This window comes from Clarias gariepinus, chromosome 21 (genome assembly GCF_024256425.1).
Source record: "Clarias gariepinus isolate MV-2021 ecotype Netherlands chromosome 21, CGAR_prim_01v2, whole genome shotgun sequence".
Taxonomy (NCBI): domain Eukaryota; kingdom Metazoa; phylum Chordata; class Actinopteri; order Siluriformes; family Clariidae; genus Clarias; species Clarias gariepinus.
In genome coordinates, this window is record NC_071120.1 from 11,990,788 (window position 1) to 12,134,966 (window position 144,179).

General features: G+C 40.3%; 3 protein-coding genes and 2 long non-coding RNA genes across 6 annotated transcripts in view; 4 read left to right on the top strand and 1 right to left on the bottom strand.

Moving 5' to 3' along the window:
• The window catches only part of arl6ip4 (ADP-ribosylation factor-like 6 interacting protein 4), a 10,260-nt gene extending 6,896 nt beyond the window's left edge, over positions 1-3,364 (top strand). For both annotated transcript variants that reach the window (XM_053481645.1, XM_053481643.1), the window contains exons 3-6: positions 1-16; positions 160-277; positions 413-482; positions 3,055-3,364. The exon at positions 1-16 is cut by the window's left edge and continues 320 nt beyond it. In XM_053481645.1, coding sequence (XP_053337620.1) covers positions 1-16; positions 160-277; positions 413-482; positions 3,055-3,111 — 261 coding nt within the window. In that variant the 3' untranslated portion in view covers positions 3,112-3,364. The remainder of the gene's footprint in view (positions 17-159; positions 278-412; positions 483-3,054) is intronic.
• A 9,209-nt stretch (positions 3,365-12,573) lies between these two features.
• mtrfr (mitochondrial translation release factor in rescue) lies at positions 12,574-14,162 on the top strand. The gene is made up of 2 exons (XM_053481754.1): positions 12,574-13,292; positions 13,411-14,162. The coding sequence occupies exons 1-2, from the start codon at positions 13,023-13,025 to the stop codon at positions 13,639-13,641; spliced, it is 501 nt and encodes a 166-aa protein (XP_053337729.1). The 5' UTR covers positions 12,574-13,022; the 3' UTR covers positions 13,642-14,162.
• A 7,293-nt stretch (positions 14,163-21,455) lies between these two features.
• On the top strand, positions 21,456-84,195 carry rilpl2 (Rab interacting lysosomal protein-like 2). Its single transcript, XM_053480399.1, has 4 exons — positions 21,456-21,878; positions 22,544-22,692; positions 80,631-80,735; positions 83,431-84,195. The coding sequence occupies exons 1-4, from the start codon at positions 21,585-21,587 to the stop codon at positions 83,450-83,452; spliced, it is 570 nt and encodes a 189-aa protein (XP_053336374.1). The 5' UTR covers positions 21,456-21,584; the 3' UTR covers positions 83,453-84,195.
• On the bottom strand, positions 55,417-56,373 carry LOC128508915 (uncharacterized). The gene is made up of 3 exons (XR_008355977.1): positions 56,121-56,373; positions 55,648-55,740; positions 55,417-55,529 (listed from the first exon to the last, which is right to left on the bottom strand). It is a non-coding gene; the product is annotated as an uncharacterized LOC128508915 (long non-coding RNA).
• Positions 84,196-124,653: 40,458 nt separating the features above from the next.
• LOC128508969 (uncharacterized) lies at positions 124,654-135,050 on the top strand. The gene is made up of 3 exons (XR_008355987.1): positions 124,654-124,843; positions 125,083-125,368; positions 135,010-135,050. It is a non-coding gene; the product is annotated as an uncharacterized LOC128508969 (long non-coding RNA).
• The last annotated feature ends 9,129 nt before the right edge of the window (positions 135,051-144,179 follow it).

The following is a 144,179-nucleotide window of genomic DNA, read 5'->3' on the forward strand; positions in this document are numbered from 1 at the left end:
ACTGAACATGGTCCTGGTGAGTGAGCTTATTCAACTCTTAAAATAACTGTATAAAGTTACGTAATCTATAAACTTTGTTTTTTCTGGATTAAGAAGATTGAAATGCATTCGGCTATAAATCCAGACCATTATAAAATAATGTCCTTTTATTTACTCCAGTAATGACCGATGAACAGAAGGCCAGTTTTTCCACTAAGAGGCCCCTGACAAAAGAGGAGTATGAAGCCAGACAAAGTGTCATCCGGCGAGTTGTTGATCCCGAGACAGGACGTACAAGGTGTGTCTAAGTAACATACGTTACGTAGATAGGAAAAAGACTAAATACGTAATTAATGAAAACCTGGAAGTGATATTTACTCGTTATATGAACATAGAGACAATAGAATGAAAAAGTGTTTTACTTTACTTGTAGGCTTGTAAGAGGAGATGGTGAAATTTTGGAAGAGATTGTCAGCAAGGAGAGGCACAAAGAACTCAATAAGGTATAATATTTACTCTGGGAATTCAGTGAGTTACATGGATTTTGAAATTGTATGGTTTAGAACAGGAAGATTTGGTATCAATTTTATTGAAAGTATATTTTAAATACACTGTACAAAAAAATTAAAAGTTGTCTTTTGGTTTAAATAAGCAAATATGAACCTTTCAATTATTACTGCAGTGATTATTATTTTTCAACTATAAAAAATATATAAATATATGTCTTCTATCCCAAATTGATGCCATGAGGAGTCTTTCATTTCTTAAACAACCATACTGAATAATGCATTTTTTGTGTTCGTGGAAAAGATGTTACTATGTTCCATTTGGGTCAAATTATAGTCCAGCATCAAGCAAGGAAAAAAACTTGCATCTTCTTTTTCTTTGTCATTCGGCTGTTTCCTTTCAGGGGTCGCCGCAGCGAATCATCTGCCTCCATCTAAACCTATCCTCTGTATCCTCTTTTCTCACACCAGCTAACCTTGTGTCCTCTCTCACTGCATCCATAAATCTTCCTTTTGGTCAACCTTCATTTATCTGGTTTCCAGAGAACACCTTCACCTCTCTAGATTTTCCTCCACCTATTCCCTGCATCCCTGCATGTCATCTGCAAACATCAATGGTTATGGAGACTCCTGTCTGACCTTATGTCATCCTGTCCATCATCAGAGCAAACAAGAAGGGGCTTAATAGCCTATCTTTGATACAGATCCACCTCCACCTTAAACTCTTGTCACACCTACAGAACATTTCACCACTTTCTTACAGCTTTCATACATGTCCTGCACCATTCTAACACACTTTTCAGCCATTCCTATAATACCACAGCTCCTCTCTCAGCATCCTGTCTTACGCTTTCTACAAAGACACAATACACCTCCCCATTACCTTTTCTGTATTTCTCCATCAGCACCCTCAAAGCAAATACTGCATCTGTTGTACTCTTTTAGGGATGAAACCATATTGCTGCTTACAAATGCTCACCTCTGCAATTAACCTAGCTTCCATTACTCTGTTCTAAAACTTTATTGTATGGCTCATCAGCTTTATTTCTCTGTAATTACCACAGTTCTGCACATCCCCCTTGTTCTTAAACATCAGCACCAATACACTTATCCTCCATTCCTCTGGGATCCTCTTACTTTCCAAGATCTTGGTAATCAGACTAGTCAGGAGTTCTACTGCTACCTCTTTTAAGCACTTCCATACCTCCACAGGTATGTCATCAGGACCAACTGCCTTTACACTCTTCATCCTCTTCAATGCCCTCCTCGCCTCACTTACACCATTAGATTTTTGCTACTTCCTGCTCCACAATAGGCATCTCTTCTACTCCTATTCCTTAATTTCCCTTATTCATTAACAATTCAAAGTACTCCTTCCATTTTCACATCACCCTCTTGTCACCTTACAGTACATTTCCATTCATATCTTTAATCACTCTAACAAGCTGCACATCCTTTCCATCTCTATCTCTCTGCCTCGCCATCCTGTACAGATCCACCTCTCCCTTCTTACTGTCCAACCTAGCATACGGGTCCTCATATGCTCTTTGTTTGGCCTTTGCCACCCCTACCTTCACCTTATACTGCATCTCCCCGTACTTCTGTCTACTCTCTTCAGTCCTCTTAGTGACCCACTTCTTCTTAGCCAGCCTCTAGAAAAAAAAAAACATTTAACTAGCAACTTTTAAAATTGGATTAATAACAATCCACCACATTATTAAAACCTGAAAGGATAGTACTGAACTATTGAGTTTGTGGAGCAAATGTGGTGGGGTTAAAAATTATGGCTGACCTTGACCTTTTTTTATGCAATATCAAATGCTTGTTGAGATTGCATAAAAAATTACAATATAAATACTCCCTATTTCATTTTATAGTGAAAGTAAAATAATTTCCACAAACAATATGATGAAAAGCAGGAAATGTTTAGGATTGCGACTAAACAGCTGTATGGCCATAAGTAAACCATTTATCAGTGAGACTAATAACTGAAAAAGCCTTACATTTTATATGGAGCATTTGTACTTTGGTACAAAAGAAAAAGAAAATGTGGTCTGATGAGTACAGATAGGCCCTATTCCTGAAAATGGGAATGTCAGGTTGAGAAGAAATGTGCATAAAGCGATGCCCCCATCATGCCTACAGCTTGCTGTACAAGACTCTGGAGGCAGGTTTGCTTTATTTGGTCAGGTGTTTTTGTTAATTCTTTACACAAATGAACTAAACATTAGAGGGTCCTGACCGTAACCCCTGTTAAGTCTCTGGAATATGCTGGAACGTGGTTTGACCTTTCCCATCATTAGTACACTTTTGCATGAAAAAAAAATGTAGTGACCTTGTATAAGGCAATCAAAACAACATCATGGTAAATGTGCACCAAAATCAAAACTAAATTTTCCCATAACCAAATATTAGTGTGTGACTTTTGGTCAGGCAGTGTATATTCAGTCTACAGGGTAGTAAAATGATTTTGGTGGGATATTTACACCTACTCCCCATTCACAATTCTGCGGGTATATGGAATAAAATGTATGTTTTTTGTGTGTGTGTCTTTTGGTTTTTCTGTCAGCAATCAACCAAGAGAGATGGCGATGCATTCCAGAAGAGACTAGGGATTAACAGGTAGAGGAACACTTCACTGCTTTGTTGGACATGTAAAACCTATATCCAGATGGTTTTAAGCCAAAACCCTAAGGAATCTTAGTTATATATATTCACTTGAATCTACAGTATTTTCATGGCCTTGAAAATGTCTATAAAACGTGTTCCCATTCTATTTCTTGAACTGCTTTAAAAATTGTCTAAATATTCCTGTTGTCTATTTCTTAAGATTTTTTTTACAGTTGTACAGACTGGAAAAAAATAAAGGACAAAATACATAGCTTGTGTGTGATTATATGATTTACTGTTTACTGGAAACATACTCCATTTATTATTGTGACATACATTGAGTGGTGCCCCAAGTCACCTGGAATAGGCTCTAGCCCAACATTTAACTTAACAGTACTTTTTAGACTCATTGGAGCTCATGTTGCTTTATTTTGCATGAGTATATCACTATATTCTTGATGCATAATCTGCTGGAGTTCTGTGGCACTGTGCGTCCCTATTTTTTTTGGCTTCAAGGTGGGTGAGGAGTAGAGATGATGGAAAAAAAAAACTTGAAACATGGCTACAAAACTAAAAAAAATGTTTTTTTGGACCTGGATACGGACAGCACTTCTGGAAAGACATGCATTTCTATGATAATTAATGATGACTGGCCAAAATGTATTATCATTGAAGGTTCTTCTCCTGATCTCCCTATCACCAAACTTTCCTCTATTGCTATACAAAAGGGTATTGCAGGAAAGGTAAGATAAGTAAAAAAAATAAAAAAAAAATTATTACGAACTGGACAAATTCTTGTGGAATGTACAAAAAAAAAAAACTGCTAAAAATGTATTACTTGCCAACATGTTAGCTGGGGTACATCTTAAGACATCAGGAAGTAATAAATGTAAAAAGGAACAATAATCAAAAAAGACAAGAAGAACAATAAAGCACAGCCAAGAAAAACCATAAAGGAAGTCATAAAGGAAAACTGGAGAAGATTTGTTTCCAACATGTCGCCAAATACTCTGGTAAAATATGCAATCTGATACGAAAAATGAAAGGAGAAAACAACAGTCCACAAATACAAAACATTAAAGAGAATGATTCGATCTTGACATCAAAAGAAGAAATTGCAAATATATTAGCAAAAACTTTCGAAAAGAACTCAATTGAAAACTGCATTTCTGCTTTTTGAGGCTTCTATGATAAAAGAAAAAAATTACGTTATAATAATAAGTAATATGGAACCATACAACCAAATTTTTTTAATGAAAAAACTACAACAAGCCATCAAAAAATCTCACGTTGGACCAGACAATATTCATCATCAATTTTTAAACAACCTTTTTCTTCTTAAAATTTTTAGCTCTATCTGGATATCAGGAAATACTGATACTTCCAATACTGCTTGGCATAAAGCAGATTAAACAATACCAATCCCAAAGCCAGGAAAAGACCATAAAGATCCTTCTAATTATCGCCCTATTGCTTTAACCAGTTGTTTATGCAAAACAATGGAGCAAATGGTCAATGACCACCTGGTCTGGGCTCTGAAATCCGAATATCGCATAAATAATGCCCAGTGTGGATTCAGAAAAGGTTTAAGCACTACAGACCACCTTGTGTGTCTGGATATATAAACCCATCCAAATGAATATCACCAACAATTTCTGAACAAAAAAGGAAAATTACCACAACATACCCCAGTATACACAAATAGATCAAAATCAGGAAATAAACTGGCAGCAGCCTTTGCAACAAATCTACTGCAGCAGGGTTTATGCATCCCAGACCAAAGTTTTATTTTTACTGCAGAAGCAAATGCTTTGTTTACGGCTTTGAAATTCATTGAAACCACATCACAAAAGGATTACCTAATAATAACGGACTCAAAATCATGTCTTCAAGCATTAGAAAATAAAAAAACAGATAATCCAACAATTGTGGAAATCCTAACCAAGTTATCATTCTTAGAAGCCAACAATTTTAACATAGTTTTTTGTTGGATACCTGTGCACTCCGGAAACCTTGGTAATGAAAAAGCATAAAAAACTGCAAAAGAAGCATTATCCAAAAAAATAATCAAATGCTTTATATATATATATAGTTTAAAAAATACACCGATATATTCAGTTGATAAGATATAAACAGCTAAAATAATGTAATTTTGAATGATAAAATGATGTATAAACCACAGTAAATTACAAGTTAATTTTGTAGTGGACTTTAAAAAAAAAAAAGGTAGAAATGCAAAAAGCTAATAGTCACAAATGTACTGTTATTTGCATTCGCTGACAACCACAACAAGCATTAAATGTAATATTCTACTGTTATTCGCACCGTGTAAATTAAGCTAATCTAAAATAGCGCCATTTAACTAATTACTATTGCTCGTGAGGTGATTGCGCAATGTGATGCTAGCGAGTAGCACGTGAACAGATCTAGTGCGACTGTCCCGAATTTAGCGAACAGTTTAAACAAAAGCACTTAAACTATACAACTTTTACACGATGAAGAGATACAGTGACCCTGCTGACTTTTCGCCATCCGTAACAACAACAACAACATTTCTTTTTAAGTGTTCGTGCATGACATGCCATGAAAGCTTGGTCTTGCATAGCGTGCAGGTTACCGTCTTCTTAGAGGCGTTTAATGCAAATTGCTCCCATACCTTGGAGGACTCGGGGCGCGCGCTTTTTCCTGCAGACGCATAACCTCCATTGCGCGAGCGGCTGTGCATCTGACTGTGTGTATTTGTGCATCTTGTGGTCGCTCTCCTCAGTGACGTGAGCAGCCAAACTGATCGATAACGTCATTCGTTGACAACGAATTTCATTATCGATAATTATCGATTTTATCGATTAGTTATTGCAACCCTAGACCAATGCTTAAATAATAAACTATATGAAATAAATCCCGATGTTGAATAAAGACATACATTTTCTTTTAAAAATCGTTGGGATCAAGGACATTTAAAAGCTACACACACATTTTTACTGTCCAGAGAAAATCCACCACAATGTTTATAATAATATTTTTTATCAAGGACGCTTTACTATGAGTGTAAACAAAAGGAGATAATATAAACAGACATTGAAGTATAAGTAGAGAAACAATTAAGTCAACAGACAAAAAAGAAAACCTGGAAATATGTGTGTATGTACATATCTACACTATGTCAAGTCAAGTAGGCTTTTATTGTCATTCCAACCATATACAGTTCAGGACATAGTGAAACCAAACAACGTTCCTCCAGGACCAAGGTGCTACATACATGCCACAACATAAATTAACGACATAACATAAATTAACAACACACTTTATGGAACCAGCCAGCTAACTAAGAGAAAAAACCCCAAATAAATAAAAAATTGTACCAAGTTTCTGGGGGTGTTCTATTTAAAATTCATGTTGTGCAATAATTCTGCTTAAGGTGGAAAAAAGCCGTTTAACAGGCAGAATTGGTGGAAATAAAAAAGAACATGCATCAGACTGTAATGTTTTATAGACAAGACCTCCCATGAAGTAAAGGTCAGTCGCATTTTATTTATAAATAAATAAATAAATAAATTAATTAATCAACCTTATTGGATAGAGGCAAAAGATAAGTGAATACTCATTCACTCACTCATTGTCTATATTGCTTTATCCTGTATTCAAGGTCACGGGAGGCTTGGAGCCTACCCCAGAAAAATTAGGGCCTCGAGGCAGAGTACACCGTGGACAGGGTGCCAATCCATCGCAAGGTAAGGGAATACGTTTTTAAAAATCTACCTATCTAAGTTCTATAGTGAAGTTATAGTTATTTCAGAAAGCTATAGAATATATAATTAGATGGTGGTATGGGTGGTATGCATTGAGTTTTAAAATATTCTCCCCATGTTTGGTGTGTTTGCTTGTGTGCCATAGATTGGCCTTTTGCACCAGGTCCCCTGGGATAGACTTCAGGCCCATTCATAAGCAGTATAGAGAATGGGTGGGTGATTATTATTAATCAATATCACAATCAAAGTTACACTGGGTGCTGTTTAGTGCTGTTTAATATGCATAATTGAAATAAATAACCATAAACTGTCCTGAAGATTTATTTCATATAGTGGCAAGATGTTGTGTGCTATTAGTCAACTTTTAGAATAAATACTACTAACAAATTAATCACCCAAAAAAAACGGTCATTATGATCCCATTATCAGTTATTTTAGAGATTTTTAAGTTCTATCCAATGGTAATAAGGTAAGATCTATAGTGACTGTTTTATTTGTTTTTGTTCACATACGTACAACATCTATCAAACTTTACACAAAGCAAACAACACCAGGGAGCGAAATGCTTATAAACATGACAGATAACTCAATTCAATAGATACTAAGACATATCAACTTAATTTGGGAAACGGGTAATATCCCCCAAAAATTGAAACTAGCCACTATAATAACAGTACTAAATCCAGGTAAAGAAGCTTCAGACCAAACAAACTACAGGCCAATTGCACTCATGTTGCAAATAGGAAAGACAATGAAAAGATTGGTAACAGAAAGACTAACGCAATACCTAGAAATAAACAAACTTTTATCACCATACCAAAATGGGTTTAGAAAAGTAAGAAGTACTATGGACGAAATATTAAACCTTGAATCTGAAATAAGAAAAGCACAAACAAATGAGTAAACAATAATTGCAGTCTTTTTCGATATTAAAAAGGCATACGATATGCTATGGAAAGGAGGTCTGTTATGCAAGCTAGACAAATTAGGAATAAGAGGCAAAATGCATAATTGGATAAAGAACTTTTTAGAAAATAGGACAATAAAAGTAAGAGTGGGCACAGAATACTCAAAAAATACAAAGTAGAAAATGGCAATCTGCAAGGAAGCACTGGAAGTATTGGTGGCAATTTTTAAGAACAAGAGAGATGTGCAAAGCTGTGGCAATTATAAAGGTATAAAGCTAATGAGCCAGACAATGAAGCTGTGAGAAAGAGTAGTGGAAGCTAGGTTAAGGGCAGAGGTGAGCAGCAATATGGTTTTATGCCTAGAAAGAGTACATCAGATGCAGTATTTGCTTTGAGGATGCTGGCGGAGAAGTACAGAGAAGGTAACAGGTAGTTGCATTGTGTCTTTGTAGATTTAGAAAAAGCATATGACAGGGTGCCAAGAGAGGAGCTGTGGTATTGTATGAGAAGGTTTGGAGTGGCAGATAAGTATGTTAGAGTGGAGCAGGACATGTATGAGAGCTGTAAGACAGTGCTGAGATGTGCTGTAGGTGTGACAGAAGAGTTCAAGGTGGAGGTGGGTCTGCATCAAGGATCAGCTCTAAGCCCCTTTTTGTTTGCTCTAGTGATGGACAGGATGACAGTTGAGGTAAGACAGGAGTCCCCATGGACTATGATGTTTGCAGATGACATTGTGCTCTGTAGCGAGAGCAGGAAACAGGTGGAGGAAAATTTGAAGAGGTGGAGGTATGCTCTGGAAAGCAGAGGAATGAAGGTTAGCCGCAGCAAGACGGAATACATGTGTGTAAATGAGAGGGACCCAAGAGGATCAGTGAGGCTACAGGGAGCACAGGTAAAGAAGGTGCAGGATTTTAAGTACTTAGGGTCAACGGTCCAGAGCAACGGAGAGTGTTCAAAGGAGGTGAAGAGGCAGGTTGGAATGGGTGGAGAAAAGTGTCAGGTGTGTTGTGCGATAAAAGAGTATCAGCAAGAATGAAAGGAAAGGTGTACAGGACAGTGGTGAGACCAGCAATGCTCTACGGCTTAGAAACAGTGGCGCTGAAGAAAAGACAGGAGGCAGAGTTGGAGGTAGCAGAGCTGAAGATGTTGAGGTTCCCTTTGGGAGTGACAAGGATGGATAGGATCAAGAATGAGTTTATCAGAGGGACAACCCACGTTAGAGGTTTTGGAGATAAAGTAAGAGAGGCCAGATTGAGGTGGTTTGGACATGTTCAGAGGAGAGATTGTGAATATATCGGTAGAAGGATGCTGAGGTTGGAACTGCCAGGCAGGAGGACTAGAGGAAGACCAAAGAGGAGATTTATGGATGCAGTGAGAGAGGACATGAAGTTAGTTGGTGTGAGAGAAGAGGATGCAGAGGATAGGGTTAGATGGAGGCAAATGATTCGCTGTGGCGACCCCTAAAAGGGAACAGCCGAAAGACAAAGAAGAAGAAGGAAATAAGAAATTAATAATTTACACGGACGGTTCCAAAGACCAAGGTACGGGGCAGCATTCTACATCCCACAACACAAAATATCAGCAAAAGAAAGAATAACAGACCAGTATACACTTCTAAACTAATAGGAATACAAATGGCACTTAAATGGGTAGCGAAAAATCCCCAAGGAGAGACAATAATAGCATCTGACAACATGTCAGCCATAACCAGTCTAGAAAAAGGAAACTCATGTAGACAGGAAATCCTATTTAATATATTGCAAACAATAAAAGAAATATTCCATAAGGGCGTAAGGATTACAGTCCTATGGGTACCAGCACATGTAGGTGTAAAAAGAAACAAAGAAGCAGATAAACTCGTCAAACAAGCACTCAAAAACAAAAATTTCCAAATAAAAATACCAATAAGCAGAGCAGAAGTATGATATGGCAAGAAAAATGGGATAAAGAAGAAACAGGTACAAGACATATGCATAAAATTCAAAAACAGTTTAAAAGAGGGAAAGTGTGGGGCAGAAACAGAAGAAAGGATGTGTGTCCTATTCCTAGGCTAAGAATAGGACACACAGGACTAAACCAAAATCAAACACTTAAAAGGCAAACACTTAACTGGAGAATGCAAATTCTGTGGACAAACAGAGACAGTAACACATATATTAACAAACTGTAAAAGATCCAACAAAGAAAGACAGAAATTTAGAGAAACCATGCAAGAGGAAGGAGTAGAAACGACAACAGAAAACATACTAGGGAAGATGAACTGGAAAATATATATGTCTTTTTAATTACTGTTAGGTTTTAAATGAAGATGAAGTGTGTATCCGAGCTAAGTTTTAGGCTAAGAGAAAAATAATTATTTATAGTTGTGTCCGCCGCTCCTTAATACACTTACCGTTCCAGGGGCCTCGTACAAAGACTTGCGTTGAATTCATACTAAAACATTGCGTACAAAGCTGTAAATGTGCGTACGCAGTAAAAAAAATCTGATGTATGAAACACTGCGTACGCGGAATCCACGCATATTCTCTTTGTACATTCGAGAGAGTACGTGCACGAGCGCAAAACCCCTCCCTGCCTCCTCCTCCGTATAAATATGTTAATGACTCCAAACCAAACGGAAAAAAGCAATGGCAAAAACAAGCAAGAAGAGAAACTTTACAGAATGTGAATTGGAGGTGCTCCTATCGGAGGAAGACCGGAGAAAAACTGTGTTATTTGCAAGTTTGTCCTCCGGAATTAATAAAAATAAATAAATAAATAAAAAACTTAGCTGGAATAATATCTTTAAATACATGACTCACCAAGAAGCCACCCATCGCGCACCCTGCCACCTTGGAGCCTCATCCCAACCATGCTGTTTGTGAGGATGAATGAATCATGGGTTGACCCAGGCCACCTTGCCACAATATTTGTTAGGCGCATTTGAGCATCACATTTTACTTGCACATTTATTTATTGGAAATGTTTCCGATTCACGTATGCAAATTTCTCTTCAGATGTCGCCTCTATAGCAATGTGCGTGTAGTCGATTGCTCCGATTACATTAGGAAAACCGGCGATCGCTGAAAATTGCGCTTTAATGTTTGGCTGGTCAACTGCATGGTATAGAAACCTTATATACCTGCTAGACATGCGGATGATCCCGTCCCATACAGCTGGCATTGCACGGCTCAAAGACGACTGGCTTAACCCCGAGCGGTCTGCCAGTTCCCTTTGGAAAGAACCAGTTGCCAGGAAACCAAGCGTTGTCAGCACCTGTAAGGGAACGGGTATTGCGTGGCTCCTTGCTGTCTCTTTTTCCAAATTTGGACCCAACTCAGCACTCTGATACTTTCACAGCCATTGGGGAGGGGGGAAACATATTTTCCTGGGCATCAGGAAAATCTGTTTCCCTCCTCCTACTGGCTTTGGAAGTATTATGGATGTCTGAAATTACCTCAGAGACATGTGTGCCCGTAGCAAAGATAAAATATTGATCAGAATGGTTTAAAAAAAAAAAACACTGTCTTTTAAATTAAAGTATGGGAAACGTACTTTCCTGGGCATCAGGAAAATCGGTTACCCTCCTCCTACTGGCCGTAGAAGTATCATGGATGTCTGAAATTGCCTCAGAGACATGTGTACATGGGGCACAGGTAACACAATATGCACAAAATGTTTAAAAAACACTGTCTTCCAATTTAGGTATGGGAAACTTATTTTCCTGGGCATCAGAAAAATCGGTTGCCCTCCTCCTAATGGCTGTGAAAGTATCAGGGATGTCTGAAATTGACATGTGTGCTTAGGTAATACAGTGAGATGATGTTTTTTTAAAAACACTATTTTTAACAAGAGACTCCTGGAAATCAATTCACCCAGTTAACATTTGTAATAAACTTCAAGTTTTTATATTTTGTGAAATAAAAAAAAAACCAATTCAGATACATTATTTAATGTAAAATGCTATTATAATAAGTGCTGTGCCAATTATGTATGTCTGCTTTATCATGGATATCCATACAGTATAAAATGGATTTCAGGATATCATGTTTCCCCATCATATGCGGGTGCTAAGATAGATAGATAGATAAAGGTGAATAAGATGAATAACTGTAAGTGTGGTGTCCTATAATCGCTGTACCTGTGTGTTTGATATGTACACCATAGAACTGGATATTTGAGTGGGTAAAAGAGTATGGTGGTTATCACGAGTAGACACTCTAAATAAATAAATTACAAAGTATAACCTTAAATATATTTAGAATCAATCAGTATCACATCTATCATCACACAGCTAATGTACGTGTAATAAAAGTAGTCGCGATGTCAGTACTTGCCCAGCAAACCAGCCTTTTGCAGCGGCTTAAAACGTCTGAATTATCTTCAAATATACAAAAAAAGCGAAAAGACACTCGATTATTTTTCATAGGTTATCTGTTTAATTTACAAAGTTCGTAAAAACACTTTAAATCGAGAGAAAAACTGTTAAAATCCTCGTTCGCCTTCTCAGCGTTTGGTAGCGAGTGACGTCATGATTCGAATCTGCGCGAGCACTGCGCGCGACCGGAGAAACGTAGGGAAACTTAATTTTCCGGAACACCGGGCCGATCGACCGGGAGAGACAAACACACACACGCAGGCATGATGTCTGAAGATCTCTGTTTATTTTCAGCAAAGAGAGCACATTTAAACGGTGCTACGTCCCGAACATCAAAAGAACGAGTCATTAACGTGTCAGTCATAGAGGGACCCGGAGACAGACAGGCGAGAGGAGATGCATTTGCATTCTCCTAATTAAACAAAAGGGTTCTAGCAGACAAGATCCATTTGTATGTTGGGACAGGAATCTTTATATTAGATTACATTGTCTTACAATATTACAAAACCTTACAATTACCTAAACGAAACTAGCCTAGTCGATAGAATCTAAGAAAAGGAACTTTAATCCAAGTTTTTTTGTTTTGTTTACTGTCAAGCTGATGATCCACACTCCAGTCCAGAAGGTGGCTGTAATGCTATAAGTTGGCTGCCAGCCGCCAAAAAAGAAAGAAGAATAAGAACTTCCTGGTCAACAAAAGTCTCTAAATTTTTATTATTATGGCATATGTATTAGATTAATCGTTCAGTTTAGCTGTCTATATCATATTTGATTCGATGTGTTTCTTAGTCCTTTTTTTAATAAGATACAGGTTTTCCCTTATGGTAACGTGGTAATTGGTTGTTGTTTTTTTGCGCATGCATTTTGTCACTTCCGCAAGTTTCCACGCGTTACCATCCAGCGTTTATGCAAAATGTCATGGAGTACCTGTGTTCTGCGTGTATTATTCTGCACAAGACTCGTAGGGGAATTTCAGCGACACTCTCGGATTTGCCTCAGTCGAGCAGTAGGTTGGCCCAGCATTCAGATAGCAGGGAAGAAACACCAGATTGAGCTTCCGGTATTAAACGAAGAAGATTTGGAAGAACAGTTTGTCCGCGGCTCCGGTCCAGGCGGACAAGCAACTAATAAAACCAGTAACTGTGTTGTGTTAAAACATGTGCCAACTGGTGTAGTTGTAAAGGTATGTTTTTGTAATTGTTTTATTAGGATTATTCCCGAATAAAGCAAATATCATTGCGTGTGTAAATTGTTGAGTCTGAAGTGTGTAACTTCTCCGTGTAAAACACTCTGTCCTGCAGTGTCACCAGACAAGGTCGGTGGAGTTAAACAGGAAGCGTGCGCGAGACATCCTGCAGGAGAAACTCGACGTCGTTTACAAAGGGGAAGAGAGCGAGCTGTTAAAACAGAGGGAAGAATCCAGGATAAGAAAACAAGTAAAACGAAGGAAAGTCAATGAAAATATAGAAAAAAAGAGACAGTTTAAAAAAACACTAGCAGCTGACTTGAAGCATGAAGAGGAGAGTGGGTGATTCATAACTTGTGGACAGGTCAATGGATGAACAGTGCCAACAGTAATATGCTCATACACTCGCACAATTCTGTGATTAGGATAACTACTGGTATTTTATATCTACCAGTAATCTGAACTTTAATATTATTCAGTCAAAGTACTGTAGCCATTACAACTTCCATAACTGTTAAGTAAATATATTAAATCATAAAGGCCACCACATTGATAATTACAGGTTTTAGCATGTGTGATATATAATTTTTTTATTTTATTTTTTGCAACGGTCATAATTCTGTTAACATTCAGCACAAATACAATTTACAGTGTTTGGTTAATTTGGTGACATATGGAAATGCATATAAAAAACAAAGGCTCAACACACACATGAATATATAGCTGTGGATATTTTATAAGGATATATTTCATAAGGATATATTTCTTAAATTAACAATTTTGGGTTAAGGTAAATATAAATAATGTGTAAAGTACATTACTGTATTTTGCTGAGGCACTTTTGGAGATAAAGTATGGTCATGTAAATGCTGTTGTCTTTAAAGTGTCCAAGTTTAGCCCCTTTTACACTAACTGTTCATAGTGTCGATATTGCAGAGGCAGAGTTGTTGTTGTCCCATCTATAAACCAGGAGTAGTGAAGGGCGAGATCTGTGCGAAAGGGATCCCCACCATTGTGAAACAGGGTTCTGCAGTGTTGTGTGTGCCTGCTGGAGGATTGAATTGGCCAATACTAAAAGTCATTAATCTCGTGAGAGCCAGACAATACTGCTGTATATATTGCAGATTCTACTGACTTTTTCTCTTTAATCATGGCAGATAACTATAAAGTCAGACTCGAGTCATGAATTTGATGACTTTAGACTCGACTTGACAAAATATAGAAAGACTTGAACTCGACTTGGACTTTAACATGAATAACTCGGACTTTCACTTGGACTTGCGCCTATTGACTTGTAAAGACTTGCTACTTCCCATAAAAAGCCCAAATATAAAAAGTATGTTGACACGGACCGCTCTATCTCTGTTTATGTGTCTGTGCGCGTGTGTGTGACAGAGAGCATGCGCGCATTCGGCACGACATCCAATCAAAGTACCGTAGATTCTTTTGATTCGACAGCGTCCAACGTGACAACAACGTGATACATGGTTGCCAGGGTAGCGGTTTTACCGCACAATTGGGCTATTTTAGAAAAGGAGTTGCGGGAAAAAATCAGAGTTGCGGGTTGCGTTTTTTTGGGCTACATTTATAATGTACCGCGGCCGCAAAAAAATTAATAAAATAATTGTGGACAAAGATAAAAGGGAACCTTTTATTAGTGGGTGTTGATCCCCGGGAATGAATACTTCGCAACAAACGCTGCTGCTCACGGGACGCAAGTAGGCGCGTGCGCCACATGATGCTTGATTTGTGATGTCAAAAGCACATCATCACCTCACTCCATGAGAGCGTTGTAGTCAGTCGGTTCGGCTGTCTGTGGATGAACAAGCAGCATTCTAAAATGTCAGGTAAATGGGGAAAGTATGGAAAGTTCCAAATGATGATAGAAAAGTGTTCTGCAAATGAGAAGTAAGAGCTCACCACGGTGATCTTGTAGCTCATGCTGCGACTGAAAAACATAAAAAAAAAATGGGGCTCCTTTCTCAAATGCCAGAACATCATTTGACACAGGCAGTTCCTTTCTAAGAAATAATGCACCTGTGAAAGAGGCAGAGTTGAAGCTGGCTGCCCATGTTGCTTGTCACTCAAGCACTTACACTGTTGACCACTTAGGAAGTGTTGTGGAAGAAATTTCGAAAAAAGGCATTAGTTTACATCGAACGAAATGCACAGCACTAATTAATTCAGTGATAGGACCAGTAGTACATGAAGACCTTTTGGAGGATCTAGGAAATGGACTATACTCTCTCATTATTGTTAAGTTAAGTACAGTACAAGTTAGTACTTTTGACTAGGGTCCGAAAATATCAGAGAGGACATGTTCTTATGTGACCTTTATTGTATGAGATTGTGTATTAAAAAAAACACAGTGTGTGATATTAAGAATTTGGGTAAGACAAAAGGCCAATACTTTAAACTTAAACTTATATAAATTTATTTTAAGGCCCTTTGTGGGAATCCAGCCGTTGTCTAATTTGATTGGACACTGAAAAATTGGGCTAGTTTTCAATCCATTTTTGCAGATTTTGAGTTGTCATTGGGCTGGAAATATTTCTGGGACCTGGCAACCCTGAATGTGAAGGTAGTTTCGTTTGGCTATAAAAATTACGAGGTGGTCAACAAAAAACGAATTGCAGTATCGAAGATTACAGATGGAGATGCCACAACTTCCAACTTTGTTCGACACTTGAGGTAAGTTTTGAATGAATGCCAAGACTACCTTATCAGCTAAGTAATTTACAAGCTGCATGTTTATATCAATGAGACTGTACATTTCCTCAACGTCACCTTTCAAACACTATAATCTGCAAACCCCTGCTGGTTCATACTGATCGGGATTTTGAAAGCCGGATTGTTTGTATGAGGTAGCCTACGTGAGTGTATCACACAAGGTAGAGAGCAAAGTTCTTCAATGTTCTGTGAAGAAAACGTTATTGTTTGTATGAAGTAGCCTACTTCATTGAGAATATGTGCTACCATTTTACATTGCACCTAGCATTTACTAACATTTGTATTTTTATGTATCTGAGTAATGTTCTTTTTTTTTAAAAAAAAAAGGTTTGTTTAATAAATACAGATCTTACAACCATACATAATCTGTATACATTTTATTTTTCTGCTAAAAAGACTTGAAAAGACTCGAAAGTCAAACTGTAGGACTTTGGACTTGACTTGAGACTTGTTGGCCTTTGACTTGGGACTTGAATCGGGACTTGCCTGTCTTGACTCGGGACTTGACTCGGGACTTGAGGGCAATGAATTGAGACTTACTTGTGACTTGCCAAACAATGACTTTGTCCCACCTCTGCACCACTGTCTATCTATCTATCTATCTATCTATCTATCTATCTATCTATATATATATATATATATATATATATATATATATATATATATATATATGAGAGAGAGAGAGAATGAAGTTGGGAGAAAATGTCATATTCATGTCTATCCAATGCCGTATAAGATTTTGAATTAAAAAAAATGTTGCATGAGGTTGTTCAAACAGTACCAACGAAATATTAGCATATCTGTAACAATATTTAGGTTAAACATGTCAAAGTGACATTCACATGTGTGTCGGTACCCAAACTTCTCCAGCAGAACATTGTCCAGAGCATCACACTGCTTTAGCCAGCTTGGCTTTTTTCATAGTGAATCCTGGTGACATCTTTTTCCTAGGCAAGTGATGTAGTAAAAACCTGATTCATCAGACCAGGCCGTATTTTTTTCTTTTTCTCCACTGTCCAGTTCTACCCAGAGTGGGTGCTTCCAGCCATAGGATTCAGCGAGGGTCTAACTTGTCTGTGGTTACACAGCCCAAAAGGCACCTACCTAATTGCACTGTGTATTCTGACACCTTCCTATTATAGCCAGAAAAAAAATCCTATTATGTTTTTTTATGTGCTTCAAAGCATAACTTATGATTTTTTCAGATTACCAAAAACTCATCTACAGTGGTGTGAAAAACTATTTGCCCCCTTCCTGATTTTTTTTTCTTTTGCATGTTTGTCACACAAAATGTTTTTGATCATCCACATTTAACTATTAGTCAAAGATAACACAAGTAAACACAAAATGCAGTTTTTAAATGAGGGTTTTTATTATTTGGGGAGAAAAAAAATCCAAACCTACATTGCCCTGTGTAAAAAAGTAATTGCCCCCTGAACCTAATAACTGGTTGGGCCTCCCTTAGCAGCAATAACTGCAATCAAGCGTTTGCGATAACTTGCAACGAGTCTTTTACAGCGCTCTGGAGGAATTTTGGCCCACTCATCTTTGCGGAATTGTTGTAATTCAGCTTTATTTGAGGGTTTTCTAGCATGAACCGCCTTTTTAAGGTCATGCCACAACATCTCAATAGGATTCAGGTCAGGACTTTGACTAGGCCACTCCAAAGTCTTCATTTTGTGTTTCTTCAGCCATTCAGAGGTGGATTTGCTGGTGTGTTTTGGGTCATTGTCCTGCTGCAGCACCCAAGATCGCTTCAGCTTGAGTTGACGAACAGATGGCCGGACATTCTCCTTCAGGATTTTTTGGTAGACAGTAGAATTCATGGTTCCATCTATCACAGCAAGCCTTCCAGGTCCTGAAGCAGCAAAACAACCCCAGGACATCACACTACCACCACCATATTTTACTGTTGGTATGATGTTCTTTTTCTGAAATGCTGTGTTACTTTAACGCCAGATGTAATGGGATATGCACCTTCCAAAAAGTTCAACTTTTGTCTTGTCGGTCCACAAGGTATTTTCCCAAAAGTCTTGGCAATCATTGAGATGTTTTTTTTAGCAGAATTGAGACGAGCCTTAATGTTCTTTTTGCTTAAAAGTGGTTTGCGCCTTGGAAATCTGCCATGCAGGCTGTTTTTGCCCAGTCTCTTTCTTATGGTGGAGTCATGAACACTGACCTTAATTGAGGCAAGTAAGGCCTGCAGCTCTTTAGATGTTGTCCTGGGGTCTTTTGTGGCCTCTCGGATGAGTTGTCTCTGCGCTCTTGGGGTAATTTTGGTCGGCCGGCCACTCCTCGGAAGGTTCACCACTGTTCCATGTTTTTGCCATTTGTGGATAATGGCTCTCACTGTGGTTCGCTGGAGTCCCAAAGCTTTAGAAATGGCTTTATAACCTTTACCAGACTGATAGATCTCAATTACTTTTGTTCTCATTTGTTTCTGAATTTCTTTGGATCTTGGCATGATGTCTAGCTTTTGAGGTGCTTTTGGTCTACTTCTCTGTGTCAGGTAGCTCCTATTTAAGTGATTTCTTGATTGAAACAGGTGTGGCAGTAATCAGGCCTGGGGGTGACTACAGAAATTGAACTCAGATGTGATAAACCACAGTTAAGTTATTTTTTAACAATGGGGCAATCACTTTTACACACAGGGCCATGTAGATTTGGATTTTTTTTCTCCCTTAATAACGTAAACCTTCATTTAAAAACTGCATTTTGTGTTCAATTATGTTATCTTTGACTAAAAGTTAACGGTTTTTGATGAGCAGAAACATTTAAGTGTGACAAACATGCAAAAGAATAAGAAATCAGGAAGGGGGCAAATAGTTTTTCACATCTGTACGTGCATGTTATTCACAAGTTCTGACGCGTGTCTTTTGTTACACAGTGTCACTGACGACTTCAGACGTTTCGTTGATTTTTTTTGGTCTCTTGTTTATTTTCAACATCAAAAACAACGGTTGTTACAGTTGGTACATAAATCCACTGTAGTCACGACAAGTCGCTTGCTGCGTTCTGTAGCTTCGATAGATTACAGTTACAACAACTTATTTTACTGTATTCCTTTTAGCTTACTGTCTCACGGTCAAAAGCTTGTGTGCTCCACACCTTTCTGTATCCTTCCGTGTCTTAACAACAACTAACAACTAACGTGCGTGATAGACATGAAACTGCATAACTGTGGGATGATGTCACAGAACAACTCATGAAATGATGTCACAATACAAATTATGAGTATGATACTTAATGCTTAATGCTTAACTAATAAGCTGAAATAAGATAAACATAACAACAAATCACAAGAATGAAATATGGCCCTTACAACATCTACCAAATGTATAGTACTTCCTCTTGCTTAATTGTAATTGTTATAGCCTAATCTGATAATGGTATGATTGTCATTAGTTAGGCTATTGATAACAGGCATTAAGGCGATTAAAGATTCTAATCTTTAGGTTTTATTACGTTAGTATGTTTTCATCATCTCATTTTATATCAACTGATCTGCTATATGGAGTTAATTATGTGCCAAAATTAAACAAACACAATCTGCTTTGCAAAGAAAAAAAATCGACTTTCTCACAAATGCAACGTTTTGCAATCAAACACAATCTGCTTTGCAAAGAAAAAAAAAATCGACCCAACGTATTTTCTCACGAATGCGCCAACCTATTTTCTCACACATGCGCCAACCTATTTTTTTCACAAAATGCAATGGAGCAACTTTCTCATGTAAACAGCAGATGGCGCTATCTTTCAATTTACTCTATTCTCCCGAGACCTCAAACAACGTGTTTATATGGTTTACCCTTATGTCCCAGAGGAATATGAGCGGAGAACAGTTTTGAGGTGTCTATTATATATCCAGACAGCCAGACACATAATAATTCACTATCTTTAGGATAGAGCCCTGTAGGGGAATACAGATCAAACCACAGTTGCATTTTAATGAACTATTGAAGGCTGAAAGAACTCCCATTGGCTTTTTATATCCATAACGGACATGATGCATCAAAATCTTTTATAATTAGTGATCATATCTACATTTAAATAACCTGTGTCTGTAGTACAATCCTACATTGTAGACAGCTGTTTCTGCGCGAGGTGTAGATACAGTAAGATGCAAGAATCATTGTATTGGACAGCATGAAATTTATGAAACTTTTTACAAGCAGGTTTGTAATAGAATTCTGTCTGTAATTCAGTATGTTTACTGTTCATTTAAAGGTTTTTTTTTCCCCCTTACAACTTTGTTAAAGATTATTTAAATGTAGATATGATCACTAATTATAAAAGATTTTGATGCATCATGTCGCATATGTCCGTTATGGATATAAAAAGCTAATTGCAGTTCTTTTTTCTTTGCAAAGCAGATTGTGTTTGTTTGTTAAATTTTGGCACATAATTAATTCCATACCGCTACCCCTTTACACATTTTTTTTAACCTGACTTAACCTGTCTTTATTAAAAACTAGAGGTTACCCCCCGCTCCTCCCACATTCAGCGTTTCAGCAGCTATGAGCTTGGCCTAAACGTACCTGTTTTAACCATGAGGTTTACCTGTGGAAATGATGCTGTGTAGATGTTGCCCGCAGCTCCGCTAGCCTGCATGAGGTTTATACCATGGACGATGCTGCTGTTTGTTCAGCAGGACTATGACATTAACGTTTTTTTTCCTTTTCAGTTGTGTCAAGCTGCTTTGCGACAATGCTGGCCTATTCTGGATTTTTCAGCAGGCATGCAGGTCTTCCATCAGTTATGCTGGTTCACCAGCTAAACCAGCACCAGACCAACATTAATAAGCAAGACCAGCGTTGGTGGTAAAGTTTTATCAGCTTAGACATGCTGGTCTTCCATCAGTTATGCTGGTTCACCTTCTTCTGTGCTGGTGCTGGTCAGCATCAGACCAGCACTAACCAGTATTAACCAGCATAGACCAGCATGTAAATCGATTTTTCAGCAGGGCTATACAAACAAAGTTAAATTAAATAATCAACTGTGACACTTCATAGTATGACAAGAAAGCTGATGATGCTGTCTACTGTTACATTTCGCCAAGAAGCCTGTGACAGAACTACCTAGGGAAACACACAAACAAAATTTGTTTTATATAGGTTTACTATAAGCTAAAGTTATAAACTTTTATAGTTTTTTTATACTAATGCGACATCTACCAAGAGCAGTTTTTGATGCTTGCATATAGAGATTTTTATTATAGAAATCAGATTTCTTTGTGTGAGTGTAAACACAAGAAGACTTTTTAAAGTATTAATATCGCTCTCATACAACTAACTTTACTTTTGCTTGATATCGGATCAAAATTAAAACTAGTAGTTCATTCATTTTCTAGTGGGTAGCGATAAACTGCATGGGATTTTGTTGAGGCGGAATGTTTTATCAATTTATCTGGCAACCCTTGAGCAGGAAGAGGAAGTTTAAGATAGAGCCGACTGTAACAGCCTCCCCTGACGACTAATGACCGTAGCTTAGCGTTTCGGCTTGTTTTGATAATAGACTTGGAGCTATTACTTGTTTATATTTCATACACAGAAGACGAATATGGGAGATTTGCACGACGAGTCAACGGTTCCTGTCTTCGAAAAACACCCGCTGGAACTTGGGGTTGAAGATGTTTATGACATTTCATACATCATTGGCAAAGACTTATTAAAACTAAACAAAGATGGTCAGGAAGTCTCAGATTTACAATTCAAAATTGTCCGAGTTTTGGAAATGTTTGAAATATTGGTAAGCAAGCATAACCTGTCGCTGGAAGAGCTGAGAATGGAGCGGGACAGCCTGAGAGGGGAACTGGATCGAGTTGTTGCGGGTTCGCAGGAAAACGGTGACAGTGTAAGTGTTCTTTGACCTCATTGTCGAGTTCCTGATTCAAAATATACTGTATGTTGATTAACAACAGTATTAGTACTAATGCTAAGTAACCTAAGCTTTGCAAACTACACCTACGTGAACTAAACGGTCGCGCAACTCCTGACACACCGGCCACCTGAAGCAGAGTGAGAGAAAACTTAACAGCTCTAACCCGAATCATTCAAAAACTCCCGTCTTCGCACTGTCGTCCTGACTACTAACATTCTGTTAACACTTGTAACTGTGCCGCCACTTCACGCCATTAAGAATCCTGGACATTAAATCGTTAAATAAACTGTTGGTTGGGTCTCTAAGCAGATTGAGCTGTAGTAGCTGTAGCAAATGATAATTGTCTTTAATGGTGCTTAGATTAAATTTAATAGTTCTTGAGTGTCCATAAAGGGTTCTAAAATAAAGTCCCTAGAGCGTCCCTAAAGGATTCTTTTTTTCTAAAAACAGTCATTAAGTGATTAAAACTAATAATTTAACATACGTTAGATGTGATGATTTGCTGCTTCTCTTGCCCTACTCTACTCTACAATATTCCTCTTTTGGAGAATTCAATAATTTTAAATAAGTACAGTTAAATTGTTACCAGATATGAATGGGCTAAATGATCTAAGATTCAATTATGCCGCTTGGAACAGATAACTGGGACTGACAAGCTGGTAATAGATTTGAAGGACCCAAATCGTCCACGATTCACAATGCAGGAGTTAAAGGAGGTTCTGCAGGAGAGGAACCAGCTTAAAACACAGCTACTGGTGGCCCAAGAAGAGCTGCAACTTTATAAAAGGTATGACACTATCCCATGATAAGTTTCTTATATCAAAGTCCAAACATCCAAAATGGGTAATTTTAAAATCTCCACTTTTTTGACTATTTTTAAATACTCACTTTTTTTATGCGTTCTTTAACGCAAAGACACACTGTCACAGAATATCAGACTAGCAGGTGGCAGTATAATCTTAACTGTAAAGCCTTGTTTTATTGTTCATGAATAAATATCATGCTCTGATGTCAAACATGAGATATTTTGTAAACAAATAATGCCCCCATATAAAAATGTTAATAATCTTGATATGTCAGACATACACACAATAATTAAATTGCATACAAAATCGAAAGTACTTAAATGATTGTGAGCAAGATGGCTTGACCAGGGGGAAATTCACTGTACATGTTTGATTAGAAAAACAAAGAATTAAATAATAAGCAGGTCAAGTTTGGTCAAAATTTTCGCAGGCAATGTATAATCCTTTTATAAACAAGTTATACTACAGTATATATAAATAACCTTCCCTATGAAATCTAACATGTTTAATATTATCAGTAAATAAATCATACCATATTCAACATTCACTGAATTATATTCACCCATGTAAATGTAGAAACTGAAACCTTTAATTTTCTTGTTTTATAAATGAGTTTTAAAATATTCTTTACAATTTCATAACACATGGCCTTTGCCAAGCCACATTTAAATTTCTAGTCTTGTGAACACATTTCTCTCTCTATCTCCTTCTCTCCATATAGTGCTTTTAAGTAATTGCACTTTCCTGATAATTTTGTATTGATTTAAATGATTGATATAATCAAACAAATTTCAATATCAATATGAAGAGTGAAATTCAAAAAAAGATAAGGATAAAAATGTAATTAATATGTATCATTCCGGGAGGGATACAACTCTATTTCTAAGGCTTTGAGACTCCAGCGAACCACGGCATTATCCACATATGGAGAAAACTTAAAAAAGTTGTAAACCTTCCCAGGAGTGGGCGGCCTACTAAAATTACTCTAAGAGCACAAAGACAGCTCATTCAGGAGCTCATAAAAGAATCCAGAGCAGCATTTAAGAACTGCAGGCCTCACTTGCATCAGTTTAGGTCCGTATTTATGATTCAACAATAAGAATGACTTGGCGGGAGGGTTCTGCTTTATAGGTGTTAAATGTAGTTTGAAATATTTTTGTAGCAAGCACACAACAGATTCTTCTGATGAAAAAAGTGCCTATACAGCCATTTGTTATTATGGTCTTTGCCACTGTTTTTATTTGTATTTTTCTTTAATTTAATCTTTAGTTGCATAACGCTGCCAGATTATTACCATCATTCTCATTGTAAGCATGCACTAGATGTAGTTTCTTGTCTTGTTCACTTTTAAAGGCATAGGGCTCAACAGGGTGTTAGGGTGGGTAGTTGTTATCTCACTCTGGTTTCCTGGAACATCCAGGGGATTGGGTCATAATATTAAGAGGAGCGAGGTGTTAAATTTCCTTCCAGATGACAAGAAATCAAACATTATAATTAGAGGAAATGGACTTTATTTGTGTTTTGTCTATTACTCAGAATGGTATGTCATTCCACAAAAGAGAGTACAGTGAAACCTCGGATTGCGAGTAATGCGGTTTGCAAGTGTTCCACAAGGGAGCAAAGATTTTTACTAACTTTTGACTTGGAAAACGAACAAGCCTTGGTTTATGAGTACCAAGTATTATGTATCACGCATGTGGTTCTTGGTTTGACGTCGAGCGTCACATGATCACAACTGAGCCAACGGTTTTCTCTCTCTTGCGCTGCGGAATGGTGGGTAATCGTCACCCCTGCTGGGTCTTAGTGCACGTCTCTTACTGGTATAATCAACATCTGTGCAAGCGTGTACTGTTTACTATAACACTATGACCTCGTGTGTGCGTAAAATATTTTTTTGGTTTTGTGTCTGTATGCGTGTGTGTACACCATGTTCCAAATTATTATGCAAATAATATCTTTTCCTGATTTTCATAATTAGTCATTGCAAATGCCATTTAGTATAATTTTCAAGTCATCAACCATTAGGGCATAATTTGAATTTTATTGAACAAACCTTCTAATGATAATATTTATTTTAAAAATGAAAAACTAAAAATGCACTGTTCCAAATTATTATGCACAACAGAGTTAAAACATTTTATAGGTTGTAAAGAACTGAAAATGGGCTTTTGTTGAACTTGCAGCTTTGGGAGGTCATATTTACTGAAATCAAAAGCTATTTTAATCAAAAACATCCTAACAGGCCATGTTACATCTTAACATAGGACCTCTTCTTTGATATCACCTTCACAATTCTTGCATCGATTGAACTTTTGAGTTTTTGGACAGTTTCTGTTTTAATTTCTTGCAGGATGTCATAATAGCCTCCCAGAGCAGCTGTTTTGATGCGAACCATCTCCCACCTTCACAGATCTTTTGCTTGAGGATGCTCCAAAGGTTTTAAATGGGGTTAAGGTCAGGGGAGGATGGTGGCCACACCATGAGTTTCTCAACTTTTATTCCCATAGCAGCCAATGACACAGCGGTATTCTTTGCAGCATGAGATGGTGCATTGTCATGCATGAAGATGATTTTGCTATGGAGGGCACGGTTCTTCTTTTTGTACCATGGAAGAAAGTGGTCAGTCAATATACTTTGCAGAGGTCATTTTCACTCCCACTCACACTCACATTTCTTCATTGTTTAAAAACTTGTCTTCAGGTGGGGGTCACGTGGCTCTGGCAAGGATGGCTGGTTGATTGTTTTGCTCCGACAACCCGCACACAAAAAAAGTTATAATACCCCTGTAAAGTTAATTAACTCCGATCGAAATTAATAATTTAAGTATGTCCAAACATCCTGCCCCAAAACAGTGTGACATTTTTACTAGAGCTCGTAAAGCAGGCGCGGAAAAACTGAAAGTTCAGGCTGTTCCTGACTCGGCTGTCACGGCGGATACAGTACATCAGATGTGTTAGCTGAATTGAAATCACTGAGAACGCAGCTTGGAACTAAATTGGACGGTATTGAAAAACGATTAACTGAAGTATCATCGTCGGTCAAGACATTAGAGAACAACCTGAAAGAAATTGGGAATGTGGTAACGATATACTTTATATGATCAAAAAATTACTTTGATGAATGTCTATGCTCCCAATACAAATACCCCCAAATTTATGAGCAATATTGTTACTTTATTCAATCAGTACTGTACTTCCTTAGTGCTTTTTGCAGGGGACTTCAGTTGTTGCTTGGATGCACATTTGGATAGGTCTATATTCTCAATGTGTAACCATAACTCGTCTAAAGCCCTTAAACTAGCCTCCAGTAAAGTAGGCTTAGTTGATATATAGAGAGATTTAAATCCTGGGACCAGAGATTATATATTTTACTCAACAAGACATAATACATATTCCCGCATAGATATGTTTCTTTTGCCTCAAGAATATATTTCCTTTGTAAATGCATGTACTATCGGATCAATACTTGTATCAGATCATGCACCAGTTTATCTTAATCTCTCCATAGGTCAAGGCTCACCTCAACATAAACACTGGAGGTTTAATTCCTTATTACTTAATAATAATGATGCATGTAACAATATTAAAGAATGGTTCAATTATTGTATAACTGACAATGCTGCCTCGGATGTTTCACCAGCTGTTATGTGGGATGCTGCAAAGTCATTTATCAGAGGGAACCTAATATCCTATACTTTTGCCAGAAAAAGGGCAACAAAGCAGCGCATAATAGAGCTAATGTCAGAACTCTCCAAACAGTTTCATAAACAGCATCCTTCAGAAGATAATCTTAAAAAAATACATGATATTAGAAACCAATTAAATATTATACAGACTGAACAAACTAAGAAATTGCTATCTTTTACGAAGCAGAAGTATTTTGAATTTGGGAATAAACCTAGTAGATTATTAGCTCATCAGTTGAAGAAGGAACGTGCGGAACATACAATTAAAGCAATTCGTAACTCCAATGGTCAGTTGACATATGACACGAAATTGATCAATCAAGCATTCACTGAATTTTATAATGAGCTTTATAATTCTGCGAATCCCTCTAATTCAAATATACAAATATTTTTGGACTCCATAACTTTACCATCATTGGGGGAGGAGGGGAGGGCATATTTGGATGCATTGCCTACTTCATTAGAAGTACAAGAAGCTAATCAGATCCTTGGTGTCAGGGAAAACACCTTGGTTAGATGGATTCCCTCCTGAATTTTATAAAGCATTTTGGCCTCAAATCGAACCCCTTTTTATGCCAATGGTAAATGATTTCTTTGGGAAAGGGAATCTCCCTGTAACAATGAAGACTGCTATTATAACTCTAATTCATAAAAAGGATAAAGATGCAACAGAGTGCTTGTCATATCGCTCTATTTCGTTACTTCCAGTTGATCTTAAAATTATATTTAAGCTTCTTGCCAGCAGGCTGGAAAAAAAATTCTCCCCTGCTTAATTTACCCAGATCAAACGGGTTTTGTTAAAGCTAGATATGGTTCAGATAATATTCTTGAATATAATCAATCACTCGAAATTGAATAACTTACAAACATTAATAGTATCCCTTGATGCCGAAAAGGCATTTGATAGAATAGAATGGAAATTTTTATTTGTGGCACTAAAAAAAAATCGATATGAGTGATAAATTTATATCGCTAATCAAAAACTTATATAGTAAGCCCTTAGCAAAAATCTATACTAATAACTTTGTCTCAAGAAAAAGTATTAAGAAGAGGTGGTCGACAGGGCTGTCCTCTTTCCCTGTTACTATTTAATCTAGCAATTGATCCACTCGCTGAAGTTATACGGGTAGGGATGATATGTACAGGGGTATATATTACAAATATTGTTCATAAGATATCTCTGTATGCAGATGATATTTTATTATATTTAACTAAACCTGACCAATCTATCCCTGCAACACTTAGTATTATTAATGAATTTGGCAAGATATCAGGCTACAAAACTAAAGTCTAATGCCTGCTTATTATCTTCCCCAATTACTGGAAATCTTTACAATATATCACCCTTCATTTGGAATCAGACGGGTTTTAAATATTTGGGTGTGATGATATCTCCTAATCTTGAGGATCTGTTTAGCAATAATTATCTTCCGTTAAAAAAATAATAAAGGATGATTTAGAATATTGGTCATTGTTGCCCTTATCTCATCTGGGAAGAATCAATGTGATTAAAGTGAATGTACTGCCATGTTATAATTACTTATTTCAGTCTCTAACATACTATTTAAATAAATCATTTTTCAAAACCTTAAATAAGCAAATTAGCACTTTTATTTGGAATAACCATCCACCAAGGATTGCTCTTAAAACTTGAAAAGAAAGAAAATGGAGGTTTATGGCTCCCAGATTTTCAATTATATTATTGGGCAGCGCAAACAAAAAATATTATAAGTTGGTTACACCCTCGAGAAAATGCACGGTGGACTGATATTGAGAAACAAGCCATTTATCCAGTATCATTAACATCACTACCTAAAATTTCTATCTTGTCACCTTTGTCCTATAATCCAGATTTATCACCCTATATAGGAAGGACATTATTCATTAAGTGGAAGAATCAAGGCAAGTTCTTAAAGAGGGCACACTTAAATCTTTTTCTGAATTAAAAAACGAATTTGATATTGACAATAAAGATTTTTACAAGTACTTACAACTTAGACACCTAATAAATGATTTCCTTGCAAAGGGTCATATCTCATTGGAATTATCTATATTAGAAAAAAAAAAATTTAACAATGTGTTTATTGTTTTTAATTATACAGAACAGGTAACATAGAAACACATTTCCATTTCGTCACAATTATTTCCCACCCCAACAAAAGAACATCACTCTCTTCTCCCCTATAGATATATACAGAATTATCTTACACGAGACAATTTAAATGCAAAACAAATATTGCAAGGTATCCAAAAGCCAAATATACATTACTGTACTTTACACATAAAAGTTACCTTTTCCAAAAAAAAATTTAAATAAAAAATTATACATAGTTACACCTCTTGTAATAAATGACCAAAATGATTGTTGTTAATGTAGTACTTAAACAGCTTCCATATTTCTTCATATACATCCATTTTGTTTTTAATAAAATGTTACTTTTTCCATGACCATGACTGTGCCATGGCATTAATCCAAGTTCCAATAGATGGCGGATCAGGCCTTTTCCAGCTAAGAGCTATTGTTCTTTTAGCTTATAATATAGCATAGTCTATGAATTTGCACTGTTGAAGATTTAGTTTAAGGTTCTTTGGATATAAATGTAACAACATCATTCTTGCCTCTAAGGGAATATAAAGGGTACAATTATCTTTGTAATATTAATCACTTCCAATCAAAAGTCTCTAATAATGTTACATTCCCAAACACAATGCACAAATGAACCCTGAGCCTCTCTGCATTTGAAACAAGTATCAGGAATATTTTTATTAAACATATTTAGTTTGACAGGAGTTATATAAGTCTGCATCAACCAGTTATATTGAAGTAGTTTTAAGCTAACGCTCCCTAACTGTTTCTGAGAATTTTTACAAACTTGTCTCCATTCATCCTCTGATATATATTCTCGTTCAATCCCGTCTTCCATAATTCAAGTTTCGGTATTGATGATTCAGTAGACCCTGATACAAGCCAGTTGTAAAAAACTGATATTAATCCTTTATTATTGCATTTCTTAGTAATTAATTCCTCCAAAGAAGAAAGTACTGGCAAGTTTAGTGCTTGGTTCTGCCTAGAAAGAACAAAGCTCCTTATCTGTAAATATTTAAAGAAATGTTTTCTTGGAATATTATACTTAGTAAATATCTGCTCAAATGACATCAACGTTCCCTCCTCAAAAAGATCACTAATTTTGCTTAATCCCTTTTCAACCCACAACCGGAATCCTGAGTCCTTCGTGCCTGGTTTGAATAATGTGTTGCCCCAAATGGGACTATACTGGGATAAAGAGTCAGCTATTTTCATGTACTCATACCATACTCCAATCATATTACACACTATGGGATGCTTGGTGACTGTTTTTAGTTGTTTATTCTTATCTGAATATATATATACAAGTTTAAAGGTAACACAAAACCACATGACTCCATATCCACCCAGGATGGTTTATTTCCAGAGGAAAAATAAAACATTATTGTTTTTATTAATTATTATTAATTGTGCAGCTAAATAGTACCAGTACAGGTTGGGACATCTTAACCCTCCAGTGTCAAATGGAAGATAGAGAAGAGAGAGACGAACTCGAGGGCATTTCTTGTGCCAAAGAAATTTCCTAAATAATGAATTAATCTTTGAGAACATTCCAGCTAGTGGCGCCAAGGGGATATTTTGGAATAAATACATGAATTTAGGCAAAATATTCATCTTCAGTATATTTATTCTTCCTATCAATGAAATTGGTAAAGATAACCATCTCTCCAGATCTTTAAATGTTGGTTCTATTATAACATTATAATTTGTAGAAATTATATTTTCTAATTGGGGAACAATTTTGATACCCAGATATGTAAAGCTGGATGATATTTTCAAGGTAAATAAATGTGATGTATTTGGACAGCTATCTTTATTCAGCAGCATTAACGATGATTTTGATGTGTTCACTTTATAGCCTGATATATTTCCGAATTGATCGATCAGGTCTAAAAGTGCTGGAAGAGAGGCGTTTAATTGTTTTAGGAATAACACTACATCATCAGCGAATAAAGCTATTTTATGTTCCTTGCCACCTATTTTAATCTCTTGTATGTGGTTATTCGCTCTTACGGCTATTGCTAGCGGTTCTATAGCCAAAATGAATAAAAGTGGGGACAATGGTGAGCCTTGAGGGTAACCTCTTGTAATATTAAAGGGCTCAGAAATCATCTCATTGGTTAAAACTTCCGCTGCTGGGTTGGCATGTAATAATTTGATCCAATGTAAAAATGATTTTCCAAATCCGAATTTTACGAGAACGTCAAAGAGATGAGCCCATTCAATCCTATTAAAAGCCTTCTCCTTTTCCTCTTTTTGGCTATGCAAAATATTTAAAACACGTCTTACGTTGTGAAATCCCTGTCTATTCTTAATGAACTCGTTCTGGTCATCATCCACAATGCCCGGGAGTACAGTCTCTAGCCTTTTTGCCAAGATTTTACATATTATTTTGGTATCTGTGTTTATCAGACTAATAGGTCGCATATTTCCACACTTTGTATTTGGTTTTCGTGGTTTTGGTAAAAGAATGATCAAAGCCTCTCTCATAGACTTAGGAAGACAGACATTATTATAACATTCTATATACATATCATAGAGTGGCTTAACCATTTTATCACTGAAATATTTATATAGGTCGATGGGCAGGCCATCAGGTCCTGCTGTTTTACCACCTTTTAATGTCTTTATAGCCTCCATAATTTCAACTGTCGTAATCTCACCATCTAATTTAATTTTAAGTTCGTCAGATATTTTAGGTATGTTAAGATTATCAAGAAACACGGAGTGAGCATCAGTTGTGGCCTTACATTCAGAGCAATATAGTTTTTCGTAGAAGTTTCTAAACGCTTTATTAATTTCCAACGGGTCTACAGTCATATTTCTATTTTCATCTTCAATACTGGTAATTGCTCTCTCTAATTCCTGTTGGTTTATACGCCAAGCAAGAAGTCTACCTGGTTTTTCTCCCTGATCATAAAATTGCTGCTTTAATCTTAAAAAATTAGCTGCTGTTTTTACATTATATTGGGTTCTTAACAATAGCAATTCTTTTAAAACATCATCAGTATTATGGCCTGCTTGTAAACTTTTTTCCTCGAGTAAGCGAATTTTTGTTTCAAGTGTTTTATATTTTTCCTGTTTCTCTTTTGTCTTCCTACTCGTATAGCTTATAATTTGTCCTCGTATAAAGGCCTTAAAGGCTTCTCATCTGATTGTAGCTGATGTTTGGGTAGTGTTATGTTCAAAATAGTAATCAATTTGATCCTCTAAGAATTCAAGAAATCTTTTGTCTTGCATCCAGTGTATTTAAAATCTCCATTTAGTACGATTATAAGAAAACTTTGGTTCAACGTATGTCAAAGATACAAGAGCATGGTCTGAAATAAGAATACTACTATATTGACAGTTTCTGATACATGAAATTAGTTCAGCTGAAATCAGAAAGTAATCTATTCTTGAGTATCCTTTAGAAGTACTCGACCAACATGAATATTCCCTTTTTATTGGGTTTTGAGCCCTCCAAATATCCACTAAGTTAAGTTCCTTTATAAAATATTGTAAAGCTTTTCTAGACCTTACATGGGTATGATCCTTACCAGACGACCGGTCCTTATTGGGCTGCAAAACACAATTGAAATCACCTGCCATAATGTGTTTTCCGGGTATTGTGGAGATTCTCAAAAATAAATCATTATAAAAATCTGCGTTATCATCATTAGGTCCATATACATTAATCAGATCAATCCGAGTTGATTGAATGTTTCCCTGTACAATCAAAAATCTACCTTTGGGGTCTTTAGTTATTTTATCAATGCGCAAAGGGTTAGACTTATGTATCACAGTTATAACTCCTCTGGAATTCGAACAGTAAGCTGAAGACAATACCTGACCCGGCCATCTACGCTTAATTTTAACTATCTCATGATCTAACGTGTGTTTCTTGCAGGAACACAATTTTGGTAAAGGAGAAAACTAAATAAAATATATCTTTAAACAGTACTTATTTAACACTTTATATTAGTATTCTAAGAGACTCAAGTCTGTAAGTAGTACGATGTCACGTTTCCAGCAAATTTAGGCCCTACATACCTCTTAGTTTCCAGCAGCCTCATCTGACAAGATTTTAATTTCAATAAAAGTTTTCATCAAGTCACACTTAATTTAGTCATCCTCAGTCACTGGCTCCAGTTTCTTGATGTACTTATTCACGTCCGTTGGTGTATTGAAGACGACAGTACGGTCATCGTTGGTCAACAGGAGCCGTGCGGGGTATATTATCCGGTGCTTATCCAGACCGAGTTCCCGTAACCGCTTCCTCACTCCGTCGTAACTCCTCTGTCGCTTATACACCTCCGTTGGCAGGTCAGGAAGAAATCCTATTTTGTTGTTTTTGGTACATCACCTCTTCCTGTATCCGCGCAGCTTTCAAGATATTTTCTCTGTCCTTGTAGTTTAAGCACTTGATGATGATAGTTCTCGGGTACGTAGTGGAACTTTGGCTCGCTGTTATCCGGTGCGCTTCCTCCAAAACCAGCGGCGTTATCTTCAGAGTATCCGCTATCCATTTTTCCATAAAGGAGCAGGTATCATTACCTTCTACTTTACTTGGGTATGCCCAGTACACGCAAGTTATTGCGTCTACTCCTCCCTTCTAAGTCTTAGACTTTGTTATTGAAGTTTTCTGTCTTGTTTTTAAGTTTTTCGATAGTTACTTTCAGGTTTTGTATCTCGTCTTCTGCCGTAGATATTCGACTTTCGGCCTCCATGATACGCCCGCTACAGTCTTTCACGTCCTTTTGGACAGTTCTTATTTCCGTCAGTACACCGTCAATTTTTGTGTTAAAGTCTTGTTTGAATGAGGTTATGGCAAGCATGAGGTCCTTTGTTGATGGATTTTCCATGTTTATGACTTGTTCAGCGTCTGCGGACACGCCAGCGTGTGCCTGCTCCGTTGAGCATGGCTCCCCTTCAGCTAGCTCCTGATCTGCATCTTCGCAGCTCTACATCGTTTTCTTCTTCTTAGTCGCTTTTTTTGGCATGTTTAAAGTAGTTTACTCTAGTGCTTACAATTTTGTCTCTTTATATGACCTCTCTCTGGAATATTATGCAGGATTTATTGAAAAGCAATTAAGCACGAGGAAAACGCGTCTGCTCACCTTGCCGCCATAACCGGAAGTCAATTAGAAAACATTTTAGAGAATACAGTAAGGTTGGAGGGAAAGATATCTGAGATATATGTAGTTTTAAGAGATCAAGCGGATTCATCATTAACCATCATTGTAATTTTGATGATGATCAGTGGGATGTTGTATGCAAATGTCTTTTTCTCATTTTCTAGTAACAAAATAAATGAAAAAAAATTATAAATTTATACAAAAAATATACTTGCCCCCGGTTCGCCTTAGTAAGATATATTCTGGTGCATCGTCTTATGCAATAGATGTAAGAAGCATAAGGGCACCATTATGCGTATTTTTTGGAACTGTGAAAAACTGAGAGAGTTTTGGGACACTGTATATGAGTTTTCTGTGATGGTTCTGGGAAAGAAATATTACAAAGCTCCTTTAATATATCTTTTTGGGGTGGACTTGAATGAAGTATCAGACCCTTTATTTATCAAAAGGGTAGGTTTGATTTCTTATGTATCTGCATTTGTCTGAATATTTAACACACAGTTTAAAAAACAAAACATACATCTTCTTAGAGACCTGGAATATATATTTTTGGATCCTTTATGTAAAAAAAAAAAAAAAACTTGTCTTCATGTATGCCAGTGCCCACTGCAACCGTTTCTGCTTATGAGCATTGATTAGGGGTGGCCGAATAGTAAGTTTATGCACAACTGCAAGCCTTTAACAGATCCTACACCTTGAGGTTGGCGGGACTCCAGAGGCACCAGCAGCTTCAAATACCTGTTTGCTGCTTTCTAATGGCATTTCAGCAGCTGCTCTCTTAATCCGATGAATTTGTCTTGCAGAAACCTTACTCATTCTGTCTCTATCTGCACGAACCTGTCTGTGCTCTGAATCAGCCACAAATGTCTTCACAGTACGATGATCACGCTTAAGTTTTCATAAAATATCTAATGTTTTTATACCTTGTCCAAGGCATTGCAATATTTGACGCTTTTCGGCAGCAGAGAGATCCTTTTTTTTCCCCATATTGCTTGAAACCTGTGGCCTGCTTAATAATGGGGAACAACCTTCTTCAGTACTTTTCCTTTAATTGGGCTTATCTGGCAAACTAATTATCACACGTGTCTGAGATTCATTTCAGTGATCCAAAGAGCCCTGAGACACAATACCATCCATGAGTTCAATTTAAAAACTAAACATTTAATGTTTATGACACTTAAATCCAATTCGCATAATAATTTGGAACGCGGTGTAAAGCAACAGCGAGTCTCATTAGACAGGTGAAAAATCCATTTTCTCTCTCTGCTCAAGACTGTCATTGGACACTGTGTCTCCCCCGCCCCCACCACACACACACACAGACCCCTCCTACTTTCACCTTTAGAGACGCACACACTCTTTATCTCTGCTCTACACAGAAACACTGCTCTGTCGTTATTCTTTTCAAAGGAAAATGTAGGTTAATTTGTTTTATTTTTACTTTAAAGCAGTGATTTGTAAGTGTCGCTCAATCGACTGTCATTAGAGAGATTTCTTGTTTATTTTTCAGATAAAACAGTGTTTGTGTTGTGTGCGCGCGCGTGTGTGTGCAAAGAGTGGAGAAAGGGTTACTGTAAGACAAGAAGGGGTGGGGAGCTTACTTTAGATTCACACACACATACACACCGCCTGCGTGCACAAACGGAAACACTTATCTGTCGGGATTTATTTTTACTTTTTTTTAAGATAAACTGCAGGATAATTTGATAGATTTATACTTTATATTGTGTGTTAATTATTTTTATGTATTTGATTTTTTTTTGGGGGCTGTGGAACGAATAATTTGAGTTTTCATTATTTCTTATGGGAAAATTAAATTTAGTTTGAGTCTTTCGAAATATGAGCCAGCTTCCGGAATGAATTATGCTTGTAATCCGAGGTTCTATTGTACCTAAAACACTGTATGAGGCCTGTCTCTTAGTGAAAAAAGAGAAAGAAGATAACCCTGCCAGTTATAGTCCAATTGCTCTTTAAATGTTGAGAAAAAAGTTATTACAAAATTGCTGGCGCACAGATTAAGTAAACATCTCCCATCTATTATTCACTCTGATCAGATTGGGTTTATCCCTGGAAGTTTTTTTTTTTATGTTAGATGACTTCTTAATATATGCAGATCATGGCGAGACTATTCAAGCAGCTATGATATCCTTAGATGCGCAGAAGGATTTAGATCAAATAGAATGACCATGCAGTATATGCTCGAATCGTTGCAGCTTTTTGGCGTTGGTGAATTATTCATCTCTTGCGTAAAAATCATTTATAACAGTCTATTGTGCTTGATTTTAACCAATGGTGACAAGTCCCCCTACATTGTTTGGTTCCTACTGCATGGAGCTTCTTGCTTTAAAAATCAAAGGTCACTCTATTTTCGAAGGCCTAACAGTGGGAGCCAGTGAAACATTCATTAGCCTATATTAAGTTCAAGTTCTAGTAGGCTTTATTGTCACTTCAACCATATACAGTTAGTACACAGTAAAATGAAACAACGTTCCTCCAGGACCAAGGTGTACTTGCAACATAAATTTACAACGTAAATTACCAGAAAAACTTAACTAGCTAACTAAGAGGCCTAGTTAGCTGGCTGGCAGAGACAAGACAGGACAGATTGACCTAACATAAATGAACAAAAACTAACTAGCTAAGGAACATAAATTAACAAAAACTAACTAGCTAAGAAAGACTATCTACAGGTTTTACAGACAACATAAAGTGCACGTGTAAATGTGCAAATAAGAGCAACAACAAAGTGACAGTGCGACAAACACGACATAACATAACAGAATAATATGGTGTTGAGGTAGTGGGGAAACAGTAAACATTCCTTAACACAGCAGCAAGAATTAAGTAATTAGTGCAATATATGCTGATGTACTGTTATATCTGCAAAATGTAGAAAAATTTTCCTATTTTGTTGGAATTGATTAATTTATGTAATAGATTGTCAGGTAACACCATCAATTGTACCACAAGTGATTTCATGCTACTGTTTGGAACCTATAGTCCAGATTTCCTCAACCATATATCATTTAGAATAGTCAGCAATCCAATCACTTACGTAGGCTTAAAAAGTCCTAAAAACACCAAATTAATATTTAAACTAAATTGAGTTTATATCAAGGTTAAAGCACAATATAGAATGCTGGGAAATTATCCCTTCATCTATGAATGGCCGTATCAACTCTATTTAAATAATGGCCCTTCCCAAATTTCTTTCTGTGTAAAAATTTACCTTTCTTACATCTGCATTTTTCAAAACCTTGGATGCAGTTATTCTTTCTTTTAACCTTCTTCTTATGTTAGCTTTCTGTTACCATCTCTTATGTTAACGGGTCAGTTTTGACCCGTGTCTTTAAATCAGCCGTAAAATACCTTCAAAACAATTATCATTCAATTTGTGTCTTACCTCTTGGTTACCTTGTTAGGCTTCCCTATCCATGAAAAGTCCCCTTTTGACAGCTTACCTCTTTGCAAAAAAAATAAAATAAATAAATAAATTGTAAAATTAACCTCAAGAGAATTATAATTTATACATAAATTATTATTTACTAATTAATTATTATATAAATAATTTACTTATAAAATAATAAGAAGTTACCAGATTATTACTGAGGGGTATTAAAACACATCTCTTTTGTATATACTAAAGTATTGTGCAAAAGTCTTAGGCACCATGTTGTATCATATTTCCAATTTTGTTATATATGTTTAACATCTCTGTTTATCATGTATGCATAATTATGTACAAAATCATTTAGTATTTCCATATATAACTTAGCAATAACATAGCCATAAAGATGGGTTGTGGCTGGGTCTTCCAACATGACAATGAGCCAAAGCACAAAGCCAGGAAAACCATGGAGTGGCTTCGTAAGAAGCTTATGGACTATTTAAAAGCAAAATAACTGGTCTTTGAGGGCCAGAAATCTGGCTAATTTACAAATAAATTGTTTAAAAAAATCATACAATGTGATTTCCGGATTTTTCTTTTTAGATTCTGTCTCACACGGTGGAAATGCACCTATGCTGAAAATTAAAATACAGTGGAACCTCGGATTACGAGTAACGCGGTTTACGAGTGTTCCGCAAGATGAGCAAAGATTTTTAATAAAATTTAACTTGAAAAACGAGCATTGTCTTGGTTTACGGGCGCCAAGTATCATGTTTCACACATGCGATTCTTGTTTTGACGCCGAGCGTCACGTGGTCGCAACTGAGCCAGCGGTTTTTCTCTCTCTTGCGCTGTGGAATCATCTCCCCTGCTGCGTCTTAGTGCTCGTCTCATACTGGTATAATCAACATCTGTGCACGCGTGTACTGTTTACTATAACACTGTGACCACGTGTGTGTGTAAAACATATTTTATTTTGTGTTCGGAAGCGCGTGTGTACAGCGCGTGTACTGTTTCTTATAACACACGTGTGCGCGCGCGAGTAAGGCAAAAGAAATTCTCAATACAGAGGTAAAAATATATTTTCTTCCTTACCGTGTGTGTGCGCGCGCGCAATTAGACACTGTGCCGGCTGTGTGTGTGTGTGTGTGTGTGTGTGTGTGTGTGTGTGAAACCCCAATTCACAAAAATTGGGCGCACAGAAATGAAGGCAAGAGACACACACATGCGCGCACAGAAATGAAGGCAAGAGACACACACTCTGCTCTCTGAAGAAACTCTGTTGCGAAACTTTTCAGAGGTAAGGTGTTTGTTTGTTTTACTTTAAAGCAGTGATTGTTAGTTTGCGCTCACACGAGTGTCAATAGCCGTGTTTATTGCTTTTTTTTTTTTTTTAGATAAAACAGTCTAGCGGAGAGAGATGTTGATTTATGACCTCTGTTTACAGAAGTGTAGTCCAGTGCGGGAGATTCATTGTGGGTAATGCACACGACCATGAATTAACGGGCTGTTACGCTGTCGCGAGCAACATTAAAAAAAAAAGCGGAGAATGTTTAATAATTTAGAAGAGAACAACAGACTTTCCGTTAATGTGTGTGTTTAAACGAGAGGAGAAAGTTTTAATGTGTAAGATGAGGAGGGGGAGACAGGAGGGGCTAAAAGCAAGAGTCTCCACTAACTCCAGCCTCATACACGCACGCACACACATACACAGTGCCTGCGTGCACAAAGGGAAATGCTTATCTGCTGGGATTTATTTTTTTCCTTTTTTTTTAAAAGGTAAAGGGCAGGTTAATTTGTTTTATTTTTACTTAATATTTTGGATTAATTATTTTTATGTATTTATTTTTTGGGCTGTAGAACAAATAATTTAAGTTTCCATTATTTCTCATGGGAAAATTAAATTTGGTTTACAAGTGTTTTGGAATACGAGCCCACTTCCGGAACGAATTATGCTCGTAACCCGAGGTTCCATGTAAAATAAAATAAATAGGTTTTTAACCTAGACTTAAACACTGAGACTGTGTTTAAGTCCCGATCACTATTTGGAAGGCTATTGCATAACTTTGGGGCTTTGTAAGAAAAAGCTCTGCCCCCTGCTGTAGTTTTCATAATATGCGGTACTGACAAGCAGCCTGCATCCTTTGATCGAAGTAGGCGTAGCGGATTGTAAGACTCTAGCAGTTTACTTAGATACTTTGCTTTGATTTTGTTTTGAAATGCAAGGTTTCACTGTAAATATTTACACATACATGCACGTACATGCCAGAAAACTATTTTCACTCAACAACCAAAACTTCTGGCTGTATAAAACACTTTTTAAATAAAACAAAGTCAGATAACTATAGTCAATGACAATTGTTTTAAATCAAACAGAGGAAAAAAATATGGAATCACATAAATCTGAGGAAAATTATATGAAATCACCAAATAAAAACACTACTATCTCTGGCTTTTCTAATAGCTTAAATTCTCTGAGGCATGGATTTAACTAATGACAAACAGTATACGGTGGAACCTCGGATTACGAGCATAATTCATTCTGGAAGTGGGCTCGTATTCCAAAATTTAATTTAATGGAAACTTAAATTATTCGTTCTACAGCCCAAAAAATTAATATAAAAAAATAACTTATACAAAATATTAAGTAAAAATAATGCTGTGTATGTGTGTGCGTGTGTGTGTTAGGCCAGAGTAAGTGGATACTCTTGCTTTCAGCCCCTTCTGTCTCCCTCTCTCGTTTAAACACACTCGCACACACATTAACGGAAAGACTGTTGTTCTCCTCTAAAGTATTAAAGCTTCTCCGCTTTTTTATGTTGCTCGCAACAGTGTAACAGCCCGTTAATTCATTTTGTTTTCTGCATTGTCAGGTTATAGTACAAACTTTTGGGTGGATCCTGCACTTAAATCCAACTTAAAAAACTACTGAGGAACAAAACTCAGGCTCGTGTGAGCGAAACTAACAGAATCACTGTTTAACTGCGCGCACACACACACACACACACACCGCGATGAGGAAGAAAATATATTTTTAATCTCTGTATTGAGAATTTCTTTTGCTTTACTCGCACGCACACACGTGTTATAAGAAACAGTACACGCGCTGTACACACTGCTTTGGAACACAAAATAAAATATGTTTTACACACACACGTGGTCACAGTGTTCTAGTTAACAGTACACACGTGCACGGATGTTGATTATAACAGTAAGAGACGAGCACTTAGACCCAGCAGGGAAGACAATTCCGCAGCGCAAGAGAGAGAAAAACCTTTGGCTCCGTTGTGATCACGTGACGCTCGGCGTCAAAACAAGAAGCGCATGTGTGAAACATGATATTCGGTGCTCATAAACCAAGACAATGCTCGTTTTTCAAGTCAAAATTTAAAAAAAAAATCTTTGCTCATCTTGCGGAACACTCGTAAACCGTGTTACTCGTAATCCGAGGTTCCACTGTACTTCATCAATCTGTCTCCAGCTTTGTCTTATTGCAGTTGCCAGATCAGCTTTGCAAGTTGGAGTCTTGTTGTGGACCATTTTCTTTAATGTCCACCACAGATTGTCAATTGGGTTAGGGTCCGGACTATTTGCAGGCCATGCCATTGACATTATATGTCTTTCCTGTAGGAATGTTTTTACAAATTTTGCCCTATGGCACGATGCATTATCATCCTGAAAAATTATGCTACCATCACCAAACATCCTTTCAATTGATGGAATAAGAAAAGTGTCCAAAATCTCAACATAAACTTGTGCATTTATAGAAGATGTAATGACTTGTCATCCCTCTCATACCTTTACCTGACATACATCCCCATATCATTAATGATTTCTTCAGGCAGTTGTCTTTATAAATTTCACTGGAACGGCGCCAAACAAAAGTAATATACTATTATAATTTGAATTACAGCTTTTGTTTGAGCGCTAAAGTGTGATAGACATTAACAGTGGAAGATTTAAAAATGTTCTGAAAAGTGGACATAGATATCACACTTAGACAATATGAAACAACAGTGGTAGTGTCTGTTAAAGGCCATTTAAAAAAAATGCAGCTTCTTGTCCAAGGTTAAAGCTGGTGAAAAAAAAAAAAAAAGTGGTATTGTGACCCTACAGTCCAGTAGTCATATTGAGGACTGCACGTTTTCCTTCGTTTTTCTCAAAGATTCCACTCGCAGCCTGAGTAAATCTGTAGATTACATGCATAGCTAGTTTTTGCATCACAGGTTGCCCAGATTTTCATGCCATATTTGCCTGACTTACTTGGCATTTATTGCTGGAAGAGGCATTTTCCATGGAAAGGTCTGAATTGACTTTGTTGTCTGGAAAATATTTCTGCCTGTCTACACGTTTCAGAGACTGAGTGGCCGCATTGCTGGATCTGTAGACTCCAGCTAGAAGAGGAATACCAATATAAGCATCCAGGTATTCCTCATTCAATGTCCTTCCACATGTTGCCATGGACTTTTTTTTCCTTCAGGGTTTGTCATAGCAATGATGACTTTCAGTGACAATGGCTTGATCAAATCAAAACATGTCTGTCAGGTTTTTGGAGGACGGGAGACCTGGTGTGGTGGGCTTTCAGATCGCTAAAGACCTGTTTTTCTCAGCGCGTCTTGCATACCTTCTTGCAGAGAAATGCTCCTTGGGATCACAAGGTTTGCTGCGACGAGAATAAGTGACATCCGACCTCCTGTGAAAAGGACTTTTGGAGAATTCAAATTTTATTTGTCACATACAGAGTCATACACAGTAAGCATTTCACTTAGCATTTTCAGCAGTCTCGCGATGCTTCTCTGTTTCATCTTGATTAACATGCAGTGTCCTTTACGCACCTTACGCCGTGTGCTCAATGTGTGAGTGCAAGAATAGCCGGCACTAAGTAGTCTGTTGTCACAGCACCCTCGCTGAGCTTCGAGCTTGCACCTGCTGGCGAGTACAGGGCGTGTCGTCATGAGAGGGCGTCTGTGTTTCCGTGTTGTGCGCCAGATCTGTGGACCACAGAAAAGGAGAAATCATGTATAGAAAGGAACAACAGGGGTTGGTGTTCTTAGCTTTTGTCAATCACTGTAGAGACGCATAATGTGTTATCAGTGTGAAGTGCCGTCCTTTAAGATAATATCTAAGCTCCTCTACTTCCCCCTCAATAGCAAGAGCCTCCTGTTCCTTTGTAGCATAGTTACGTTCAGCTGATGATAGCTTCCACTTGCTTGAAGGAGCAAGTGTTCTTCTTCATCGACCTCCTGAAAAAGGACTCCCCCAAGACCAATGTCCGAAGCGTTGGTGTAAAGTTTTTCTAAAGTTACGTAGTAGGAGAGGCGAGTTGCTCGGTCTGTCCGCTGTGCTTCTGTAAGCTTTTCTGGTGCCAGGAGAGACTCAGTCAAAAACACACACACACACACACACACACACACACACACACACACACACACACACACACACGTTGTCTGTCAGAAAGGTCTCTGTTTTTTACCAGCAAAAGATGGGGCTTGTATATGTTTGACCAAACGCCTGTGCCATAGACATATGTTGCTACAAATAACATGAGCCATTGTAAATGTCCTGGTGAGATCCTGAAGAATCAAAGGAGAGGAAGATAGAGAGGTGTCCGTCCAGAGACAAATACACAAGATGTTGGCTCGAGTTAGGGGGAGAGGGAGAATGAGACAGAGGGGAAGAGAGAGAGAGGGGGAGAGAGAGACATAAAGAGAGAATCGGAAGGTGAGCGTGGGAGCGTTCACACCTTAAAGAGCAGATCCAAGAGGAGACAGAAAGATAGCAGCAGAAAAGATTTAACACGTTAATATCAGATCTATGAGGAAGAGAGCAAGAGAGTAAAAATTACTCCTTTATATATAAAATAATTCTAACAGTTGGTCTGGATGAATAGGCGGTCAAAGTCAGGGTTTTGAAGGACAGGAGATCTGTGCTGAAGACCTGTTTTTTTCAGCGCGTTTGGAATATCTTCTCCAAAAGTCCTTTTCCACAGGAGGTTGGAGAGGGGTGCTGCCTGAGGGAGGAAGAAAGGCACAAATTGATGGTAGTAGTTAGCTATCCCTAGAAAAGCTTTTACCAGTTTTTTGTGTTGTTGGGTACAGCCTCTACTTTCTGGTTGTCTGGTTACAAACAAAAGAGATGGTTTATGTCTGGTTACAAACAAAAGAGATGGTTGTTGACTTAAGGAAGACATGGAGTGACTACTCTATGCTGAACATCAACGGCTCCTCTGTGAAGATCACCAACAGCACCTTTTGTGGGGCGATTCACGTATGGTCAGGGATGACATCAGGAGAGGGCGTATAGGAGGGACGGACAGAAGAGTGCGTATAGGAGCGGTGTGGAAGGTTTTGTGACCTGGTGAAGGTCAAATTAGCTCCAGCTGACACCTCTAAGAACATTATGAGTTGTCAGATTGGGTCCACACTACTATCAGTCCCCATTGAGGTGGTAAGGATGTATAAATATCTAGGCTTACTATTGAACGACAACCTGGACTGGTCATCAAACACAGAACATCTTTACCAAAAAAAGTCAGAGTCAGATGTTCTTGCTGAGGAAACTGGGCTCTTTACCATTTGCAAAATCTCATATAGATGTTCAGTCAGTGGTGGTCAGTATTCTCTTTTATGGTGTACAGTCATGGCCAAAAGTTTTGAGAATGACACAAATATTAGTTTTCACAAAGTTTGCTGCTAAACTGCTTTTGGATCTTTGTTTCAGTTGTTTCTGTGATGTACTGAAATATAATTACAAGCACTTCATACGTTTCAAAGGCTTTATCGACAATTACATGACATTTATGCAAAGAGTCAGTATTTTCAGTGTTGGCCCTTCTTTTTCAGGACCTCTGCAATTCGACTGGGCATGCTCTCAATCAATGGCGTTATATTCCTGCCACAATTCTGAGCACCTGGTTTGACATTTTGAGAGCAGACAAAGCACTCTACAGTAGGTGGACAACCAGAATGCCTATTACCGTCGCGCTCACCGCCGTCGGAAAACGGCAGCAGCCAAAATGAATCAGTTGCATTTTAAAGTAATTCGTAAAATGACCGCCAGGTGGCGCAAAGTGACATTTTTTACTCTACGCAGTTTAAAATATAATCAAGTCAATAAAAAAGTCTTAACAATATGTTGTATGGAATACTACAGTGATTGTAATTTCCACATCTGAGAACTTTATACAACAAAATTTAAAAATCTGAACCAGATATATTGATATTTATTGTATAATAATGAGTCAAAAAAACAAACATTGGTTAAATGTTGTTTTGACAGACGATCAAGTTCACTAGCTGATAATTTTATTTGTACAAAGAATGAACTGTTATATCTGTTTGTATCTGTTTATTGTTATGTTAAAAAATTAATTTAAAAATACATCAAACTTTAAATATAGAAATAACTGGTAAAATAGACTTTCAGAATAAAACATTACAATAACTCAAAAAAGACGCATTAAAAATGCTGTGTTGTTTCTGTAAACAAATTGTTGGGTGGTTTATGCTGGGTCAAAATTCTGGGTTATTTCGGGTACTTTAAACACATTGTTGTGTTGCTCATGTTGGGTCAGATGTAGTGAGTCATTTATAAATGAACACCTGGTTGGGTTATTTTGACCCAACAACTGGTTTATTCTTTATTCTCTGGTTTCTCTAAACGTCAGCCTGCACAATGTTTGAAATATTACTGTTAGGAGCAATAGTATATTTGGGCGCACGCCCATCATAGACACACGCCGTGACATATCGTGATCCATGTCTTTAACTTTGTAATCTAATCAGCGCTCAGCTGCAGGCATAAAGTTAAAAAAAATGCGTTGGGGGAAAAACTGCAAGGAGACTCACCCTGACCATTTTAATAATTCACGTATACACAGAGTTTCGGTTCATTTTCTGACACACTAAACGTGGGCCATTGTTGTTTATCTCCTCCTCTCGCACGCATAAAGTTTTCCCGAGCACGGAGGAATTTTGTTGTAATATTTAATAATATCTATGCCGTTTAATCAGGGGCTCTTATTTCTATTTGTCCTGGGATGTTAGTGATACTGTGTGTGCTTAACAATGGCAGGCAACGTTCAAATGCAAATTATTCACCCTCCCCAGGTGTAAATCAGCTGTTCTCACCTATACATTCAGATAAATGAAATGTACCCCTCCCCACTTTAAGACCTGGATTTTGAAGACCTGCAGTGATTCAGGCCTCTTTTTAAATTTCTGCAAATTTTATCTTCTGGATTTTAGATTCTAAAATTGACATTATTACTGTTTTACTGGAATAGAAGAAATTGAGATTTTCTTTATCATAACATAAATTGTATTGGTTGTAATCACTCTATACACAATCATTTTCGTCATTGTCAGCGCACCTAAATAAAATTTAGAGTCTTATACAGACTATGTAGCTTATATAGTTTTACTATATAGTTTTTGCACATTAATCTGACAATGTTTTAATTTTATGGTCGTTTATTTTCATTTATTTCAGTTAATAAATCTACTACAAATTTAAAGAACACAAAGTATAAGATGACACAAGACCCTACACGTGTAGCTTTTACATTTACATTTAGGCATTTGGCAGACGCTTTTATCCAGAGCGACTTACATTTTGATCTCATTACACATTTGAGCAGTTGAGGGTTAAGGGCCTTGCTTAAGAGCCCAACAGCGGCAACTTGGGGGTTGTGGGGTTTGAACCTGGGATCTTCTGACCCGTAGTCCAATGCCTTAACCACTGAGCTACCCCTGGCCCCTGGCTTTTCTAATTACACATAAAAATCTCTTTTTAATTTGTGCAAATTTTATCTTCTGGATTCTAGATTCTAAAATTGACATTATTACTGTTTTACTGGAATAGAAAAATGAAGATTTTCTTATCAGAACATAAATTGTATTGGTTGTAATCACTCTACACACAATAATATTCTTTGGTATTTTTTATAAAATATTGAAAGTTAATATTTTATAGAAAATGAAAATAACAAAAAAAATTCATTTGTATTTCCCATCTCTAAAATAGCATAAAAATCACAGGTTGTGTATAGAGTGTTTAAAAACAATACAAGGCATGTTATGATGAGGAAACTTTCTATCTCTTCCATTCCAGCGATTAAAAAACGGTAACAATGTCAATTTTAGAATATGCAGGAGCTGAGTGGTCTGAGCACAACCTCTCGCAGGGGCGCTTTTCTCTGAATACGCTGTGTTCACGGTGGTGGGGCTAAGAAACGCTCTTATCCAGAGCCACTTAGATTTTTATTTGGGGTAAAGTGACTGATGTGCCTTACGTTTTTCAGCAGAGCCTACAGTATGTTTCAGTGAATAATCCACGACTTTTCATGAGTATGTAAGACCTCTCGACACCTCTCTCTCTCTCTCACACACACACACACACACACACACACACACACACACACACACACAGCAGACACAATCAAATGCAAACAAATCACCCTCCCCAGGTGTGAATCAGCTGTTCTCACCTTTACACATTTGGAGAAACTATATAAAACAATATAAGGCTTGTTATGATAAGGAAACTTTCTATCTCTTTAAATCCCATTCCAGTGATTAAAAAACAGTAAAAATGTCAATTTTGGAATCCACAGACGCTTATGGTCCGAGCACAACGTAATAATCTTTGTATGATAAAATGACTCGTGGCATGAATCTACACGAAGCTGAACTCGAACAGCAAAAAGAGCATGGCGCGCGTGCACTCTTTCACGTCGAATCGAGAGATTTATAAGAGATTTCTCTTTCCCAGAAATACGACAAACACACATCTATACGTGTTAAATAAGGGCTGTCTTTGCGGAGCTGTGCAAAACGCACGCCGGTGTGAGCTGCTTTATTATATATTAACATATGTTTGCTTTGTGGTGGACCGCGCGCGCACAACCTCTCGCTGGCGAGCGTCTGAATACGACGTTTTAACGGGGTGTCGATAAGAAACACCGCACTGGCAGAAGTAGGCTAATGATTATAGATGCGTCGGGGAAAACAGCAAGGAAACTGACTGGCCATTTTAATAATTAATTGATAAGTTGACACACACAAACACACACTCACTCTCTCTCTCACACACACACACACACACACACACACACACACACACACACACAGCAGACCAAATCGTCATTAGCACGTCCCTCCCCAAACAGCAATGAGATACATACATTTAAACAATTTATTCATACAGACGTACAGATGTTACTCATGCGGTATTCTGGTTTTACCGTCACGCCTCACGGTGGCGGCATTTGGGTTTGTGCGTTTGCTGGCTTCTACCACTGAGTGGCACTATATAACTATAGACTGACGCCTCGGGCATCAGTTTATTCTTTCAAGAATTAATGAGCCGTTAGAGCTGCACATAGTACAGGCCCGTAGCCAGCCTAGTGCAAGGGGGGGTTCTTTTTTTTTTAAAAGTGGACCTTTTTCACTTATGTAACAATTATTCATGAAAGACTTCATTCGAATGCTGTCTACACCGCGTATAGACACTAGACAGCATCGCCTATGGTTAATAGAATAATTTAATAAATTTACTAATTTAATATAATAATTTATTAATTCAAAATAAAATTTTAATAAATTGCATGGTCAAGCAGGTTTGTTTACGCATTGAACTCGTCGTTCTTTTGTTTCTTTTTATCCATCAGATAGGCTCCTGTCTGTTAATGTTTATTTAAGATGTTACAGACTTGTCATAGCCATTCAGACTGCTGAAGAAAAGACACAAGAGAACCATTCTGTGTGTGATGTGGGGTTGACGATTAGCCAAGGGCGTAGATTTGCTCTGGACATTGGTGGGGACCTATGAATCCACCAATGCAAATGAAACATCTCAAACATCAGTATATATAAAAGTAGATCACATCTAAACATAAACTAGTGTTAGGTTCCACACAACAGCTCAATGCCTATTGCTCCTATATGAAGGAGCCAAAAAGATCCTTCTCTCCATCGCTGTCTGATATAAAGCACAGTTTAGGTTCTGTCACCTGACAAACAGGATAAACACATGCCATTTAAACAGCAATCCTTTTATTTCACTTTTTCTTAGTCTTAGTGTGCAAATCTCTAATCAAATCATTAATGTTTGCCAAATCAGTGAATGCATTTTAAAAATTATTTGTGTGAAGTGGATTGTCTATTGGTGAACTGTCAACAAAATTCTATCCATGGCAATATTAGTATGTAGCACATCAATTTCTTTCACAAGACTGATTCCTGACAAATAGTCGTCATTAGATTAGAAGAACTGACAGGAATCATATATATACCTTTACATTTAGCTGTTTAATCTGAGGTTAGTTTTACGTCCGTATTCACAGACTGTAGCCTGTCCCGCTATAATGAATGTACATCAAAGCGGTAAAAAAAAATAAATAATAATAATAATAATAAAAAACCCACTAGCATTAACACTAGAAGCGCCGAGCAGCGGTCATTTGACGGCAAGGGGGTAAAAAAAAAAATACTTCACACTCGATCAATTTCCAGGACCCTCCTTTCATGACTTTTCCTAGTTCTGTGAGCTTAATCACCCTGTATGCTTAAATTTTTAAAATCGCACCAGTAAAAGCCAGTATAAAGCTATTTTGCTCTTATTTACGTGAAATCGCTGACAGCTGCGCGGCGGCATGACGTTTCCTGTCTTTTCCAACCTGCGATTCTCATTTCTCTCAGCAGATGGCGCAAGGATCACGCATACTATTTATGCGTCATTCAGTGCGTATATGTAACTATCTCAGGTTTCATTCCATATATGCAGTTTATATATATATATATATATATATATATATATATGCTTCCGTAAAATATCGACAATTCGCCATTCGTTCTGGCGTTGATAATCAGCGATATTTTATAAGGACATTTACGGAATTTCGCTTTACTTAATTTTATAAGGTTTTGAGAAAATTAATTAGTTTGTTCGTTCTGTTAAATTATATCTAAAACAATATTGTTTTACATATTACATATGTAATGACCCCTCCTGAGGATATAAAGCCTCATTATTGAATGTAAATAAATCAGATCTACCACAGCAGATAATAAACTATGCTATGTCATGACCGAAGCAAACACAACGAATATGTCTCGTTTCGTTCAGTGTTGCTAGGCAACGGACCACGCGCCTAATCGGTTCATTTGGCCGCGGTGTATTATAAACCTGCGGGATGTTTCACTGCTTATTTTTATGTAATAAAAGCGAGGGAAATGTGGAAGTGATGTGTGGCCACTGAATGAGAACTAAATCAAAGATTTCGGTAACTACACTGAGTGTAACATCTGCATAGTGACACTAAACAGCTGAACAACTTCACTTTTCCGTTTACCTCTGAGAAAAAAAGCTGTATTTTGTTTGTTTATATGTTTATAAAAGTATTTTTACCAGATTTACCAGAAAGGACTTTTCAGTTTTTGTGTGCTAAACTAAACTTCAGGGTCAAGTAATAGCGATTTTATTTGAAAAGTATATATATATATATATATATATATATATATTGTAGCGTTTTTATGTCGGAAAGAATGCTGGAGAGACGAGTGAGCTTATTTGCTGCCCAATGCAATGGCTGGGAGTACTTTATTTAGCACACAGCAGGTATGGCATGAGCAGCACCTTCACTCAGGAGCCTACATCCAATTCAGCACTAGCTTGAACTGGAGCACATTTCACACGTCACACCCCCCTCACACACAACAGGGCCGAAGCCACTAACCCAAACACCTTTCCCCATCATGGTGAACACACCGACATTCCCGCAAGGCATGCTGGTCGTCAGCCGCCGCCCCGCCCACGCCACACTGCCCCCACCCGAGCTGTGACCGTCCCTGGTCACCATGACGAACTTTGCCTTGGAGGCGTGGAGGCGGTCGGCGCTGGCGGTGGGAACGCCGGCGTCCTTTGGCAGGTGAGGGATGAACGCGAATGTAGTCCTGAGGCGGTCCGGCCTCCACATAGTTCGATGTTTCCCCGGCGTGCGGCTGGTAAGGCGCAAGACGGTCCCGGTGGAGCAAAACTCGTGCCCGCCCTGCCAACCGCACCCGGTAGATGACATCGGAGAGCCGAGCTGGCTGTGAGTGTCCACGCCCATTCGCCCCATAGGTGCCCCCACCCAAAAGTCTTGCAGCGGTGCCCGCGAGCGCTGGGTGGGGCCCTTCTGCCTGGCGATGAGCGGTTCACAGTTCCACAACCCGTGGGAAACAGTGGAGCCGGTGTCCACGAGCGCCCGCAGTAAGACGCCGTCCGGCACACAGTCGATGTAAAGCCCCGCGGGGCTCCCCAACTGTCCACCCGGCGCTAGGTTAGCGGCTGCTGGTGTACGCTGTCCCTCAGGCCTGAGAACGTTGAAGCGGTAGTCCGGCTGTCCCTCAGGCCTGAGAACGTTGCAGTGGTAGTCCGGCGGTCCCTGGCCTCGGCGTCGTCGCGGAATCTCGGAAGCGGTGTCGAGGCCTAGCCGCGACGGGTAGCCCTGTCCCCGGCTAGGTTCACCTACCAAGCGCCACTGAGCTGCGGGCGGTCGCTCGGCTCTTTCGCCGTGATGTGCCGCCATTATAGGCTCAGCGCGCTCGACCTCGCGCAGCGCCTCCTTACGGTCACCCGCGCCGTCGCCTCGCCGCGAAACGTCGGAGAGCTGCTCGTTGCCTAGCCGCGACGGGTAGCTCTGTCCCCGGCTAGGTTCACGAACCGAGCGCCACTGAGCTGCGGGCGGTCGCTCGGCTCTTCCGCCGCGATGTGCCGCCGATATGGGCTCAGCGGGCTCAGCGCGCTCAGCCTCGCGCAGCGGCAGGTCGCTTTGCCGGCTAACGGCGCACGGAGCTGTATCTTGCTCCGGCGCTTGCGCAGCGCCAGCCTCCGCCCCGAGATCCAGCGCCGGGATTTTCTGCTTCCCGCTCCGCGTTGGTTGACGTGGTGTGCTCGCGCTAGCTCCGCCAGGAAAACGCTTCTTCTGCGCGAGTAGTCGCTCCGCTACTCGGCGGCCCGCTTGGATTTTTAGAAGGTCCTCCTTTGTGTGCTCGAACCCGTTATTCTCCATCCCACTTCTGACACCAATGTAGCGTTTTTACGTCGGAAAGAATGCTGGAGAGACGAGTGAGCTTATTTGCTGCCCAATGCAATGGCTGGGAGTACTTTATTTAGCACACAGCAGGTATGGCATGAGCAGCACCTTCACTCAGGAACCTACATCCAATTCAGCACTAGCTTGAACTGGAGCACATTTCACACGTCACACCCCCCTCACACACAACACCGCCGCCCCGCCCACGCCACAATATATATATAGGGAAAGATTAAGAAACACGCTGAAGCGGAATATATGTATATAGCATGTATCTTTATACATTTGGAATCTGCATCTACATTTTCTGTTGCATGTATAGAATTAGTTTCAGCTGAAACTCATGATCAATGGTGTTGGGGTACTTATGTAGTGATAATTAGTTTCAGCCAAATCATTAAAACTAACAATAGACTATGAGAGGTGGTTGGAAGGTGTTACTCTGAATATAAACAAACAAAATACAGCTTTTTTTCTCAGAGGTAAACAGAAAAGTGAAGTTGTTCAGCTGTTTAGTGTCACTATGTCATAACCAGTGAAACAACATGGACTCATCGCTGTGCTTGTTGTAACTGAAAAAAACCGCTGCAACTGCTTCAAAGTCTTTCCTCTCCGTGACCGCTGAAATCCGACACGACACCACGTTAGGCTACGTCTTGACTCATTTGCATATCGACGGTCATTAGATGTTGACCGAGGGCTCAGGGGAGGGGTGTGTGTGTGTGTGCGCGCACGCGCCTACTTCGTGTACTTTTATAAACATATAAACAAACAAAATACAGCTTTTTTTTCTCAGAGGTAAACGGAAAAGTGAAGTTGTTCAGCTGTTTAGTGTCACTATGCAGATGTTACACTCAGTGTAGTTACCGAAATCTTTGATTTAGTTCTCATTCAGTGGCCACACATCACTTCTACATTTTACTCGCTTTTATTACATAAAAATAAGCAGTGAAACATCCCGCAGGTTTATAATACACCGCGGCCAAGTGAACCGATTAGGCGCGTGGTCCGTTGCCTAGCAACACTGAACGAAACGAGACATATTCGTTGTGTTTGCTTCGGTCATGACATAGCATAGTTTATTATCTGCTGTGGTAGATCTGATTTATTTAAATGTAATATTGTTTTAGCGATAATTTCACGGAAGCGAGTTCAGAACTAAATCGCTGCTCCGAGACGTTCAGAAGCTTTAAATAGAATGAACAAACTAATAACATTTTCTCCATACGATATAAAATTAAGTAGAGCTTTCCTTTTTGTTATAGTACGAAGCCCCTAGATGGACAAAGGAGGAGAAAAAACGGCAGAAAAAAGTCAAAAACTTTGTGTTATAATTCCAAACATGACTTGTTTTTTCCCTCTTCCTTTGTCCCCTTAGAGACTCTGTAGTAGGTTTTCTCAGCTGAATATGAAAAAAAGATACCGCTGATTATCAACGCGGGAATGAATGGCGCATTGTCCAAGTGCAAGTTGATCTTCGAGCTAAACTATTTGCTTTGGGTGAAAGCGCCATCTAGTGATCATTGTGTGTCAGCAGCAGCTTCCCATTCAAAACAATAGGCGGTCAAATGACCGCTGAACCGCGTTTTTAGTAGGTGACACTGGCGCGGCGCTTCTAGTGTTAAAGTTAACTGTTGTTGTTACTTTGATGGACTTTAATAGATTCACTAGCGAACTTAAAGTGACTTACACTTTTCTTTGAAAAAAAGCTCCTCATGTCCAGCTTTTTTCTTTCTTTTTTTTTTTTTTTTTGCTGCCGCCATCCTCACATGTACGTCACCCAACACACCTTTTTACACGGAAAAAAACCCCCACTGCATTTGGCGCTGCTTGTATCTGAACGCAGCCATAGGCTCTCACATGAGAGCAGGGAAAGGCACAGCCAATCAAAATGTTCATATGTGTTTAGGGGGCGGGACGACTCAAGGAGAGAACGTGATTTATCCCTTTCTGCGTGTCTAGGTTAATGTTGACAGCACGATTTTTTTTTACGTGGATTAAATTATTGGTGGGGACATTTCAATGATCGGAGGATATTGGTGGGGACACATCCCCTCCGTCCACCCTAAATCTACACCCCTGCGATTAGCTACCACTTAACTAGCGTTAGCAATTTGATCTTGAGGTAGTAACAGACTTACTCTGTTTGGCAGTCTTTTTGAACATATGTTCAATATTCTGCGATAATGACGCTGCTGCCTGCTTTCTCTTCCGTCTCTCCTGCTCTTTTCGACCCATATTATACACCGCTGGATGCCGCCGCACACATTTAAAAAACGTCAGTTGCTGCGCAGACTTGTCACATGTCGCGTTTTTTTTTTGTAAATTGTTTTGTAATAAAGTTTTATTTTAAATAATGCCCAACAATTTTAATCTCTCTCAATAATAATAATAATAATAATAATAATAATAAATTCTGGACCTTTGGCAGTGGGGGGTGGGTCGTTCGAACCACCCGAACCCCCCCTGGCTACGGGCCTGTAGTAGCGGATAAAATCTAGTGAAACGTTGTAGTTAAAACGAAATTCATAATCACAGTATTAAAATTCCAGTACAAATTTAGAATTTAAATTAAATTCAATCTTATTAGGATCAAATTTAAGCAAAGTAAACGTTAACACAGTGAGCCTTTAGATTTTATCATGTCTAATTATAAAAGCTACGCATGTATGTTTTTCGTTATCTTATATTTTGTGTTCTTTAAATTTGTAGTAGATTTATTAACTGAAATAAACGAAAATTAATTACCATAAAAATTCAAACATTGTCAGGCCGTGCTACTGCGTCAGCAAATGTCGATGTGTTTTTGCGTTATTATAAGAATTAAATGCAGTAGGCTGTTATGATCATCATAATGTTCTTTAATAAATAATAAAAACATTTTAAGAAATTACATTTTCACATCCCAGCACCCCCGTTGCGCTGTACCACCGCCGGCAAAAACCTTATAAAATACAAGTGAAACATTAAACGAATTTATCATTACAGTACTAAAATTACAGTACAAATTTAGAACTTAAATATAGGGGTTTCTTAGTTCCATCGAATTTAAGCAAAGTAAATGTTAACACAGTGAGCCTTTATATTTTATCATGTGTAACACTCGCGTAGCCAGAAAACTCTGGGTGTGTGTCAGAAAACGTGGGTGAGTTACAGGTGTTGTCAGATCAATGGGCAAAAACTATATAATAAACCTATATAAGCTACATAGCCTTTATAAGACTTTACTTTTATTTAAGTGCACGTACAATGACGACAAAGCGTTAGGATGTTGTAAAATAATGAAAGCAAACAGGGATACAGCGCTATTCTGTCTCGGTTTCTGTGAACTTGAGCGCGTCAGAAAATAAACCGAAACTCTGTGTATACTCGCCTCACAGACGTGAAAAATATATACTTACAGAAAGCAAAATGTCTGCTTTTATATAAATGAAACCTGGATTACTACAGATCATCGACTCACAGCCAAAACGAAAATACATCATCTTATCAATGAATTACTAAAATAGCTAGTCAGTTTCCTTGCTGTTTTTCCCTGACGCATTCATAATCATTAGTCTAGTTCTGCCGGTGCGGTGTTTCTTATACCCACCCCCGTTAAAACGACGTATTCAGAGGTTCGCCCTCGAGAGGTTGTGCGCGCGCGGTCCACTACACAGCAAAAACATGTTTGTATATTATGACTGAGATAGGAAGGCGGCTCACATCGGCGTGCGTTTCGCACAGCGCCGCAAAGACAGCGCTTATTTAACACGTATAAATGTGTGTGTGTTATATTTCTGGGAAAGAGAAATCTCTTATAAATGTCTCATATCGGCGCGCGCGTTCATCTAACATCAAAACTTGGTAAAGTGAAAGAGTGCACGCGCGCGCCGCGGGCTCAAGCGAACATCCCAGTGGGCACAAACTCGTGGAAACCACGTGGAAAAGACGTGTTTTCACCACGTGGAAAAGACGGGTAATTTAGGCGTAAAAGGCAAGTCGAATTCCACGTGGATTTGACACATGGAATCTACGTGTTTTTTACCACTTGGAAAAGACATGGATGTTAGCCCATGGAAAATACGTGTTGTGTTCAACGTAAATTCTGCAAAGTTAAAAATGTCTACAACATCCTGTGTAAAACAGACACAAATCACATAAAAGTTGTAATAACTAATAATTTATTCATATTTTAAAACAAAAAATACAAAATGCACATAAAAACTGGGTGTAGTGCACAATACTGAAATAACATAAAAATGTGAATACTAAAAGACTAATTAAACAAACAAAACATCTAAGAGAAGATAGACAACTGTCTCAAACAGCAAAAAAAAAAAAAAAATTACAAAAACATTTACTTAACACTTAATAAATTACACTGCATCCAGCCTTTCTTTCCTCTTAGGTGCAGTTCGTAACCGACTGGCAATGGAGCTGAGGGCAAAGACTTCTGTAACATCATGCGCCTTTACTACACTGTCTGTCAAAGGACAAAAATGTTTAGTATAATTTAGATGCATGGACTGCAATTTATCAATACAATCATTGTGTTAATATAAAACAAAGACACGACCACAAGGCACTGTTCAATTACTTACCAGTTATTAATTTGCACAGCGCTGTCAAATGATGTTTTATCCCCTCGTGATCCCTTCATGTTTAGTTGAAACATAAGTGAATTGGTAAGGAATCTAAAAAAAAAAAACTTATCTATTTATCTTCAAAGAAATAAATGGGTAGAGTAACCACATAAGTTACACTGAAAAGTTCCTACTTCTATTCTTAGAAATTCAATGGAACATATTCTGCAAGTAAATGTTAGTGTTCACTGCCAGAACTCCTCAGTGCATATAATATATTATACATGATGATGGTGCTGCATTTATGACAAATTATACCTGTTCATCAAATACTAGCCTGTTTTTATGATTTTTGACAAATTAACGTTTGCAATTGCCTGTTATGCTTCGAAGCCTAAGCTAGCTACATACATAGATTCACAATCAAGCTAACCGCGTCGGTTAGAACCTACACTAACTGCCACAGAACATACTAGAATATTACTGCTTACCTCAGTGCTTACCCTGTAACATCACACACAATTGTTCTCTGTATGAAACACAATTGCCACGGGTACTTTGTAACTTAAGCAGACCGCAAATTTAAACAAATTTTGAAGTTTCTAATTTCTTTTTATTAGCTATAAATGTTTCGCGCTTCCACTTAAAAAAACGGTATCCAGGAAAGGCTGATCACTGCGCATGCTCAGTACCACTCGCTAGACTGCAAAGTCACTCTGCGCAGCGACGCCTATGTGTCGCCTCTGATAGCACATCGTGTTCTAAACTACTTTTTAGTTTGCAAATCCAGTGTACGTTGTAGTCAGATGTGGCATTTAGGCGATCAGTAATACATTTTGAAAATGCCATTTTAGAACACATTTTGGCTCATGTGTTCAACTTTAGAACACATTGGACGCGTCATATGCGTCATTTTATTTTAGAGTGTGATTAATTCAAAATTAAATCCAGCAACCATCAATAGGTGGTACAAAATTATTTTCCACGTGATATCCACGTGGAAATGGGCAAAGAATAATGTAGAACTAAAACTCCATGTGGATTCCACATTAATTTAGAACAGGTTTTCCATGTGCCTAAAACCACGTGGAATCAACGTGGATATCAGGTGAAAATTGGTGGATCCACCACTTCACCAAATATCCACCAGAAATCCACGTGGATTACATGTGTTGTGCCCGCTGGGATTTTACTTTCACTAAAAGATTAATTCACAACCACCATTCAGTCATCCACACACATGCATTGTGTTATGTTGTTTGTAGACACTTTTACTTTTCCCCTTCTAATCTAAGTTGTTACACACTTTCACTTTTCATCTCCACTTTGATCAAAATGCTCCCGATATGAGCCGACACAAGCTCATATCGTTTCATAAAGAGAGGCGACATATACTTGATTAACACTGCATTTTTTTAAAAGTGAAAGTGCGCGCGATATGACCAGCTTTAATTATTAATAATTAAATAAGTATTAAATGGTTGACAAACAGCAAAAATAACAATATTATTTTACTTTTGATTATTATCATGTTATTGAATGATTGTTTGAAACTGAAGGTTTATTCACAACCACATTTCGGCCATTCACACACATGCATTGTGCTATGTTGTTTGTAGACACTTTTACTTTTTCCCTTCTAATCTCCCCTTTGATTAAAATGCTCCATGTAAATTCATGCCAGGAGTCATTTTATCATACAAAGAACACATTGTGCTCAGACCACTAAGCGTCTGTGGATTCCAAAATTGACATTTTTACCGTTTTTTAATCACTGGAATGGAAGAGATAGAAAGTTTCCTTATCATAACACGCCTTGTATTGTTTTTAATCGCTCGATACACAACCATCTGAAATAAAGCGGATCACATTGGCGTGTGTTTCGCACAGCGCCACAAAGACAGTGCTTTTTTAACACGTATAAATGTGTGTTTGTTATATTTCACGAAAAGGCTCATACACAACCACATTTCAGCCATTCACACACATGCATTGTGCTGTGTTGTTGTTACACACTTTTACTTTTCATCTCCACTTTGATCAAAATGCTCCCGATATGAGCCAACACAAACAGCTTCGAAAAAACTGATTATTCATCTCATAAAGAGAGGCGACATATACTTGCTGATTAAACACTGCATTTTTTTTTTAAGTGAAAGCGTGCGATGTGAGCAGCTTTAATTATTAATAATTAAATAATTATTCAATGCTGGACATAAACAGCTAAAATCAAGATAAATGTTATTCTTTAAATTGTTATCATGTTTTTTTGCTGTTTGGGTTCAGCGGTAAATGCTTATTCGAAACTGAAGCGTCTCTTGTAGATTCATGTCACGAGTCATTTTATCATACAAAGATCATTACGTTGTGTTTGGACCACTGACTCCAAAATTGGCCTTTTTTCACCGTAAAAAAAAAAAATGTTTTTACAAGCCCTTGAGCTGTTGTTTGTGCTATTTTCTTTAATAATAACAATAACAATAGACAGAGAGAAACATAGAGTCTGTCTAAACGAAATTAATTGCAGCCGTTTGCAAAATGTCCCCTTGCGCCACCTGGCGGTCATTTCACAAATTACTTTGAATTGCGACTGATTTATTTTGGCTGTTGCCGTTTGCCGCGACAGAGTGCATGGCAGTCATAGACATTCCGCGTGAGTAACCCCTGTACCTGTATGTGTATGTATGTATGTGTGTGTATGTATGTGTATGTGATCCTGCATCAGCGCGCGTAAAGTTTTCCAGAGCGCACCGGCAGAAGTAGAGTAATGATTATAAATGCTTAGGGAAAAACAGCAATGAAACTCACTCTGACCATTTTAATAATTAATTAATAAATTAGTGATTTCTTTGGTTTCGGCTGTGCTGATGGTGATAATGTCATCTCGTCGTCTGCGCACAAGTGAACGCGCCTACAATTCACTTTACATCCGAATTACATAATCTAATAAATTGTTTTTCATTAATTTATATAAAAGCAGACATTTCGGTTTCTATAAGTATATATTTTTCACGTCTGTGAGGCGAGTATACATAGAGTTTCAGCTCATTTTCTGACGCGCTCAAGTTCACTGAAAACAATACAGAATAGCGCACCCTGTTTACTTTCTTTATTTAACAAAATCATAGTTTTTTCGTCATTGTGAGCGCACCTAAATAAAATTAGAGTCTTATAAAGGCTGTGTAGCTTATATAGTTTTACTATATAGTTTTTGCACATTAATCTGACAGTGTTTTAATTTTATGGGCGATTAGTTTAATTTATTTCAGTTAATAAATCTACTACAAATTTAAAGAACACAAAATAAAAGATGACGCAAAACCCTACACGTGTAGCTTTTCTAATTAAACATAAAATCCAAAGGCTCAGTGTGGTATTGTTTACGTTGCTTAAATTCAATCCTAAAAATATTTTTAAAATAATTGTAATTATAAATTTGTACTGTATTGTTAATACTGTGATTATGAATTCGTTTAATTACAATGGTTCACTTGATTTTATCTGCAACTACATGCGACTATAGCCGAGCTGCGACTCATTAATCCTGGAGAGAACGAACTAAGGCCTGAGGAGTCAGTCTGTAGATATATAGCGCCACTCAGCAGTAAAACTGTATGCGCGTGTAATGTCTCCACTGCGCGCTCAACAGCTCGATTCTGCGCGTGCAGTTCCTCCCCTGCTCGCTCAACGTGTTCTCCGCGCACGCGCGACTTCTCGTGCGTGCAACATTTATTTTCTGTGCACGCTCGACTCTGCCTGTGCGCTCGCTCAACATACTTCCACACACTACTTCTGATTGGCTGTTCCTTCTCTATCAGCTGGCAATACCGACAGCATAACACATACTATAATTGATATAGTGCTTTTAAAATGGTCATTGTCTCAAAGCAGCTTTACAAAATCAAAAGAAAATACTAAGAAATTAAAAGTATATTATTATATATAATTATATACAAATGAAAAGAAATTATATAAGGGAAGCAATGTAAATAAATTTTTGTATTTATTTACAAATATTATAAACAAATATTATAGTATTTACTTTTATTTAATGAAGTATTAGTATAGGGGTCGTTGACGGATAAGACTTTTTAATAGGCCAATTTTAAAATACCAAAAATATGGATATGTTTGGCCATTTTCTAAACATTTGGAATGTAGTGTACACATGCCTTTATAAAGAAAAGTAAAAAAATTGACATTTTAATGTTTTTACACTTATTTTATAATACATAGCCTTAAAAAAAGTCATCTGGGGCGACCGTAATATATCTCAAAATTTCCATTTTTATGTTTTAAGACTAGTTGAACTCATATCAGTAAATAGATAAACTGATGAAGAAAGATAAACTTTAATGCCCTTTCATTTTATGAAAACCATTATTTCACAAGTTTATTTTATAATATCAGAGTCTCCCTCATTATCCAGTTACAACACTGATTTTTACTTCAAAAGCAAAAAAACTGAATTAGCATTTGTACAGATATTACACATTCAATAATAGCATACCACTGATTAATATTTGAGGCTAAACTGATAGATATTTGGTTATGAATTTAGTGTAATTATTGCCATTTGTTGGTTACCCCACATGACATATGGTCGCCCCAAATGATAAGAAAACCACAGGTATAAAAATTTCAGTTAAAATGTACACAAAAGAGTTCAAGACGAAAGAAAATGTAACTCTTTATATTCTAATAACATTTCAACATTTAAATATAACAAATCAGAAGGAAATTGTATTATTTTAAATGTATTTTAAATTGTAATTTTTATTGCAACACACATTAAATGCTTCAAGAACTTAAGAAGCTGAGTAAAGAATCTTTTTTTTTGGAACCTTTTTTATTTATTGGACAGGGATGAACACTACTTGCATCTCAATTAACCTTTCAACATTCAAATATCACAAATAATAAGTTTCTTTTTCTGGCCCTTTCCTTTTCTTTTCTCATTGTAGGGCCATATTTCATTCTTGTAATTTGTTGTGTTTATTTCATTTCAGTTTGTTAGTTAAGCATTATACGTTAAGTTAATTGAGTTTATTAGTTTAAGCACTTAGTATTATACTCGTAAATTGTATTGTGACATCATTTAATAAGTTGTTCTGTGACATCATCCCACAGTTGTGTAGCTGCATGTCTATCACGCACGTTAGTTGCAAGTCGTTGTTACGACACGGAAGGATACAGAAAGGTGTAGAGAACACAAGCTTTTGACCGTGATACTGTGTGATAAAGGATACAGTAAAATAAGTTGTTGTAACTGTAATCTACCGAAGCTACAGAACACAGTAAACGACTTGTCGTGACTACAGTGGATTTATGCAAGAAACTGTAACAACCGTTGTACTTTGATGTTGAGATACTCTTCTCTTGCTGCAGGGTCGGAGCTGACTTTCTGTCTATGACGAGCAGTCTTCTTTTTGCTTGTTAATCGTGCCATCTAGGAAATAGGTATAATAGGTTAAAACTTGTTTTAAATGACTAATACATGTATAGTCAGATAAATAGAATGTCATTGTGTAGTTTTTTTTTTTTTTACATTTTTCCTGTAGGATTGTACTACAACAAAAAAAATAAATGTTTCTCCCTATAAAAGGAATGGAAAATGGCTGAATAATAAAAAGAAAAAGATAAAATATACAAATAATTATGCTTAAACAATTAACTCTATGTATATAATTGATGTATAGAATATGAAAACTACAAATAAAGGACATATATCTATCATTTAAAACACTCAGCAGTGGTCGCCCCATGTGATGTTTTCAAGTTTACTCAAGTATAACAGGCTAACAGTTAGCCTCAGAAACCAAACAAGCTTCTTCTAGTGACAAAGCACTATCAAATTTATAATCAAAATATAGATTTGTGAAAAAAAAAAAATTATAATTCACAGTTTTGCGGTGGTCGCCCCATATGATGACCAAAAGTGACTACGACATTACAGCAGTTAAAAAACAGCTTTTTCATACTATATGAGAGAGACTGATTTACTATACAGTTGTTTCCAGGGGGTCTTCACTTGTGTCTGGTGGATGCAGTATCCCATCCTTGAAATGTTTTTTAAAATAAAGGTCCCAAAATTGTGGTTTGTTGATGGTCGCCTCGGATGATATGGATAGAATCAACATATTTCGGACAACATTCGTTTGTATATCATGATAGAAATATATGTGCAAATGCTTTATAGTTTTGTCAATGAGTGTAAAACATGTTTGAAATTATGCCAACTAGGAAAAGGGATATATTTAAGTTGATTTAAAGTGTTTTTAAACCAGTTTTCCTAACAAAAGTCAAGGCCGGACAGTTGCCCCATATGATGTTTTGGCACTTCGGATAGCAGAAAAATGATGAAAAACTTTTGGAAAATTTGGAAAAGTTAGAGTGGTTTAGTAGGTAAAGAAGGTATAACAAGTAGATGAGAAATTTTTATGTATTTTTTATTGTTTTCTGCAAAATAAAATTAACCCGGACAGAAAAAGGGGGCGTCACGTCATTGACCCATATAGAGCTGGGCGCTATGACCAAAAATTTATATCACAGTATTTTTCAAAATTATATCCATGTCACGGTATTTGACAAATTTCTTTTCCCATGGATGATTAGGTGTTAACCCCATTTCCTAATAAATTAGAGAATAATTACTGCAGTATATTGGCTTTCATTGACCGGACAAGTATTAACCGAGGTTTGATTGGTCTCACAAAATGCTAATGTGCACAAAGAGGTGACAGTGGCACTCATAATTGTAATGAGGTGAAGAAATCAGAATTTATGACTTGCAGTCAAAATACACAACACTTTATTGTGCAAGTTTTGCAACTTGTAAACATCTTTAAGCTGGCTACTAAGTAAACAATATGTCCCTTGTAACTGCGAAATAAAAACTTGATCCACTGGACTTTCATTGGGGCAAATTACCTGAAACAGGTAATACAAAAGGAGTGAAACTTTACACGTTGTGAAACATTAATAATATTACTTCAAGTCCAACCAGGTAGTATTCAAGTATTTAAAATATAAAAGAAAGCCCCAAAGCAACTAAACAACTAAACCTTCACTAAGGCAACTTGCATCCATACGGACTTTTCTTCAAGATGAGGTATATTCATATACACATTTAAACAAATAATAAATAGTAAACTAAAAGTATGCAGCTTGCATAAATAATACTATTGCTCAACCCCAGGAACAGTTCACTGTATTCAAGTATCAAAAGTATAAAAGAAGTGCAATATGGCTTGCAGGCTTATCCTGTAGCATTGAAACAATGCACATATTTTAACCTCATGGACAAGCTGCATAAATTAGGCATTTCAGCCATCACAAATTTTGAGCAAGGAAAACCAGACAGTCCACAGTATCTGGTTTGAGTGCAGCTCTATGGCATGTGACGATATTTCAATTTCAATTTATTTATTTGTATAGCGCTTTTAACGATTTACATCATCACAAAGCAGCTTTACACAATCAAAAGAATTAAGTTTGTATGAAATGTAAATGTGTATGAATCAAAATTATATGATTGTCCCTGATGAGCAAGCCTAGGACGACAGCGACAGTGGCAAGGAAAAACTCCCTGTGATGGTAATAGGAAGAAACCTAGAGAGGAACCAGACTCAACAGGGAACCCATCCTCATCTGGGTAAAAACAGATAGCAGGGATTGATGTACATAATAATATGCGAGACTGGATGTTCAGTATAAGAGGAGATGTGTAAGATTAAAGTCCAGTTTGTTCCTGGAGGCTCAGGTAGACTGTGAGAAATGAAGTCACAGGTCCTCAGAGAACAGCTATCTGCATCAGTCGAGGACAGGACCACCTTCATGGAAAGGTGGAACCAACCCCAGTCACCACACGCATTCCAGGCAGACCACACTGGGGCATCCATGTGATGAGATCTCCAACCAGAAGCAGGACTTCAGGATGAGTTAGAGAGGTCCAGCGGGCAGAGGGGGTCTGGATCACTGGCAGCTCAGGAGCGACATGTATAGCTCGACAGAGAGATAGGTAGAGGAAAAAGGAGAGAGGGAGAGAGAGAGAGAGGAGAGAGCAGAAAAGGAGACAGCAAAGTGATGGAGAAATAACAGTTAAGTATGGTCACAGTCGAACAATGTAAAAAGTGAATGTATATTTAGTGCAGAGTGCAAGCAGAGACTCCGGCAGGACTAACTATGACAGCATAACTAAAAAGGGAGAGCCAGAAGGAAACACAAACATGAGGGCTTCCAGAGATGTAAGGCAACCAATCACCTCACCGTCAACAAACCTGAGTGATCAATGAGAGTGGGGATGACAGCATCCAAACATACCAGTTCACCTAATACTCTACGTCCATGAGTCCCCCAGATCTGCTCCTTTACCTAATGCTAATCTATTTATAAAAATGCTTGGCTAAATAAATAGGTTTTTGGCCTGGACTTAAACACTGAGACTGTGTCTGAGTCCCGAACACTATTTGGAAGACTATTCCATAACTTTGGGGCTTTGTAAGAAAAAGCTCTGCCCCCTGTAGTTTTAATAATACGCGGTACTGACAAGCAGCCTGCATCCTTTGATCGAAGTAGGCGTGGCGAATTGTATGACACTAGCAGTTCACTCAGATACTGCAGTGCGAGACCATTTAATGCTTTATACGTCAAGAGTAGTATTTTAAAATCGATGCGAAATTTCACAGGAAGCCAATGCAATGTGGATAGGCTGTGCTAGAGGTGATGTGCTCATATCTTCTGGTTCGAGTGAGGACTCTCGCTGCTGCATTCTGGACTAATTGAAGCTTGTTTTAGCACCTAGTTGAACAACCAGACAGTAAGGCGTTACAATAATCCAACCTAGACGTGATAAAAGCATGAACTAGTTTTTCTGCATCGTTTAGGGACAATATATTTCTTATCTTGGCAATATTTTTGAGTTAAAAGAATGCTATCCTGGTAATATTATCTACATGTGCTTCAAATGAAAGGCTTGAATCTATAATCACACCGAGGTCTTTTACTGTTGCACTTGATAGAACAGAAAGGCCATTTAAAATCACAGTGTGCTCAGAAAGCTTACTTCTAGCTGCTTGTGATCCTATGACTAGAACTTCTGTCTTATCGGGATTAAGCAGAAGGAAATTAATTAACATCCAATCTCTTATGTCCTGCACACATTGCTCAACTTTAGTAAGCTGGTTTTTCTCATCTGGTTTTGCTGAAACGTATACTTGTGTGTCATCAACATAACAATGAAAACTAATACCATGTTTACGAATTATGTTGCCTAGAGGAAGCATATAAAAGGGAAAAAAGCAGTGGGCCTAAAACAGAACCCTGTGGAACACCAAACTCAACTTGAGAACATGAGGAATGGTCACCATCTAAATCTACAAACTGATAACGATCAGTCAAATAGGATCTGAGCCATAAGAGGGCTGTTCCCTTAATTCCTACTACATTTTCTAATCTGTGAAGGAGAATACCATGATCAATAGTGTCAAAAGCTGCATCAAGGTCGAGTAACACAAGTATAGTGACACAACCCTGATCAGAGGCCACTAGGAGGTCATTTACTACTTTAACGAGTGCTGTCTCTGTGCTGTGATGAGGCCTAAATCCTGACTGATACAGTTCATGTATGCTATTCCTATGTAGGTATGAACATAGCTGTTGTGATACTACCTTTTCCAGAATTTTTGAAATAAACGGGAGGTTTGATATCGGCCAGTAATTGGAAAGCTGACAGGGGTCAAGGTCAGGTTTTTTGATTAGTGGTTTAATAACTGCTAATTTAAGGGATTTAGGAATATACCTACTGTTGAGTGAACAGTTAATTACTTTTAACAGGGGTTCTGTTATTGCTGGAACTATCTGCTTGAGAAAATGTGTCGGTATAGGATCTAATTCACAGGTTGACGATTTTGAAGAGGAGATGAGTGAAATTAGTTCACTCGCTTCAAGGGGAGTAAAGTATTCTAGGTTCTGATGTGATGTGATTAATTTATCATCTGTATCACTTAAATTGTCTGGTTTTAAAGCCTGAATTTTTTGCCTAATATCTATGATTTTGTTATTGAAAAAGTTCATGAAATCCTCACTACTGTTTGTTGTTGTTGTGGGGATTTCTGCAGTGGTCTTGTTTTTAGTTAATTTAGCTATGGTATTAAATTAAAAAACTCTGATTATTTTTGTTATTTTCTATAAGAGTGGAGAGATATGTTGATCTAGCTACACTAAGAGCTTTTCTATAGTTCAGGATGCTCTCCTTCCATGCTATTTGGAAAACTAACAATTTAGTTTGACGCCATTTGCGTTCTAATTTCCGAGCGGTTTGTTTTAGAGTGCGTGTGTGATCGTTATACCAAGGAGCGAGTTTCTTATCTCTAATCATTTTTCTTTTAACTGGAGCTACATTATCTAAGCTATGACGAAGTGTTGACTCTAGATATTCAGTCGCTTGATCTGTGGAATCAAATGTCGATCCAATCAAAGTTGATAACTCTGGAAGATTATCGATAAAGCTCTGTGTGGTATTTGATGTGAATGTACGTTTAAGCCGGTAGCGCGGTGCTGTGCGTACATTATTACTATGAGACACTTTAATCGAGACAAGACAGTGATCTGATATAACTTCAGACTGTGGAATTGTAATTATGTTTCTTATACTTAATCCGAAGGATAATATTAAGTCCAAAGTGTGACCTGCTTTATGAGTGGGTCCTACTACACACTGATTTACTCCTACTGAGTCCAGTATGGACATAAATGCTGTTCTCAGAGGGTCTTCTGGATTCTCAAAATGAATATTAAAATCTCCAGCAATTAACGCTTTGTCTACGGAAACGACAAGGTTTGAAAGGAAATCTGCAAATTCACAGAGAAATTCAGAGTACGGCCCTGGAGGTCTGTAAATGATGATTAGCGGAACCGTCTGAGCTGACTTTGTTACTATATAGAATTTCAAATGCATTAAATTTAAATCTGTGTTTTTGTACGATAGCCAGATTATCGTTGTAAATAACTCTCGACGCCTCCTCCTCTACCAGTTAACCGAGTCTGGTGTATGTAGCTGTATCCAGGAGAACTAGCTTCATTTAGAGCTACATACTCGTCCTGTTTAATCCAGGTTTCAGTTAAACATAATATATCAAACTCCTGGTCTGTGATAGTTTCGTTAATAATAACTGCTTTAGATGTGAGAGATCTAATATTTAACAGTCCTAGCTTCAGATTCGGTGCCGGCTGCGCATTCAGTGTGATCTGAGTTTGTAATATCTATGTTAATTAAATTATTAAAACAGACTTTCTGAGTCTTTCTAAATTTGTTTTTAGCTCGGGGAACAGACACAGTCTCAATACAGTGAACCCTGAGTGACGACTAGCAGACGGTTGGTTTAGCCTGCCTGTCTGCTCCCTGGCCTGGGCTCTGGATTGTCACCGATTAACTAGGCCTCTTCTGAGACTATGAGCTATACTACAGGAAATGAGAGCAGCACCTTCCCGAGTGGGATGGACACCGTCCCGCCCTAACAGGCCAGCTTTGCCCTCAAAGGTCTTCCAATTATCTATGAAGCCCACGTTGTTTTCGGAGCACCACCTGGACATCCAGCGGTTCAGCGACCATAACCTGCTGTAAGTTATGTCACCACGTCTCATTGGGATGGGACCAGAGCATATTATGTCATCGGACATCGCCTTCGCTAATTTAAACACCTCTATAAAGTTACTCTTACTAACCTCTGACTGACGAAGGCGTATATCATTAGCTCCAGCATGTACCACTATCTTAGAGAACCTGTGCTGTCCTAGAGCCCTAAGATTACCTGCTATGTCCGGTGCTCTGGCTCCCAGGATACACCTAACCACTGCCGCTGGCGCCCCTAAAGGCCTAGCTAATTTCACGTGCCTCATTATAGAGTCTCCTATAACCAGAGCTCTTTCAGGTTTCTCAGTTAGTGCATCACTGAGGAGAGCAAACCTGTTGGGCACGTGAAGCGCAAAAGAGGTGTGCTCCGGTGGGCTAGCCTTAGCGTTGGCTTTGGCTAAAGGAGTATGCCGCCGAGTCGTCACCCACTCGCCCCGCTGTGAGGGCTCTAATGCCGGAGTCGGGGGCTGGTTATCTCCGCCTGCGGCACCCAGACTGTCCGCTACGGGAATAACACTGCTCTCACACTCTCTAAAGTCTGGATGCGCTCCTCTAACGCTGATATCCTCTCTGTCAGAGTGCTCACTAACACACCTATCACAAATAAAATTACCACTAACGACGGAGGAAGAATGTCTAAACATCCAGCACTCTACACACTAAACGAGCTGAATATTAGACATGATATCGTACCTGAGTAGTTATTTGGTGATGGATTCCGCTTGTTGTTCTCAGATGATACGCGGGTTCTCTGAAAAAGCGCAGAAAAAGGCAAAAATCTAGTAGTATTAAAGCCTGAAAATTAGTTAATGTTATTTAGAATAAACAAGAAAAGGTAATGTAATCTAAACCCTGATACAAACAAACGAGGAACTTTCGCGGGAACAATACGAAAAACAGGAAGCTACGTCACCAAACGATATTGCCACCAGTGCTAACCATTCTCTCAGACGGAGCACTTGTGGCAGGTATGCATAAATACTGTTGAGCTCGTTTTGCAACACGGGGGAAGTTTGCCTGATAGCATCTCCACCACTGCAAAGGGTCTGCATCACTGTCAACCTCTGTGGTCTGCAAGTAGGCTCTCAGCTCCATCTTGATGTTTTCCTCCTCTGAGAGTGTTTCTCCGCTGCAGCCCATGCTGCTGGTGCTCTGCTTTTTGAAAAAGCTGGACAAGGACTTTTTTCTCTTTTCCTCAGGTGGAGCAACAGGCCCTGCTGCAGCTGCTGTAGCACCAGAAGGCCCAGGAAGAGCCTCTTGCTGTTGATCCTTGAGTGACTTGATTTCTTCCACGGCTCTGGAAATGACATGATCCACATTTTCTGTCTTTGTGTAGGTGGTTCTAAATTGTGGATCAAGGAAAGATGCGATATCAAGCAGGTCATCTGTGTCTGCGTCTAAGTATTTCTCGTTCAAGTAGGCTAGAATGTTTTTCTTCACATCCCTGGCCAGTTCAGTGTTGTTGTCATCCTCAGCAAGAATGGTAGTGTTGAACAGATGAAGTACTGGCTTAACGTATGACACGCTGACATAATGCTCTCCAGATAAGGCATCTGTGAAGTCCTGGAGTAAGCTCAACACCTGACATAGAGAAAGACAGAGTGAGAGGGAGAGACATTAATGTTATTATCGTAACAATAAAATTAAATAAGTTAATTAAATGGATGCAAAGGAGTAGAAAAAAGAGCTTTGTTAAAAATAGCACATAATGAAAGAAAAACAACCACACACCTTGTTGACAGCCTCCAGGACTTCCACATCTTGCCACCTGAGGATTAAATGCTTTGACTTTTTGTCAGCTGTTAGAACCTGATTGATGGGTCTCTCTTGCTCTAATACTCTTTGAATCATCATCTGACGTGATCCCCACCTGGTGGGCATCTCAGTTGTGAGCTGGCGCTTTGGAAGACCCAGTTCATCCTGTACCTTGGCCAGGTCCCTCCTTTTTTTCCATGAGTCTGAAAAGGCTGCCACAATTTTTTTGCAGACTCCACCTGCACGCTGTATGCGGTCATCTTTCATAGCTCTCTCTGTAAAAACGGCAAAAGGGTATTACTATTATTATTATATATTTATTATAACAGTCAGATAAATTAAATGTATAGTCAATTTAATATAATAACTAGGGCTTACCAATGGCTAGGTGAAGCCTGTGACCAAAGCACTGGAGTCTTGTCCAATTATTCAGCTCAATTGCCTTAATGATGTTGGCTCCACTGTCTGTTTTGATGGCCACTAGTCTGTGCTCCGACAACCTCCAGGAATCCAGTGCCTCTTGCAAGCCTGCCGCTAGTAACTCGCCAGTGTGATCATCGGGGGAAAAAGCTTGTTTGCAGACAATGACTATGCAACACCCAGTCGTCACTTATGAAGTGAACCGTCAGGCTTAGGTATGGCTCCATGCTCCGACTAGATCATAAATCAGTTGTTGCTGAGAAGTGGCGAACGAGAGCCAAGTCTGCTTCTACCTTGGCTCTGTGCTTTTGGTACAAGTTAGAGATTGCTGTTCGGCTAAAGTAATTTCGACTTGGTAAAACATATCTGGGATCCAGTACTTTAATCATCTCCTTGAAGCCAACTTTCTCAACAGTATTAAGCGGTACCATGTCTTTATCTAAGTGTAAAGTAATAGCGTTGGTAATATCGTTCCACCTTTTGCTATTTGAGTGACGTCTGAGTCAGGTTTTGTGTTGCAGTGCCAACTTTATCGTTATCTGCAGATGTGGAAGGGGATGCAGATCTTAGTTTCATGCATTCTTTATATTCCAGGACATGTTTGTGGCGGAGGTGGTGAAGCAAATTGCTTGTGTTGCCTCCTGCGGCTACAACTTAAGCCCGACAACATTTACATATGATGGTTGTTTGATTAACATCAGATTTTTTAAAGCCGAAGTATTTCCACACATCCGACATGGCTCCTCTTTTCGGAAGAAGTTCTTCCTTGTCTGTGACATTTTCTTCGTTTATGCTGTTCACCGCTCAACACCAGGCCGTACTTACACCGCTCTCATGCAGACGCATACAGCTTGTTTGGTACCACTGCAAAACAATTCCCCTTTCAAACAATGTCCCGTGGCGGGACGTTTCATCGCTCTGTGTTCCCGACGCTTTGTACGCACACACCCACTGGTATTGGGGTCTATGAAAAATGAATATAATTGTTTTTAAAAACACCGGTATTCGGTGTGGAAAGGTTTACCGCCCAGCCCTATTAGTATATACCAGTTTTGTTTGTCCATTGTGTCTTTTTATTTACTTATCTAATTATCCATATAGCTTATTGTTAGACTACATCGACTAAAATTCAAATCGTACACCTTGGTCGCTTTACTTATAAACCTTTATATACAATGCTTCCGTTAAGCGGTCGATAGTAGTGCCACTTGATTGGAGGAGAAACAGCCAATCAGAAGTAGTGTGTGAAAGTCTGTGATTTTCTGGTTTTGTGACAGTTTTGTAACGCTGGACAATGTTGAGCGAGGGTACAGGCAGAGTCCAGCGCGCGCAGAATCGAGAAGTCGCCCGCGGAGAACACGTTGAGCGAGCAGGGGAGGAACTGCACGCGCAGAATCGAGCTGATGAGCATGCAGTGGAGACATTGCGCATAGAGTACATTGTCTGCTCTTGTACGTGCATGTTATTCACAAGTTCTGACGCGTTGTAACGCTCGGGTTTTATTTTAGAGCTATTTACACTATTATGGGGTCTAGAATCTAAATACGAGCTAATATCGCTTACTTCCGGTGTTGCGCAATCATCGCAGAGCAAGACAAGACACGAGACAACCACAACTTCAAAACCAAACCAAAGTGTATTAAAGTGAAATAAACAAACAAACATATAAAGTGCACCAAAACCAAACCATATATACAAATATAAATAACGTGTGGAATGTATGCATGTGTGTGGGTGTGTATGTGTGAATGTCCAAGTCCGTGTTATTGTTGTGTGTGAAATGGTGATCGGGAGAGATGGCACAGCCTCACCGGTGTAAGATGGTAAATCCGGGAGCACGAGAAATGCTGGGAAAAAGATGGGTATTGAATGAGTCCTGGGGAAAGGAATCCTCTGAAACCACAAACAATCTCTCTCTCTTTCTCTGTATATCCAGCACGCTGCTTCATCTTTCCAACTCGAGTACCATGCCGGTTCCGGTTCTATACTGGCACACGTGACCCGATAGGTCATCGGGGTTCCCTCGCGGTACAACTGGGCCTACGCGCGCGAGCTTAACCCCGGAACCAAAACATAGTCATTCTGGGGAACAAAATAACCATATGGTGGTCGTTTAAAAGACCTGGTGGTTTTATTTTTTTTATCCTTATCACTTTATTTATGGCTTATAAAAACAACGCCATTATGTGGATGCGCTACATAGACCCCCCCCCCCCACGCCTCGTTCTGCCGGGAACTCTGCTAGCTGGCATATTCGGCTGGCTGACTTGCTGGTAGTTTTGTCTCTTCCTCCACTGTGATTCTTGGGTTGATGGGTTCTGGAAGTATGGCTGGTTCTGTGGTGTGTTATTGGATGGTGGGCTGCTCCAGCGGTCCCTGGTGAGGTCTGGCAGGTTGAAGCTCTCGGCTCTTCCTCCAGGTTTACAGGGTTGTTGGGCTAGGGGCGTGGCCGATCTCCGATGGCCCCTGGTTCCCTTGGCCCGGCTCCGGGTGCTCTGGCAGACCTCACATGACCCCACGTAGGTCTGCCGGGTGCTCTGGCAGACCTCACATGACCCCAAGCAGAAGAGGTTCTGCTTTTGGTGGCAAGGCATAGTAGAGCTGAGAGGGTGCAGAGAGGGGCTGGGCGCTGGAGGGTCGGGTCTGGGACGATATTGAAGCAGGCCATATGGCTCCTTCCTTCTGCCGAAAATCTTTCGCCCCTTTGCAGTACTTCTCTGGAGTTGCGATGTTTTGAATTCCTGGAGACGGTAGAGGTGGTAAAGGTGAAGACGCAGGGGCGTAGGCTTGTGGACGGTGGGCATGCTAAAGAGGCGCATATTCTTCATCTGCTTCTCCCACATGAGATCACGGCGCAAAAAACAGTCGACAACCGCTTTCTCCAGTGTTCCTAGTGTCTCCTGGCAGTAGCGCTCCATCTCAGCTAATTTGGCATCTACTGCCTGCCGAAAACTGATTTCACGGTTAAAACTGCTGTTTATGGATTCTCTAAAATCCCTCTTTAACACACCCACTTTCTCAGAAAGAGCCTCTACATCCCCTTTCCCTTGCTTAAGTTCATGTTTCATTGTTTGTACAATATCAGTAATTTTAGACATCTGACCCACAATATCATCATCATCATGTCCACCTGATATATACAATGAACTAATCAATGAATTAGGATTACCTTGTCACCCATTTCTCTACAATCTCATCTACATCCTCCGGTGCATTATTAGCAACAACAAAGTTGGCTCTCCCGGCACTACTTGCGTTAGCATACACGTTAGCCCTAGCGTTAGCCACTTTAGCGTCTATTTTGCTCCTCAAAGTCACACAACACCGGAAAAATACCCTAACAAACAGATTCCCCGTACAGGCCACCACTATGTAACGCTCGGGTTTTATTTTAGAGCTATTTACACTATTAAGGGGTCTAGAATCTAAATACGGGCTAATATCTCTTACTTCCGGTGTTGCGCAATCATCGCGGAGCAAGACAAGACACGAGACAACCACAACTTCAAAACCAAACCAAAGTGTATTAAAGTGAAATAAACAAACATATAAAGTGCACCAAAACCAAACCATATATACAAATCTAAATAACGTGTGGAATGTATGCATGTGTGTGGGTGCGTATGTGTGCATGTCCAGATCCGTGTTATTGTTGTGTGTGAAATGGTGATTGGGAGAGATGGCTCGGCCTCACGTAAGATGGTATAGCACGAGAAAACGGAAGAAGATGGGTATTGAATGAGTCCTGGGAAAAGTAATCCTCTGAAACCACTAACAATCTCTCTTTCTCCGTATATCCAGCGCGCTGCTTCATCTCTCCACCTCGAGTACTATGCCGGTTCCGGTTTTATACCGCACACGTGACCCGATAGGTCATCACGGCACAACTGCGACTGCGCGCGAGAGCTTAACCCCGGAACCAAAACATAGTCATTCTGGGGAACTAAATAACCGTATGGTGGTCGTTTAAAAGACCTGGTGGTTTTATTTTTTTATCCTTACCACTTTATTTATGGCCTATAAAAACAACCCCATTATGTGGCTGCGCTAGAGCGTGTCTTTCTTGTTACACAGTGTCACTCACAACTCCAGACATCCGTTGATTTCTTTGTCTCTTGTTTTATTTTCAACATCAAAGTACAACGGTTGTTACAGTTTCTTACATAAATCCACTGTAGTCACGAGTCGCTTGCTGTGTTCTGTTCTGTGTTCAGTAGATTACAGTTACTACAACTTATTTTACTGTATCTTTTAGCTTACTGTATCACAGTCTAAAGCTTGTGTTCTCCACACCTTTCTGTATCCTTCCGTGTCTTAACAACAACTGAACAATTAACGTGCGTGATAGACTTGCAGCTACACAACTGTGGGATGATGTCACAGAACAACTTATGAAAGATGTCACAATACAAATTACGAGTATACTGCCAAATGCTTAAACTAATAAACTCAATGGACTTAATGTATAATGCTTAACTAACAGCCTTAATGCTTAATGCTTAACTAACAAACTTAATGCTTAACTAATAAATTGAAATGAAATAAACACAACAACAAATCACAAGAATGAAATATGGCCCTTACATTTCCAGCCCCTAATTGACAGGCAGGGAGACTGACAATTACACACATTTTTGTTTTGTTGTTGTTGTTGTTTTTTTTAACAATAGGGCCACAAAATTAACTTTCTTAAAATTTTAAACATTTTGTTTTTACGGTTTAACTTAAGGTATTTATATCGGTGCGTACCAAATGAAAGGAACATAACTACTTTATAAGGTAATTAACAGTTCATTTCATATATGAGGCACAGCTTATCGATGGGTCTTTCCAGTGTACTGGTTTTAGTTTTGACCAGCACATGTCTCACAAGTCCCTTTTTATCAGGGAACACTTTTGTGATCTGTCCGACATGAATTTCTTGGAGAAGACTCATCAATTATTAAAACTACGTCTCCAATCGAGAGGTTTTTTCTCACTTGAGACTAATTTTGGCGCGCCTGAAGCAAGGGTATTTACGCAACCACCGCTTCCAGAATAAGTCGGCAAGGTATTGAATTTGCTTCTACTTGCGACGTGCGTAAATGTCCTCTTTTTTGAAAAGTCAAGGAGGCAAGTTTGGCTGTTTTTTCATCAGCAGCAGGTGGTTAGGTGTCAGGGGCTCCAGGTCTGTGGGATCGTCCGTAGCAGTGGTAAGGGGACGGTCATAATGAATATCCATTGTATCCCCTTTTGCCTGAGGACGCCTTAAATTTTTGACTGATTCCACTGTTGGATAGCTTTATGCAATTCAATCTCAGCACCTATAAAGTTTGTTCCATTATCACTTCTCATGACTGACACCTGGCCTCTTCTGCACATAAAGCGTCGAATAGCATTTATGCAGAAGTCTGTATCTAATGACTGCGCAACTTCAATGTGCACGGCTCTTGTTGTCAGACAAGTAAACAATACACCATATCTTTTAACATTACTTCTACCTCGTTTGACCTCGAAGGGTCCAAAATAGTCTACCCCTACGTTAGTGAACGGTGGGTGATCTGGTGTTATTCTATCACGTGGCAGTTCTGACATTTTTTGTTCACTAGTTTTTGCTCTGATCTTTCTACATGTCACACAACTGGACAGAAACTTTGTCACAAGGGAATTTACAGTCGGAATCCAGTGTTTCTGTCCGACCTGTTCGTGAATGTCTTTTAAGATTAAGGTTGTAATGTGCGAGTCTTTAGGTATAATGACTGGGTGTTTTACATGCTCAGGCATTGTAGACCTACCAAGACGTCCTCCAACTTTTAGCACTCCATCCTGCAGTACTGGGTCTAGTTTGGAGAGACAACTGTTTCCTTTTACGGATGCTTTTGTAACATGGAAATTTCGTCTTTGAATTTTTGGTTTTGAACAAAACTTATTAACTTCGTTTTCTGCCCTTGTTAAGTCCTTAATTGTTAGAGACTTAGGGTTTTCTGTTATTGGGTTATTTACCTGTCCCTTAATCTTCTTTGTTCTCTGTTTAAGCATATCCTTAATGCAAAGAATCCAGGCAATGGATCTTTTCAACTTGTGCCAGTCAAAATGATAGTTAATCAGTTTACTCACGGCATCTGTGCTCTCTGTAGTCTTTGCGAAATTCACTGAAGCTGAATGTTTAATCTCAGTGTCATCCTCTTTCCTTGACAGATCATGAATGTTCTCAGGCCATTTACTTTCTGGTTCTTTGAGAAAGGAGGGTCCATGGATCCAATTGTTGTTTTTCATGAATTTTTTTATAGTGGCAATTCTGTTAGCGACGAAGGTTTTAAAACGAAGTTTTTCATTGTCAATGTATCTCAAGACAGTTGTACTGGGGGCCAGGGGTAGCTTAGTGGTTAAGGCATTGGACTACGGTTCAGAAGATCCCAGGTTCAAACCCCACAACCACCAAGTTTGCCACTGTTGGGCCCTTGAGCAAGGCCCTTAACCCTCAACTGCTCAGATGTATAATGAGATAAAAATGTAAGTCGCTCTGGATAAGAGCGTCTGCCAAATGCCTAAATGTAAATGTTGTACTGTGGGTCTAAAACATAGAGTCTAGCAATTCTATTTCCAGTTGACCTTTCAACATTTTGTCATTGTTTACAGCAACCACTGCCACTGTCAATTCCATTTGAGGGATGGTGGTTTGTTTTAAGGGCGCTACGCGAGAATTTCCCATCATAAATGCACAGTGTGTGAGTACATCAGCATTTACTAACTTAATGTATGAGACAACTTCATATCCAATTTCACTTGCATCTGAAAAGTGGTGAAGTTGTGCTGTAGTTGCAACTCCAAAGTCAACTGGTTTTACGCATCTTGCTACACTAAACTCAGACAATTGATGTAAATCTTGTAGCCAGGCCTTCCATCTTTTTGAAAACTTTTCGGGAATGTCATCATCCCAAGCGAATCTTTCTTTACACAACTGCTGCATTAAGATCTTAGCTGGCAGTATGCCTGGTGCGAGGAAGCCTAAGGGGTCATAAATTGAACTAGTGACTGACAAGATTGCTCTTCTAGTCACAGGCCGCTCTTTTAAACTAATCTTAAACTTGAGCTTGTCTGAATTGATACACAACCCCCTAGAGCTCTCTCGACAGGTAGTGCGTCTTTACTCAAATCTAAGTCCCTCATCTCTTTGATTCTTTCACTCTAAGGAATGGAAGTTAGTAATGTACGACTATTACTTGCCCACTTGGTGAGGTGAAACCCTCCACTTGCGCAAAGGTTAGTGAGATTGTTATACGCAACTGCTTGATTATGACTAGAGACGGACTTTAAGCAGTCGTCTACATAGAAGTTTTTAAGTACTGTGTTGACTGCCTCAGCAGATGCATTACTGCGGTTTTCTTCTGCTGTTTTCCTAAGAGCGAAGTTAGCTACACTTGGAGATGATTTTGCACCAAACAAATGAACGACCATTTTATACTCGACTCCTGACTCACATCTCCATTCGGCCACCATAGGAAATGCAACAAATCTGTGTCCTTTTCCGGAACTCTAACCTGATAGTACATGGCTTCCACATCTGCCATCATGACGACTTCCTCTGGTCTAAAGCGTGTGCGCACTCCAATGAGTGAGTTAGTTAGGTCGGGTCCCTGTAGGAGCTCGCTGTTTAATGATACTACCTGGTAGCTAGCAGCGCAGTCGAAGACTACCCTTAGCTTTTTCTTTTGAGGATGATATACACCATGGTGAGGTATATACCACACTTGCCCGTCTTGTCGACTTAGGTGAGGTGTAGGGACCTTGACTGCATGACCCTTTTCAAACATGTCGTTCATGAAGTTTGAATATTCTTCATGAAAAGAGCGGTTATTCTTAAACTTCCTTTTGAGGTTCAGTGCGCGCTGCATGGCTGCACTTCGGTTATTGGGCATTTGAATAGCTGCTTTTTTTAAATGGGAGGCCGATATAGAAATTATTATCGGTAAACTGCAGAGAGTTAGTTACAGAGTCTAAAAACTGATAGTCCTCTTGTGACAACTCAGCTTTGTCATCACAATTCCGTTCAGGGAAATCATGGTTGTACAGTTGTATCAGCATTTGTTCTACACTTTCGATGGAAACTCTGTTGACTGCAGCGCTCGCTTGCTCATTGTCACACGTGCCTTCCTCGACCGACTCTCGAAGAGGTCCATTTATGGTCCATCCAAAAGCGTTCTTTTACTGCATATGGCCCATTGTGCCTGCTGTTAATTACTCGCCATGGTTCTAGGAGACTGTGCTCTTTGTTACCTATGAGAATTTCGACTCTAGCATTATTCTGAGGCAATTTTACTTCGCTGAGGTATGACCACTTATCAATGTCGTGCTGCTGTGAAATGTTTTCCACTGAGACTGGGATGTTCTTTTGTGTGAACACTTTGGGGAGTTCAACAAAGGTGTTTTTTTCTAGACCACTAACCTCTAAGTCAGTAAGCACGTAACTTTCTACTTGTTTCCTCGCGTTCATGCTGCTTAACATGTCAATTTTTTTACCTTGTACCTTTAATCGCCTTGCTAATGACTCTGTACAAAAAGTAGCAAAACTACCTGGGTCCATAAGGGCGTACACTTCTACTGTCTTATTACCATTTTGGACTTTATTTTAACAGGTACTATGAAGAGAATACAATCATCTCCAGCCCCAGTCCATGCGCTTGTTTCATGACTTACTGGTTAACTGGTTCAGTTTCGTCAGCTTTTACGATCACTTGAGCTGTGTCTTGTGCTGCAATGTGTAGCATGCGAGGATGTTTCTTTGACATGTGATTTTCTTTGTGCAGTCTTTGCTTAAGTGTTCTTTTACTAAACATCCAAAGCAAAATCCATTCTTTTTCAAAATGTCCAATTTGTCCTTATATGTCTTATCGTTAAAATGGTAGCATTTATCTAAGGTATGATCTTTCACACAGAATTCACAAGGTTTAGTGAAGGCACTGCTAACTGATGCACCACTACTCTTTGCTGTAATCAAGTCTTTATGATTTTTACCAACCTGTTTTACGCCAGTTGCAATACTGCTACCTCTTTTTCCTTCCTTTTTTTGCTTGAGTCCTGAGTCCTGATTTGTTGCAGTGTTTATCACTAGTTGAAACATTCAGGTCGCCGAAAAGTGGGTTGGACATTACTGTTGCTTCTTGCTCTACGGACTCCACCAACTGCACAAACTTGGCTCTTGTTTGGGTGCGCCATTCATGGTTGTATGCGTGGTTCCTCCATCTTTCACGCAGTTTGTAGGGCAGTTTTGAGACAATAGTCCTCAAGTTGATAGCATTATCTAGCTCATCCATGTAATCGATGCTTGACATAGTATTGTGACAGTTTACCAGGAACAGGGAGAACATGGTCAGCGACTTTCCATCCTCTGACTTTATTTCCGGCCAGTTGAGTGCCTTTTGCATCAGCGTTGTAGCGATTATTTGTCTATTTCCAAACTTATCATGTAACAATCTCATGGCTTCTGCATAACCTCAATGTTCTGGCATGAGCTGGCAGCTTTTCACAAGGTCCCTAGGCTGTCCTCTAGTATACTGCTCAAGATAGTACAGCCTATCCGCATTGCTATCAGTTCTGGTTTCAATGACATGTTTAAAGGCTCTTACAAAGGACGTGAACTCAAGAGGGTCACCATCAAACGAAGAAACGTCGCGCAGTAGTAAGGAAAATTGCCTTTGACTTTTCGCAAACATTTCTGTAGTATCTGCCTGAAGTGGCATCCTACCCTGAGACTCTACTGTATCAGTATTGTAAAGTGAGTGTTCGTTACCTTGAGTAGACTGTTCCATTAAGGTGCTTGACATTATGGGTTTGGCACTTACGGGCATGCTTAAGTGGGTTGCTCGGAGGTGTGCTGGCAGTTTGAGGTATTTCGTTGTCGAACTGGGGTCGTGGTGTTCATTGTGTTCCAGTTCGGGGGCATGAGCCACTCGTTTCGATGACCACACTCCGTCTCGCAGGATGTTTTTTTTTACTGTCCTGATACGATTTTATTTCAGCATCGGCCATTGCAAGCGCCGTTTCCATTTCCAGCCTTTCCTTTTGTGCCTTTAATTGTGCTTGTTTAGCCTTTAGTTATGCTTTGTTAGCTTTTAGGTGTGCTTTCAATTGCTCTTCCCCCATCTTTAATCGTGCTTTCAATTGCTCTTCCTCAACCTTTAATCGTGCTTTCAATTGCTCTTCCTCAGCCTTTAATTGTGCTTCCTCCAGTTCTAGCGCCTGCCGATCTCCTAAGGTTGCTGCTTTGGCCAGCAAAGCTGCTATGTTAGCTTCTGCCTTTTTTAGTCGAGCTGAGGTGCTGTAGATGTTGAGGACCTCATGGATGCCGCTAACATTACGCTTCCGTGCCTTTTAGGGGCGGGCATCTTGAACTCCAACATTGATATGCTGTCGTTTGGCGAAACTCCATGTTCAACTGTTTGGGACTGTTTCCGTTGATTTCTTTGTCTCTTGTTTTATTTTCAACATCAAAGTACAACGGTTGTTACAGTTTCTTGCATAAATCGACTGTAGTCACGACAATTTGCTTGCTGTGTTCTGTAGCTTCAGTAGATTACAGTTACAACAACTTATTTTACTGTATCTTTTAGCTTACTGTATCACGGTCTAAAGCTTGTGTTCTCCACACCTTTCTGTATCCTTCTGTGTCTTAACAACAACTGAACAACTAATGTGCATGATAGACATGCAGCTACACAACTGTGGGATGAACAACTTATGAAATGATGTCACAATACAAATTACGAGTATAATACTAAATGCTTAAACTAATAAACTAAATGGTCTTAATGTATAATGCTTAACTAACAGACTTAATGCTTAATGCTTAACTAACTGACTTAATGCTTAATGCTTAACTAATAAATTGAAATTAAATTTATGTAATTCTCAAAACTTTTGGCCGCGACTGTAGTGTTTTGTGGAGGGAACCTAATCAACTTTGTCTGATATAAAGTACCTGAGAAATAGGCAAGAGCAAGGCGTGTTACAATTAGGCTGATGACTACAGAGTCGTTTTCATCCTATGGGTCTGCTAAACTTTCTTATAAAAAAAAAATAGTTAATGTTATAAAAAATAGTGTGGTTGATAAATACTAGTGCATGATCATGACATATTACCTAATGCTTAAAATGTGGGGATGTGTAGTTCCACTTCTGACTTTAACTACAGTTATTTTTGCCTTTCATTTTGTAGTGGTGTTTTGCCTCAGCCAGAACCAAATATGGTGGAGGTAGATTTGGGGAATACAGAGGAGAACAAAGAACGACACAAAGTGGAGAGGACTACAGTTCAAAAACTGTGAGTTTGAATACCAATATTCTTCGATTTGAATAAAATTATTAAATTCTCTAAATCATTCATTTCAATATTTAATCTCTCAATATTTCCAGATTTAGGTTTTAAAAATAAATATTTGACCAACTTTAAGGATAAGATCTTACCTCTTTTAATTTATATTTAATTAATATAAATTAAAGAAAGGTTTTGTCTATACATTGGTCAGAACATGCTCTTTCAATAATATCTTTACTTTAAAATGAAGGACCCAAAACAGACTCAGAAAATATATGTGAACCTTTTGGAATTTCATGGTTTTCTGCATTAATTTGTCATTAAATGTGATCTGAGCTTTAACTTTAAGTCAAGGGTATTGACAACATATAATGTGAGTAAAATAATAACACAAAATAAATTCTAATCTTTCATGTAATTATTGAACACACTTATTCAACATTTCAAAATGGTAGTTGAACAGTCACAAAGTGTCCCCATTTCCCTAACTGTATGCTAAATTTCCAAAGTCTTTGAAATCATTTTGTAACCATTTCCAGCTTTATGTAAATTAACAATTCTTGATCATAGATCCTCTCAAATCTTATTTTGGCGGGGCATGGTATGCAAAAGCTTATTTTCAAAGATTAAGTTGTTTTTAATCAGTAAAAGTAGCTCTAGTTCACACCTTCAAACTAAATTTTTAACACAACTCCTTTTTCCACTGGCAATATGACATTTTTATGGTTGTTCCTAATAAAGGCATAAAAGATCTGAATTTTTTATTATTATTTTAGGCACATTATATATTTCAATACTAAAATGAAGATCAGATCACATTTTATGACAAATAAATGCAGAAGATCATGACATGCCAAAAGTTTCACATACTTTTTCTTGCCACTGTTTTTGTCACAGCATCACACAAAACTAGCGTAACTAAAACTAGCGCATAAACTAAATATTTTTACTTGAATTACTAAATAATTTTTGCTGCTAAAATAAAACCCAGAAGTGGTGTAAATTAAATTTTAATGTGCTGGATTTGTTTTAAGAAAGAACTTTATCAAATCTACTTTTTTTCGATTTCTCATCTGTGATTCACTTTCCCGATTACTAAACAAGGAGTGTATTTCGCTGACAGGCAGAAATTCATTTAAAATTACAGGATTTCTTTATTTTCTTTGCTTTAAGATGTACATGCTGTAGCTCTCACAATTATTGGCATCTCTGGTTAAGATGTGTTCCTATACTTCTAATAAATTGTTGTTAAGAATTGATATACTTATTAATATAAGTAGGGGCGGTTATATTTGTGAAGCACTACACAATAAACTGTTTTAACCATGAATGCATGATTGGGCAAAAATTATCTGTTTTTTCTGCATTATCTTAGACAGTGTTATAGTAAACAGTACACGCACGCAAAGATGTTGATTATACGAGTGATGCACGCGCACAATTCCGCAGCATAAGAGAGAATAACCATTGGCTCTGTGTCAAAACAAGAAACGCATGCATCCAACATGATATTTGATGATACTTATCAAGACTCGCTCATTTTCAAGTCAAAATTTATTAACAATTTTTGCTAGTCTTGTGGAGCGCTCGCACACCAGGTTATTCACAATCCAAGGTTCCACTGTATTTCAATTAAAGGTTTAATTTTTCTTTAATTTATTTGCATTGTGGTTCTATATTGTGTGAATAAATTTTTTTTTTATTAGAAACCTAAAAGCACATCTTAACCAAGGGAGCCAATAAATGTGCAGGTCGCTGTAAATCACACACACACACACACACACACACACACACACACACACAGTGCCAGTGGTGGACCTGCCAAATGCCAGTAGAGGTCCGTGGTGCCAGGCAGTGACCACAGGGCCTACTTGAGGTTGTCGGAGTCAGAGATTGGTTAGAGACATTCATACCAGTGGCCTGCTGGAGGTCATTATGTAGGGTTATGGCAGTGCTGATCTTGTTCCTCCTTGCACAAAGGATCAGTTAACGGTCCTCCTATTGGATTAAGAACCTTCTATGGCACTGTCCAGCTCTTCTAGTGTAACTGCCTGTCCCTCTTTTGTGTTTATGAGTGAAACACAAAAATGTCAGTTGCATCCACCTGTAAAACTATTTCTGTTTTGGTGGTCATCTCAAAGTTTGCCCCTCTAGTGCACCTTTTGCTAACTTCATTAACACCAAAGCAACTAAAACAGATTAAGAACCCCCTTAGCTACTTAACATTTACATTTAGGCATTTGGCAGACGCTCTTATCCAGAGCGACTTACATTTTTATCTAATTACACATCTGTGGGTTAAGGGCCTTGCTCAAGGGCCCAACAGTGGCAACTGGGTGGTTGTGGGGTTTGAACCTGGGATCTTCCAAACCGTAGTCCAATGCCTTAACCACTGAGCTACCCCTGGCCCTTAACTGACCAGATCAATAGTTTATTTTACATAAATGGTCAAAAATCCATCACTCTGAACAGTGTAAATCTATACTCCTCAGATCACATGACCTTTATCCAACTCTCTACAGTGCTTTGTCTTTTTTTCTTATTAGCCTCACTGATAAGTGGTTTTCTTAGGCTACATTACTGTTTAGTCTCAATCCCTTAAATTCAATAGTGTTGAAGCGTTTAAATTGTTTTTTTTTTTTCTTTTCTCTTCCATAATTTGATTTCTTCACTGTAAAAAATCTTCCCTCTCTTTTCTTAGGTTTTCCTTTAGAAGAAAATGACAGCACCTAACTCCCCGATCTGCCTCTTAGGATGAGAAGCATATTTTGAAAGACTCTTACATCTTCTGTATCACCAATCTGACAATATGTTTTTTATTTACTTAAAAATGTTCCTGTTATATGGCAAGAGTAAATTTTTTTCTAAAAGAAATATGCTCATCAACAAGCTAGTTACCTTTAAAAGCTATACTTTGGGGACATCTGAAAAAAATCGACCAGGATAAGTGAGGAACTAATTCTTGCTTGTACAGTCTTTTTTTAACTATAGGTATTTGGTTGCACAATTTTAAATAAAAAATATATCTTTTAAAGTTTTACTACCTTTGCTCTGCTTTATTAACAAAAAAATATTGTTTGAAAATCTATAAGAAGTTCTAAAAGATCTTCCCTGAAGAGTGGAAGTTGTTATAGCTGCAAAGGGTGGGCCAACATCATATTTAACCCTATGGATTAAAAATTTGAGGTTGCTCAAGTTCATATGCATGCGAAGGCAGACAAGCGAATACTTTTGGCAATATAGTCTATCCTATTCACTATTAGGTGCCATTGTAACAAGATAATCAAAGTTATTTGCTTAATTTCATTTAGGGTTTGAGTAAATTATTGTTCATACTTTACAAAGACCATGTATCTCTTAGTCTAGTTCAATACAAGCAATCACACCAATGGGAAGGAGTGGTGAAGGGTAAGCCACAGAAGGTTCTTCAGTGAAAAGGCTGCCTGTTTGTAGAGTGCGTTCCATATCCACTGGAAGGGAAAAGTTTGGTAGGAAAATGTGCATAAGCAACAGCCTTTAGAAGATTGTCAAGCAAACCTCATGCAAGAACTTGGAAGATGTCTTCAGGAGATGGGCTACCACTGTTGCAGTACTAATGTAAATTATCTCAATTGCAAAATGCCTATGTAAATGGTATTATTTTGTATTTATTTTCTAAATAAATTAACAAACACTCCAAACACCTGTTTTTAATGTCTTGGTGGAATATTCTATGTAAAATGATGAGGGATATACTGAGTATTAACCGTGGTGATTAGTTGGTTTCCTGATCACGGAATGACCCGCATGGGAAGAGAGACATGGGTTTAGTCCTTTATTATGACATGACAAATCATAGCTTGTATATTAATTATGAAATGCCTAGCACTTATGGGATGAGTGCTAGGTGTGATTTTTGAGAAGTTATAGGAGATTTCTCTTGTTCTAGTGTATCCTTTATTCGTGGGGGTTAATCTTACCTCCTTATTTGTATCTTTATAACTTGAGACATGAGGTATGACCATATATGCCCCCACTTTATATGTATTGTGCCTTATTAATAAGCAAATTTGTGTGTCAATATCAGCCCACATAGGGCATGTTCCTTTTAATGTTGTATAAACAAATGGTCTTGTATTCCTAGAGCAGTTTTTCATTCTCTTTTACACACATTCTTCAGTATACACGCACACAGCTGACAAAAGCTTTTTGCTCAGGAATGATACCTAAATATATAAGCAATAATAAAACTATTCCTCACTATGATGGTTAAGCTATAGATTCTAAGTTAAAGGCATTGTTCAAATGTGTGCCAAACTGTAAGAATGATCAGCAATGATCTTTTATACTACTAATAGTTAGGATTCTTGAAATAACTCTTTCTACCATTACCACAATTATATTTAAGTCTAAAGGGAAAAAAAGTAAAACAGGTTATTTAAGGTTGCGCACCGTCAGGCGAGTTGACCTGGGACTTGAGATCAACCCTCTTATTCTACGAGTTATTGTTCTTAAAGATGCTATAAAATATAGAGTCAAAGTATTAATATAATAATCAAACAATTCTTATGGATATCTTGTACCGTCTACTCAAACATTTTTGCAAACTAAGCACACAGTGACAAATTAAGAAAAATTTTTTTTTTCAGAGTTTTTTATTAATCTAGCTGAAAGATGACGGCGCGGCAGTAGCACGCAGCGGCCACTCCGGAGCCATAATGGTGCTACGTTGTTTACGTTTTTTGTGTAGCCCGTTTATTTTACTCTGTGTATGGATATCGTCGCGACTGGTGTCCGTACATACAACCACCAGACACTTTTGTACATAAATAACCTAACGACATCCATGATGAGCTGTGGGAAAAGCTACGCGACCTCGGCTTGCTGCGTGAACCAGGCCTCGAAGCCTCGCCGTTGCCTGATGCCGGCGGCCGAAGAAGGGGACATCGGAATGGTGCGCAAGGAAGCGGAAGCGGAAGCGCAACAAGTGGGCGGGAGTCTGTGCTAGGCTAAAAACAAACCCTAAACAAACCCAAAGCCGGCTCTCCTGTCCATCATCTTATCCAACATCTGCTCCCTGGACAATAAACTGGACTACATTCGACTCCAGCAGGCTACACAGTGTGAGGTTAGAGACTGCTGTGTCTTTTATGGAGACATGGCTCAGCGACAGAGTACCGGACACCGCTATTCAGCTAGACGGGCTAGCCTCGTTTCGCGCGGACAGAAACGCAGCTCTGTGCGGTAAGACTCGCGGTGACGGCTTGTGTGTTTACATTAACATGAAATGGTGCAAGAACTCTGTGCTAGTTTCTAGTTATTGCTTATCGCTGGTGGAGTTTGTGACTGTTAGATGCAGACCTTTTTATTTACCACAGGGATTCACAACTGTTTTCATTATCGGAGTGTACTGTACATTCCACCTAGCGCTAATGCTAAGGAAGCGCTATGGGAACTGTATACAAAGATCAGTGAACTGCAAAATACACACCCAGATGGACTGTTAATTATTGCTGGAGATTTCAACCATGCAAATCTCAAGTCAGTGCTTCCTAGATTCCATCAGTATGTGGACTTCGCAACGAGAGGGGAAAACACGCTGGATCTTGTTTACACCAGTGTTGCCAACTCGTCAGTAAGGAAAGTAGCTATTGGCTGTCGTAGAAGTCGCTAGAAGTCGCTAGATGATTACGGTATCACGTAATTTGCATAATGCACGCTGCACAGTGTGAAAAAGCAGCTTTACATGCTTCTCCAACGTGATCACATGCCACCATAGAACAGTGTTCAGCGATAACTAATGCCATGGTGGCTTCAGCTTTTTTTGAAGAGTCTTTTTTTTTTAACCATAAATTGCAGTTTGTTTTGTGTGAAACTATTGTAAGACTTTGCCTTTTGTGTATGTTTCTGAGTTGACGTGTTTTTTTTATATCGCAAAGTTTGGCATAAAAATCAGTCTTGCAATACAGGCAGTATGCCCGTGTATTATCTCCAATAAAAGGCTTCAACCATCCGTTGAATTCAGGATTTGATTCCCACTTCTTTCTGAATTTCTGAGAGTATAGTTTTGACTGAGACATGATGAACTAGCGAGCTATATGTTTATGCTAAAGTCACAGAGAAGCACACACACAGTGGATGAGGTAAGTAATGAGGCTGTTTAAGTCAAATGCAGCGATTTATTCTTGTGCAGCAATTTATTTTAGACAGAGAACATTTTTTAATATGCATCGGAGCAGGATATTTTTAATTTACATCCCGCTTACAAGCCAGAGCGGGATCACTTAACGGCGGATTCGCGCATGGGCAATTCATTTGCAGTCGAGACTCGTAGGAGTGAGCATCTCCTGCTGTAACTGCAGCTGGGGGGGGGGGGACTCCTGCGAGAGGACAGGCCTGTCTGTGAGTGCTTTGGGACGGGGGAGGGGCCGGCGGCGGCAGCTGCTGTGGCAAGTTGAGAAGAGTCAGTACAGACACATCAGAGTCTCTCTCAGAGTCGCTAAGTTGGCAACACTGGTTTACACAAATATCCCCGGCGCATATCGGGCAGAGCCCCGCCCCCACCTCGGCTACTCAGACCACATCTCTGTTATGCTAATTCCAGCATACAGACCACTCGTCAGGCGTTCAAAACCGGTTCTAAAGCAAGTGAAAACCTGGCCAGCAGGAGCCATCTCTGCTCTTCAGGACTGTTTTGAGAACACTGACGAACATGTTTAGGGAGGCTGCAACTTACGGCGACTTCACTGACTTGGAGGAGTACACGTCATCAGTGACCAGCTACATCAACAAGTGCACCGATGACTTCACTGTCTCCAAGAGCATCATCTCATGACCCAACCAGAAACCGTGGATTACTGCGAAAGTGCGTGCACTTCTGAGGACCCGAGACCTTGCCTTCAAAGTGGGAAATTAGGTGGCCCTTAGAAAAGCAGGGGCCAAACTTTCTCGGGCCATCAGAGAGGCGAAGCGCGCACACGCCCAGAGAATCCACAACCATTTTATAGACAGCGGCGACACACAGTGCATGTGGCAGGGCTTACAAGCCATCACTCACTACAGGACGACATCACCTGCCTGTGACTGTGATGGCTCCCTCCCAGATGCACTGAACAACTTCTACGCTCGGTTCAACAGGCAGAAAGACGCGGCGGTGAGGAAGACCACCCCTCTTCCGAACGACCAGGTGCTGTGTCGTCGAAAGCACCAAATTCCTGGGTGTCCACCTAGAGAAGGACCTCAGCTGGTCCCTTAACATCAGCTCCCTACACAAGAAAGCCCAACAGCGTCTCTTCTTTCTAAGAAGACTGGAGAAGGCTCAGCTTCCACCACCGATTCTGACCACCTTCTATAGAGGAACTATCAAGAGCATCCTGAGCAGCTGCATCACTGTCTGGTTTGGGAATTGTGCCATATCGGACCACAGCGGATAGTGATAACAGCAGAGAAGATCATCGGGGTCTCTCTCCCCTCTATTAAGACATCTACACCACACGCTGCATCCGCAAAGCCACGAGCATTGTGGCTGATCGGTCACACCCCTCTCACACACACTTTACACTCAGACTGTGCAACAGCTTTTTTCCACAAGCTATCCGTCTTCTCAACAAAAAGGGACTGGACTGATAAACACACACACACACGCACGTACACACACACACACACACACAAACATTATCATTCGGCTTAACTCAACTACCTCAAAGCATTGAGACTGGACTGACTAATCAACACAAGCGCAAACACACTGACCTACACCACCAAACTATCGTACACACCAACCTGTAAATGCTCTTTTGTACAATGTTCATTACTGGACTACTTTTTGCACTCACTTCTTAACTTCTTAATTCTTGTCACTACCTCAACTCATCACCTCAATCACCTTAACACTTTATTATGTTATGTTTTCGCACTGTCAATTTGTTGCTTTTGTTTGCACATTTGCACATGCACTTTATGTTGTCTGTTGTCTGTCAACCCTGTAGATAGTCTTCCTTAGTTAGTTAGTTTTTGTTAATTTATGTTGTAATTTATGTTAGGTCAATCTGTCTTGTCTCTGCTAGCCAGCTAACTAGGCCTCTTAGTTAGCTAGTTTAGTTTTTCTGTTAATTTATGTTGTAAATTTATGTTGCATGTAGCACCTTGGTCCTGGAGGAACTTTGTTTCGTTTCACTGTGTATTAACTGTATATGGTTGTCAGTAAAGTGACAATAAAGCCTACTTGAACTTAAACTTGAACTTGGATAACTACACATTTTAAGGAAAAACTAAATGAGTTAAACACTTATCCATACATTCATACACAGAATAAACATCTCTTGAAAATGTTGTTAAACTAAAAAAAGATATTGTGACTTAATTTGTAAACGTACATTAATTTATTATTCTAAAATTCTAAACGGATTCATAAACTTTACTTTCTCCAAAAAACATTGTTTTTAACCCTTTTGTGGGGTTCGGGTCTGTGGGACTCATGTTCATGTGAAGAGCATATATCAGTAAATATTTTCAATGACCACACTCTGTACACCCCCCCTACACGTTTATATTACATAGTGGATGTTCGGCTCCACTGGACCCGGGGCTAATAAAAGTGTGAAAATTGTAGGTCCTGTGTACCTTAACTCTGTCCTCCTCTTCGTCACACACCGCTGTAAGTATGTGTGTGAGAATTGTATGAGTTTTGTGTTTTGGCCCTGTCGTCCCGTACAAAGTTGCAAACATTGTCATACAAGATCGTGGCAAAATTCAAGCACTGACACCTGTCTGCTTTCACATTCCTGTACACTTTACCCTCTGTCTTGTAAAATCTTTACTTGCTTCTATTCGATTGCATTTTTCATATTCAAAATTGCGGACCGGACGCAATAAATATAGCTTTGTGGTTCCTTAGCACAACCTATCAAGATTGCCAAAAGATTCTCTGTTCAGAAGACATTGCAACTGAATTTGGAGAGAGAGATTCTTTTGAGGAAGGGGATCACATTTCTGAACATTCAGAGTCTCACAGTGACTTTAAGGAAAAGGTTGAGACTAAGCAGATACTGTAGTTTCAGAACGAAGACGGGATGCAGAACCAGCCCGTCAGCAGCCAGCTCCAGAAACAGGAGCCCGTCAGTAGCTAGCAAGTGAAAAAATATGGATGTCAAAAAATTGTGAAATTGAATGGTCTTCTTGCCCAAGAAATAAGCCAAAAAGAAATGGCAGTTTCTCATGTGCAAGATTTTAAGTCATCTTTTGAGCTTTTTGTCCCAGATTGAATCCAGAAAATTATTCTGGATTACAATAATTTAAAAGGAAGGCATGTTTTTTTGGAATGCCCACTTTGGGGCTCTTATCCTTGCTGGAGTTTTCAGGTCCATAGGGGAATCCACAGAATCCCAGTAGGATGCAGAAACTGGCAGAGAACATTTTCATGCATCAATGTCACTGGAAAAGTTCCATGTTTGGCGTGACACAACAGTGACGTGACACAATAATGAATGTTCTGGATATAAGCCGGCAGTAAACACAGACGAATATAAAGCGTTTACATCACCCACAAAGTGAAAGGAGACACAAACCTTAGCTGTGTATTGATTTTAGGAAGCATTCCCTTGGGGGCTGCAAAATGGAAGGGAGCGATAGAATTTTATTACAATTTATTCTAATGTGTGCCTAAGTTTTTTTGATACTTAGTCATTTGAAATACCTTTTTTTTGTTTTTGCATCTGAGAAAAGGCTTTAAAATAAGAATGTATTTCACTGTAATGAGTGAGTGGCTTCCCCCCCCTCCGTATAAAAGGAGCAGCACAACGTCACTTCGCTATTCAAAACAAGCAACCTCTTCCTCGCTTCACACAGCAAGGAGGGTCATCTGGTAAGACACCTCACTTAATGCTATCAGAGAACCGGGGTTACGCAAGTAACCTATTGTTCTCTTTCAAGCATACGTTTCGGTGTCTCACTATGGGATATCCTAACTCCCGTATTGTCAGATAGCCTGTCTTGAAGTCTTCTGCCAACCATACCCAAAGCATTCAGGGCTGAACGAGTTTAGTTTTTAGATTCTGTCCCTACGCTCAGTACTGCATGAGCTAAAGTCTGAGCTGTAACATCCAGTTTGTAAAATCTGGCAAATGTGTGCGGAGATGACCAGCTCGCCGCTTCGCATATATCCTGTAATGTGATTCCCTTAAAAAGAGCCCAGGAACTTGATATTCCCCTTGTTGAGTGCGCGGGGGGTTCGAGACCCTTGCTGGAATATGCCAGCGAAATCGCCTCCTGTACGAGGTTTCATCCAAGAAACGAACAGCTGATCGCTCTCCCTTAGACCTCTGGTCCGCTCTGTATAGATGCGCAGAGCGCGCACTGGGCACATCGTATTTAACTTTTGCTGCTCTGATGAAGCAAAAGGAGGTGGATGGAAGGCCCTTAACTCAAAAGGGTTTATCGCATTAATGACTTTAGGCATGAATGCCGGGTTAGGTTTCATAATTACTCCTGCATCCCCGGACATGAACTGTAAGCATGCTGGATGCACAGAAAGTGCATGAATCTCACTCACGCGCTTCGCTGAGACCAAAGCTATTAATAGTCCAGTCGTAAAAGACAGTGCCTTAAAATCAACCTTGTCTAGTGGTTCAAATGGGGACATAGACAATGCATCAAGCACCAACCCCAAATCCCATGATGGGGTAAGTGGTTTAGAGACCGGCAGGGCGCGGCGCGTGCCCTTCATGAATCTGCATATCAAAGGATGTTGTCCCACTGTTTTATCATCAAAACCAATGTGACAAGCAGATATAGCAGCCAGAAACACTTTTATGGTTGAGAACGCTTTGCCTTTGTCTATCATTTCCTGAAGGAATGAAAGAACCACTGCCACTGAACACTGAAAAGGAATCTCGTGTCTAGTTGCGCACCAGCGCTCGAATACATTCCATTTACAGTCATAAAGAGATCTAGTTGATGCCGCTCTGGCATTCTGTATGGTTTTGATAACACTGTCGGGTAGACCAGTTCTACTTAAATTGGACCACTCACGGGCCAGGCCCATAGTGCCAGCCGTTCCGGATGAGGATGGAAGATTTCCCCCTCCTCTTGTGACAGAAGGTCTCTGCGCTGCGGGAGAGACCACGGTTCGTCGTACAGCATATGTATAATCTCTGCAAGCCAGTGTTTCCCCGGCCATTTCGGGGCTATTAGTATTAGTCTCATACCTTCCTCCCTTACTCTGCAGAGTGTTGGTGATATGAGCGCTATCGGTGGGAATGCGTATAGAAGAGTGCGAGGCCACTCGTGTGCTAACGCGTCTATTCCCAGGGGCGCGCTCTGGTCCTTCAGGGAAAAGAACAGGTGACATTGGGTATTGTCTTGGGACGCGAACAGATCCACTGTCGCTCTACCATACATGCTCCAGATCTGTTCGATCACTTCGCTGTTCAGTTTCCACTTCCAGTAGAGGGGATTTCCCCTGGACAGCAGATCCGCGCCCAGATTCATCACACCCTGTACGTGTGTCGCTCTCAGGGATAGAAGGTTGACACTGCCCCATAAGATCAGTCTGCGTGCTAACATGTGCAGAAGGAGTGATCTGAGGCCTCCCTGACGATTTATGTAGGCTACAACTGTCGTGTTGTCCGTTCTCACAAGAACATGTTCTCCTTTCAGAAAAGGAAGAAAATGCTTTAGTGTCAGAAAGACAGCTAGCATTTCTAGATAGTTTATGTGAAGATTGGTCATATGCTGACCCCATCTCCCATTCACTATTCTGCCCTCGTGAATGCCCCCCCAACCGGACAGCGACGCGTCCGTCGTTATTATCTTCCTGTGACGAACTACACCCATGGATACCCCTTGAGTCAGGAAATTCGGGTGTTTCCACTGGCGCAGTGCTAGAACTGCCTCTGACGTCACTCTTACCCTTCTCCGTGAGTGACGTACCGGGTCCAGCCCTTGGGACGCTACCCAGCGTTGAAATTCCCTCATATGTAGTCTCCCTAACGGGATAACTATCAGGGCTGAGGCCATCAGTCCTAATAATCTGAGGCATGTACGAAAGGAAACCCTGTTTCCCCTCTGAAAGTGGGTCATGCAGCAGGTGAATCTTTTCACCCTGTCTGCCGATAGTCGCGCCCTGAAGTTCACTGAGTCCAGCGACAGTCCCAGATACATTATGGACCGTGTGGAAGTTAAAACACTCTTTTCTGTGTTCAATCTTAGCCCCAGTTTCTGTATATGTTCCAGAAGTATCGCTGTGTGCTCTCTCGCTTCTTGTTCCGAGCGAGCTGTCACAAGCCAATCGTCTATGTAAGTAGCGAGACGAATGCCTTTCTCCCTGAGCGGGGTCAGCTTCTGTACATTTTATAAATACTCTGGGGCTGAGGGACAAGCCGAATGGTAGCACCAGATATTCGTATACCACACCAAGGAAGGCAAATCTCAGAAACTTCCTGTGTGGTGGGTATATCTTTATGTGAAAATATGCGTCCTTCAGATCGATTGATGTGAACCAATCTCCCTGGCGCACCATTTGTAGGAGTGTGGAATGCGTGAGCATTCTGAATTTGTATCTCCTTAGGTATACGTTCAGCGCACGTAGATCTAGTATTGGGCGGAGGGCTTGGGTTCCCTTCTTTGGAACAAGAAAATATCTCGAGTAAAAGCCGCTGTGGCTCTCCTCTGGTGGAACCACTCTTATTGCCCTCTTGTTCAAACGAGAGGAAATCTCCTCCTGAAGGACATGCTTCAACTCCCCCCTCACCTGGGAATGAATTATCCCTTTGAATTTTGGAGGGGAAGTTGCGAATTGCAGTCTGTACCCGAATTGTATTGTCTTTAATACCCAGCGGGACTGCGTGCATTCTTGCCAGCTGCGTATCTGCAGTGTTCTGGCGCCCTCGCGCGGCTGAGTCGCGGACGGTTCTGTGGTCTGTACTGCGCATGCGCGGGCACTTAGCGCTTTGACAGAGTCTGTGTGATCCATCACCTCTGAGAGAGCGACAGCTTCCCGAGGTGACGTTATATTTTGATTCATTAATATGTTTTGCAACATTTTTTGGGGTGATATATTTTTTGATATTTTTTGGGGGTTCAGTAAAAGCTTTATTGGGGTTTGAACGTAAGACATGCTTGTGATACATTGATGTATGTACACCGCTGCACCGTTCCTCTTTCGCTTCACTGTCTTGCCCCTGGCCCAGGCTCTCCCCTCCACACAGAACAACTTTGGACCTCGGAACTCGTCCTTTTCAACTTTTGAGGGTCGGGAACTAGCGAACTGGGGGGCTGTTGGTTCCCTTCCCGAGGAAAGACCCCATCAAACGGCCTTCTTCTTCCTCCTCACTCCCTGAAGATGGGGTTGAGGATGAGGATGGGGTTGAGGAGCAGGCTGTGCCATCTGAGTTGCCGCTGGCAGATAATTTATTCTCTGCCAGGGAGATCTTTGCTCTGCGACTCCGCCTTGGCCAGCTGAACATTTGTTCGGCCTCTGCCGTTTGCGGATGCGATAACTAGTGGAAGGGCGGGCTGTGACCTGTGGAAAGGTCTGCCTAAGTGGCGGGGGGGGGGGGGGGGTGTGCCGCCTGTGCCTTCCTGGGCATACAGAGCTGTAACGCCTCGTCATCCCTCTTTTTCTCCTCACATCTCTTTTGCATCAGGGTGAGAGCCGAGCCGAAGATTCCGTCGGCCACCACTGGTGCATCCAAGATAGATTCTTTCTCTCTGTCGGAGAGATTCGCCAAGTTGAGCCACCGACCTCTCTCCTGAATGACCATCGTGGCCATTGCTTTTCCCGCGGCTTGTACCGCGCACCTCTGAAGCCTCAGAGAGAGATCTGTCACTATACAGATCTCCTCCCACTGTGTCTGACCTGGTGTGGCCGAGGCTTCGTCCTGCAGCTCCGCTTGGTACGCGGTCAGCAAAGAGGTCGCGTTTAGAGCTCTGACGCAGAGCGCGACTGCTTTGTATGCGCGTTCCGTCATATTTGACTGGAAGCGCTTCGTTTTCGACGGCAACGACGGATTTGCAGCCGCCGTGTGTCTCGGGAGCAAGTGCGCAGCCACTAACCGTTCCTTCCTCTTCGTCGGTGCTGAGCACACTGGGCAGAGGGGCGCAGACGTCGAGCTGTTCACCCCAGGATAAGGCTGCCGTGGTGGGCAGCTCTACAGGGATGGATACCTGTGGGGTGGCAGCTGGAGTGGGGCTAGGTGAGAGGAGTGGGTCGAGGCCCGACAGGCTAGCTTGGCGCGCTAGCCTGCGACGAAGGCTCTTCGCGGTAAAGCGTGCGCAGTGTTCGCATGAACCGGGGTTGTCTAGCGCTAGTTGCGCATGTTTCAGCCCAAGACACGCCGAGCAGACCTGGTGTGTGTCTTTGCTCGAAATCTTGTTCCCACAAACACAGATACGCACGTCTCCTCCCTCTCTAGCCTTGGCGGTCTGCGTTGCTGCAGCCATATTGTTTCTTAAAACGGTCCTAGAATCGACTGGAGTGTCAATAGAAGGAGCTAGGCGAAAGACGGTGTGGTGACCAGTCGTTTCGAAAGATAGGCTTCTGGTGTGAAGCGAGAAGAGGTTTTTGAATAGCGAAGTGACGTTGTGCTGCTCCTTTTATACGGAGTGGGGGGAGGCCACTCCCAGACACAACGTCACGTCTGCCAGCCAATTGGGGCTGGCGTAGTATAATAGGGCTTCTGAGGAATACGCGGAAGGGGCGTATCCCATAGTGAGACACCGAAACGTATGCTTGAAAGAGAACTACAAAATGCAGCGGGTCCACCATATCCGGAACACTGGCTGAGTAACAAAATGTAACACCACACAAGAGTTAAAATATTTTTTTATGTAACAATAATGACTCCATTTTAACAACTATAGTAAACTTTCACATAAGAATTTAAGTATCTTTACATTAGCCTTGTAAACCATACTGAATCTCAAAAACCTTACAACCCATATGTAATTAAAAAATAGATGGGCTTAGGCACAATTATGATTGAGCCTGGGGCTATGATTGAGCCCCATAAGATGGGGATTCTAGAATGTAAAATGAAGTGCAATTACAAGGCAAGAAATTATTTAATTTACATCACTAAAGCTTTCTTTCTCTTAGATTCCTCATATTTGTAGGGAAAACAATGGTAAAATATGAACTTAATATTTAAGTCAAGAATGAACAGCAATGGTTTCTTTACTGTGGCCATCACCACTGTCATAAATTAGTTTCTCTTTTTTTAATGTCTCTGGATGCCACCAAAATGCGATGATATCTGGCAGTTTTTGTTTTTGCTAGGGTTGATTAGCTTCTCTAGACGGTCAGTTTCTTTAGTGGCATTCACACTAGTAAAAATGAAATGAAATGAAACAGATTGAACATGTACTTTATTACATGGGAAAATTAAAGCAAACCTTTAAATTTAAATGTAGGCGCCGTTGGCATCAACCAGTTTCCCTAAACAGCCGGTGTTGTGGCTAGTCCAGGGACGATTACCTAAAGACGTAAAGATCACTCCGGAGACCAGGGGTGTTGAGTTCAATAGACTTTATTCTTTTTAGAATACAGCCTAACAGTTGCTCTGCAGAAGAAAAAGCTCTTGTCTCTTCTACGATGCATGTTTATATACGTTTACATGACACTTCTTCAACATCCTGTTCCCACCAACACAATACTCTCATACAGTGTTCTGTTTCTAACAAGATACAATGCTCCAATACATAGTTTTTTTCGTTCCCACAAGACACAATGCTCTCATACATGTTCATCTTATGGCTAAAGGAAAAAAATCACTAACTTAATTGGACAGCTTGTCCATGCGCTTCCATCATACAGCGGGATGCATCTGCTCTGTAAAGTCATACTGAGGACATGGCACAGCACACAGTTTTAAGTCATCAGTCTCTTTACTGGGTACTATGAAACATTTTGCACTATATTGTTCCCTACATATATGATATAGCAGATTAAACGGTATCTGTTAATGGCTATGATTAATATTTTGTGGTTAAATCACTACACCAGGAAAGGAATGCACAGTCTTCTAACGAAATTCATTTGGGATATTGCTGGGAACGCCCTAAATCCATTCTTTCAGTGAGCAAGGTTTTATCCTGTACACCTTTTACTAGGGAAACAAATATCATATGGAGTGAGATCTGGACTTCTTGGAGACAATTCATGATGTCTGCATCATCCCAGCCAACGTCTTGGAAAATGCCGGTCTAACCACGCACGCACAGTCAGAGCAAAATGGGTGACGCTTCAGTGATACTACAAGTTCTATAGCCATTGAATATTGCCTAGTTAATTTTCACCCAACCTGATGTTTACATTCAAGTTTGCCGCTTGTGTGATGCTACAGCCATTATTTGTACATACATATTTTAAGACTCAGGGCCCGGTTTCCCAAAGCCTTCTTATCGTGAAGAAGTTCTTTTGTTGTATCTTAACCTCTCTTAACATTATGACGCGATTCCCAAAAGTTCATACTCTAAGTATATCTTTGGTAAGTCACACATTTGTAAAGTTAGTCTGGACCAACCTTAACTTACTCTTAGCATAGTATCAGCTTGTGCTAAACCGAAGACGGCGCCATCCGCGGAGTCGTGTGGTTCATGTAAATTTTTCTTTTAGGTCCCTTTCTTATTTTGCCTAAGGTGGCTATTTAAAAAAAAAAGTTTTGCCTTTTAAGGCAACAGATTATGGAGCTTCTTGACCTGCTCAGACCTGTGCTTGCCAGACCAACGCGTCGTACTTACGCTCCACTTCCCGATGTCCAGCTGCTTGCTGATTTTTGTTTAAAATATGTTTCATTGATCATTAGCCATCATCCATAACTAAATGGACTTTTGTTTTGACACGTTTTATGTTATGATGAAATTTAATTTAGTTAAATGAGAAAATAAACTTGGCAGTTTCAAACCCTGCATCATTCATTTTTCTGAGTATTTGTAATGCTTTATACCCCTATCTCACCTAGGGTTAGACTCACGGTGAGATGCGGTGTTAGGCACCACGAGCTGCTACGATTGCACGCTGACAATTCGCAAAGTTCTGCAAGGGCCGCAAGCTTCCGTGAGGACCGGAAAAAAAATAAATAAATGTATTTTTTTTAAACCTCTACTCTGTCATCTCATCGTATTCATTCCATAAGTGCGCTATACAACCCCAACCACTGACATGCTTTACATTGTTTCTGAAGCTGGCGAAAAGTGTTATCAGCTGTTTGTCAATCACTATGATTGTATACCCGGTTCGTTTCACCGCCACTACAGGTTACATAAAAATATTAGCAACAGTTCAGTGATTTATATATATATATATATATATATATATATATATATATATATATATATATATATATATATATTATGGTATGCTATTGATAATTTAACACATGTCGTAATAAACGCTATTGGAAGAATTTTGTGTAGTGTTTAATTTGCATAGAAAGTGCTGTCTTTCTTAACGCTGTCATGCAAAAAGAGTGAAAAATCGATTCCTGAGCAATCGATGTGAGCGAATTCAGTACCTTCACTGTAGACAGCGCCTTGTAACGTCGGACGTAAAAGGCAGCGACTTAAGAAGACTTCTAAGGGACAGTTCAAGGAACACACTTAGAAAACTAATCAACTTACGTAAGATATGTCTTAAGAGTCTTCTTAGCGCGCTACGAGTGTGCATTATCGGGGAACCGGGCCCTGCTTATTTTACATTGCATACACTTGCCAAATCCTAGCTACTTAAGTTTGGACCTGTTTTCTCTGGGAAATAGTCATGCCTACTGTTTTATTTCATCAGTCCTCACAATAAACTAATCAGAACTGCTTTTTTCTGCCCTAAATTATAGATATTATTTTTAGATTACTGGCCTACCTTGAGTCCATTCTCCACATTGTTTAAAATTAGGTATGTAAGATAGCATTGCTCTTCACTCTGTTATTTTAAAATGGCAATGTTCAGGTAATTAAAGTCTTACAAATCTTATAAGCCTAAACTACTACACTAGGATATATATACGTAACCGCCAATATAAATAATTAAAAAGACAATAAACAACAGCTATTTTGGTCACTTTAATGTTAGCACTTTAAATTGGCCAAGTGCAACAGTTAAAGACCTTGGTGTTATTGTAGATTGTAGTCATTTAAAGCGCATGTAAATTATATTACCACGAAAGCGTTCTTTCACCTTAGAAATATTGCCAAGATAAGACATATATTATTATTAAATGATGCAGAAAAATTAGTTCATGCTTTTATCACCTCTAGGTTGGACTATTGTAATGCCTACTTCAACAAAGTGCATAAACAAGCTTCAGTTAGTCCAGAATGCAGCAGCGAGAGTCCTCACTAGAAAACCTGAAGATACGAGCACATCACCCCTAATTTATCCTCACTGCATTGGCTCCCAGTGAAATATCGCATAGATTTTAAAATACTACTTTTGATGTATAAATCATTAAATAGTCAATAAACGCCACAGTATCTGAGTGAACTGCTAGTGTCTTACGATCCGCCATACCTACTTTGATGCCTTGAGTGCCTGGTTGCTTTACATCTCAGGGAGCCCTCATGCCTGTCTTTCCTTCTGTCTATTCCTTTTAGTTAAGCTGTCACAGTTAGTCCTGCCGGAGTCCCTGCTTGCACTCTACACTATACAGTATATACATTCACCTTATACATTATGTGACTATATGTGACCATCCCCAACTGTTATCTCTCCTGGTCTCTCTTCTCTTCTCTCTTCTTTTCCCTCTCACTGTCTCTTTGTCGAGCTACACATGTCGCTTTTTTTGGTTCAAACTTTTTATTGTGTAGCCATCATGACAGATATAAATTTAAGCGATTGTCCATTTTTAACAATATAAACATGCAAAAAACAATAAAGCAAGCATTAAGTACAATCAAACAAGAACCAACAACCACACCCCAAACATTGAGAAAAAAAAACACAAAAAACAAAACAAAAAAAAAAAAAACACACAAAAAATAATAATAATAAATAAAAAAACATTTTTTATAAATTAATAAATAAAAAAACTATTATAACAAATAAAACAATTACACTAAACAGAAGGCAGAATATTGAGAGATTTAAAATATGAAATAAATGATTGCCATGTTTTAAAAAAGCAACTACTCCCAGAGCATCTAATATTTTCTAGTTTAAGAAAGAACATGGTATCTACGAGCCATTGAGACGCAGTAGGAGGCTTAGCAGATTTCCAGTGGATCAGAATACGGCGCCTAGCCATTAAAGAGGTAAATGCCAAAATATCGAGTTGTTTGGAACTAAACTGAGACCAGACGCGTGGAACCCCAAAAATTGCAATAGCAGGGCAAACATCAATATCAACCCGGAGCACCTTGGACATCACTGTAAAATAGTTAATCCAGTAAGCTTGCAGCTTAGAACAAGTGAAAAACATGTGACTTAAATTGCACTGAGATGCTTGACATCTGTCACATCTGTCCTCTACAGTCGAATATATTGTAGATAAGCGGGCCTTAGAGAAATGAATTCTATGTAGTACTTTAAATTGTATAAGGCTCAGACGAGCACATATTGTACTAGAACGTATTCTGTCTAATGCAGCGGCCCACCATTCTTCTTCAAAATCCTCTCCAAGCTCCCCCTCCCAGGCTCTTTTAATTTTATCAATAACACTGCCATCTAAAGATAATAATCGACCATAAATTCTTGAGATTTGTGACTTATGATGAGGGTTAAACTTCAAAAATTCTTCCCATTCTTGCATAGGGGGTAAAGAGGGGTAGCTAGGAAACAGAGTGGCAGCACAATGTCTAACCTGAAAAAACCGAAACAGATGGGAATCAGGCAGCCCCAGTTCTGAAGACAACTGCAGATAATTGCAAAAGGTACCTTCTTTATATAGGTCTTGAAAGCATCTAATACCTTTTCCATACCATTGCTTAAAAACAGGGTCATTAATAGATGGTGGAAACATGTGATTGTCCTGTAACGGCATTAATGTTGAGGCAGAGATAAATTTGAAGTGTCGCCTGAATTGACCCCAGATCCGAAGGGTGGATATGACTACCGGGCTATGTGTTAAGGAAGTAACGTTACAAGATAGGGGTGAAGTAAGCAATGCCAATAATGAGGTAGATATACATGAACTTGCCTCCAATCTGCACCACAGTGCACTGGATGGATTGAGCCAAAACATTAATTTATGAACATTTGCTGACCAGTAGTAAAACATAAAGTTGGGAAGAGCTAGCCCACCACTAAGCCGACATCTTTGAAGCAATGATCTCCGCACTCTGGGCACTTTACCACCCCACAGAAAGTGGCTAACAATCTGATCGATAGATTTAAAGAAGCGCTTAGGAAGAAATAAGGGAATGCACTGAAAAACAAAGAGAAATTTAGGTAAGATATTCATTTTAACTGCATTAATTCGACCAGTCAATGATAAATATAAATTTCTCCATCTCTGAAAGTCAGACTTAGTCTGCTCTAACAAAGGAGAAAAATTGGCGGATAACAGAGAGGGCAGGGATCTGGTAATATTAATGCCAAGATACCTAAATCCTGTTTTACTTATTTTAACGGGAATGTCTGTCTGTAAGAGTCAATGCATTAACAGGGAAGCATTCACTCTTCTGAAGATTCACGTTATACCCAGAAAATGATCCAAATTTTCGTATAATGGATAAAATATTTGGCAGACACAATATTGGATTAGAGATATATAATAGCAAATCATCAGCATAAAGTGATAATTTAATTTCAATACCCGCGCGGACCACACCCCGGAACAGAGATGACAACCTCAAAGCAATTGACAATGGTTCAATGGCCAATGCAAACAGCAACGGGGAAAGTGGGCACCCCTGCCTTGTTCCCCGTCTCAGATTAAAATAGCTGGATCTTACATTATTGGTGTGTATACTAGCCTGGGGAGAAGCATATAAAAGGCGTATCCAAGAGATGAAACCATTCCTAAACCCAAATTTTTGAAGCACTGCAAAAAGGTATTCCCACTCCACTCGGTCAAATGCTTTCTCAGCATCAAATGTAATCACAACCTCAGGTGTTACAGCAGAATGTTTAGAATGAATTACATTTAGAAGAGTACGAACATTAAAATATAACTGTCTCCCTCTAATGAAACCCGTTTGTTCCTCAGATATGATCTTTGGAAGTATGTTTTCCAGGCGAAGAGCCAATACTTTGGCCAAAATCTTGGCATCTACATTCTGTAAAGACAGAGGTCTGTAGGAGCTACATGACTTGGGATCCTTATCCTTCTTTAAAAGCAGAATTATGGATGCTTGTGTTAGTGTCTCTGGTAGGAAACCTTTCTCTAAGGATTCCACATAAACATCCAAAAGTAATGGGACCAATTTACTTTGAAATTTCTTAAAAAACTCAACTGGAAAGCCATCAGGCCCAGGTGCTTTATTGCACTGCATCATTTTAATTGCTTGTTTAATTTCTTCCATATCCAAAGGGGCGTCAAGATCTGCAGCAGCAGCTGTATCTATTGAGGTGATATTTAAATCCTTTAAAAAACAAAGTCAAATCATGGGAGTCCAATGGAGATTCAGATGAATATAAGATGGAATAGTAAGATTTAAATACAGCATTGATACCTTCTGGATCAGATATCAAATTACCTGATGAGTCCTGAATCTGTGGAATCAAGCGACTACCTGCCTGACGTCTTAACTGATGTGCCAAGAGCCGACTAGCTTTATCACCATATTCATAATAAGAACTACGAGTATGCAACAGAAGCCGTTCAGCATCAGTTGTTAAAATAATATCAAGTTCAGCCTGCAGATCCAGACGCTGTTTAAACTGGACTTGTGAAGGGAAGTTAGCCAACTGTTGGTCAAGGGCGAAAATAGCAGAAGTAAGCTCACGTATCCTTGCAGTGCGATGTCTATTTAAATTTGCAGAGTAAGAAATAATCTGCCCTCGGAGGTATGCCTTAAGTGTCTCCCACAGTAAGGAACAAGAAACTGTGCCATCCTGGTTTGTAGCCATAAAATCATCAATTGATGTTGTAATGAAATCTATAAATTTTTCATCAGACAAAAGTAGAGAATTAAACCTCCACGATGAAGAATATGGAGGTTGTACAGATAACTGCATATCAATGCTGAGAGGAGCATGATCCGAAATAACAATAGCGTGGTATGAAACTGATGTTACTTTAGAAAGTAATAGGCTATCTATAAAAAAATAATCAATGCGGGAATATGACTGATGAACTTGGGGGAAAAAAGGAGAATGCCTTAGCTTGAGGATTATAAAATCTCCAAGGGTCAACACATCCATTGCTGGACATAAACTCTGCAACTGACCTCGACATCGATGACAAAGTCCTTACCTGAGAGCCAGAGCGGTCTAAAACCGGATCCATTACACAATTCAGATCCCCAGCGAATATCAATGAGTGGCTATTCAGTGAGGGTAGAATCCCAAATAACCTATTCATAAAGCCAGGATCATCAAAGTTTGGTGCATAGACATTAACAAGAAGCACAGGTTTCCGCAACAGTGAGCCAACAACGATCAAGTATCTTCCATTTTTGTCAGCTATTACCTTATTACAAATAAACTGAACCCTCTTGTTAACTAATATTGCAACCCCTCTAGCTCTGGAATTGAAATTTGAGTGAAAGACTTCACTGACCCAGGGGCATTTTAATTTAATCTGATCCTGACTTCTTAAGTGTGTCTCCTGCAAAAAAACTATATCAGCATTTAGCCTCCTTAAATGCGAAAAGATCTTTGATCTTTTAATGGGATTTCCCATGCCTTTAACATTCCACGTTAAAAATCTAATTGTGGAGTAGACTGGATTAGGCAAAGAACCAGAAAAATTAGCCATTCACTCTACTAATCCACTGGGGAAAAAATTAAAAGATGTATTCATACCTCCTGTAAAACAAAGCAAAAACAAAACAGACAAAAAACAAGCAAACAAAAAACAACCAAGAAACCAAAACACCATCCCCCTGCAAACAATCCCACCCATAAGCACAACCAATATTCACATCCCTAGTTGATGTGAAACTATGTGCAGACTCCAATTGGAGCCAACCCATTCTCCTCACTCTCACGATTAGTAACCAAAGAAAAGATGGAACCCTGCAGATTGTCCCAATCATTACTAATAACAAAAATGCACAGTATCTCAATCATTGCAACATTAAGCCCATTTTAATCCAGCTTAGCCACCAACATTATATATACATTTATTTCAATCAAGTAACCGTGACAAAGACTAATAACTTATTATGCAACACAATACTTATAAAGTATAGTATCAAGAAACTACTTCACCCTACTCACACGCTCGGATACTCATGAAACATTTGGTTATGTACGTTGAGATAGTAAAGTACTGACATATTCTTTAGCCAAGTCTGGTGAGTTAAACTGTTTCTCCACTCCATCGTAAGTAACACGCAGCTTGGCTGGATGAAGAAATCCAAATTTCACCCCCGGAATCTTCCGCAGCTGCTGACGGACATCATTAAAGGCGGATCGAGCACGAACAGTTTTTACAGTGAGATCTGGAAAGATGATAATTTTCATATCGCCAACTTTAAACTGCCTCACCTCCCGTGCACGCTGCAGAACCGCAGTACAGTCTGAGTGGTAATGTAACCTTGCCACAACAGCTCGTGGATGCTCCCCCGGCTTGGGCTTGGGCTGCAGCGTGCGATGTAACCTGTCAACCATAATGTCCCTGTCAGTATTAAGGACTTTCTTGAGCAATTCCGAGATAGCAAGGGTGGTATAGGGATTGTCTTTTGGAATTCCTATAATCCTTATGTTATTGCGTCGAGATCTGGCTTCCAGGTCTTCACACTTATCTTCCAATTTTGCCACAGTGGCCATGAGAGAGTCCACCTTGTCCTCCAGCACGGTGATGTCATCAGAACAGGTAGAGAGTGACTGTTCCATATCCTTCACTGTACTTTTCAGTGTAAGCATGTCCGTTTGAACCGAGACAAGACTATTCGAAAACTCCGCTTTCACAGCCTGAAGTTCACTTTTAATAGTCGATAAATCGTCACCTAGCATGGACCGTAGCTCCGAACGAAATATTTCTGCCAGTTCGTTACGTAGTGATGACAGTATTTCAACTTTTAGACGCTGAGTGTCGTCTGAAGTCATCTCGAGTCCGGTCCGCTCCTCGGCGCTAGCTGTGTCACTCTCCGCCATGGATGAACTAGCGGTAGCAGGCCGCTGTTGTGTTGTCTGTTCGTTACCGAGTTTATTGGCTCTAGTTTTCATTTTAACTTATCAAAATTAAAGAAAAGTATACCGGGCCAACTAAACTTTATTACAGATACTCGGTTATATAAAAAAAACTGTGCTTTAATATCGATTTTTAGTGAAATTCTGCAGGACCCTCCGTAAACACGCACTACTCCATATAACGCCTAACCGGAAGTCACACATGTCGCTTTTGAGCTGCCAGTGATCCAGACACCCTCTACCTGTCTGTCTCATACTGATGCCTTGCTTTTGGTTGGAGATCTCGTCGTGTGGATACCCGGTGTGGTCTGTTTGGGATGCGCGTGTTGACTGGGACGGGTTCACTTTACCACGAAGACAGTGCTGGCCTCGGCTGATGCAGAAAACTGTTCTCTGAAGACTTGTAACTGCAGTCGCTCAATAGTTCAGGACTGGAATTTTCTACAGTCTGAGCCTCCAATACGGAAATAGACTCCGTATTAGTTAAAAAAAATCCACTGTTATATTGAAGTTCCAACTGCCTAACACACAGTATGACTGCAGATCAAATTCTTTGCATTGTTTGAGCTTAGAATCAAAAGGATCTTGTATTTTCTCGTGAGATGCCACAATTTGGTGCACGGCATGCCGCGACTTGCCGCAAACAACATTCAGAAATTTAAATAAATGTGTTGTGCTTCACTGAATATCCGCCAGATGGCACATGCAAGGACTTTATGAAAGACATGGCATTGTCTCGGTTTAAATGGTCTTAAATTAATTTAATTACCTGATAGTAGGCTAACTTATAATCTGATAGTGTTACTATGCGAATGTTCTGATTCGTGAATATGCCAACATATCTTATTTAAAACTGAAAAATGTGTCGCCATCATCAGTAATAATAAACTATATATAGTTTTATCATATTAAGTAAATATTATTTGGTGAACACGAAGTGCTTTGGGCTTTTCATCATGTTTTTTGCTGTTTGTGTCCAGTATTTGATCACGGCTGGGAATAAGAGCTGGAATGTGATTGTGAATTTATGACAGAAATAAATAAAGCTGTTCTTTGCCGTGCGGAAACCCGCGGCTCATATTTTCACTTTACAAAAGGCTGTGTTTTGATCAAAAGGCTGCTAATCGCGCGCAATTTATTGATAAAAATGCAGACATTCTCAGCCAGAAATGCACCAAAGACAAATACATAAGATAAGATAAGATCGGTCTTTATTAATGCCGAAGGAAATAGTTTTTCCAGTGGCTGCATATTTAAAAAGATACACATACAATAGTGGAAAAAAATACAATACAAACAGATATACTGCTGTGACGTAGCCTCCTGTTTTTCGTATTGTTCCCGTGAAAGTTCCTCGTTTGTTTGTATCAGGATTTAAATTACACTGCCTTTTCTTGTTTATACTAAATAACAACATTAACTTATTTTACACTTTAATACTACTGGAATTTTGCCTTTTTCTGTTTTTAGCGCTTTTTTCGGAGAACGCGCGTATCTGAGAACAACAAGCGGAATCCATCACCAAACAACTAAACTCTGACTCAGGTACATTATAATATATAATAATCAGCTCGTCCAGTGTGTAGAGTGCAAGATGTTTAGACATTCTTTCTCCGTCGTTAGTGATAATTTTACTTGTGATAGGTGTGTGTTAGTGAGCACTCTGACGGAGAAGATATCAGCGTTCAGATCAGTGCATCCAGACTTTAGAGAGGGTTAGAGAGCACGAGAGCAGCGTTATTCCCGTAGCGGACAGTCTGGGTGCCGCAGGTAGAGATAACCAGGCCCCGACTCCGGCATTAGAGCCCTCACAGCGGGGCGAGACACATTTTCTCAAGCAGATAGTTCCAGCAATAACAGAACCCCTGTTGAAAATAATTAACTGTTCACTCAGCAGTGAATATGTTACTAAATCCCTTAAATTAGCAGTTATTAAACCACTAATCAAGAAACCTGACCTTGACCCCTGTTAACTTTCCAATTACAGACCAATATCAAACCTCCCCTTTATCTCAAAAATTTTGGAAAAGGTAGTATCACAGCAGCTATGTTCATATCTACATAGAAATAGCATAAACGAACTGTATCAGTCAGGATTTAGGCCTTATCACAGCACAGAGACAGCACTCGTTAAAGTAGTAAATGTCCTACTAGTGGCCTCTGATCAGGATTGCGTCACTATATTTGTGTAGTAGGAATTAAGGGAACGGCCCTCTTATGGCTTAGATCCTATTTGACTGATCGTCATCAGTTTTGTGGATTTAGATGGTGAGCATTCCTCATGTTCTTAAGTTGAGTTTGGTGTTCCACAGGGTTCTGTTTTAGGCCCACTGCTTTTTCCCCTTTATAAGCTTCCTCTAGGCAACATAATTCGTAAACATGGTATTATTTTTCATTGTTATGCTGATGACACACAAGTATACGTTTCAGCAAAACCAATGGAGAAAAAACAATTTACTGAAGTTGAGCAATGTGTGCAGGCCATAAGAGATTGGATGTTAATTAATTTCCTTCTGCTTAATCCTGATAAGACAAAAGTTTTAGTCATAGGACCACAAGCAGCTAGAAGTAAGCTTTCTAAACACACTGTGATTTTAAATGGCCTTTCTGTTCCATTTAGTGCAACAGTAAAAGACCTTGGTGTGATTATAGATTCCAGCCTTTCATTTGAAGCACATGTAGATAATATTACCAGGATAGCATTCTTTCATCTCAGAAATATTGCCAAGATAAGAAATATATTGTCACCAAATGATGCAGAAAAACTAGTTCATGCTTTTATCACGTCTAGGTTGGATTATTGTAACGCCTTACTGTCTGGTTGCTTAACAAGGTGCTTAAACAAGCTTCAATTAGTCCAGAATGCAGCAGCGAGAGTCCTCACTTAAACCAGAAGATACGAGCACATCACTTCTATCTTATCCACATTGCATTGGCTTCCTGTGAAATTTCGCATAGATTTTAAAATACTACTCTTGACGTATACTGTAAAGCATTAAATGGTCTCGCGCCGCAGTATCTGAGTGAAATGCTAATGTCTTACATTTGCCAGGCTTACTTCGATTAAAGGATGCAGGCTGCTTGTCAGTACCACATATTACTAAAACTACAGCAGGGGGCAGAGCTTTTTCTTACTAAGCCCTAAAGTTATGGAATAGTCTTCCATATAATGTTCGGGACTCAGACACAGTCTCAGTGTTTAAGTCTAGGCTAAAAACCTATTTATTTAGCCAAGCATTTTTGTAAATAGATTAGCCTTAGGTAAAGCGGCAGATCTGGGGGACTTATGGATGTAGAGTATTGTGGTGAACTGGTATGTTTAGATGCTGTCTTCCTCACTCTCATTGATCACTCAGGTTTGTTGAAGGTGAGGTGATTGGTTGCTTTACATCTCAGGAAGCCCTCATGTCTATGTTTCCTTCTGGCTCTCCCTTTTTAGTTATGCTGTCATAGTTAGTCTTGCCAGAGTCCCTGCTTGCACTCTGCACCAAATATACATTCACCTTATACATTGTTCGACTGTGACCATACCTAACTGCCATCTCTTCATCTCTTTTGCTCTCTCCTCTTCTGCTCTCTCCTCTCTCCCTTTTTCTCTACCTATCTCTCTGTCAAGCTATACATTTCGCTCCTGAGCTGCCAGTGATCCAGACCTCCTCTGGACCTGTCCAATTTGTTCTGGAGTCCTGCTTCTGGTTGGAGATCTCATCACATGGATGCCCAGTGTGGTCTTCCTGGGAATGCGTGTAGTGACAGGGGATAGCTCAACTTTTCCATGAAGGTGGCCCTGTCCTCGACTGATGCAAACAGTTGTTCTCTGAGGACCTGTGACTTTAGTCGCTCAATAGTTCAGAAATTAAATTTCTTACAGTCCACCTGAGCCTCCAGGAACAAACTGGACTTTAATCTTACACATCTCCTCTTATACTGGACTTCCAGTCTACAGTAGCATAATATTATGCACATCAATCCCTGCTATCTGTTTTCACCCAGATGAGGATGGGTTCCCTGTTGAGTCTGGTTCCTCTCAAGGTTTCTTTCTATTACCATCTCAGGGAGTTTTTTTTCTTGCCACTGTCGCCGTCATCCTCGGCTTGCTCATCAGGGACAATCATATCATTTTGATTCATACACATTTCATACAAACTTAATTCTTTTGATTGTGTAAAGCTGCTTCGTGACAATGTAAATTGTTAAAAGCACTATTTAAATAAAAATAAATTTTAAAGAATATAAATAGAATATTTGTTTTTGCACCCATGATTTATATTGCACATAATATGATATTGCATATAGAATAGTAATAATATTGCACACTAGATTTATATAAATATTGCACAAGACTCCAGCTCCACTCCAATGACAGAGCCCGCTTTTCTGATGAGCTTGTTAGGTCTGTTGGTATCAGCTGATTTTAATCTGCTACCCCAGCAGACTACGGCAGAGAAGATAATGCTGGAGACCACAGAATGGTAGAACATCTGAAGCATGGTTCTGCATACATTAAAGGACCTAAGTCCTAAGAACCTAAGAAAGTACAGGCGACTCTGACCTTTTTTGTACACAGCATCAGTGTTCTTTGACCAGTCCAGTTTAGCTGTCCAAAATGTCCACCTCACTGCCCATGATGTTTATATAGATGTGTGTCCGTAACTACCTGTTTGTTACTTCCTTTTAGCAACCCACAAATCCCCTGGGACCTTCCATATCATTTATTGTAAACAGACACTAAGGAGCGACAAACAACCATTTACATGTTCTACATCCCCCTTCTTAATTATGAGTGTATCTGCTTGGGTTTAACATAAATATATAATTGAAACTGAATTAGCAAGAACAGTTTTAACAGTCGCAGTTTTATTTTAAACAGTTTTAACGGTTAGCCTTGATATATAACATTCTTATATTATTTTATTATACAGTATATACATTTTTCTTACCAGCCAAATGGAACTGGACTGTTAAAATACAAGCTATGAACTTATGTAGTGTAGTGCTTGTATAGGGAATTGGGCTTCGATACCCTTCCTGAGCGAGTGACGACCACGGGTGCTTTGTGCACCTGTTCTGTTTGCGGCTGGTCAACACTTTGCTGAGGCTCTGGCAGAGGTTCATTGTTGGTGTTGAGTGTGATCTGTGTAGTTGCAGGAGGGGTGTATTGCTCAGGTGTATGTAAGAGATGACGTCTGTTTCTCACATATGTGGCACCTCCAGCCTGAACCTGGTAGCTGTTTGGCTGTGTTGCTCTTCCTATTATCGTTGCCAATCTGTCATATCCCCTGTCCATCTGTATTCTCACTGTCTGCCCTGCATGTAATGAGGCCAAAGGCCTGGCGGACCTGTCATAGTGTGTCTTTTCTCTCTGTCTGTTGCGTGTTATACAGTAGCTGCCTGGACCGGTGTTTCCACCTTTGGCAGATACATGGCTTTGATCATGGGAATGGAAAGCAGGCGCTGGGCTGGTGAAGGCAGCCTATCTCTTGGTATGTTACAAATATTGAGCAGTGCCAAGTATATGTCTGTACCATCACGTGCACATTTTTCTAATAGGTGTTTGGCTGAGCGTACAGCTCTCTCAGCCAGCCCATTTGATTGAGGGTAGTGGGAACTGCTGGTGATATGGCAGAAGTCCCGTAGGCAGGAAAATTCTTTGAACTTCCTGCTTGTAAAATATGCTGCGTTGTCAGTCATTATCCTCTGGGGAGCTACATGAGTGGCAAAGTGATGTTTTAGTCTGGTTACAATGGCCATACTGGTTAAATGGTTGAGCTGGTCTATTTCAAACCAGCCAGAATAGGAGTCAATGAGCACCAGATATTCTTTTCCTCTCCATTTAAAAATGTCCGCCTCTGTAAGGGCCCACGGCAAATCCAGTATATCATGCAGTTGAAGGGACTCCCTTGTTTGGTGTGGTCTGAGGGCATTACAAGGAGCACATCTGGAGACCTTATGTTCAATGTCCTGGTATATACTAGGCCAAAGCATAGTTTCTTTGGCCCTGCGCTTTGTTGCTTCTAGACCCAGTTGACTTTGATGCAGTTGTTTGGTATAAAAGTATTGTAGTGAGTGGGGAATGACAATAGCATAGAATTGCCTAAGGTCATGTGGCAACTTCTTTGATGAGTCAGGCCAACCTGTGACAACGGCCTCAAGTAATCGCATGCACATACGGTCTGCCTGTGTTTCCCGTCTCAGTTCCTCAATTCTCCCTGTGGAGAGGGCTTCCACTGTCATCACATCATAGTCCTCACTAGTGTGGCCCAGTCAGTGGAAGGCAGGTGTGCGCATGAGAGCGTGTCTGCTAAGTATAGCTCTTTGCTCCTCTTGTAAATAACATTAAGGTTGTTATGCTGCAGCTTAAGCATCATCCTCTGAAGCCGTGCAGAGGCTGAGTGTAGGGGTTTTCATAGAATAGTGATATGGGGCTGATGATCAGTTTTGACGGTCACTGGACGGCCATATATGTAGTCATGGAATTTTTGACAAACATTAACAAGGGCCAGCAGCTCCTTCTCTATCTGAGCATAACATGATTGATTCTCTGTCAGTGCTCCTGAGGCAAACGCCACTGGTTTATTGCTCTGGAGGCAGACAGCAGGCCGTGCTGCGATGCATCTGCAGATAAAACCACTGGTTGGTGCACATCGAAGTACTGAAGTACAGGAGGACTTGTGAGGAGTTCTTTAAGTCTGTTCAATGCTGCCATGTGGTGCTCCTGCCATGTCCACTCCACATCTTGAAGTAAGAGTTGACGAAGGGGGGCTGTGATTTCGCTGTACCCTGGGATAAATTTTGATAAATAGTTTGTCATGCCCAAAAACCTTTGAACACCATGGTTGTCTGCTGGTGTTGGCATAGAACGGACTGCATCCGTCTTCGTTGGGTCAGGCTTTGTCCCCTGGTCTGTTAGGAGGTGACCCACATATGGCTCCTCAGCCACCCGGAAACAGCATTTATCAGGATTTAGCTTGAGATTTACAGCACGTATTCTGTCCATGACCTGCCGGAGACGCATATCATGCTCCTCTCTTGTGCTTCCCCAAACAAGGGATGTCGTCAACAATGATTGCACATGGCTGTCCTTCAAAGATCTGCTCCATACACCATTGGAAGACTTCACTACCCGTGTCCATAGGGCATGCGGAGAAAGGCATGTCGCCCCACAGGGGTCATAAACGTGGTCAGCTTTGATGATTCCTCACTGAGTGACACCTGCCAGAATCCACACTTTGCATCAAGGACACTGAACACCTTAGTCAAAGTCAACTTTATTGTCAGTTCTGCTACATGTACAGTGCATACATATAGAGAAGCGAAATTACGTTTCTCTCATCCTCGATACAAATAACACTGAAGTGAAAAAAAACTCTTAAATAACACAAACTTAGAAAAACAACAGAGGTGAGGTAATTTAGTTACTGTCCTGCAAAAAGGGACAGTTAACAACACAGAAGGCAGAAATGGAGAGAAACGGAACATTGCATTAGGAATAGTTCAATTCAATTCAATTCAATTTTATTTGTATAGCGCTTTTAGCAATTTTCATTGCCGCAAAGCAGCTTTACATAGTCAAAAGAATTATTTAAGTTTGTATGAAATGTGAATTTGTATGAATCAAAATGGTCAGTTTGTCCCTGGTGAGCAAGCCGAGGGCGACAGTGGCAAGGAAAAACTCCCTGAGATGGTAATAGGAAGAAACCTTGAGAGGAACCAGACTCAACAGGGAACCCATCCTCATTTGGGTGAAACAGAAAGCAGTAAATGATCTGCATTTATACAGTGTGTAGGGTGGGAGGCAGTTCAGCTATAATAGCTGATGTTAATTGATGTTAATGTGGAGTCCAGGTAGTTATTGAAGACCCAGGTAGACTTGTAAGAAGTTCCAGTCATGAACTATCGAACTGTCAAGTCCCAAGAGAAACAGTTGCCAACACCAGTCAAGGCCAGAACCATTTTCTAGGTAGAGAGAATCATTCCCAGACACCAGACGCATCCCAGAGAGACACACGGGGCATCCATGTGACGAGATCTTCAGCCAGAAGCGGGGCATCAGGATGGGTCAGACAGGTCCGGAGGTCAGAGGGAGTCTCGATCACTGGCAGCTCAGGAACGACATGTGTAGCTCGACAGAGAGAGAGAGAAAGAGTGAAAGGGGGGGACAGGAGGAAAGAGGAAAAAGAAAGAGGGGGGGAAAGAGAAGAAGAGGAGAGATGGCAGTTAGGTATGGTCACAGTCACACAATGTATAATGTGAATGTATATTAACTGTAGAGTGCAAGCAGAGACTCCGGCAGGACTAACTATGACAGCATAACTAAAAGGGAGAGCCAGAAGGAAACACAAACATGAAGGCTTCCTGACATGTAAAGCAAACAATCACCTTACCGTCAGCAAACCTGAGTGATCAATGAGAGTGAGGAAGACAGCATCCAAACATACCAGTTCACCATAATACTCTACGTCCATGAGTCCCCCAGATCTGCTCCTTTACCTATGGCAAATCTATTTATAAAAATGCTTGGCTAAATAAATAGGTTTTTAGCCTGGACTTAAACACTGAGACTGTGTCTAAGTCCCGAACACTATTTGGAAGACTATTCCATAACTTTGGGGCTTTGTAAGAAAAAGCTCTGCCCCCAGCTGTATTTTTCATAATACGCGGTACTGACAAGCAGCCTGCATCCTTTGATCGAAGTAGGCGTGGCGGATCGTAAGACACTAGCAGTTCGCTCAGGTACTGCGGCGCGAGACCATTTAATGCTTTATATGTCAAGAGTAGTATTTTAAAATCAATGCGAAATTTCACAGGGAGCCAATGGAGTGAAGATAAGATAGGGGTGATGTGCTCATATCTTCTGGTTCTGGTGAGGACTCTCGCTGCTGCATTCTGGACTAGCTGAAGCTTATTTATGCATCTAGCTGAACAACCAGACAGTAAGGCATTACAATAGTCCAACCTAGAGGTGATAAAAGCATGAACTAGTTTTTCTGTGTCGTTTAGCGACAATAAATTTCTTATTCTGGCAATATTTCTGAGGTGAAAGAATGCTATCCTGGTAATATTATCTACATGTGCTTCAAATGAAAGGCTGGAATCAATAATCACACCAAGGTCTTTCACTGTTGCATTTGATGGAACAGAAAGGCCATCTAAAGTTACGGTGTGATCTAAAATTTTACTCCTAGCTGTATGCGGTCCTATGACTAGAACTTCTGTCTTATCCGGATTTAGCAGAAGGAAGTTAATTAGCATCCAATTTCTTATGTCCTGCACACATTGCTCAATTTTAGTAAGCTGTTTTTTCTCATCAGGTTTTGCTGAGACATATAACTGTGTATCATCAGCATAACAATGAAAACTAATACCATGCTTACGGATTATGTTGCCCAGAGGAAGCATGTAAAGGGAAAAAAGCAGTGGACCTAAAACTGAACCCTGCAGAACGCCAAACTCCACTAGAGAACATGCAGAATAATCACCATTTAAGTCTACATACTGATAACGATGGGTCAGATAGGATCTGAGCCAGGAGAGGGCTGTATCCTTAATTCCCACTACATTTTCTAATCTGTGAAGAAGAATAGCGTGATCAACAGTGTTAAAAGCTGCACTGAGGTCAAGTAATACAAGCATAGTTACACAACCCTGATCAGAGGCCAATAGAATGTCATTTACTACTTTAACAAGCGCTGTCTCTGTACTGTAATGAGGCCTAAATCCTGACTGATACAGTTCATGTATGCCATTTCTATGTATATATGAGCATAGCTGCTCCGCTACTATCTTTTCCAGGATCTTAGAGATAAAGGGGAGGTTTGATATTGGTCTGTAACTGGACAGCTGACAGGGGTCGAGGTCAGATTTCTTAATTATTGGTTTGATAACTGCTAATTTAAAAGATTTTGGAACATATCCAATGCTGAGTAAAGAATTAATTATTCTCAACAGGGGTTCTATTATTGCTGGTACTATCTGTTTAAGAAAATGTGTCGGTACAGGATCTAATATACAGGTTGATGAATTTGAAGAAGAGATGAGTGAAATTAGTTCATTCTCTTCAAGGGGAGTAAAGTATTCTAGGTTCTGGTCTGACATGGCTAGATTAACATCTGCATCAATTACATTGTTCGGTTTCAAAACCTCAATTTTATGCCTAATATTTACAGTTTTATTATTAAAAAAGTTCATGAAGTCCTCACTATTGCATGATGTTGTTGTGGAGATTTCTGCAGTGGTCTTATTTCTGGTTAATTTGGCTACAGCATTAAATAAGAATCTAGGATTATTTTTGTTATTTTCTATAAGAGTGGAGAGATATGTTGATCTAGCTACACTAAGAGCTTTTCTATAGTTCAGGATGCTCTCCTTCCATGCTATTTGAAATACTAGTAATTTAGTTTGACGCCATTTACGTTCTAATTTCCAAGCGGTCTGTTTTAAAGTGCGCGTGTGATCGTTATACCAGGCAGCAAGTTTTTTATCTCTAATAATTTTTCTTTTGACTGGAGCTACATTATCTAGGGTATAGCGAAATGTCGACTCTAAATATTCAGTCGCCTGATCGAGTTCTGTGGGGTCAGACGGTGATCTAATCGAAGTTGGGAACTCTGGGAGATTACTGATAAAACTCTGTTTGGTAGTTGATGTGAATGTACGTTTCATACGGTAGCGCGGCGCTGTGTGTACATTATTATTGTGACACACTTGAATTAAGACAAGATAGTGATCTGAGATAACTTCAGATAGTGGTATTGTGAATACATTTCTTATACTTAATCCAAATAATATTATTAAATCTAAAGTGTGACCTGCTTTATGAGTGGGTCCTACTACACACTGATTTACTCCTACCGAGTCCAGTATAGACATAAATGCAGTTCTCAGAGGGTCTTCTGGGTTTTCAAAATGAATATTAAAATCTCCAGCAATTAACACTTTATCTACAGAAACGACTAGGTTTGAGAGGAAATCTGCAAATTCACTAAGAAATTCCGAGTACGGCCCTGGAGGTCTGTAAATGACAATTAGCGGGATCGACTGAGCTGACTTAATATAGTTAAATACACTTATGTTACTATAAAGAATTTCAAATGAATTAAATTTGTGTCCGTGTTTTTGTACAATAGTCAAATTATCATTGTGAATAACTGCGACGCCTCCTCATCTACCAGTTAACCGAGGCTGGTGTATGTAGCTGTATCCAGGAGGACTAGCTTCATTTAGAGCTACATACTCGTCCTGTTTAATCCAGGTTTCTGTTAAACAGAGTATATCAAACTCCTGATCTGTGATAATTTCATTAACTATAACTGCTTTAGATGCGAGAGATCTAATATTTAACAGTCCTAGCTTCAGATCAGAGGTGCCGGCTGCGCATTCAGTCTGATCCAAGTTTGTGGTCTTTATGCTAATTAAATTACTAAAACAGACTTTCTGAGTCTTTCTAAATTTGATTTTAGCTCGGGGAACAGACACAGTCTCAATAGAGTGAACCCTGAGTGACGACTCTATGCAGCTAGCAGACGGTTGGGTTAGCCTGTCTGTCTGCTCCCTGGCCTGGGCTCTGGATTGTCACCGATTAACTAGGCCTTTTCTAAGACTATGAGCTATACTACAAGAAATGAGAGCAGCACCTTCCCGAGTGGGATGGACACCGTCCCGCCCTAACAGGCCAGCTTTGCCCTCAAAGGTCTTCCAATTATCAATAAAGCCCACGTTGTTTTCGGAGCACCACCTGGACATCCAGCGGTTCAGCGACCATAACCTGCTGTAAGTTATGTCACCACGTCTCATTGGGATGGGACCAGAGCATACTACTCCATCGGACATCGCCTTCGGTAATTTAAACACCTCTATAAAGTTATTCTTACTAACCTCTGACTGACGAAGGCGTATATCGTTAGCTCCAGCATGTACTACTATTTTGGAGAACCTGTGCTGTCCTAGAGCCCTAAGATTACCTGCTATGTCCGGTGCTCTGGCTCCCGGGATACACCTAACCACTGCCGCTGGTGCCCCTAAAGGTCTAGCTAATTTCACGTGTCTCATTATAGAGTCTCCTATAACCAGAGCTCTTTCAGGTTTCTCAGTGGGTGCATCACTGAGGAGAGCAAACCTGTTGGACACGTGAAGCGCAGAAGAGGTGTGCTCCGGTGGGCTAGTCTTAGCGTTAGCTTTGGCTGAACGAGTATGCCGCCGAGTCGTCACCCACTCGCCCCGCTGTGAGGGCTCTAATGCCGGAGTCGGGGGCTGGTTATCTCCGCCTGCGGCACCCAGACTGTCCGCTACAGGAATAAAACTGCTCTTACACTCTCTAACCCTCTCTAAAGTCTGGATGCGCTCCTCTAACGCTGATATCTTCTCCGTCAGAGTGCTCACTAACACACACCTATCACAAATAAAATTACCGCTAACGACGGAGGAAGAATGTCTAAACATCCTGCACTCTACACACTGAACAAGCTGAATATTGGATATGATATCGTACCTGAGTCGGAGTTGTAGTTGTTGGGAGCTGAATTCCGTTTGTTGTTTTTAGAAAAAGAAACTCGCGCGTTCTCCAAAAAGCGCAGAAAAAGGCGAAGCCAAATAGTGTGAGATGTAAAAACTAGTTGCTATTAATATTATTATTGTATATATGAAAAAAAGTATGTAATTTAAACGCTAACACAAACCCAAACTTTCGCGGCAACGAGTGCAAGTGTGCTTATTTTAGTTGATCAAAGTGACACGTGACATCATAATGAGCAATATAAACCAGTAAACAAAACCGGGGTATAAATACAGTATGAACAAGGTATGTACATTTTTATTTTTTTATGTTATTTCCTGGGTTGAGGTAGTGAAAGTACCAATGGTGCATGGAGCACAAAGTGACAGGTGCAAGAGTGTGATTGAGTGTATGTGTGAGTGTGTGTATGTGTGAGTTTGTGTGAGTGTTGTGTGTCTGAGTGTGTGTGTGTCTGTATTAGTGTGTCCGTGTGTGTGAAATGAAGGAGTCAGAGTATGACGGTGGGAGAGGCCGAAGAGCACAGAGGAGGCAAAGCTGGAAGGGAGTTGAGCTTCCTGATCGCCTGATGGATGAAGCTGTCCTTCAGTTGCTTGTCCTGGCTTGGAGACTCCTTAGTCTCCTCCCTGATGGTAGCAGACTAAAGAAGCTCTGAGTTGGGTGGGTAGGGTCACTGGCGATGTTGAGAGCTTTTCGTGTGAGGCGGGTGTTGTAAAAGTCCAGGAGGGAGGGAAGAGAGACACCAACGATCTTCTCAGCTGCTCTTACTATGCGCTGGAGTGTTTTCCGGCAGGACGCATTGCAGGCGCCAAACCACACAGTAATGCGGCTGGTCAGGATGCTCTCAATGGTGCCTCTGTAGAAGGTGCGCATAATGGATGTCAGGGCTCCGGTTCTTCTCAGCTTTCGATGAAAGTAGAGACGCTGTTGTGCTTTCTTGGCTAGTGCTGCAGTGTTGGTGGACCAGGAGAGATCTTCCGTAATGTGCACACCCAGGAACTTGATGCTCCTTACCCGCTCTTAACGATCGCACCATTGATGGACAGCGGAGAGTGTTGGGTGTATGTTCTCCTGTAATCAACGACATCTCCTTTGTCTTTTCCACGTTCAGGGAGAGATTGTTGTCTGTGCACCACCCAGCCAGGTGGCTTATCTCACTCCTGTAGTTAGTCTCATTATTGTTGCTAATGAGACCCACCACAGTCGTGTCGTCCGCAAACTTGATAAAGAGGTTGGAGTTGTGTGATGGTATGCAATCGTGGGTCAACAGCGTGAAGAGGAGGGGGCTCAGCACACATCCCTCGGGAGCCCCAGTGCTCAGCATGATGGTGCTGAAAGTGTACCGCCTGAGGTCTGCCAGTCAGGAAGTCCAGCAGCCAGTTGCACAGTGGGGTGCTGATCCCCAGCTGAATCAGTTTATGAGTGAGCTGTTGTGGAATGATTGTGTTGAACGCCGAGCTGAAGTCGATGAACAGCATTCAAACATAAGACTCTTTGTTTTCCAAGTGGGTGAGCGCCATGTGGAGGGCCGTAGCAATGGCATCATTGGTTGAGCGATTGGACCGATAAGCAAACTGGAAGGGGTCCAGGGAGGTGGGGGGGGGCAGTCTTGATCTGCTGTATGACTAGCCGTTCAAAGCACTTCATAATGATGGGAGTAAGTGCAACTGGGTGAAAGTCATTGAAACAGGAGGAAGATGTTTTCTTAGGTACTGGGATTATGGTGGTGGTTTTAAAGCATGTGGCAATAACAGCCTGCCTCAGAGAAATGTTAAAAAAGTTCGTAAAGACATCCGTGAGTTCCCCTGCACAGTCTCTCAATACTCGGCCAGGAATGTTGTCAGGACCTGGGGCCTTGCGTGCGTTAATCCTGCGGAAAGATCTTCACTGTCTGGGTAAGCGTCATCACCTGGTCGCCGGGCTGAGGTGGGTGTTTCTGTGTCGTGGTGCTGTTGTGAGTGTCAAAACGAGCAAAGAATGCATTCAGCTCATTTAGCAGAGAGAGAGAGCTGTCACATGTCCGCTGTGGGGGCTTGTAATCAGTGAGGCATGTCGGCGATCACCTGTTCTATTGTTTTCATGGGATGGTGCGGTCTAAGGAGGGCTTTATTGAGGTGGACAGGGTCAATGCATAGTCTAAGGCAACCATCTTTTTTACATGTTGTCACCATAGAGGACACCCACTCTATGGGCTCTTGAATTGGGCTAATGACTCCCAGTTTGATCATCCTGTTGAGTTCATTGATTATTTTGTCCTCCATTGCCAACAGCACTCTTCTTGAAGCACATATTGTTGGGTGCATTGAGGGGTCAGGTGCATATGATAAACTACAGACAGTTTACCTACAGTCCTGCAATCAAAGAGATCTTTGTCTTGCACCGGGCTCCAGTGTCGATCTTCACCTTAAGCTGCTTTCTTGTGTTAGAAGTGAACAGGATGGTAAATATCTCTCCTCTGTTAGCTGGTACTACTACGCTTTCACAAAAAAAAAGTCTGCTGATTCACAAGCACTCTGTTCGTCAAATTCACTTATTCTATGTATTTGTTCTCCCCCGCGTATGGTGTGGGGGTGCTCTGTTTGAATGTGATGTACCTTGTCCTTGTCTGTTGCACTTTCTTTGTTGCAGCAGAAACACCGGCGCTGCAATATATGTGCCATTCACACTTAAACTTCAACCAGTTGTCTATGATATTCTCATTAAAAATGAGGGGGTCAATCTTGCGAAGTCCTTGTGCCATCAGTACAGGCTTACTTCTGACACCATGTATATGTGTCTAGACTAAATGACCAACAATTTTGTAGCACCGAGCTCATTTTATTTCTTTTACACACACTGCCCATAACTACCTGTTTGTTACTTCCTTTTAGCTACCCACAAACCCACTGGGACCTTTCATATCATTTATTGTAAACAGCCACTAAGGGGCAACAAACAACCATTTACATGTTCTACAGTTTATGGGGTTAGGGATGGTCCTCTGCTTCCTAAAATCTACCACCGGCGCTTTCGTTTTCGAAACACTGAGCTGCAGGTGATTTAATCCACACCACTCCACAAAACTGTCGACCACACTTCTGTACTCAGTCTCTTGGCCTCTCCTGATACAGGCCATAACAGCAGAATCATCTGAGAACTTCTGCAGGTGGCAAAACTGTGAGCGGTGTCTGAAGTCTGAGGTGTAAAATGTAAACAGAAAGGGAGATCGTGCTTCTCACAATAGTGTTTAAAGTGATGTTCTGCAGCCGCACATATTGTGGACGACCTGCTAGATAGTTAGTAATCCAGGTCACAAGGGAGATATCCACCCGCATGTCCAGTAGCTTAATACTGAGTAGCTCAGATCTAATTGTGTTGAACGCACTGGAGAAATAAAAAAACATGATTCTCACAATGTTACCTGACTCCTCGAGGTATGTATATGCTCTGTTTAGATGATGGCATCCTCCACACCAATGCGGGGCTGATAGGCGAACTGCAGCTGGTCCTGGTATGGTTCTACGATTATCCTGATGTGCTTAAGGACCAGTCTTTCCAGTGACTTCATGACATGTGAGGTCAGAGCAACAGGCCTGTAGTCACTGTTCGTCTTTGGATGTTTATTCTTAACCACAGGAACAAGGCATGATGTCTTCCACAGGTCAGGTAGAGTCATTAAGCTCAGGCTCAGATTGAAGATGTGCTGAAACACTCCACACAACCTCTAAAACACTAGGACTGAGTCCCTCAGGACCTGCAGCCTTGTCTGGACTTCCTCTGCTGAGAAGTGTATTGGAGACAATGTAGAGGATGGCTCTGAGGGTAAAGGGTTCAGTGTCGAAGGGGCAGGGCTGGTTGTGGACATGTATTGTAGTGGTTGAGGGGGGAGCAATGGGGCATTGCCGAGAGGTGGGGGGTTGAGGTCCTAAGTCACTGATGGGATTTATGATACTTAGGTGAGGTGGGGTAGATGTCTGATCAAATCTGTAAAAAAAACAAACAGATTTAGATCATTGGCCCTGTGGTCACCCTCCATCACCTGGTTAGCTCTCCTTCCAATCCCAGGTATCGTTCTCATTCCACTCCACACCTCTCTCATGTTGTTCTGAGCCAGTCTGCTTTCCAGTTTCCTTCTGTAACATTCCTTTCCATCCTTGTTTTTTTCCTTCACTTCAGTAATTGTAATTGTTGAGTTACACTTAATTGCAGGGTGAGTAAAACAATTTACTTAATAGTTTTAGTGATGTTTACTTGCAACACATAAGTAGCGTCAAAGAAAGCAATGACGTTATTGTACCAGTGAGAGGCAGCAGTGCACCCAAGAATAATGAAGAAGTAGAAAAAAAGGGGAAGAAGAAGCAAGACTTTTCAGAGCATGCATAATTGGATTTGTGCGTGCTCAGCGCGTGAACGGTTGAATTGGCGCCAATTTTCAGGTATTGAAAGAAGCAGCGGTGAAGTTTTTAATGAATAATAAGGTAATCAAGCAAGCAACTTGTATGTAAATGTTTATTTTCTGTCTTTCTTATTTTTTTTCCAATGTAGTACATATTTACCAAAGAATTTTGATATTATATGGTGCTAGATGAACACGGTCTGACCACTTAAAACTAGTAGGTACCACAAATCGTTCCTGTATTGCTTAAAAATCTTTTTGGCTTTTTAAAAATTGAATATGTTGTATAGTTTCATATTTTATCTAGAGTTGACAAAACAAATGCCTTATTTCCATGATGAAAATAGAAATTAAGATATGAAGTAAATGGGCTGGTCAAGATTGTCTTCTCAGTGGCTTGTGATTGATGTGAATAAAGATTTTGAAATATACTGTATGCTTGCCATTAATCGATTTAATGATTAGTGTAATCGTTTGCAGCGTTTCCTGCTGTGACGTAGCTTCCTGTTTTTGTATCGTTGCCGCGAAAGTTTTGCGTTTGTATCAGCGTTTAAATTACATAACTTTTTCATTTATACAATAATAATATTAATAGCAACTAGTGTTTACATCTTCATACTATTCGCCTTTTTCTGCGCTTTTTTGGAGAAAACGCGAGTTTCTTCGTCTAAAAACAACAAACGGAATTCAGCTCCAAACAACTACAACTCTGACTCAGGTACGATATCATGTCTAATATTCAGCTCGTTCAGTGTGTAGAGTGCAGGATGTTTAGACATTCTTTCTCCGTCGTTAGTGGTAATTTTATTTGTGATAGGTGTGTGTTAGTAAGCACTCTGACGGAGAAGATATCAGCGTTAGAGGAGCGCATCCAGACTTTAGAGAGGGTTAGAGAGTGTGAGAGCAGTGTTATTCCCGTAGCGGACAGTCTGGGTGCCGCAGGCGAGGATAACCAGCCCCCGACTCCGGCATTAGAGCCCTCACAGCGGGGCGAGTGGGTGACAACTCGGCGGCATACTCGTTCAGCCAAAGCTAACGCTAAGGCTAGCCCACCGGAGCACACCTCTTCTGCGCTTCACATGTCCAACAGGTTTGCTCTCCTCAGTGATGCACCCACTGAGAAACCTGAAAGAGCTCTGGTTATAGGAGACTCTATAATGAGACATGTGAAATTAGCTAGGCCTTTAGGGGCGCCAGCGGCAGTGGTTAGGTGTATCCCGGGAGCCAGAGCAACGGACATAGCAGGTAATCTTAGGGCTCTAGGACAGCACGATAGTGGTACATGCTGGAGCGAACGATATACGCCTTCGTCAGTCAGAGGTTAGCAAGAATAAGTTTAAAGAGGTGTTTAAATTAGCGAAGGCGATGTCCGATGGAGTAGTATGCTCTGGTCCCATCCCAATGAGACGTGGTGAGATAACTTACAGCAGGTTATGGTCGCTGAACCGCTGGATGTCCAGGTGGTGCTCCGAAAACAACGTGGGCTTCATTGATAATTGGAAGACCTTTGAGGGGGAAAAAGGCCTGTTAGGGCGGGACGGTGTCCATCCCACTCGGGAAGGTGCTGCTCTCATTTCTTGTAGTATAGCTCATAGTCTCAGAAGAGCCTAGTTAATCGGTGACAATCCAGAGCCCAGGCCAGGGAGCAGACATACAGGCTAAACCAACCGTCTGCTAGCTGCATAGAGTCGTCACTCAGGGTTCATCATATTGAGACTGTGTTTGTTTCCCGAGCTAAAAACAAATTTAGAAAGACTCAGAAAGTCTGTTTTAAGAATTTAATTAACATAAAGACCACAAACTTGGATCACACTGAATGCGCAGCCGGTACCTCTGATCTGAAGCTAGGATTGTTAAATATTAGATCTCTCGCATCTAAAGCAGTTATAGTTAATGAAATTATCACGGATCAGGAGTTTGATATACTCTGTTTAACAGAAACCTGGATTAAACAGGACAAGTATGTATCTCTAATGGCGCTTTTCCACTGCATAGTACGGCACGGCACGGTTCAGTTCAGCTCACTTTTGGGGGGTTTTCCACTGGGAACAGTACCTGGTACCTGGTCCTTTTTTTAGTACCACCTCAGCCGCGGTTCCAAGCGCGCCGAACCGTTACCAAAACGTGACGTGTAAACTCTGCTGGTCACTGATTGGCCGGAAAAAATCGTCATTACTGCGTCACTGAACTTGCGACACGAGACACAACAGACCCGCTAGTATTATTAGCAGAGCCAGCGAAGGATCGGACGCACCTTTTTGTACTGTATTAACTAAAAAAAAATGGCTGTTTCATGGTCTATTGAGGAAGTACAGACGTTCCTCTCGTTGGTAGCCGATCCAGCGAGAGCTTGATGGGGCGACGCGGAATGAAAAAGTTTTTCAGGAGGTCGCTAAGCTCTTGGCCGCACATGGCTATCATCGGACTTACAAACAGTGTAGGGACAAGTTAAAAAAGTTTAAAAAAATGAAGAACGACTACAGAAGTATAAAGGACCACAACAGCCGGAGTGGTTCAAACAGGCGGTCAAGGAAGTGGTTCGCCCAAATGGATGCAATCTACGGAGGCAGACCAACGAGGAAAGGAAGAGAGGGTGCCCTGGACTCGGCCATGCCATTGTTGTTGGAGAACACGATCGAGGATGGTACGTTGTGTTTTTATAACGCTTGAAATCCTAACTTTTCTGGTTTTATTGACCGTCGATGCTTATTTTATATCGCAATTTGACTGTAAAATCATGGCCTTAATGAAGCACGAACTCCTAGTAGCTAACATGTATCAGTGGTAGTGCTATTGTTCATGATGTTCATGTTTTTTTTTGTTGTGTTGCAGTAATTTGTGCATTCCCAACTGATTATACAAACTTTGCGTTTCAGACTCATTGTCCACGATCGATTCACTTGTACTTTCTACATGCAAGGACGACGACTCCTCTTCCCAAGCGGTGCTAGCAGCGTCTCCACTACGCCCGCCAACACCATCAGCCTCCAGCTGCACGACGACACCGCAGCGTGTGTTAACGGGTACAATACACATTTGATACTTCATATATCATAATATGTACAAATAGGATATCACAATATAGGATATATATTCTTATATACCGTGTCTCATGAATTACTGTTGCTTACCATAAATAGTTTAATACCATAAAGAATATTATACAATACCATAGATACTGTAAATGTAATTGAGTAAAATCAAATGAATTTCAAAAATAATTTCTCTCATTTTCACTCCAATTTTCTACGCTTTGGTCCAGGCAAGAGGAAACGGAGCCTGCACCATCAGGAACATCTTGCTGCATTAAGAGAGATGCAGGTGGCAGACATTGAGCAGCAGGAGCTGAACCGTGCCCAGAGGGAGCGCCACTTGCAGATGGCACTGGAAGAGGCCAAACAAGCGAGGGAGCAGGAAGCGGCCTTGAGGGCAGAGGAACACTCTCAGACGGCAGCTTTCAATCAAGCATTCCTCAATGTTATGGGGATGCTTGTCCAGGCAATGAGCGGCCGACGGGAATAGAACTCTCTTGCTGACTAATGCCATAGGTGTTTGTTTTTGTGTTTTTTTTTTTTTTTGATAATGTTTGCACTACATGTCTGCACACTTAACAGTTTCTTCTGTTAACGTTAAAATTTATTTTGTCCTACTTGTCTGTTGTATGTCCGTTGTGCACTACGTGCATGTGCACACTGTTTAAAGTTTACAGTTTATATTTTGACTACTTATATTTTTACTTTTTGCACCTTGTAGATTTTTAGTGTTTTCTGGTCATATTTTTACCTGTAAAATTGTGTTGTGCTTCAATAAAAACAATTTGATCAAATACGTGTAGCCCAAGACTATATTAAAGATTTATTATTGTATGAGCAGGTAAAGTACCTCCTGATAAAGACAAATGGTTAATGCCACCACAATACAAACCAAAAAAAACAAACAAGGAATACATTGTAAAGTTTGAAATGGTGTTTAAAAATTTATTGATAATACACTTTACAGAACATGCTACGTGAATAGTTAGCTACTCAAGTAACGCATCAGACCTGCACGGACATCCCTGCCCTCCTCCTCTACAGCCTGTGGCACTGCCACCACAGTCTCTGCTGCTGGGGGTTGATCCCAAGAATTCTCATAGGCCTCACCATGACTCTCACAAAGGTTATGTAGAGCACAACATGTCAGCACCATGGACTTCACAAGGTTGACAGCACAGTCATTTTTCATAATGCATCGCCATCTTCCTTTTAATCGACCGAAGGCATTTTTAACAACTACGCGTGCTGGTTAACGAATTAGCTCTGGGACCAACAGGGTTTCTGCTGCTGCACAGAACTCCTGAACACACCGACACAGTTGTTATGCTTACAGCTTTCTTTAAAGGTACACACACACGGAGGTTTGTGTCCCGTCGCTCCATCGCTGGACGCAGTTTGTTGCATAAGTGGATGAATGTTTCTTCAGACATTCTAAAGTTCTCCAGCCACTGAGTGTTTGTAAAACCGGGAACAATCACATCCCACCACTCTGAAGCACGACCTGTAATATACAGAATCTGCATTTTAATGTAACACTGGCAGTTAAGTTTATTATATGCTTAGCAACAGTGATAAAAGTTAGCTAGTGATGAGCTTTTTTTTAGATGCTTACCCTTGTGCGTCGTCGAGATAACAAGTTGTCGGTGTCTTTGTGTTGTTGTAAAAGTTCCCAAACTCTCTTGTCTTTTTTATCTGTGTTTTCTTTGGCTGCCATCAGCCTCTTTTGAAACAAACTCCTTCGTCTTGCTGTTAAAAACATCCACATGCCAAGAATGAAGAACACCATTCCGTCGATATGCTCCATTGTTGTGTGTTTGTTGTGGCGCGTTTAGATGTAAACATTATAAACATTAAAGCACTTTTTGTAAGTCGCTCTGGATAAGAGCGTCTGCCAAATGCCTAAATGTAAATGTAAATGTAGATGATGTCACGGCAGTAGAGGCGGCGCAACTATGACGACACGTGAATAATCACGGCCACTCTAAAGCGGTACTAAACTGCAGTGGAAACGCAAACTAAGTCGAACTGAGCCGTGCGGTGTCGAGCCGAGCCGTGCCGAGCCGAGTCGTGCCACGCAGTGGAAAAGCGCCATAAATGAAGCTAGTCCTCCAGGGTACAGCTACATACACCAGCCTCGGTTAACTGGTAGAGGAGGAGGCGTCGCAGTTATTCACAATGATAATTTGACTATTGTACAAATACACGGACACAAATTTAATTCATTTGAAATTCTTTATAGTAACATACAGTAAGTGTATTTAACTATATTAAGTCAGCTCAGTCGATTCCGCTAATTGTCATTTACAGACCTCCAGGGCCGTACTATGAATTTCTTAGTGAATTTGCAGATTTGCTCTCAAACCTAGTCGTTTCTGTAGACAAAGTGTTAATTGCTGGAGATTTTAATATTCATTTTGAAAGTCCAGAAGACCCTCTGAGAACAGCATTTATGTCCATACTGGACTCGGTAGGAGTAAATCAGTGTGTAGTAGGACCCACTCATAAAGCAGGTCACACTTTAGATTTAATAATATTATTCAGATTAAGTATAAGAAATTTATTCACAATTCCACTATCTGAAGTTATCTCAGATCACTATCTTGTCTCAATTCAAGTGTGTCTCAGTAATAATGTACGCACAGCTACCAAACAGAGTTTTATCAGTAATCTCCCAGAGTTCCCAACTTCGATTAGATTACCGTCTGATCCCACAGAACTCGATCAGGCGACTGAATATTTAGAGTCGACATTTCGCTATACCTTAGATAATGTAGCTCCAGTTAAAAGAAAAATTATTAGAGATAAGAAACTTGCTCCCTGGTATAAGGATCACACGCGCGCTTTAAAACAGACCGCTCGGAAATTAGAACGTAAATGGCGTCAAACTAAATTGTTAGTATTTCAAATAGCATGGAAGGAGAGCATCCTAAACTATAGAAAAGCTCTTAGTGTAGCTAGATCAACATATCTCTCCACTCTTATAGAAAATAACAAAAATAATCCTAGATTTTTATTTAATGCTGTAGCCAAATTAACCAGAAATAAGACCACTGTAGAAATCTCCACAACAACATCATGCAATAGTGAGGACTTCATGAACTTTTTTAATAATAAAGTTGTAAATATTAGGCATAAAATTAAGGTTTTGAAACCGAACAATGTAATTGATGCAGATGTTAATCTAGCCATGTCAGATCAGAACCTAGAATACTTTACTCCCCTTGAAGAGAATGAACTAATTTCACTCATCTCTTCTGCAAATTCATCAACCTGTATATTAGATCCTGTACCGACACATTTTCTTAAACAGATAGTACCAGCAATAACAGAACCCCTGTTGAGAACAATTAATTCTTTACTCAGCATTGGTTATGTTCCAAAATCTTTTAAATTAGCAGTTATCAAACCAATAATTAAGAAATCTGACCTCGACCCCTGTCAGCTGTCCAGTTACAGGCCAATATCAAACCACCCCTTTATCTCTAAGATTCTGGAAAAGATAGTAGCGGAGCAGCTATGCTCATATCTACATAGAAATGGCATACATGAACTGTATCAGTCAGGATTTAGGCCTTATCACAGTACAGAGACAGCACTCGTTAAAGTAGTAAATGACATCCTATTGGCCTCTGATCAGGGCTGTGTAACTATGCTTGTATTACTCGACCTCAGTGCAGCTTTTGACACCATTGATCATAGTATTCTTCTTCACAGATTAGAAAATGTAGTAGGAATTAAGGGTACAGCCCTCTCCTGGCTTAGATCCTATCTGACCCATCGTTATCAGTATGTAGACTTAAATGGTGATTATTCTGCATGTTCTCTAGTGGAGTTTGGCATTCCGCAGGGTTCAGTTTTAGGTCCACTGCTTTTTTCCCTTTACATGCTTCCTCTGGGCAACATAATCCGTAAGCATGGTATTAGTTTTCATTGTTATGCTGACGATACACAGTTATATGTCTCAGCAAAACCTGATGAGAAAAACAGCTTACTAAAATTGAGCAATGTGTGCAGGACATAAAGAATTGGATGCTAATTAACTTCCTTCTGCTAAATCCGGATAAGACAGAAGTTCTAGTCAGATGTTCTAGTCATAGGACCACATACAGCTAGGAGTAAAATTTTAGATCACACCGTAACTTTAGATGGCCTTTCTGTTCCATCAAATGCAACAGTGAAAGACCTTGGTGTGATTATCGATTCCAGCCTTTCATTCGAAGCTCATGTAGATAATATTACCAGGATAGCATTCTTTCACCTCAGAAATATTGCCAGGATAAGAAATTTATTGTCGCTAAACGATGCAGAAAAACTAGTTCATGCTTTTATCACCTCTAGTTTGGACTATTGTAATGCCTTACTGTCTGTTGGTTCAGATAGATGCATAAATAAGCTTCAGCCAGTCCAGAATGCAGCAGCAAGAGTCCTCACTAGAACCAGAAGATATGAGCACATCACCCCTATCTTATATTTACTGCATTGGCTTCCTGTTAAATTTCGCATTGATTTTAAAATACTACTCTTGACATATAAAGCATTAATTCAATTCAATTCAATTTTATTTGTAAAGCGCTTTTAGCAATTTTCATTGCTGCAAAGCAGCTTTACACAATCAAAAGAATTATTTAAGTTTGTATGAAATGTGAATTTGTATGAATCAAAATGGTCAGTTTGTCCCTGGTGAGCAAGCCAAGGGCGACAGTGGCAAGGAAAAACTCCCTGAGATAGTAATAGGAAGAAACCTTGAGAGGAACCAGACGAACAGGGAACCCATCCTCATTTGGGTAAAACAGAAAGCAGTAAATTATCTGCATTTATACAGTGTGTAGGGTGGGAGGCAGTTCAGCTATAATAGCTGATGTTAATTGATGTTAATATGGAGTCCAGGTAGTTATTGAAGACCCAGGTAGACTTGTAAGAAGTTCCAGTCATGAACTATCGAACTGTCAAGTCCCCAGAGAAACAGTTGCCAACACCAGTCAAGGCCAGAACTATTTTCTAGGTAGAGAGAATCATTCCCAGACACCAGACGCATCCCAGAGAGACACACGGGGCATCCATGTGACGAGATCTTCAGCCAGAAGCGGGGCACCAGGATGGGTCAGACAGGTCCGGAGGGCAGAGGGAGTCTGGATCACTGGCAGCTCAGGAACAACATGTGTAGCTTGACAAATAGAGAGAAAGAGTGAAAGGGGGAGACAGGAGGAGAGAGGAAAGAGAAAGAGGGGGGGAAAGAGAAGAAGAGGAGAGATGGCAGTTAGGTATGGTCACAGTCACACAATGTATAATGTGAATGTATAGCAACTGTAGAGTGCAAGCAGAGACTCCGGCAGGACTAACTATGACAGCATAACTAAAAGGGAGAGCCAGAAGGAAACACAAACATGAGGGCTTCCTGACATGTAAAGCAAACAATCACCTCACCGTCAGCAAACCTGAGTGATCAATGAGAGTGAGGAAGACAGCATCCAAACATACCAGTTCACCATAATACTCTACGTCCATGAGTCCCCCAGATCTGCTCCTTTACCTATGGCAAATCTATTTATAAAAATGCGAATGCGAAATGAGACTGTGTCTGAGTCCCGAATACTATTTGGAAGACTATTCCATAATTTTGGGGCTTTGTAAGAAAAAGCTCTGCCCCCAGCTGTATTTTTTATAATACGCGGTACTGACAAGCAGCCTGCATCCTTTGATCGAAGTAGGCGTGGCGGATCGTAAGACACTAGCAGTTCGCTCAGGTACTGTGGCGCGAGACCATTTAATGCTTTATATGTCAAGAGTAGTATTTTAAAATCAATGCGAAATTTCACAGAGAGCCAATGAGTGAAGATAAGATAAGGGTGATGTGCTCATGTCTTCTGGTTCTAGTGAGGACTCTTGCTGCTGCATTCTGGACTAGCTGAAGCTTATTTATGCATCTAGCTGAACAACCAGACAGTAAGGCATTACAATAGTCCAATCTAGAGGTGATAAAAGCATGAACTAGTTTTTCTGCATCGTTTTTGCGACAATAAATTTCTTATCCTGGCAATATTTCTGAGGTGAAAGAATGCTATCTTGGTAATATTATCTACATGTGCTTCAAATGAAAGGCTGGAATCAATAATCACACCAAGGTCTTTCACTGTTGCATTTGATGGAACAGAAAGGCCATCTAAAGTTACGGTGTGAACTAAAATTTTACTCCTAGCTGTATGCGGTCCTATGACTAGAACTTCTGTCTTATCCGGATTTAGCAGAAGGAAGTTAATTAGCATCCAATTTCTTATGTCCTGCACACATTGCTCAATTTTAGTAAGCTGTTTTTTCTCATCAGGTTTTGCTGAGACATATAACTGTGTATCATCAGCATAACAATGAAAACTAATACCATGCTTACGGATTATGTTGCCCAGAGGAAGCATGTAAAGGGAAAAAAGCAGTGGACCTAAAACTGAACCCTGCGGAACGCCAAACTCCACTAGAGAACATGCAGAATAATCACCATTTAAGTCTACATACTGATAACGATGGGTCAGATAGGATCTGAGCCAGGAGAGGGCTGTATCCTTAATTCCCACTACATTTTCTAATCTGTGAAGAAGAATAGCGTGATCAACAGTGTCAAAAGCTGCACTGAGGTCAAGTAATACAAGCATAGTTACACAACCCTGATCAGAGGCCAATAGGAAGTCATTTACTACTTTAACGAGTGCTGTCTCTGTACTGTGATGAGGCCTAAATCCTGACTGATACAGTTCATGTATGCCATTTCTATGTAGATATGAGCATAGCTGCTCCGCTACTATCTTTTCCAGAATCTTAGAGATAAAGGGGAGGTTTGATATTGGCCTGTAACTGGACAGCTGACAGGGGTCGAGGTCAGGTTTCTTAATTATTGGTTTGATAACTGCTAATTTAAAAGATTTTGGAACATAACCAATGCTGAGTGAAGAATTGATTATTCTCAACAGGGGTTCTGTTAATGCTGGTACTATCTGTTTAAGAAAATGTGTCGGTACAGGATCTAATATTCAGGTTGATGAATTTGAAGAAGAGATGAGTGAAATTAGTTCATTCTCTTCAAGGGGAGTAAAGTATTCTAGGTTCTGGTCTGACATGGCTAGATTAACATCTGCATCAATTACATTGTTCGGTTTCAAAACCTCAATTTTATGCCTAATATTTACAACTTTATTATTAAAAAAGTTCATGAAGTCCTCACTATTGCATGATGATGTTGTGGAGATTTCTGCAGTGGTCTTATTTCTGGTTAGCAAAGTTTTCAGGGAGCAAGTTTCTTATCTCTAATAATTTTTCTTTTAACTGGAGCTACATTATCTAAGGTATAGCGAAATGTCGACTCTAAATATTCAGTCGCCTGATCGAGTTCTGTGGGGTCAGACGGTGATCTAATCGAAGTTGGGAACTCTGGGAGATTACTGATAAAACTCTGTTTGGTAGTTGATGTGAATGTACGTTTCATACGGTAGCGCGGCGCTGTGCGTACATTATTACTGTGACACACTTGAATTGAGACAAGATAGTGATCTGAGATAACTTCAGATAGTGGAATTGTGAATAAATTTCTTATACTTAATCCAAATAATATTATTAAATCTAAAGTGTGACCTGCTTTATGAGTGGGTGATACTACACACTGATTTACTCCTACCGAGTCCAGTTCAGACATAAATGCTGTTCTCAGAGGGTCTTCTGGGTTTTCAAAATTAATATTAAAATCTCCAGCAATTAACACTTTGTCTACAGAAACGACTAGGTTTGAAAGGAAATCTGCAAATTCACTAAGAAATTCAGAGTACGGCCCTGGAGGTCTGTAAATGACAATTAGCGGAATCGACTGAGCTGACTTAATATAGTTAAATACACTTATGTTACTATAAAGAATTTCAAATGAATTAAATTTGTGTCCATGTTTTTGTACAATAGTCAGATTATCATTGTGAATAACTGCGACGCCTCCTCCTCTACCAGTTAACCGAGGCTGGTTTATGTAGCTGTATCCAGGAGGACTAGCTTTATTTAGAGCCACATACTCGTCCTGTTTAAGCCAGGTTTCTGTTAAACAGAGTATATCAAATTCCTAATTTGTGATTATTTCATTAACTATAACTGCTTTAGATGCGAGAGATCTAATATTTACCAGTCCTAGCTTCAGATCAGAGGTGCCGGCTGCGCATTCAGTCTGATCCAAGTTTGTGGTCTTTATGTTAATTAAATTACTAAAACAGACTTTCTGAGTCTTTCTAAATTTGTTTTTAGCTCGGGGAACAGACACAGTCTCAATACAGTGAACCCTGGGTGACGACTCTATGCAGCTAGCAGACGGTTGGTTTAGCCTGTCTGTCTGCTCCCTGGCCTGGGCTCTGGATTGTCACCGATTAACTAGGCTCCTTCTGAGACTATGAGCTATACTGCAAGAAATGAAAGCAGCACCTTCCTGAGTGGGATGGACACCGTCCCGCCCTAACAGGCCAGCTTTGCCCTCAAAGGTCTTCCAATTATCAATAAAGCCCACGTTGTTTTCGGAGCACCACCTGGACATCCAGCGGTTCAGCGACCATAACCTGCTGTAAGTTATGTCACCACGTCTCATTGGGATGGGACCAGAGCATACTACTCCATCGGACATCGCCTTCGCTAATTTAAACACCTCTATAAAGTTATTCTTGCTAACCTCTGACTGACGAAGGCGTATATCGTTAGCTCCAGCATGTACTACTATCTTGGAAAACCTGTGCTGTCCTAGAGCCCTAAGATTACCTGCTATGTCCGGTGCTCTGGCTCCCGGGATATACCTAACCACTGCCGCTGGCGCCCCTAAAGGCCTGGCTAATTTCACATGTCTCAGTATAGAGTCTCCTATAACCAGGGCTCTTTCAGGTTTCTCAGTGGGTGCATCACTGAGGAGAGCAAACCTGTTGGACACGTGAAGCGCAGAAGAGGTGTGCTCCGGTGGGTTAGCCTTAGCGTTAGCTTTGGCTGATCGAGTATGCTGCCGAGTCGTCACCCACTCGCCCCGCTGTGAGGGCTCTAATGCTGGAGTCGGGGGCTGGTTATCTCCGCCTGCGGGACCCAGACTGTCCGCTACAGGAATAACACTGCTCTCACACTCTCTAACCCTCTCTAAAGTCTGGATGCGCTCCTCTAACGCTGATATCTTCTCCGTCAGAGTGCTCACTAACACACACCTATCACAAATAAAATTACCACTAACGACGGAGGAAGAATGTCTAAACATCCTGCACTCTACACACTGAACGAGCTGAATATTAGACATGATATCGTACCTGAGTCAGAGTTTTAGTTGTTTGGAGCTGAATTCCGTTTGTTGTTCTTAGAAGAAGAAACTCGCGCGTTCTCCAAAAAGCGCAGAAAAAGGCGAAGCCAAATAGTATGAGATGTAAAAACTAGTTGCTATTAATATTATTATTGTATAAATGAAAAAGGTATGTAATTTAAACGCTAACACAAACGCAAACTTTCGCGGCAACGATACCATTAAATAGCATTAAATGGTCTCGCGCCACAGTACCTGAGCGAACTGCTAGTGTCTTACGATCCGCTGCGCCTACTTCGATCAAAGGATGCAGGCTGCTTGTCAGTACCGCGTATTATGAAAAATACAGCTGGGGGCAGAGCTTTTTCTTACAAAGCCCAAAAATTATGGAATAGTCTTCCAAATAGTGTTCGGGACTCAGACACAGTCTCAGTGTTTAAGTCCAGTCTAAAAACCTACTTATTTAGCCAAGCATTTTTATAAATAGATTTGCCATAGGTAAAGGAGTAGATCTGGGGGACTCATGGACGTAGAGTATTATGGTGAACTGGTATGTTTGGATGCTGTCTTCCTCACTCTTATTAATCACTCAGGTTTGCTGACGGTAAGGTGATTGTTTGCTTTACATCTCAGGAAGCCCTCATGTTTGTGTTTCCTTCTGGCTCTCCCTTTTAGTTATGCTGTCATACATAGTTAGTCCTGCCGGAGTCTCTGCTTGCACTCTACAGTTAATATACATTCACGTTATACATTGTGTGACTGTGACCATACCTAACTGCCATCTCTCCTCTTCTTCTCTTTCCCCCCCTCTTTCTCTTTCCTCTCTCCTCCTGTCTCCCCCTTTCACTCTTTCTCTCTCTCTGTCAAGCTACACATGTCGTTCCCGAGCTGCCAGTGATCCAGACTCCCTCTGCCCTCCGGACCTGTCTGACCCATCCTGGTGCCCCACTTCTGGCTGAAGATCTCGTCACATGGATGCCCCGTGTGTCTCTCTGGGATGCGTCTGGTGTCTGGGAATGATTCTCTCTACCTAGAAAATAGTTCTGGCCTTGACTGGTGTTGGCAACTGTTTCTCTGGGGACTTGACAGTTCGATAGTTCAGGACTGGAACTTTTTACAAGTCTACCTGGGTCTTCAATAACTACCTGGACTCCATATTAACATCAATTAACATCAGCTATTATAGCTGAACTGCCTTCCACCCTACACACTGTATAAATGCAGATCATTTACTGCTTTCTGTTTCACCCAAATGAGGATGGGTTCCCTGTTGAGTCTGGTTCCTCTCAAGGTTTCTTCCTATTACCATCTCAGGGAGTTTTTCCTTGCCACTGTCGCCCTCGGCGTGCTCACCAGGGACAAACTGACCATTTTGATTCATTCCAAATCGCATTTCATACAAACTTAAATAATTCTTTTGATTGTGTAAAGCTGCTTTGCGGCAATGAAAATTGCTAAAAGCGCTATACAAATAAAATTTAATTGAATTGAATTTTTGATCAGACTGTGGTGTAATATTATTAGTAGTAACGTTAGTAATTTTTTTTTGTTATTAAACTTTGCTATTGTAATGTCCAATACGTGTTTAATAATCACAGTGTAACTATTCATTACATTGTTATGGCTACAAATTTAAAGCTATATTATAGGGCTGCACGATTAATCGTTTGTAAACCGAAATTGCGATTTGAAAGGGTGTGATTTTTCAAATCGCAGGAGGTGTGATGATTTCTTTTAAAAACTATGAACATGGTTTATATATTGTTTTTGACAGTTTGATTCAGGCGCATTTTCCTGTACAATCTGACCGGATCTGTTTCAGTTGAGTTCTGTTGCGATAGTCAGATAGTGTGTGTATTTCAAAAGATTATAAGCTTATAATTCAAGAATCAGTTATTGCCTGTTGTTTTCACTGAGATATTATCCCCAAACATGTTTAATATTGCGTCATGTGGACGAGCGTCATTACCAGGCAAACGGTATTCAGATGCAGGGCGTCAAAAAGTCTATATTTGCGTCTTAATATTGTGATTGAATAATCATTCTGTGTGTTGTGTAGATGGCGACTCTTAAGCTTTGACCTTCTCTCTGTTGGTCACATACCAGAATCGGCTCTAATCGATGGCAGCGATCTTTAACTGTTTCAGTTAAAATCGTCCGATTTTCAGATATACTTCAAATGCAAGTAAAACGTGCTGAATGTCTGTGCCACAAACACACAGTGTTTATAGTCTGTTTGGGTTTTTACAAGTTTAGGATTTTAAATATATATTTGTTAATTTAACTTTATTACAGATACTGTAGTTAGTCTTAACAGATGCTTGCATTATGACAACTTAAAAAAATGCAATGTTTAAGTGATTTTTAAATAAACAGTGGCACATGTAGCAAATACTTTGTGATGCTTGGTCTTTCTTTGGTGCTGTTAAAACCACCACATCAAACCTGTGGCTCTTATGAAATAATACAAAATCACACTCCCAATTATATTTAAATCCCAATTTGCAATATAAAAATCGCAATTAGATTTTTTTCCCCCAAATCATTTAGCTTCACTATATTATAGGGGTAAATATTTTCTGTAGTGCATGTAAAACATGAACATAATAAGGTATAAATATATTTATAATTTGCAAGGCAGAATTTTCTTCTAACTTAACTTCTTTGTCCTTTTTTTAGTAGAAGTGCTTCTGGTAACTGTCTCCGTAGTGATCTTGATACCAGGGGTGATAGCGTTCCGGCGTACTGTGGCTGCAGGAGGAAGAAAAATCAGGTTCGCGGATATTGATCTGTCATTTCTCTACGTAGATCTGAGATGCGCAGGTGATAGAAAAGGAACAGCCAATCAGCAGTAGTGTGTGGATCTGTGTTTGGCTAGTTTTGTGGCTGTTTTGTAACACTGGACAAAGTCGTGAATTTACATTATTAAAAGAAAAAAGGTCAGGCTGCTAAATCAATGTTTTAGCATTCTTTTTTTGACCGAGTAAGATCCTGAGGAGGAACAAAGGATGCAACGCGAAGCGGCGGGTACGAGGGAAATGAGCCAGTGTCAAGAATAGGCTGAAAGCCCGTGCACACCTCTGCCTAGCATCCTGCTCGCCAGCGTCCAGTCACTGGAAAACAAACTCGATGACCTCAGGGCCAGGATAAAGTTCCAGAGAGACATTCAGGACTGCAATCTCCTCTGCTTCACCGAGACATGGCTGAACCCAGCGGTGCTGGACCACGCCATCCAGTCGGCCGAGTTCTTCTCGGTTTACCACATGGACAGGACACGGGACTCGGAAAGTCAAGGGGAGGCGGCGTGTGTTTAATGGTGAACAGCAGCTGGTGCAACAACGCGAGTGTTGTTCCTCTCACACGCTCCTGCACACCAAATTTGGAACTACTGTCCATCATGTGTCGTCCTTTTTATCTACCTCGGGAGTTTACATCGGTCATAATCAGCGCCGTTTATATTCCACCACAAGCGAACACGGATAGTGCCTTATGCGAGCTAAGATCTTGCACCGCTGCCTACAACACAGGACTCGCGACAGGGGACATAGACCCGTACAAGGCTGCGTCATACAACGTCGGGAAGGCAGTGAAAGAGGCGAAGCAGCGCTACAGAAGGAAAGAAGAGTCACAACTCCAACAGAGAACACCAACAACCGGTATGACAAACGCGGACGTGACTGTGGCAGACGAGCTAAAATCAAATCAAATTCAAATCAAATTCAATTTTTATTTGTCACATACACAGTCATACACAGTACGAAATGTAGTGAAATGCTTACACGACCGCCAGTGACCTTAAAAAGAGAATTAAAACTTATAAGTAATAAATATCAATAGAAGAAATATGATAAAAAATTTAAATAAAAATTTAACTAGAAAAAATAGAACCTGAAAATAGAAATATATTGTATACATAGAACTATAATTTTGTGCAAGTATGCATAGAAAAAGTGACTTTGTGCAATGGTTATTAAAGTGACTTTGTGTAATGGTCCAGAATGTAAACGTGAACATGTAGTGTAGATGTGATGTGCGTGGAGTTGTCCATAGTGTCCATGGATGTATAAAGATTGATTGATTGATTTTGAGAACTGTGAAAATATTGTGTTAGTTTTGCCTAGTGGTGTGGTTGAGAGACCTTATCGCCTGCGGGAAGAAGCTCCTCCTCAGTCTCTCTGTGTTGGCCCTCAGGGAGCGGAATCGCTTCCCAGACCGCAACAGAGTAAACAGTCCATTGTTGGGATGGCTGAGGTCCTTCACGACTTTCCTGGCCTTGGTCCAGCACCGCTTGGTGTAGATTGAGTGCAGGTCAGGGAGCTTGATGCGGATGATGCGCTTAGCTGATCGCACCACCCTCTGTAGAGCTCGTCTGTCCTGCATGGTGCTGTTCCCGAACCAGGTCGTGATGTTTCCCGTCAGGATGCTCTCTATGGTGCAGGAGTAGAAATTCCTGAGCACCTTGGAGGGCAGTCTAAAGTCTCTCAAGCGTCTGAGGTGGTACAGACGCTGCCGGGCCTTTTTTACCACGGTGTTGATGTGACAGGACCATGTCAGGTCCTGCGTGATGTGAACACCGAGGTATCTGAAGCTGTCCACTCTCTCCACTGGGCTCCTGTTGATGATGGGGGTCTGGTAGTTCCTCTCCTGTTTTGTACTTAAGTCCACTATCAGCTCCTTTGTCTTGCTGACGTTCAGGAGGAGATTGTTTCTCTGGCACCAGTTCTCCAGATTTCCAACCTCCTCCAGGTAGGCCATCTCATCGTTGTTGGTGATCAGGCCCACCACGACAGTGTCGTCAGCAAACTTGATGACGGTGGTGGAGTTGGTAGTGGCCACGCAGTCAGAGGTGTACAGAGAGTACAGCAGGGGGCTCAGAACACAACCCTGGGGGGCTCCAGTACTAATAGTGATGGAGGCTGAGACATGGCCGCCCATCCTTACTGCCTGTGGTCTGCCAGTCAGAAAATTGGAGATCCACTGACACATGGATGAGCTGAGTCCCAGGTGCTCCAGCTTGGTGGTGAGTGTGGAGGGAATTATGGTATTAAATGCAGAGCTGTAGTCGATGAAGAGCATTTTCACATAATTCCCCCTCCGAGTGTCCAGGTGAGTGAGAGATGTGTGGAGGAGATGTGAGATTGCATCGTCTGTGGAACGGTTTGGACGGTATGCAAACTGTAGTGGGTCCAGTGTGTCTGGTAGTGAAGAAATGATGAAGTCTCTGACCAGGCGTTCAAAGCACTTCACCACTACTGAAGTGAGGGCTACAGGGCGATAGTCATTGAGGGAAGCAGGATGAGGTTTCTTTGGGACTGGAACAATAATGGACTCTTTGAAGCATGTGGGGATCACCGACTGAGATAAAGAGATGTTGAATATCTCAGTGAACACAGGTGCCAGCTGGTCTGCACAGGCTCTGAGAATGCGGCCTGAGATGCCATCTGGTCCTGCTGCTTTCCTGGTGTCACTCTCTTGAAGGCTCTCCTCACGTCGTGCTCGGTGATGATAAACGCGCTTCCGGTGCTGGCAGTGACTTCCTGTCTGCAGCCATTAGCGCCGCTAGCATTAGCATCGCTAGCGTCTTTAGCTGCAGCCTCGAAGCGAGCATAGAAAGTGTTCAGCTCGTCTGCCAGAGTCACGTCTTATAATCCGTTATTGTCCTTAATCCCTGCCACAGGCTCCTAGAGTCACTCTGTTGGAGTTGTGACTCTAGTTTCCTCCCGTAGCGCTGCTTCGCCTCTTTCACCGCCTTCCGGACGCTGTATGACGCAGCCTTGTATGGTTCCATGTCCCCCGACGCGAGTCCCGTGTTGTAGGCAGCGGTGCGAGATTTCAGAGCGTCGCGGATGGTTTTATCCACCCACGGCTTCTGGTTGGGAAACGCTTTAATAGTCTTTTTCTCCACGGTATCATCCGCTAGTTTCCCGATGAATCCCACAACCGCTTCCGTAAACACGCTGACGTCACCATCGGAGCTGTTTCTGAACATGTCCCAGTCTGCGTCATCGAGTGCGTCCTGTAACGCGGCCACCGATTGGTCCGTCCAGCGCGCGACCTCCCTCTGAACCGGAACTTCCTGTTTCAGCCTTTGTTTGTATTTTGGCATGAGGAAGATGGCGGCGTGGTCGGATTTACCAAACGGAGGGCGAGATTGTGCCTTGTAACCGTCCTTGACTGTGGTGTAGCAATGATCCAGTGTCCTTTCGCCCCTGGTGGGGCAGGTGATATGCTGATAAAAGTTTGGCGCTGCACGTTTGAGGTTGGCACTATTAAAGTCCCCCGCCACAATAAGCGCAGCGTCCCGGTGTTGTGTTTGTTGCTGTGTGAGTGCCTCATGCAGCTCGCATAAGGCAGTGTCCGTGTTCGCTTGTGGTGGAATATAAACGGCGCTGATTATGACCGATGTAAACTCCCGAGGAAGGTAAAAAGGACGACACATGATGGACAGTAGTTCCAGATTTGGTGTGCAGGAGCATGTGAGAGGAACAACACTCGCGCTGTTGCACCAGCTGCTGTTCACCATTAAACACACGCCGCCTCCCCTTGACTTCCCCGAGTCCCGCGTCCTGTCCATGCGGTGAACCGAGAAGAACTCGGCCGGCTGGATGGCGTGGTCCGGCACCGCTGGGTTCAGCCATGTCTCGGTGAAGCAGAGGAGATTGCAGTCCCGAATGTGTCTCTGGAACTTTATCCTGGCCCTGAAGTCATCGAGCTTGTTTTCCAGTGAATGGACGTTGGCGAGCAGGATGCTAGGCAGAGGTGTGCGGTGTGCACGGGCTTTCAGCCTTATTTTTGACACTGGCTCATTTCCCTCGTACCCACCGCTTCGCGTTGCATCCTTTGTTTTCCCTCAGGATCTCACTCGGCCAGCTCGGATCCGGAGTTAAAAACGTCGAATTGTGAGTACATTGTATACCAATAGAAACAAGAGTGTCTCTATCATAACTAATGTACTCCATGGTGGTAATTTGACTGGTTTTAAAACGGTAAAAACTAACTTAAAGAACAAAAACAAAGAAAATCTGGTCGGAGCAGTCGTGACGGCAGCCGACCTCACCGGCGCCATCTTGCACTGAAGCCTAAGTCTCGCATATCCCAATTAGGAAACTGGGGTCAGAGCGCAGGGTCAGCCAGCTTGCAGCGCCCCTGGAGCAGATAGGGTTAAGGGCCTTGCTCAAGGGCTCAACAGTGGCAGCTTGCCGATGCTGGGGCTCGAACCCCCGACCTTCCGATCAGTAACCCAGTAACCCGCAGCCTTAACCAACTGAGCCACCACTGCCCTAGGAACGCTTCCTATGCTCGCTTCGAAGCTGCACCTAAAGACGCTAGTGATGCTAATGCTAGCGGCGCTAACGGCTGCAGACAGGAAGACACTGCCAGCACCGGAAACGCGTTCATCATCTCCGAGCATGACGTGAGGAGAGCCTTCAAGAGAGTGAACACCAGGAAAGCAGCAGGACCGGACAGCATCTCAGGTCGTATTCTCAGAGCCTGCGCAGACCAGCTAGCACCTGTGTTCACTGAGATATTCAACATCTCTTTATCTCAGTCAGTGATCCCTACATGCTTCAAAGAGTCCATCATTGTTCCTGTCCCGAAGAAACCACATCCTGCTTCTCTCAATGACTATCGCCCTGTAGCCCTTACCTCAATAGTGATGAAGTGCTTTGAACGCCTGGACAAGGACTTCATCATTTCATCTCTACCAGACACACTGGACCCTCTACAGTTCGCTTACTGTCCAAACTGTTCTACTGATGATGCCATTTCTCATCTCCTCCACACATCACTTACTCACTTGGATGCTAGAAGGGGGAATTATGTTAAAATGCTCTTCATCGACTACAGCTCAGCATTTAATACCATAATTTCCTCAGCAGCACCTGGGACTCGTCTCATCTCTGTGCCAGTGGATCTCTAATTTTCTAACTGGCAGACCACAGGCAGTAAGGATGGGCAGACATGTCTCAGCCTCTATCACTCTCAGCACTGGAGCCCCCCAGGGTTGTGTTCTGAGCCCCCTGCTGTACTCTTTCTACACATATGACTGTGCGGCCACTTCCAGCTCCACCACCATCATTTAGTTTGCTGATGACACAGTCATGGTGGGCCTGATCTCTGACAATGACAAGTTGGCCTACCTGAAGGAGATTGGGAATCTGGAGAACTGGTGTCAGAGGAAAAATCTCCTCCTCACCTTCAGCACTAAGCAGGAGAGGAACTACCAGACCCCCATCATCAATGAGAGCCCAGTGGAGAGAGTGGAGAGCTTCAAATACCTCGGTGTTCACATCACACAGGACCTGTCATGGTGAAAAAGGCCTGACAGCGTCTCTACCACCTCAGACGCTTGAGAGACTTTCGACAGCCCTCCAAGGTGCTCAGGAACTTTTACTCCTGCACCATAGAAAGCATCCTGACGGGAAACATCTCAACCTGGTTCGGGAACAGCACCATGCAGGACAAACGAGGTCTACAGAGGGTGGTGCGATCAGCTGAGCGCATCATCCGCACCGAGCTCCCTGACCTGCACTCAATCTACAGCAAGCGGTGCTGGACCAAGGCCAGGAATATTGTAAAGGACCTTAGCCACCCCAGCAATGGACTGTTCTCTCTGTTGAGGTCAGGAAAGCGATTCCGCTCCCTGAAGACCAACACAGAGAGACTGAGGGTGAGCTTCTTCCCGCAGGCGATACGGTCTCTTAATCAGTACACCACACAGTACTGATCCATTTTGCACATCCACACACATGGTTTTTGCACTCACTGTGGACATTCTGGACATTCACTTACACTAGTGGCTACTGCACAACTACACATTTGTGGACATCAGTTAAGTTAAATTATCACAAGTCACTTTAAATATGTCACTTCAAATATATTTGCACACCCCCTGGACATTCTGTTACCCACATGCACAGTCACTTTAAATCCGTGACATTTCTATTTATACTCAATTTATATTCAACCTCATTCCCACACATAGTCCTAAATTCTATATCTTTGTATTGCACAGCTGTTCTTATTTTCTTATTTACCATATTTTTCATATATGTTTCTTATATTGTATATTTGGTCCTGTACAGTGCAGCTGTCTCTTATTTCTCTATATTTTCATATATGTCTGTTTTATTGCATATTTTGTACTGTAAAGTTATGTTATTTAATTTTAATTCTATATTTTATTTTATTCTTTCTTAGTTAAAATACCTTTTGTTTTCCTTTTCATACTTATTTTTCTATTTCATAGTCTTTTATTTTAAGGTCACGGGCAGTTGTCTAAAGCATTTCACTGCATATCGTACTGTATATGACTGTGTATGTGACAAATAAAATTTGAATTTAGGTTGTAAACTGTAGGCCTGCCCTCTACAAATCTAAAATAAAAAATTGTTTAGCTTAGATTACAAACGCTGCTTTGTAAATGTTTAAAATGTGTATCATCTTGTTATTAATATGACCTGATTTATCGTTCATATTCATAATCATATGTTGTTTCCAGTTTACAGGGCAATGTTTCCAAGCACTTTCAGGCTGAAATAAAGTCTGTTTTCATTTGAATTACAATGCCTAGTATGTCTATTTAATGGTCGCGGGGGGTGGGCGGGTTGTAAAAATAGATACAGTGGTGCGGGGTGGGCTGGGGCGGGCCAAATAATTTCATAAAAGCGGGACCCGCAGGTTGGAAAAATACCCGACCCGTGCATCACTAGCAGGAATATAACGCCATAATATTCCACCCTCAATGACCGATTGTGTGACTGATTAAAAAATTAGCTTGTGCTCCTTTATTGCTGAGTTTGACCTGTTATTTAATATCGCCAGTCCACTCGTCACTTTATGTAAGAAATTAGCGGAGGATAATCAATTAGTTAATCAGTTCCTGTGTACTTTGGAGTACTATTATTGCCACTTACTGACCTGTCTTGGTATGGCTGTAGCATCTGTAGCAATTACTTCTAGTGATTGTACTAAGATAGGCTAATAATGTCAATCTAGGCACTGAACATATTGACGAGAAAATGCTCTGTTTTCTTG

Bases quoted from the DNA above. Each gene is read 5' to 3' on its own strand.
- mtrfr (XM_053481754.1), top strand. From the start codon at position 13,023: ATGTCATGGAGTACCTGTGTTCTGCGTGTATTATTCTGCACAAGACTC. The intron at 13,293-13,410 runs GTATGTTTTTGT...TCTGTCCTGCAG, and splicing joins CAACTGGTGTAGTTGTAAAG to TGTCACCAGACAAGGTCGGT.
- rilpl2 (XM_053480399.1), top strand. From the start codon at position 21,585: ATGGGAGATTTGCACGACGAGTCAACGGTTCCTGTCTTCGAAAAACAC. The intron at 22,693-80,630 runs GTATGACACTAT...TTCATTTTGTAG, and splicing joins GAGCTGCAACTTTATAAAAG to TGGTGTTTTGCCTCAGCCAG. The intron at 80,736-83,430 runs GTGAGTTTGAAT...CTCTTTTCTTAG, and splicing joins AGGACTACAGTTCAAAAACT to GTTTTCCTTTAGAAGAAAAT.